This window comes from Carya illinoinensis, chromosome 5, assembly GCF_018687715.1.
Source record: "Carya illinoinensis cultivar Pawnee chromosome 5, C.illinoinensisPawnee_v1, whole genome shotgun sequence".
Classification (NCBI taxonomy): domain Eukaryota; kingdom Viridiplantae; phylum Streptophyta; class Magnoliopsida; order Fagales; family Juglandaceae; genus Carya; species Carya illinoinensis.
The window spans coordinates 22177235-22321413 of record NC_056756.1 but is presented as its reverse complement, the minus strand read 5'-3'; the positions used below and the strand labels follow the sequence as shown (position 1 = coordinate 22321413).

At 40.3% G+C, this 144179-nt stretch overlaps 3 protein-coding genes, 3 long non-coding RNA genes and 1 pseudogene across 6 annotated transcripts; 4 read left to right on the top strand and 3 right to left on the bottom strand.

Annotated features, from left to right (window-relative positions):
• The first annotated feature begins 29067 nt into the window (after positions 1 to 29067).
• LOC122310199 (pentatricopeptide repeat-containing protein At4g33170-like) lies at positions 29068 to 42311 on the top strand. The gene is given in 4 exon segments (XM_043124077.1): positions 29068 to 29137; positions 36933 to 37122; positions 37124 to 38422; positions 41980 to 42311. Coding segments are annotated over 4 exon segments (1848 nt in total). The 3' UTR covers positions 42269 to 42311.
• Positions 42312 to 63483: 21172 nt separating this feature from the next.
• On the bottom strand, positions 63484 to 99371 carry LOC122312006 (annotated as a pseudogene).
• Positions 99372 to 101853: 2482 nt separating this feature from the next.
• On the top strand, positions 101854 to 102848 carry LOC122308910. The gene is made up of 2 exons (XR_006242282.1): positions 101854 to 102505; positions 102631 to 102848. It is a non-coding gene; the product is annotated as an uncharacterized LOC122308910 (long non-coding RNA).
• A 1547-nt stretch (positions 102849 to 104395) lies between these two features.
• Positions 104396 to 105307, bottom strand: LOC122311375. Its single transcript, XR_006242772.1, has 2 exons — positions 105022 to 105307; positions 104396 to 104918 (listed from the first exon to the last, which is right to left on the bottom strand). It is a non-coding gene; the product is annotated as an uncharacterized LOC122311375 (long non-coding RNA).
• Positions 105308 to 117882: 12575 nt separating this feature from the next.
• LOC122310198 lies at positions 117883 to 121788 on the top strand. The gene is made up of 3 exons (XM_043124076.1): positions 117883 to 118791; positions 118861 to 120867; positions 120979 to 121788. The coding sequence occupies exons 1-3, from the start codon at positions 117883 to 117885 to the stop codon at positions 121786 to 121788; spliced, it is 3726 nt and encodes a 1241-aa protein (XP_042980010.1).
• Positions 121789 to 126246: 4458 nt separating this feature from the next.
• On the bottom strand, positions 126247 to 127174 carry LOC122311187 (copper transporter 5-like). Its single transcript, XM_043125626.1, has one exon. It carries the CDS (start codon positions 127117 to 127119, stop codon positions 126682 to 126684), a length of 438 nt encoding a protein of 145 aa, XP_042981560.1. The 5' UTR covers positions 127120 to 127174; the 3' UTR covers positions 126247 to 126681.
• A 3989-nt stretch (positions 127175 to 131163) lies between these two features.
• Positions 131164 to 132288, top strand: LOC122309079. The gene is made up of 2 exons (XR_006242329.1): positions 131164 to 131657; positions 131753 to 132288. It is a non-coding gene; the product is annotated as an uncharacterized LOC122309079 (long non-coding RNA).
• The last annotated feature ends 11891 nt before the right edge of the window (positions 132289 to 144179 follow it).

Sequence of the window (144179 nt, the reverse complement as noted above, 5' to 3'; positions counted from 1 at the left end):
AACACACGGCGTTGCAAACGGCGGAGAAAAAGCAACGTAACAGTGAAAATTCACTGTGGCCGTGGGTTGTGAAATACTCACTTTTGAACGGGGACAAACCAAGGCTCGGGATTGATAGAGAATGGTCTTGAGATATTTATGAAGCTAAAGGAAACGAGTTTTGGCCGTGGGTGGTGGTGGAAACGGCGGTCGAAGGCCAAAAAGGGGCTGAACGGAGTTGAGCTCGTGGGAGCTGCTCCGGCAACGGATCGGGGCCGAAATTAGGTGGGTTAGGTCGGCAAGAGGTAAGGGAAGAAGCTGTGAAGAAATGGTGGCCGGAGGTGGTGCGACGGCGCCGGAATCGGTGAAAAACCGTGTGGCTTGGTGGAGCTCGTGGTGGCTAACGGTGGCTCGGATGGAGGTGAAACTTGGTGGGGATGTTCACCGGTGAGAGGGGAAGAAAACTGGGTGGGTGGTGTAGGCCACGCCGCTAGCGAGCGGCGGTTCTGGGCTGCGAAAGCAACCGGCGACAGAGGCAAAAATAGAGCAGGTGCAGCGACTTCCGGCGGCTCTCGAAAGCTAACGGCTGGTCCGATGGCTCTGAAAATTGATGGGGATGATCTCTGGTGGAAGGGGAAGAGAATGGTGGTGACAGTGCACTAAACGGTGGCCGGACGGCGGAGAACTGGGCGGCCAACGGGAAGGCGACGGGAAGGAGAAAAGAGAAGGAGTAGCGCACGGGGAGAGAGAGAGGAACCGGGGAAAAAGAAGAAGAAAAAGAAAGAAAAGAAGGAAAGAAGAAAAATAAAAGGAAAAAGGAAAAATAAAAGGAAAAAGGAAAAAAGAAAAAAAAGAGAAGAAAAGAAATGAGGTCCAATCCTCACTCCGGAAACCAAAACAGATCCACCGAAAACGATATTAAAAACCGTAAAACGACTAAATAAATTAAACACAACATCAAATAAATAAAAACCATATTCAAACACAATAATTTAAAATAAATAAACCAATATATTAATTAAATTAAAAACAACCATTCAGTGAAAATACACGCAAAAGCGAGTCATCACACGCACACACACATACACATACATACATACATACATACATCCATACAACATATATACATACATCTGTACATACATACATCCATACATATATGCATACATACATCCATACATATATGCATACACACACATACACTGATGAACACATATGTACATACATACACGCACAAACATACACAGACTCTTGCATGCACTTACACACACAAACACAAACATACATACATAAATACATGTGCATATACACACATACACATATACATATGGATGCGTGATAGAGTTTGAAAAGGAGGAAATTGGAGTAAAGGTAATGATCTTAAAAATATTTGAGTTATTGTTATATTTTTTTGTTTCACTTTTTATGGAAAAGATGACTTGATTTTTTTTTTTTTTTTTTGAGTTTCAGACAAATAGTCGAGGCTTTTTTGGTTTCTTTGTCTTCTTCAATTGGTTCTTTTGCCGTCTCATGTTATCATCTCTTGTGCACTATTACTATTGCAGGTATATCCTCCGTCCCAGACAAATTTACCTTAGTAGTTTAATCTAGTTCATTTCAAATTTTTTTACCATAGTTAACTATTTTAATCCTTTAAATTTTTTAGAATAATTCAAATGATTAAAACTTTATTGAGATTTATATTATCAATTAATCTGAAACATTAAATTTAATTGTTTCACTTACAAAAGAAGCACTTTTTTATATTGTATATTATATTAGAATTAGTAGATATTATCTTATTACCAAGTATTTAATATTAATAGATGTTATTTTTTCAAGGCGTCGAGGCAATTTAATCGCAAAAGCTTTGGATAGCAGAACGAAATGCGGTATCTATATATATTTTAATCAACTCAACTATGCATTGGAAGGTGAGTAGTTATCTACGATTTTTTTACTTTTTTCTGTTTTGCTACACATATTTTGGTACTCTCATCTAATTCAATTCTTAGGTTTCATACTAACGATATTTTAAAATGAATGAAACGAATGTTATTTACAACAGAAAGACGATTGCTGCGGAATGAATGACTCATCCAAGGTTAGCAAATTAATCACTCTCTTAAACTTTTGTATTCCATAAACGATACACACACAAATACATAAATGCATACATACATATATACAAACAAACATGCGCGCACACACACATACACATACATACATACATACATACATACATCCATACAACATATATACATACATCTGTACATACATACATCCATACATATATGCATACACACACATCCACTGATGAACACATACATACATACATACACGCACAAACGTACACAGACTCTTGCATGCACTCACACACACAAACACAAACATACATACATAAATACATGTGCATATACACACATACACATATACATATGGATGCGTGATAGAGTTTGAAGAAGAGGAAATTGGAGTAAAGGTAATGATGTTAAAAATATTTGAGTTATTGTTATATTTTTTTTGGTTCACTTTTTATGGAAAAGATGACTTGATTTTTTTTTTTTTTTTTTGAGTTTCAGACAGTCGAGGCTTTTTTGGTTTCTTTGTCTTCTTCAATTGGTTCTTTTGCCGTCTCATGTTATCATCTCTTGTGCACTATTACTATTGCAGGTATATCCTCCGTCCCAGACAAATTTACCTTAGTAGTTTAATCTAGTTCATTTCAAATTTTTTTACCATAGTTAACTATTTTAATCCTTTAAATTTTTTACAATAATTCAAATGATTGAAACTTTAATGAGATTTATATTATCAATTAATCTGAAACATTAAATTTAATTGTTTCACTTACAAAAGAAGCACTTTTTTATATTGTATATTTTATTAGAATTAATAGATATTATCTTATTACCAAGTATTTTATATTAATAGATGTTATTTTTTCAAGGCGTGGAGGCAATTTAATCGCAAAAGCTTTGGATAGCAGAACGAAAGGCGGTATCTATACATATTTTAATCAACTCAACTATGCATTGCAAGGTTAGTAGTTATCTACGATTTTTTTACTTTTTTCTATTTTGCAACACATATTTTGGTACTCTCATCTAATTCAATTCTTAGGTTTCATACTAATGATATTTTAAAATGAATGAAACGAATGTCATTTGCAACAGAAAGACGATTGCTGCGGAATGAATGACTCATCCAAGGTTAGTAAATTAATCACTCTCTTAAACTTTTGTATTCCATAAACGATACACACACAAATACATAAACACATACATACATATAGACATACAAACACGCGCGCACACACACATACACATACATACATACATACATACATACAACATACATCCATACATCTGTGCATACATACATCCATACATATATGCATACACACACATACACAGATGAACACATACATACATACATACACGCACAAACATACACAGACTCTTGCATACACATACACACACAAACACAAACATACATACTTAAATACATGTGCATATACACACATGCACATATACATATGGATGCGAGATAGAGTTTGAAGAAGAGGAAATTGGAGTAAAGACAATGATCTTAAAAATATTTGAGTTATTGTTATATTTTTTTGGTTCACTTTTTTTGGAAAAGATGACTCGATTTTTTTTTTTTTTTTTTGAGTTTCAGACAAATAGTCGAGGCTTTTTTGGTTTCTTTGTCTTATTCAATTGGTTCTTTTGTCGTCTCATGTTATCATCTCTTGTGCACTATTACTATTTCAGGTATATCCTCTGTCCCAGACAAATTTACCTTAGTAGTTTAAATCTAGTTCATTTCAAATTTTTTACCATAGTTAACTATTTTAATCCTTTTAATTTTTTACAATAATTCAAATGATTGAAACTTTAATGAGATTTATATTATCAATTAATCTGAAACATTAAATTTAATTGTTTCACTTACAAAAGAAGCACTTTTTTATATTGTATAGTATATTAGAATTAGTAGATATAATCTTATTACCAAGTATTTAATATTAATAGATGTTATTTTTTCATGGCGTCGAGGCAATTTAATCGCAAAAGCTTTGGATAGCAGAACGAAAGGCGGTATCTATATATATTTTAATCAACTCAACTATGCATTGCAAGGTGAGTAGTTATCTACGATTTTTTTACTTTTTTCTATTTTGCTACACATATTTTGGTACTCTCATCTAATTCAATTCTTAGGTTTCATACTAACGATATTTTAAAATGAATGAAACGAATGTCGTTTACCACAGAAAGGCGATTGCTGCGGAATGAATGACTCATCCAAGGTTAGTAAATTAATCACTCTCTTAAACTTTTGTATTCCATAAATGATGCACACACAAATACATAAACACATACATACATATAGACATACAAACACGCGCGCACACACACATACACATACATACATACATACATACATACATACAACATGCATCCATACATCTGTGCATACATACATCCATACATATATGCATACACACATATACACTGATGAACACATACATACATACATACACGCACAAACATGCACAGACTCTTGCATACACATACACACACAAACACAAACATACATACTTAAATACATGTGAATATACACATATGGATGCGTGATAGAGTTTGAAGAAGAGGAAATTGGAGTAAAGATAATGATCCTAAAAATATTTGAGTTATTGTTATACTTTTTTGGTTCACTTTTTATCAAAAACATGACTTGATTCTTTTTTTTTTTTTTTTGAGTTTCTGACAAATAGTCGAGGCTTTTTTGGTTTCTCTGTCTTCTTCAATTGGTTCTTTTGCCATCTCATGCTATCATCTCTTGTGCACTATTACTATTTCTGGTATATCCTCCGTCCCAGACAAATTTACCTTAGTAGTAGTTTAATCTAGTTCATTTCAAATTTTTTTTACCATAGTTAACTATTTTAATCCTTTAAATTTTTTACAATAATTCAAATGATTGAAACTTTAATGAGATTTATATTATCAATTAATCTGAAACATTAAATTTAATTGTTTCACTTACAAAAGAAGCACTTTTTTATATTGTATATTGTATTAGAATTAATAGATATTATCTTGTTACCAAGTATTTTATATTAATAGATGTTATTTTTTCAAGGCGTGGAGGCAATTTAATCGCAAAAGCTTTGGATAGCAGAACGAAAGGCGGTATCTATATATATTTTAATCAACTCAACTATGCATTGCAAGGTTAGTAGTTATCTACGATTTTTTTACTTTTTTCTATTTTGCTACACATATTTTGGTACTCTCATCTAATTCAATTCTTAGGTTTCATACTAACGATATTTTAAAATGAATGAAACGAATGTCATTCACAACAGAAAGACGATTGCTGCGGAATGAATGACTCATCCAACTTTAGTAAATTAATCACTCTCTTAAACTTTTGTATTCCATAAATGATACACACACAAATACATAAACACATACATACATATAGACATACAAACAAGCGCGCACACACACATACACATACATACATACATACATACATACATACAACATACATCCATACATCTGTGCATACATACATCCATACATATATGCATACACACACATACACAGATGAACACATACATACATACATACACGCACAAACATACACAGACTCTTGCATACACATACACACACAAACACAAACATACATACTTAAATACATGTGCATATACACACATGCACATATACATATGGATGCGAGATAGAGTTTGAAGAAGAGGAAATTGGAGTAAAGACAATGATCTTAAAAATATTTGAGTTATTGTTATATTTTTTTGGTTCACTTTTTTTGGAAAAGATGACTCGATTTTTTTTTTTTTTTTTTGAGTTTCAGACAAATAGTCGAGGCTTTTTTGGTTTCTTTGTCTAATTCAATTGGTTCTTTTGTCGTCTCATGTTATCATCTCTTGTGCACTATTACTATTTCAGGTATATCCTCTGTCCCAGACAAATTTACCTTAGTAGTTTAAATCTAGTTCATTTCAAATTTTTTACCATAGTTAACTATTTTAATCCTTTTAATTTTTTACAATAATTCAAATGATTGAAACTTTAATGAGATTTATATTATCAATTAATCTGAAACATTAAATTTAATTGTTTCACTTACAAAAGAAGCACTTTTTTATATTGTATAGTATATTAGAATTAGTAGATATAATCTTATTACCAAGTATTTAATATTAATAGATGTTATTTTTTCATGGCGTCGAGGCAATTTAATCGCAAAAGCTTTGGATAGCAGAACGAAAGGCGGTATCTATATATATTTTAATCAACTCAACTATGCATTGCAAGGTGAGTAGTTATCTACGATTTTTTTACTTTTTTCTATTTTGCTACACATATTTTGGTACTCTCATCTAATTCAATTCTTAGGTTTCATACTAACGATATTTTAAAATGAATGAAACGAATGTCGTTTACCACAGAAAGGCGATTGCTGCGGAATGAATGACTCATCCAAGGTTAGTAAATTAATCACTCTCTTAAACTTTTGTATTCCATAAATGATGCACACACAAATACATAAACACATACATACATATAGACATACAAACACGCGCGCACACACACATACACATACATACATACATACATACATACATACAACATGCATCCATACATCTGTGCATACATACATCCATACATATATGCATACACACATATACACTGATGAACACATACATACATACATACACGCACAAACATGCACAGACTCTTGCATACACATACACACACAAACACAAACATACATACTTAAATACATGTGAATATACACATATGGATGCGTGATAGAGTTTGAAGAAGAGGAAATTGGAGTAAAGGTAATGATCCTAAAAATATTTGAGTTATTGTTATACTTTTTTGGTTCACTTTTTATCAAAAACATGACTTGATTCTTTTTTTTTTTTTTTTGAGTTTCTGACAAATAGTCGAGGCTTTTTTGGTTTCTCTGTCTTCTTCAATTGGTTCTTTTGCCATCTCATGCTATCATCTCTTGTGCACTATTACTATTTCTGGTATATCCTCCGTCCCAGACAAATTTACCTTAGTAGTAGTTTAATCTAGTTCATTTCAAATTTTTTTTACCATAGTTAACTATTTTAATCCTTTAAATTTTTTACAATAATTCAAATGATTGAAACTTTAATGAGATTTATATTATCAATTAATCTGAAACATTAAATTTAATTGTTTCACTTACAAAAGAAGCACTTTTTTATATTGTATATTATATTAGAATTAATAGATATTATCTTGTTACCAAGTATTTTATATTAATAGATGTTATTTTTTCAAGGCGTGGAGGCAATTTAATCGCAAAAGCTTTGGATAGCAGAACGAAAGGCGGTATCTATATATATTTTAATCAACTCAACTATGCATTGCAAGGTTAGTAGTTATCTACGATTTTTTTACTTTTTTCTATTTTGCTACACATATTTTGGTACTCTCATCTAATTCAATTCTTAGGTTTCATACTAACGATATTTTAAAATGAATGAAACGAATGTCATTCACAACAGAAAGACGATTGCTGCGGAATGAATGACTCATCCAACTTTAGTAAATTAATCACTCTCTTAAACTTTTGTATTCCATAAATGATACACACACAAATACATAAACACATACATACATATAGACATACAAACACGCGCGCACACACACATACACATACATACATACATACATACATACATACAACATACATCCATAAATCTGTGCATACAAACATCCATACATATATGCATACACACACATAGACAGATGAACACATACATACATACATACACGCACAAACATACACAGACTCTTGCATACACATACACACACAAACACAAACATACATACATAAATACATGTGCATATACACACACTGTGATGACCCACTTTTACGTGTATTTTCACTGAAGGGTTGTTTTTAATTTAATTAATATATTGGTTTATTTATTTTAAATTATTGTATTTTAAAATGGTTTTTAATTTATTTGATGTTGTGTTTTATTTCTTTTAGTCGTTTTTCAGTTTTTAATCTCGTTTCGGCGGATTTGTTTTGTTTTTCCGGAGTGAGGATTGGATCTCATTTCTTTCCTACATCTCTTTTTCCCTTTTTTCTTTTTTCCCTTTTTCTATTTTCTTTTTTTTTTTTCTTTCTTTTCTTTTACTTCTTCCTCTTTCCCGTGCGTTCCGTCCGTCTCTCTCTCTCTCTCTCTCTCCTCTCCCACGCCGTAAACAGCTCACCCCTCAACCCACCGCCGTTTGGCCGCCGTGCGGCACACCACCCCCACCGGTCGAACCCCCTCCCTCCGGTGAACCACCCCACAAAATCCCACCACCATCGAAGCCGCCGTTTAGCCGAAAATCCACCTTCAAGCCGAGCGGATTTTGCCCCGATCCGCCGTTGTCGCTCCACCTCCGGCCACCACCTCTTCACCACTTCATCACCGGTCCCTTGCCGTCCTAACCCACCCTTTTCCGGCCTCCAGTAGTCACCGGAACAGCTCCCACGAGCTAGCTTTCCATTTTGGGAAATCCGGCCATCAACCACCATTTTCGCCGCCACCCACGGCCAAACTTCACTTCCACTAGCTTCATAATCATCCTTAGACCATTCCCTATCAATCCCGAGCCTTGGTTTGTCACCGTTCAAAAGTGGGTATTTCACAACCCACGGCCACAGTGAAATTTCACTGTTACGTTGCTTTTCTTCCACCGTTTGCAACACCGCGAGCTTTCTAAAAATACCGTATAGCGTTGTAAGTATTTTCCAAACCCTACTTTCAGATTTAAATATATATTACTCATTCAATATTTATTTGTTGTTAGTTGGTTGATTCCGGACTGAGTCCAAGGAGTTCGGGGGTCGGATGGATTGAGGACGGAGTTGCTTGGGTTGGTTATTTGTGATTGCTGGATTTATTTGAGTCATGTTGTGACGCCCCCAAATCCCCACACCCGAACACGGGGAAATCGAGACGTCCGGATGGTGACAACCCGGACCACCATCCTAACGACGTGTGCCAAGTGTGTGCAAGAGCGACAAAGTGCACAAGACAAACGCAGCGAGAAGCAAGTCAATAATTAAGTACCAGAATTTTTTCTTAATGTAATACAAACTGTTTAAAACATACTTAAATAAAATATTACAAGAAACACAAATACAAGTTTGAAAACAGATAAAAAGTACAGCATCAACAACCCGGCGGAGCCGCATCCTCGGGCTCAGCCTCCTCCTCCTCTTCCTCGATCTCTGCACCAAAAGCTACGGAACCAAGAAAGGTTCCGCAGGTAAGTATGACCCAAACACTACCAGATGAAAATACATACAACCCAAACAACAAGAAAACAAGATCAAACAAACACACGCCCCGCTACACATATATTTTAACACGCACGCCAAAACCCAAAAGGCCCACCAACCTCCATAAAGCCACACCTCGCCATTATCCCAGATAATGGCCCAAACCACCATTTTTCCCAGAAAAAGGATCATAACTGAAAAACCATACCACAACCCGCTCCGTATGCACCATGATCTCCCCTAGGGATCATCCGCACACCCTGGCTCAGTGCCACACCGTAGAGAACGGCTACGCGTGCGACACCTAAACGAGCGATGCCCAGACTCGTGCCATGCACGTACCGGGCCGGGCCATCCTCTAGCCCTCGCCAGCGAAGGGCCACGGGATCGGTGAATAGAGCGATGCCTGGACTCGTGCTCAGCACGTACCGGGCCAGACCCATCCTCTAATTTCCGCTCCCGGAGTCAGTGAGTAGAGCGATGCCTGGACTCGTGCTCAGCACGTACCGGGCCAGACCCATCCTCTAATACTACTCCGTCATCGCGCAGGGCCTCAGAATCGGTGAATAGAGCGATGCCTGGACTCGTGCTCAGCACGTACCGGGCCAGACCCATCCTCTAGTACCAAACTCGTCAGCGCCCAGACGACTACTCAGGGGATGTCACTCAGTATTGACCGCTCCCGAGTGACCAGAGGAGCTCCACCGTGATAATAACCCATCACGGCTTGGGCTCGTGAGACACACGCACCCAAACGCCAAAACGCCGATAAACATGATGCACATGCACGCGATATGCAACGCACACAAATAAAATGCAACGCACACCACACGGCCCAATCGAAACAACCAATAACAACCAACCAAACAAACACTCCGTCCTCAATCCATCCGACCCCCGAAACTCCTCGGACTCAGTCCGGAAACAACAACCAACAACAAACAATTAAATAAATAAATAAAACAATTGAATGAGCAATATATATTAAAATCTGAAAATAGGGTTTGGAAAATACTTACAGCGCTATACGGTATTTTTAGAAAGCTCGCGGCGTTGCTAACGGCGGAAAAACAGCAACGTCACAGTGAAAATTCACTGTGGCCGTGGGTCCGAAAAACCCACTTTTGAACGGGGACAAACTAGGACACGAGATTGATAGGGAATGGTCTAGAGGTGGTTGTGAAGCTAATGGAAGCGACGGACGGCCGTGGGTGGCGGCGGAATGGCCGAAAATGGCCGAAAATGGCAAATCGGAAAACAAGCTCGTGGGAGCTGCTCCGGTGGTCGATGGAGGCCGGAAATGGGTGGGTTAGGACGGCAAGAGGTCGGTGATGAAGTGGTGAAGAAATGGTGGCCGGAGGTGGAGCGACGGCGGCGGATCGGAGTGAAATCCGTGCGCCCTTTGGAAGCTTTTTCCGGCCAAATGGCCGGCCGGTTGGGGGTGGTTTTCGGTGGGGAGGTGCACCGGAGGGAGGGGAAGAAAATGGGACCGGTGGGAGGTCGGGAGGTGGCCGGACGGCGCTGGGCCGGAGGAGAGAGAGAGACGACGCGGGAGAGGGAGGGAAGAGAGAGAGAGCACGGGGGGGGAGCCGATCGGGGAGAGAGAAAGGGAGGGAAAAAAAAAAGAAAAGAAAAAAAAGAAAGAAGAAGAAAGAAAAAAAGGAAAAAGAAAAAGAAAAAAGAGAGGAAAAAGGGAAAAGATGTAGGGAAAAGATGAGGTCCAAACCTCATTCCGGAAAGCAAAACTAACCCGCCAAAAAGATTAAAAAAACACAAAACAACTAAATAAAACACAACACCAAATAAAATAAATTAATTTAAAAACTAACATTAAAAACGCAAATAAATTAAAATAAATAGCTAATATATTAATTAAAATAAAAACAATTATTTCAGCGAAAATACACTCAAAAACGGGTCATCACATCCTCCCCTCCTTAAAAACAATTTCGTCCTCGAAATTGCAAGATCACCACCAACTTAAACCAAGCCACACAAACGCACATGAACCAACTGAGACCAAGATTAAAATACATACCTTCATCATTCAAACAAATATGGATACTGCTCTCTCATGTCTGCCACTCGCTCCCAAGAGAAGTCTTGTGCTAACGGATCTCCCCAAGCCACTTTAACCAACGGTATCGTCTTGGACCTCAATTGTTGCTCCTTCCAATCCAAAATCTGCGACGGAACAACTTCATAAGTGAGATCCGGTTGCAACTGAATACTTGCTGGGTCGACGAAGCGTGGCTCTTGCTGTCCAAAGCTTTTCTTCAGGGATGATACGTGGAAGACATCATGAACATCCCCAAAATAATCTGGCAAAGCAACTCTGTAGGCGACGGACCCTACTCTCTCCAGAATCTGAAAAGGGCCGACATACCTTGGATCTAGCTTCCTCTTTTTACCAAAACGCTTGACACCTCTCATGGGAGAGACTTTAAGATAAACCCAATCACCAACTTCAAATGACAATTCTCTCCTCCTGGTATCAGCGTAGCTTTTCTGGCGACTCTGAGCTGCCGCCATTTTATCTCTGATGATCCGGACTTGGCTTTGCATCTCTTGAATTATTTCGGGTCCAATCACCCTACTCTCCCCAACTTCATCCCAACACAAGGGCGACCTGCACTTTCTCCCATAAAGAGCTTCGTAGGGAGCCATCTGAATGGTCGCATGGAAGCTGTTATTGTAGGCAAACTCAATGAGCGGCAAATGATTTTCCCAACTCCCTTGGAATTCCATGACACACGCTCGCAGCATGTCTTCCAAAGTCTGAATGGTGCGTTCTGACTGGCCGTCTGTCTGCGGGTGATAGGCAGTACTGAACTTCAATTTAGTACCCAAAGCTGCCTGTAAACTCTTCCAGAACTGCGATGTGAACCTCGGGTCCCGATCCGACACTATACTCTTTGGTATGCCGTGTAGCCGCACTATCTCCTTGACATACAAACGGGTTAACTTACCCAAAGAGTCGGTGTTATTAACAGGCAGAAAATGAGCACTCTTCGTTAATCGGTCCACAATCACCCAAACAGAATTCTTCCCACTAGGCGTTCTCGGCAAACCCACAACAAAGTCCATCGTGATGTCATCCCATTTCCACTCAGGAATAGGGAGGGGTTGGAGCACACCTGCAGGTCTCTGATGTTCGGCCTTTACCTGTCGGCATGTGTGGCATTTTTCAACATGTAAGGCGATGTCCTTCTTCATTCCATCCCACCAGTAATTCTTCTTCAAGTCCCGATACATTTTTGTACTGCCTGGATGAACAGAATAAGGGGCCGCATGAGCCTCCGCCATGATCCGCTCTTTGAAATCTGAGTCCTTTGGAATCACTCTGCGATCTCGGAACCGTAAAATCCCATCACTATCCAAGCTATAGTGCAACGGCCCTCGAGACTTTCGAACTCTTTTCCTGATGTTCAGCAGCTTCGAATCCTTTCTTTGGAGAGCTTTCAATTCTTCAAAATCGGTTACCCGAATATCAAGAACTGATGATAAAATCTCCACTTGCTGCGAACTCTCTAGTAGGAGCCTTCTCATCCCACAAAGTAACGAATCCACTTCCGACGGCTCGGCTTCGTCTTCCAAATGTGACTTCCGGCTCAAAGCATCAGCAACTATATTAGCCTTTCCTGGATGGTACTTGATCTCACACTGATAGTCACTGATTAGCTCCAGCCACCGCCTTTGCCTCATATTCAAATTTTTCTGGGAAAACAAATGCTTCAAACTCTTATGATCAGTAAATACCTCACAAGCTTCCCCATACAAGAAATGCCGCCAGATCTTGAGTGCAAAAACAATCGCAGCCAATTCTAGATCGTGCGTCGGGTAATTCTTTTCATGGTCCTTAAGCTGACGAGATGCATAGGCTACAACCCGTCCTTCCTGCATAAGGACACAACCCAACCCAAACTTGGACGCATCGCTGAAGACTACGAAAGGCTTATGCGGTTCAGGGAGTGCTAACACTGGTGCCGTCGTCAACCTGTTCTTTAATTCCTGGAAGCTTCTCTCACATTTATCTGACCATACAAATTCTGTATTCTTCCGAGTCAAGGCTGTGAGAGGTCCGGATAGGCGAGCAAAACCTTCTACAAATCTTCGATAATAACCGGCGAGCCCCAAGAAACTCCTGATCTCCCGTACTGTAGTCGGGCGTGGCCATGACAAAATGGCTTCTATTTTACTAGGATCAACTGCCACCCCGCCCCTGGAAATTACATGCCCGAGAAATTTAACTTCTTCCAACCAGAACTCACACTTGCTAAGCTTGGCATAAAGCCGGTGTTCTCTCAATCTTTCAAGTACCAGACTAAGATGATACACATGCTCTTCAACATCTCGAGAATAAATCAGTATATCATCAATAAATACCACCACAAAAGAATCCAGATAAGGTTGGAACACCCGATTCATTAAATCCATGAAAGCAGCAGGAGCATTAGCTAGCCCAAACGGCATCACCTTAAATTCATAGTGTCCATACCTCGACCTGAAAGCAGTTTTAGGCACATCCTGCTCTCTGATTCTCAGCTGGTAGTATCCCGACCTCAGATCAATTTTAGAGAACACGGCTGCTCCCTGAAGCTGGTCAAATAAATCATCTATCCGCGGGAGAGGATATTTATTTTTGATGGTCACCTTGTTCAACTCCCGATAGTCAATGCACATACGAAGAGTTCCATCTTTCTTTTTAACAAATAAAACTGGGGCACCCCACGGCGACGTACTAGGCTGAATAAATCCCTTCTCTACTAATTCTTGCAACTGAGTCTTCAACTCTTTCAATTCAGTCGGTGCCATGCGGTAAGGAGCCTTATGCACAGGAGCCGCTCCAGGTTCCAAATCTATAACAAACTCCATCTCTCGCACGGGGGGTAGTCCGGGCAAATCATCCACAAACACATCGGGGAACTCTTCCACAACTGGAATGTCTGCCAAGGACTTCTTCTCAGACGGCGTGGATACCATCTGGACCAAGAATGCATCCGCTCCCCATGCAATTTCTCTTCTTGCCTGTATCGCCGATATAATCATCGGTTTTTCTTTCAATTTACTCCCCGCGAATTCCAGACAATCACCATCCGGAAGCTGAAAGCTAACTGTCCGACTTCTGCAATTAATAGTCGCAGAATATCGGTATAGCCAATCCATCCCGAGGATGATATCAAAACCCAACAGCTTGAACACTACCAGATCAGCATCCAAAAACCTTCCCTCAAAATTTAACGGGCATCCCGAAGCAACTTTGGAACACCACACCCTCTCACCATCGGGTAGGGCCACTACCATAGCCTTCGGCAACGGTTCCGTGACCAAGTTACACACCCGAGCAAACGTGGAAGACACAAACGATTGTGAAGCACCGGAATCAAACAAGGTACAAGCATAAAACTCATACAAACGAACTCTTCCTGAACCAAACACACAACCCATGAAATCCAAAAAACAAAGAAAGAGCCAAATGCACCAAAAATTAAATCCAACTTAAAATTAATTTAATCCATACCTGTGATTACTCCAGCATCATGGGTCGCTGGTGCCTCATCATCTACCTCTCCGGGTGTGACAGCATAAACCCGGGCTTGCACTGGTTGTCTCGGGTTGGTTCTTCCACCGCGCCTACCTCCACGGTTCCCTTGAAACATTCTTGGACATTCTCGGGAAAAGTGGCCCGGCTGGCCACAAGTAAAACATCGAGCTCCACCAGAAGAGCACTCGCCCGCATGAGCTCTATTGCAAATTCCACATACAGGTACACGTCCTCCCATGCGAACACTTGAGGATGCTTGCGATCGAGTCCCGGACCGCTGAACAAACTTCTGGGGCGAACCCGAGCTACTTCCTTCACCAGAAAAACTCCGCCTCTTTTGTCCTGGAGGGGAGCCCATACCCAGATTATTTTCCCGCTCTATAAGGGTGGCCACATCCACTAACTCCTGAAAAGTGGATATCCGGTGGCTGACCACCAAACGGCGTATATCAGGGCGTAGTCCCTCCTGGAAACGCTCTGCTCGCAACTCCTCAGTGGCAACAAGATGAGGAGCGAATTGCTCAAGTTCTATGAACCTCCGGGCGTATTGTTCCACTGTTGCGCCCCCTTGGATCAAATTAGAGAATTCTCTTGCCTTTTGTTTTCTTACCGAGGCGGGAAAGAAGCGGTCATTGAACTCCTTCTTGAAACGCTGCCAGGTCACTGCAGCGAAAGATCCCAACTCAGCTTCCAGCATCACCCTCCTGGTATCCCACCAATTAGAGGCGATACCCTGCAAAAGATAGCTGGCGTAGAGTACTTGCTGAGCTTCAGTACATCCACACACCTCAAAGGTTTTCTCCAGGTCTCTGATCCATCTTCCAGCCTGAAGAGGATCCTCATTTCCAGTGAAGTGTGGAGTCCGATGCGCTAGGAAGCGCTCATAGGTGCATCCGGCTTGCACCATGCTACTTGACCCGCCCGGATACATCCAAGGCCCTCCCTGATATGGCCAAGGACCTCCTGGTTGTGGCCAATACACTCCCTGTGGCGGACAAGGCCCTCCGGGTGGTGGACAAGGCCCTCCTTGTGGTGGCCAAGGACCTCCTTGTGGTGGCCAAGGCCCTGTCTGTTGTGGCCTAATATTCTGTTGCATAAACTCCGTCATTTGCCTTATTGCCTCGGCTATGGAGTCATCTCTGGAGGTATTGTCCTGCGGTTCCTGAGTATTTTTCCTTGGTCTTCCTGGTCTTCCCATTTCCTGTCACAACACCACACTTGACCCTCCTTTAAGAAAACAGATAAAACCATCACAAAACCAACATAAACAAAAACAACACAACACATCAAGAAACAAAAGAAACCGGCATGTTAAAACATAACTAAATAAATAAAAACAAGCAAACAAGCTCAAACAAATAAACAAAGGAAACAACTATACTTAACATAATTTTTAAAACACAACTTTAAAACATTCTGGTACTACCTACGGGACATGTGGTTTTACCCAGAGCCAAACCGCTCTGATACCACCTGTGACGCCCCCAAATCCCCACGCCCGAACACGGGGAAATCGAGACGTCCGGATGGTGACAACCCGGACCACCATCCTAACGACGTGTGCCAAGTGTGTGCAAGAGCGACAAAGTGCACAAGACAAACGCAGCGAGAAGCAAGTCAATAATTAAGTACCAGAATTTTTTCTTAATGTAATACAAACTGTTTAAAACATACTTAAATAAAATATTACAAGAAACACAAATACAAGTTTGAAAACAGATAAAAAGCACAGCATCAACAACCCGGCGGAGCCGCATCCTCGGGCTCAGCCTCCTCCTCCTCTTCCTCGATCTCTGCACCAAAAGCTACGGAACCAAGAAAGGTTCCGCAGGTAAGTATGACCCAAACACTACCAGATGAAAATACATACAACCCAAACAACAAGAAAACAAGATCAAACAAACACACGCCCCGCTACACATATATTTTAACACGCACGCCAAAACCCAAAAGGCCCACCAACCTCCATAAAGCCACACCTCGCCATTATCCCAGATAATGGCCCAAACCACCATTTTTCCCAGAAAAAGGATCATAACTGAAAAACCATACCACAACCCGCTCCGTATGCACCATGATCTCCCCTAGGGATCATCCGCACACCCTGGCTCAGTGCCACACCGTAGAGAACGGCTACGCGTGCGACACCTAAACGAGCGATGCCCAGACTCGTGCCATGCACGTACCGGGCCGGGCCATCCTCTAGCCCTCGCCAGTGAAGGGCCACGGGATCGGTGAATAGAGCGATGCCTGGACTCGTGCTCAGCACGTACCGGGCCAGACCCATCCTCTAATTTCCGCTCCCGGAGTCAGTGAGTAGAGCGATGCCTGGACTCGTGCTCAGCACGTACCGGGCCAGACCCATCCTCTAATACTACTCCGTCATCGCGCAGGGCCTCAGAATCGGTGAATAGAGCGATGCCTGGACTCGTGCTCAGCACGTACCGGGCCAGACCCATCCTCTAGTACCAAACTCGTCAGCGCCCAGACGACTACTCAGGGGATGTCACTCAGTATTGACCGCTCCCGAGTGACCAGAGGAGCTCCACCGTGATAATAACCCATCACGGCTTGGGCTCGTGAGACACACGCACCCAAACGCCAAAACGCCGATAAACATGATGCACATGCACGCGATATGCAACGCACACAAATAAAATGCAACGCACACCACACGGCCCAATCGAAACAACCAATAACAACCAACCAAACAAACACTCTGTCCTCAATCCATCCGACCCCCGAAACTCCTCGGACTCAGTCCGGAAACAACAACCAACAACAAACAATTAAATAAATAAATAAAACAATTGAATGAGCAATATATATTAAAATCTGAAAATAGGGTTTGGAAAATACTTACAGCGCTATACGGTATTTTTAGAAAGCTCGCGGCGTTGCTAACGGCGGAAAAACAGCAACGTCACAGTGAAAATTCACTGTGGCCGTGGGTCCGAAAAACCCACTTTTGAACGGGGACAAACTAGGACACGAGATTGATAGGGAATGGTCTAGAGGTGGTTGTGAAGCTAATGGAAGCGACGGACGGCCGTGGGTGGCGGCGGAATGGCCGGAAATGGCCGAAAATGGCAAATCGGAAAACAAGCTCGTGGGAGCTGCTCCGGTGGTCGATGGAGGCCGGAAATGGGTGGGTTAGGACGGCAAGAGGTCGGTGATGAAGTGGTGAAGAAATGGTGGCCGGAGGTGGAGCGACGGCGGCGGATCGGAGTGAAATCCGTGCGCCCTTTGGAAGCTTTTTCCGGCCAAATGGCCGGCCGGTTGGGGGTGGTTTTCGGTGGGGAGGTGCACCGGAGGGAGGGGAAGAAAATGGGACCGGTGGGAGGTCGGGAGGTGGCCGGACGGCGCTGGGCCGGAGGAGAGAGAGAGACGACGCGGGAGAGGGAGGGAAGAGAGAGAGAGCACGGGGGGGGGGAGCCGATCGGGGAGAGAGAAAGGGAGGGAAAAAAAAAGAAAAGAAAAAAAAGAAAGAAGAAGAAAGAAAAAAAGGAAAAAGAAAAAGAAAAAAGAGAGGAAAAAGGGAAAAGATGTAGGGAAAAGATGAGGTCCAAACCTCATTCCGGAAAGCAAAACTAACCCGCCAAAAAGATTAAAAAAAACACAAAACAACTAAATAAAACACAACACCAAATAAAATAAATTAATTTAAAAACCAACATTAAAAACGCAAATAAATTAAAATAAATAGCTAATATATTAATTAAAATAAAAACAATTATTTCAGCGAAAATACACTCAAAAACGGGTCATCACACATGTGGCATGAGTTGCATATTGTGTGTATACGTGCATTTTATTTATTTGAGAAAATCATGTTTTATTGGCGTATGTGGTTTTTGGGTGCGTGTGTCTCACGAGCCCAAGCCGGGATGGGTTATTATCTCGGTGGAGCTTCTCTGGTCACTCGGGAGTGGATAATACTGAGTGACATCCCCTGGGTTGTCGCAGAGCGACGACCGGATCGCACGATACGGTAACGCTGTCGTGTCGACTCCGTGGTCCTTCGAGTGGCGGGGACTAGAGGATGGCCCGGCCCGGTACGCGCAGGGCGCGAGTCTGGGCATCACTCGTGTAGGTGTCACATGCGTAGACGTTACCTGCGGTGTGGCACAGAGCCAGGTGTGCGGATGATCCCTAGGGGAGATCATGGTGCATGCATAATCGGAATGTTTGGTTTGAGTTGGATATGGGCCACTGGTTTCTTTTGGCGTGATAATTGGAAAGGTTATGCTTTTGGGCCAAATGGGTTTTGGCGTGCGTGGAAAAATTTATGGTTTTATGGGACATGTGTATTGCTTTATGTCATGCATGCTGTGTGAGTTTTATATGTTTTTATTTGGTGGTGTTTGGGTTTTACTTACCTGCGGTACCATTTTTGGTACCGTAGATTTTGGTGCAGGTTTCGAGGAGGAGGAGGAGGCTGAGCCCGAGGATGAGGCTCCGCCAGGATTCTGAGTTGGAGTTATGCTTTATAGTTGGCTTTGAAACTACGTTTGTATCTTGTAATGTTTTAATATGTATGTTTTAAAGCAGCTTGTATTACATTAAGAAAAATTCTGGTACTTAGTTATATGACCTTCGTTATCCGCTGCGTTTCCCTTTGCACATTTGTTGCTCATACACACACTTGGCACTCGTCGATAGGGTGGTGAGCCGGGTTGTCATCATCCGGATGTCTCGATTTCCCCGTATCCGTGAGTGGGGATTTGGGGGCGTCACAGGTGGTATCAGACCGGTTTGGCTCTGGGTAAAACCACATGTCCCGTAGGTAGTACCAGAATGTTTTTAAAGTTATGTTTTAAAATTTATTTTAAGTAAAGTTGCTATTTGACATGTTTTATTTGTTTTATTTGTTTGAACTTGTTTGCTTATTTTTATTTATTTGGTTATGTTATTGCATGCTGGTTTCTTTCGTTTCTTGCCATGTGGTTTTGTGTTTTTGGTTTTATGTTGTTGGTTTTATTTGTTTTTCTTAAAGGGGGTCAAAGGTTGTGTTGTGGCAGGAAGGCGGTATAATCGAGGATACTATTATTAGGCATGAACATTTAGTGTAGTAGGCTTGAATTTTTAGCGATGTGGTTTGCTTGTATGATGTTGAGGTATGAAGGGACTGTCATGGTTTAGGCAATCTTTGTAAGGTGGGAACTCACATAGCAATGAGGAGAGGAATTAACTTTAAGTCGCTTAAGATGATTGAGGTCAAGGTTTTGTAGAATATATGTAACGAGACTATAGTTTAGGAGAGTGTAGGTTCAACGAACTTTAAGGATATGTCTAAGGGAATTTTATTTAAGGTTTGGGGTCTTTCGCCGCTGTGACCTGGCAGCGCTTCAAGAAAGAGTTTAATGATCGCTTCTTTCCCGCTTCCGTGAGGTGGCAAAAAGGCAAGAGAGTTCTCAAGCCTGGTCCAAGGGAGCATGACAGTGGAACAGTACGCCCGAAGATTTATAGAACTTGGGCGATTTGCTCCCCACCTCATCGCCACAGAGGAAATACGAGCCGAGCGTTTCCAAGAGGGTCTACGTCCTGATATACGCCGTATGGTGGTCAGCCATTGGATATCCACTTTTCAGGAGTTAGTGGATGTGGCCACCCTTATAGAGCGAGAGAATAATCTGAGTATGGGCTCCCCCTCCAGGATATAAGAGGTGGAGTTTTTCTGGTGAAGGAAGTAGTTCGGGGTTCGCCTCAGAAATTTGTTCAGCGGACCGGAACTCGACCGCAAGCGTCCTCAAGTGTTCGTATGGAAGGACGGGTGCCAATTTGCAGAATTTGTAATAGAGCTCATGAGGGCGAGTGTCGGCTAAGTGGTGGACCCTAGTGTTACCGATGCGACCAAGTGGGACATATTGCTCATGAGTGCCCTGTTAGAGTTCAAGGAAGCCGTGGAACTTGTCACAGTGATAGAACTAACCAGAGGCTTTTAGGTCGGGCTCGAATGTACGTAGTGACTCTTGGTACCATGGGAGGCGAGGCTGCGGAGACTCAGAATGCTGGAGTCATGGCAGGTAGGGGTCTAATCTAATCTTTAGTGATGAACGCCTTGTGTGGTTTGTTTTTATTATCGAGGTTTAGAGAGAGTGGCATGATCTGGGTGATCTTTTAGGGAAGTAGAATAATTGAGTTCTTTGGTTCCGTGGAGTTTATGAAGTGGTCTATAACGTAGTAGGTTGTAAGTTCAACAAATTTCGATGTTAGATTTTATGAAGTTTCAGCAAAGTTTTAAAGTTTGGGGCCTTATAGAATTTAGGAAAATAAGTTTATGGTAATTAAGGTGTTAGGTTCGACAAGCTTTGGGGGGAAATAATTCAATTTTGAGTTTTAGATTTCATGATTTGGATGAGTAATTTGGTGGCAATTGGGGCTTTAGATTTTACAAGCTTTTAAGGTGAATGTTTTGGATTAAAGCCACCAATATTGAGAATTTCAGAAAATGATTTATTATCTACTACTGTTTTGGAATTTGAAAGATTTGGGAGTCGATTGTTCTATTATGGGATGTAAGTTCTTTGATCTTAGAAGTTTCGAAAGATGATTCTTATTTGATTTAAGGTTTTAGAATTGCAGAGTCGAAGGACTGATTTATAATAAGAATTGAGTTCTTAGTTTTACAGACTTAGTGCTGTAGCTTGATCTACTCTAGTGAGTGATTAATTTGTAATCATTAAAAATGGGGTTGATTCGAGTTGAGTTATTGATATGAAAATTTTTCTAGAGTAGATTCCTTTGAGGATTGGAAGTAATGATCTAGTTCGTGTATTTCTTTGAGAATTGAAGATATCGAGCTAGTTTAGAAAATAATTATTGTTGACTCGAGGTTGTAGTGGCAGATTTTAGGAAATGATTCTATCGATTCGAAAGATATAGGTCCATCAGAGTGTTGGAAATAGTAGATTTTGTGTTGGTATTAAATACGATTGAATTTGAGGCTATACGATCCGTAGACTTTGGGAATGGATTCTTAGCAGGTTTAAGGTCATTCTCGGTACCAAACTTTAAGCAATGGCTAGTTGCTAATTTAAGGATATAAGTTGAGTAGATTCAGGAATGATTCTTGCTGAGTTGAGGATATAAGTCCAGATGATGGAAATGTGATAATGGATAACTTGTACGTTTGAATGATTTGTGGTGTTGGCTAAGAGTACATGAGATCGATGAGTAGTAATGGTAAGTGCGTATGGATTTCAGGGAGTGCTGGTCCTAGTCTCATCTAATTTTTGGCTTGGTAGGAGTTGAAGAGGAATCTGTGTAGTAATATTAAATTCAAGAGATTTTGGCTTTGAGTTATTTGGTAAGTTGAACGGAATGTGCAGTCGAAGCGGGTTACTCATTGGGATGATGATTTGAAACGACTGTTGTGTTTATCTTGGGAATTAATTGTAACTTGAAGTCATAGGAATTTAAATTGGTGAGGCTATACTTTTTTTTGGAGATCAAGTATCTAGTTGGGAGAATTGGGGATATGGTTATTTAACTTGAAAAGAGATCGTTAGGTCACCATGTGTGGTGTATGAAGTAATAAATCTTGAAAGTTGAAACTTATGCATCAACGGTGGGTAGCATAATCACAAGTATGAAGTAATAAAGCATTAGGATCCATGAGTGTTGTTTAATAGTTTTGATGGATTGAAGATTTAAACAGTATGACCTGTCTTGAGATTTATTTGTGAAGTGCTATTGAAGGAATTAGTTGTGCTAAAACTAGAGTTTTTGAGAGTACAGGTAGGTGGGTGAGTCACCAAGAGCGTTTCGATTATGTCTAGTGACTCACTCAAAAATGAGTAGCACTAATGCTATCCCAAGTGCAGGAGGATATCGTGTAATAATTAGGAATAAATTCCTAGATCGTCTCCTCAGGGAAAAGTTGCTTAAAATTAAACTTGTTGAAAAATGTGAAAAACTTCACAAAGAGAAAATAATATGATGGTATATGCAATGGATGAAAAAGGGTACTAGTCATGGACTAGATTCATGTCTTTTGAATTTTTTTGTTTGTTGGATTGGAATGTAAAAGACTAATAAATTAAACTCAGAAATTAATAAAACTAAATTAAGCATTAAACTAAATTAGAAAGTAATTGACAAAACATGAACGGAAAATTTAAAATGCCCAAAACCAAGATTCTAGAATTCATCTTTGTGATTAAATCATGAATTCTCAAAATAACACATAACAGTTGCAATCACTAAGAAATGAAAACTTAAAGAAGTAAGAAAAATAAATAACACGAAATAAGTAAACAGAAACTCAAAAGTATTCTATAAACTTTAAACTGAAGTTAAATAAAATAGGGAACGAAAAATCTAAATGAAAACGTCCTTTCACGATTCGATTGAAATTTGAAACGAAAAGGAACAATTTCTTACGTATCACTCTTGAAAATTAATCTCTAAACCTTTAATAAAAACTCTATAACAATTCCTCTACTCTTCACGTATGATATTCAGAAAAATCAAAAACAAAAACAAAAGCTTAAAATCAAATCTTTCTTGCAATAAATTAAAATAACACAATTAATTTAGAACTTCTAAAACAATTCTTTATGAAACAAAATAGCACATTTGATTAAAAACTTCTAAAACAATTTCTTTTATTGTATGAAACAAACTAGTAATGAAACAAACTAGTAACTTAATGGAAATTAAAGTATTACACTTAATGAAATACAATTCTAGAACAAATATTAATACACTAAAAAATGCTAAAACAACAAAGCTTTGAAACTAAAAAGAGAAACAAAATTTCTTAAAACAAAAAGGAGCTAATTCTTTCAAATACATAACAGAAATTTGTGTGTGTTGACAAGTGTTTTTCTAAGATTGAGTTGTCCTCAATTGTACTCCCATTCTACTCTAAAATGTTTTTTTTTTAAGCTTCGGTGTGCACCTCCTTTTATAGCCAAAAATCTTGGCTACTTCATCTCTCATTCAATTGGTTTTGCATTCACACCCAACAACCAAATCTTCAATCTTGCTTTCACACTCATTTTCGGCCTTGCATTCCTCTTTCTTTATTTTGTGTCTTGCATTGCATTCCTCTTTCTTTTGCCGTGTCTTCCATTGTTTTCCTCTTCAATTATTTTATTCAATTGGTTTAGTAATTCAAACCAAACAACAAAGTCCAACATGCCTAACTTCTTATTCAACTCTTGCCTAACTCTTGCCTAACTCTTGCCTAACTCCTTCCTAACTCCTTGTTCGGTTTCTTCATTGCCGACTTCCTCAATTTGTTTCTTCAATTTGTTATTCAATTTCAGCACATGTTCCTTCATTCACCTACTGCTTTGACCGGTCCAAATTCCCTCACAATTCATTCCAGCACATGTTCCTTCACTCACCCACACGGCTCCTTCCTTTGATTGCAAACTCAAGCACGGCTTCTTCCTTTGATTGCAAACTCAAGCAGCCGACTTCTTCCCTTTACAATCAACCAAAACAAATCCTATCCAATTAAATTATTCCAGCTTTCAACCCCAGAAAAATCAGCACATGTTTCTCTATTTTTTTCTTCTCATTTCGGTGAACAAAGCTGAATTTTTCTTCCTTCATTTCGGTTGGTTATAGCAGCTCTTTTTATTGCACCAATTCATCACATGTTCCTCATTTCGGTGGAGACCAATTGGTGGACAGCAGCTTCCTTCTTCTTCATATAGTTTCGGTGGACACAAAAACTTCTTGTTGGATTTGATTAAACTTGGTCTCTTGAAGCTCTAAGCCTATATTCATCACCATATATGCTTGGATCCATGATATCTTCATTAAATCACCTTTTTTTGTTGTAGAACAAAGGTCTGGAATAGGCATTGCATGAACAAATGGAAATGAAAAGTAGAGAATCAATAAAAGAGAAAGACTTAATCAAACATGCAAGATAAACAAAATATACATATATTTGAAGTATGTGAACTCATAACTCATGCACAAAGAGCAAAAATATGTGTCCAATGAACTGTGATCACGAAAATGAAGACATGTGAAGCCATTCCAATATCGACCTAGTTCAGTTTATTTTGTTTCTCAATTCTAGAGGAAAAGATCAGAATGCACAGTAATCAATAGTTGGTAGAATTCAAGCAGAAATTCATGCTTTTAATCAATTAAAATCACAACTTTGATTTATTCATTTTAACCATTTTTCTATTTAAAACCAATAATAATGTCATGATGAATTTAAAATACATTGGTTTTAAATAGTAAAAATGTGCAATATTTCAGCTCAATCATCTAGGTGATGTCAATGGTAGTTTCTAATGAGTTAGTTATTGCAAGATTAGATGTTATTCATAATATAGGTAATGAGTTTGAAGTATGGGATATCGGATAGAAGTTATAGGCGCTCTCGTTGGTTGGCCGGGAAGGACTTGGGCCTTTTGGAGATGTTTCTTATCTTTACAAGAGACATGTGTATTTTGGGATGATATTATGTGTTTTCAAATTGGGGCCTGGAGGTTGTTTAGTACTGGTTTCTGTCATCAATCAATGGATATATTTTTGTGGAATGTTGATTTTCGTTTGGGGCAGCGATGGCCAACCGAGAAAGGAGTGGAGATTTGTGGTTTTTGGAAGTATATGATTTTCTATGGAAATGTGGTAAAGGTTTTCTTGTGGTTAGGTGTGGATTGAGCTTGTATTTCATGATATTAATTTTTGAGGATATAGCCTTTATATATTTTGGTGAGTTATCAGAGTGCGCGCGAAAGCATGATTTTTTTTTTAAGATTCTTAAAAGTTCAAACTTTGTGTTGATTTTGAAGAATTAGTAGTGATTCAAAGTTTTAATGGGAGATTAATCTTTTAGTCGTGCAATTTGGTTTTTGGATGGTTAACTTTGGAGGTGGCTATTAGGTTATTAAAGTTCGTATGGGATGAAAGCTTGGAAGGTCAAGCAAAGACGTCGTTGATATTAGTAATTTATGGTGAGAAGATAATAACCGTTGGATTTGTTGGGAGTTGTCGATGATATGTATCTCTCAGTTATGTTCAGAGTTGTATCCTGTATCTTTTTGGCGCTGGTAGTTGATCTTGCAAATTTTGAGGACGAAATTTGTTTTTAAGGGGGGGAGGATGTGATGACCCGCTTTTACGTGTATTTTCACTGAAGGGTTGTTTTTAATTTAATTAATATATTGGTTTATTTATTTTAAATTATTGTATTTTAAAATGGTTTTTAATTTATTTGATGTTGTGTTTTATTTCTTTTAGTCGTTTTTCGGTTTTTAATCTCGTTTCGGCGGATTTGTTTTGTTTTCCCGGAGTGAGGATTGGACCTCATTTCTTTCCTACATCTCTTTTTCCCTTTTTTCTTTTTTCCCTTTTTCTCTTTTCTTTTTTTTTCTTTCTTTTCTTTTTCTTCTTCCTCTTTCCCGTGCGTTCCGTCCGTCTCTCTCTCTCTCCTCTCCCACGCCGTAAACAGCTCACCCCTCGACCCACCGCCGTTCGGCCGCCGTGCGGCACACCACCCCCACCGGTCGAACCCCCTCCCTCCGGTGAACCACCCCACAAAATCCCACCACCATCGGAGCCGCCGTTTAGCCGAAAATCCACCTTCAAGCCGAGCGGATTTTGCCCCGGTCCGCCGCCGTCGCTCCACCTCCGGCCACCACCTCTTCACCACTTCATCACCGGTCCTTTGCCGTCCTAACCCACCCTTTTCCGGCCTCCAGTAGTCACCAGAACAGCTCCCACGAGCTAACTTTCCATTTTGGAAAATCCGGCCATCAACCACCGTTTTCGCCGCCACCCACGGCCAAACTTCACTTCCACTAGCTTCATAATCATCCTTAGATCATTCCCTATCAATCTCGAGCCTTGGTTTGTCACCGTTCAAAAGTGGGTATTTCACAACCCACGACCACAATGAAATTTCACTGTTACGTTGCTTTTCTTCCACCGTTTGCAACACCGTGAGCTTTCTAAAAATACCGTATAGCGCTGTAAGTATTTTCCAAACCCTACTTTCAGATTTAAATATATATTGCTCATTCAATCTTTATTTGTTGTTGGTTGGTTGATTCCGGACTGAGTCCCAGGAGTTCGGGTGTCGGATGGATTGAGGACAGAGTTGCTTGGGTTGGTTATTTGTGATTGCTGGATTTATTTGAGCCATGTGGTGTGAGTTGCATATTGTGTGTATACATGCATTTTATTTATTTGAGAAAATCATGTTTTATTGGCGTATCTGGTTTTTGGGTGCGTGTGTCTCACGAGCCCAAGCCAGGATGGGTTATTATCTCGGTAGAGCTCCTCTGGTCACTCGGGAGTGGATAATACTGAGTGACATCCCTCTGCGACGACCGGATCGCACGATACGGTAACGCTGTCGTGTCGACTCCGTGGTCCTTCGAGTGGCGGGGACTAGAGTGTGATGACCCGCTTTTACGTGTATTTTCACTGAAGGGTTGTTTTTAATTTAATTAATATATTAGGTTATTTATTTTAAATTAATGTATTTTAAATTGGTTTTAATTTATTTGATGTTGTGTTTAATTTATTTTAGTCGTTTTACGGTTTTTAATATCGTTTTCGGTGGATCGGTTTTTGGTCTCCGGAGTGAGGATTGGACCTCATTTCTTTTCTTTCCTCTTTTTCTTTTTCCCTTTTTCCTTTTTCTTTTTCCTTCTTTTTCTTTCTTTTCTTCTCTTTCTTCTCCTTTCTCTCCCGCGTACGCCAAACAGCCTGTTTTTCTCCTTCCCGTCGCCGCCCCTTTGACCGCCCAGTTCTCCACCGTCCGGCCACCGTTTGGTGCACCGTCACCACCATTCTCTTCCCCTTCCACCATAGATCATCCCCACCAATTTTCAGAGCCATCGGACCAGCCGTTAGCTTTCGAGAGCCGCCGGAAGTCGCTGCACCTGCTCTGTTTTTGCCCCTGTCGCCGGTTGCTTTCGCAGCCCAGAACTGCCGCTCGCCGGCGGCGTGACCTAGACCACCCACCCAGTTTTCTTCCCCTCCCTCCGGTGCACCACCCCACCAAGGATGAGGCTCCGCCGGGTTTCTGATGTGGGAGTTGTGCTTTGTAGTGGTTTTGAAATCTACGTTGTATCTTGTAATATTTATTTATGTATTTCTTTTTTAACAACTTGTATTATGTTAAGAAAAATTCTGGTACCTAGTTTAATGACTTCCGTTATCCGCTGCGTGTTTCTCTCTGCACATTTGTTGCTTTTACACACACTTGGCACTCGTCGATAGGGTGGTGACCCGTGTTGTCATCATCCGGACGTCTCGATTTCCCCGTGTCCGTGCGTGGGGATTTGGGGGCGTCACAGATGGTATCAGAGCGGTTTGGCTCTGGGTAAAACCACATGTCCCGTAAGTAGTACCAGAATGTTTTTAAAGTTATGTTTTAAAATTTATTTTAAGTAAGGTTGCTATTTAACGTGTTTTATTTGTTTTATTTGTTTGAGCTTGTTTGCTTGTTTTTATTTAGTTGTGTTATTGTATGCTGGTTTCTTTTGTTTCTTGCTATGTGGTTTTGTGTTTTTGGTTTTTGGTTTTATGTTGTTGGTTTTTATTTGTTTTTCTTAAAGGGGGTCAAAGGTTGTGTTGTGACAGGAAGGCAGTATAATCGAGGATACTATTATTAGGCATGAACATTTAGTGTAGTAGGCTTGAAATTTTTTAGCAATGTGGTTTGCTTGTATGATATTGAGGTCAAGGTTTTCTAGAATTTATGTAACGAGGCTATAGTATAGGAGAGTGTAGGTTCAACGAACTTTAAGGATATGTTTAAGGGAATTTTATTTAAGGTTTGCGACCAGATATATGCAAAATGGTGGTTAGCCACCGGATATCCACTTTCCAGGATTTAGTGGATGTGGTCAGTCTTGTAGAGCGAGAGAATAATCTGAGTATGGGCTCCCCTCCAGGACATAAGAGGCGGAGTTTTTTCTGGAGAAGGAAGTAGTTCGGGTTCGCCTCAGAAGTTTGTTCAGCGGACCGGGACTCAATCACAAGCAGCCTCGGGAGTACGTATGGGAGGACAGGTGCCAATTTGCAGAATATGTAATAGAGCTCACGGAGGCGAGTGTCGTCTGGGTAGTAACCAATGTTTTGAATGCGGCCAGACGGGGCATCTTGCTCGTGAGTGTCCTAGTCGAGTTTAAGAAAGCCGTGGAGCTCGTCGCAGTGATAGAACTAACCAGAGGCTTTTAGGTCGGGCTCGAATGCACGCAGTGACTCTTGGTACCGTGGGAGGCGAGGCAACGGAGACTCAGAATGCTGGAATCATGGCAGGTAGAGGTCTAATCTAATCTTTAGTGATGAACGCCTTGTGTGGTTTGTTTTTATTATCGAGGCTTAGAGAGAGTGGCATGATCTGGGTGATCTTTTAGGGAAGTAGAATAATTGAGTTATTTGGTTCCGTGGAGTTTATGAAATGGTCTTTAATGTAGTAGGTTGTAAGTTCAACAAATTTTGATGTTAGATTTTATGAAGTTTCGACAAGTTTTAAAGTTTGGGGCCTTATAGATTTTAGGAAAATAAGTTTATGGTAATTAAGGTGCTAGGTTCGACAAGCTTTGGGGGGGAAATAATTAAATTTCGAGTTGTAGATTTCGTGATTCGGATGAGTAAATTGGTGGCAATTGGGGCTTTAGATTTTACAAGCTGTTAAGGTGTATGTTTTGGATTAAAGCCACCAATCTTGAGAATTTCAGAAAATGATTTATTATCTATTGATGTTTTAGAATTTGAAAGATTTGGGAGTCGATTGTTCTATTATGGGATGTAAGTTCTTTGATCTTAGAAGTTCCGAAAGATGATTCTTATTTGATTTAAGGTTTTAGAATTGCAGAGTTGAATGACTGATTTATTATAAGAATTGAGTTCTTAGTTTTACAGACTTAGCGCTGTAGCTTGATCTACTCTAGCGGGTGATTAGTTTGTAACCATTAAAATGGAGTTGATTAGAGTTGAGTTATTGATATGAAAATTTTTCTAGAGTAGATTCCTTTGAGGATTGGAAGTAATGATCTAGTTCGTGTATTTCTTTGAGGATTGAAGATATCGAGCTAGTTTAGAAAATGATTATTGTTAACTCGAGGTTGTAGTAATAGATTTTAGGAAATGATTTTTATCGGTTCGGAAGAAATAGATCCCTCGAGGTTTTGGAAACAATAGTTTAATTGTTGGTATTGAATTCGACTGAAGTTGAGACTGAAGATGAGACCTCATGTTCTGGAGACTTTTAGGAACGGATCATTAGTAGGTTTAAGGTCATTTTCAGTATAAAGCTTTAAGCGATAGCTATTTGCTGATGTTAAGGGTATAAGCTAAGCAATTATAGGAATGATTCATGTTGATTTGCGGATATAAGTCGGGATGATGGAAATAGTAGTAATGGACTATTTGTGTGTTGGAATGACTATTGGTTTCGGCTAAGGACGTATGAGATCGCCACGTGATAGTGGTGAATCGATTGGAGTGTTCAGTCGAAACGTGTTACTCAATGGAATGTTGGTTGGCAATACTTGGTATAGCTCGAGGTTATAGTGACAGGTTTTAGGATTGATTCATACCGAGTTGAGGATAATAGATGATGCAGGTTTTGGAAAATGAATTTTTGTTTATTTTGAGGATAAGGTATGGATTTCGGAGAGTACAAATCCTAGTCTCTTTTTGGCTTTGAATTGTTTGGTAAGTTCATCAGGATGTGCAGTCGAAGCGGGTTACCCTTTGGGATGATGGTTTGAAACGACTGTTGTGTTTATCTTGAGAATTAATTACGACTTGAAGTCATAAGAATTTAAATTGGTGAGGCTATACTTTTCTTTGGAGATCAAGTATCCAGTTGGGAGAATTGGGGATATGGTTATTTAACTTGAAAGAGATCGTTAGATCACCATATGTGTTGAATGGAGTAATGAATCTTGGAAGTTGAAACTTGTGCATCAACGGTGGGTAGCATAATCATAAGTATGAAGTAATAAAGCAGTAGGATCTTTGAATGTTGTTTAATAGTTTTGATGGACTGAAGATTTAAACAGTATGGCCGATCTTGAGATTTAATTGTGAAGTGCTATTGAAGGAATTAGTTGTGTTAAAACTAAAGTTTTTGAGAGTACAAGTAGGTGGGTGAGTCACCAAGAGCGTTTCGATTATGTCTAGGTGATGTCAATGATAGTTTATGGTGAGTTAGTTATTGCAAGATTAGATGTAAATCAAAATGTTGGAAATGAGCTTGAAGTGTGGGATATCGGATAGAGGTTATAGGCGCTCTTGTTGGTTGGCTGGGAATGACTTGGACCTTTTGGAGATGTTTCTTATCTTTGCAAGAGACGTGTATTTCGGGATGATATTATGTGTTTTCAAATTGGGGCCTGGAGGTTGATTAGTACTGGTTTCTATCATCAATCAATGTATGTATTTTTGCGAAATGTTGGTTTTCGTTTAGAGCAGCGATGGCCAACTGAGGAATGAATGGAGATTTGTGGTTTTTGGAGGTATATGATTTTCTATGGAAAGGTGGTAAAGCTTTCTTGTAATTAGGTGTGGATTGAGCTTATACTTCATGATATTAATTTTGAGGACATAGCCTTTATGTATTTTGGTGAGTTATCAGTGCGCACGCGAAAGCATGATTTTTGGAGATTCTTAGAAGTTCAAATTTTGTGTTGATTTTGAGGAATTAGTAGTGATTCGAAGTTTTAATGAGAGATTAATCTTTTGGTCGTGCAAATCTTATTTATTGATGGTTAATTTTGGGAAGTGGCTATTAGGTTACCAAGGTTGGAATAAGATGAAAGTTTGGAAGGCAAAACAGAGACGTCGTTGATATTAGCAATTTATGGTGTGAAGATAATAACCTTTGGATTTGTTGGGAGTTGTCGATGATATGTATCTCTCAAATATGTTCGGAGTTGTATCTTGTATCTTTTTGGCGCTGATGGTTGATCTTGCAAATTTCGAGGACGAAATTTGTTTTTAAGGGGGGGAGGATGTGATGACCCGCTTTTACGTGTATTTTCACTGAAGGGTTGTTTTTAATTTAATTAATATATTAGGTTATTTATTTTAAATTAATGTATTTTAAATTGGTTTTAATTTATTTGATGTTGTGTTTAATTTATTTTAGTCGTTTTACGGTTTTTAATATCGTTTTCGGCGGATCGGTTTTTGGTCTCCGGAGTGAGGATTGGACCTCATTTCTTTTCTTTCCTCTTTTTCTTTTTCCCTTTTTCCTTTTCTTTTTCCTTCTTTTTCTTTCTTTTTCTTTCTTTTCTTCTTCTTTCTTCTCCTTTCTCTCCCGCGTACGCCAAACAGCCTGTTTTTCTCCTTCCCGTCGCTGCCCCTTTGACCGCCCATTTCTCCGCCGTCCGGCCACCGTTTGGTGCACCGTCACCACCATTCTCTTCCCCTTCCACCATAGATCATCCCCACCAATTTTTAGAGCAATCGGACCAGCCGTTAGCTTTCGAGAGCCGCCGGAAGTCGCTGCACCTGCTCTATTTTTGCCCCTGTCGCCGGTTGCTTTCGCAGCCCAGAACTGCCGCTCGCCGGCGGTGTGACCTACACCACCCACCCAGTTTTCTTCCCCTCCCTCCGGCGCACCACCCCACCAAATCCCAGCCCCATTCGGCCAACCGTTTGGCCGGAAAACACCATCAAAGCCCCACAGATTTTGCCTCGATCCGCCGCCGTCGCTCCACCTCCGGCCACCACCTCTTCACCACTTCATCACCGACTCCTTGTCGTCCTAACCCACCCATTTCTGGCCTCTAATAGTCACCGGAACAGTCCCCGTGAGCTAGCTTTCCTTTTTGGGAAATCCGGCCATCAACCTCCATTTTCGACGCCACCCACGGCCAACCACCACTTCCAATAGCTTCATAATCATCCCTAGACCATTCCCTATCAATCCCAAGCCCTGGTTTGTCCCCGTTCAAAAGTGGGTTTTTCACAACCCACGACCACAGTGAATTTTCACTGTAACGTTGCTTTTTCTCCGCCGTTTGCAACGCCGGGTGTTTTCTAAAATTACCGTATAGCGCTGTAAGTATTTTTCCAAACCCTACTTTCAGATTTAAATATATATTGCTCATTCAGTATTTATTTGTTGTTGGTTGGTTGATTCCGGATTGAGTCCGAGGAGTTCGGGGGTCGGATGGATTGAGGACGGAGTTGCTTGGATTGGTTGTTTGTGATTGCTTAATTTATTTGAGCCATGTGGCGTGAGTTGCATATTTTTGTGTATACATGCATTTCTATTTTATTTGTGTTATGTTTTATTGGCGTATGTGGTTGTCGGGTGCGTGTGTCTCACGAGCCCAAGCCGGGATGGGTTATTATCTCGGTGGAGCTCCTCTGGTCACTCGGGAGTGGATAATACTGAGTGACATCCCCTGGGTTGTCGCGGAGCGATGACCGGATCGCACGATACGGTAACGCTGTCGTGTCGACTCCGTAGTCCTTCGAGTGGCGGGGACTAGAGGATGGCCCAGATGGTTCGCGCATGATGTGAGTCTGGGCATCACTCGTGTAGGTGCCACATGCGTAGACGTTACCTGCGGTGTGGTACAGAGCCATGTGTGCGGATGATCCCTAGGGGAGATCATGGCGTATGCATAATCGGTTTGTTTGTATGGTTATCGGATGCATGTCTCACGAGCCCAAACCAGGATGGGTTATTATCTCGGTGGAGCTCCTCTGGTCACTCGGGAGTGGATAATACTGAGTGACATCCCCTGGGTTGTCGCGGAGCGATGACCGGATCGCACGATACGGTAACGCTGTCGTGTCGACTCCGTGGTCCTTCGAGTGGCGGGGACTAGAGGATGGCCCAGATGATTCGCGCATGACGTGAGTCTGGGCATCACTCGTGTAGGTGCCACATGCGTAGACGTTACCTGCGGTGTGGTACAGAGCCATGTGTGTGGATGGTCCCTAGGGGAGATCATGGTGCATGCTTAATTGGAATGTTTGGTGTGAGTTGGACATGGGCCCATGTTTTCTTTTGCGTGCGTGGAGTTATGGTTTTATGGATCATGTGTATTGCTTCTTGTCGTGCATGCTGTGTGAGTTGTATATGCTTTTATCTGGTGGTGTTTGGATTTTACTTACCTGCGGTACCATTTTTGGTACTGTAGATTTTGGTGCAGGTTTCGAGTATGAGGAGGAGGCTGAGCCTGAGGATGAGGCTCCGCCGGGTTTCTGATGTGGGAGTTGTGCTTTGTAGTGGCTTTGAAATCTACGTTGTATCTTGTAATATTTATTTATGTATTTCTTTTTTAACAGCTTGTATTATGTTAAGAAAAATTCTGGTACCTAGTTTAATGACTTCCGTTATCCGCTGCGTGTTTCTCTCTGCACATTTGTTGCTTTTACACACACTTGGCACTCGTCGATAGGGTGGTGACCCATGTTGTCATCATCCGGACGTCTCGATTTCCCCGTGTCCGTGCGTGGGGATTTGGGGGCGTCACAGGGGATGGCCCGGCCCGGTACGCGCAGGGCGCGAGTCTGGGCATCACTCGTGTAGGTGTCACATGCGTAGACGTTACCTGCGGTGTGGCACAGAGCCAGGTGTGCGGATGATCCCTAGGGGAGATCATGGTGCATGCATAATCGGTTTGTTTATATGGTTTTCGGGTGCGTATCTCACAAGCTCAAGTCGGGATGGGTTATTATCTCGGTGGAGCTCCTCTGGTCACTCGGGACTGGATAATACTGAGTGACATCCCCTGGGTTGTCGCAGAGCGACGACCGGATCGCACGATACGGTAACGCTGTCGTGTCAACTCCGTGGTCCTTCGAGTGGCGGGGACTAGAGGATGGCCCGGCCCGGTACGCGCAGGGCGCGAGTCTGGGCATCACTCGTGTAGGTGTCACATGCGTAGACGTTACCTGCGGTGTGGCACAGAGCCAGGTGTGCGGATGATCCCTAGGGGAGATCATGGTGCATGCATAATCGGAATGTTTGGTTTGAGTTGGATATGGGCCACTGGTTTCTTTTGGCGTGATAATTGGAAAGGTTATGTTTTTGGGCCAAATGGGTTTTGGCGTGCGTGGAAAAATTTATGGTTTTATGGGACATGTGTATTGCTTTATGTCATGCATGCTGTGTGAGTTTTATATGTTTTTATCTGGTGGTGTTTGGGTTTTACTTACCTGCGGTACCATTTTTGGTACCGTAGATTTTGGTGCAGGTTTCGAGGAGGAAGAGGAGGCTGAGCCCGAGGATGAGGCTCCGCCGGGATTCTGAGTTGGAGTTATGCTTTATAGTTGGCTTTGAAACTACGTTTGTATCTTGTAATGTTTTAATATGTATGTTTTAAAGCAGCTTGTATTACATTAAGAAAAATTCTGGTACTTAGTTATATGACCTTCGTTATCCGCTGCGTTTCCCTTTGCACATTTGTTGCTCATACACACACTTGGCACTCGTCGATAGGGTGGTGACCCGGGTTGTCATCATCCGGACGTCTCGATTTCCCCGTGTCCGTGCGTGGGGATTTGAGGGCGTCACACACACATATACATATGGATGCGTGATAGAGTTTGAAGAAGAGGAAATTGGAGTAAAGGTAATGATCTTAAAAATATTTGAGTTATTGTTATATTTTTTTGGTTCACTTTTTATCAAAAACATGACTTGATTTTTTTTTTTTTTTTTTGAGTTTCAGACAAATAGTCGAGGCTTTTTTGGTTTCCTTGTCTTCTTCAATTGGTTCTTTTGCCATCTCATGTTATCATCTCTTGTGCACTTTTACTATTTCAGGTATATCCTCCGTCCCAGACAAATTTACCTTAGTAGTTTAATCTAGTTCATTTCAAATTTTTTTACCATAGTTAACTATTTTAATCCTTTAAATTTTTTACAATAATTCAAATGATTGAAACTTTAATGAGATTTATATTATCAATTAATCTGAAACATTAAATTTAATTGTTTCACTTACAAAAGAAGCACTTTTTTATATTGTATATTATATTAGAATTAGTAGATATTATCTTATTACCAAGTATTTTATTTTAATAGATGTTATTTTTTCAAGGCGTCGAGGCAATTTAATCGCAAAAGCTTTGGATAGCAGAACGAAAGGCGGTATCTATATATATTTTAATCAACTCAACTATGCATTGCAAGGTGAGTAGTTATCTACGATTTTTTTACTTTTTTCTATTTTGCTACACATATTTTGGTACTCTCATCTAATTCAATTCTTAGGTTTCATACTAACGATATTTTAAAATGAATGAAACGAATGTCGTTTACAACAGAAAGACGATTGCTGCAGAATGAATGACTCATCCAAGGTTAGTAAATTAATCACTCTCTTAAACTTTTGTATTCCATAAACGATACACACACAAATACATAAACACATACATACATATAGACATACAAACACGCGCGCACACACACATACGCATACATACATACATACATACATACATACATACAACATACATCCATACATCTGTGCATACATACATCCATACATATATGCATACACACACATACACTGATGAACACATACATACATACATACACGTACAAACATACACATACTCTTGCATACACATACACACACAAACACAAACATACATACATAAATACATGTGCATATACACATATGGATGCGTGATAGAGTTTGAAGAAGAGGAAATTAGAGTAAAGGTAATGATCTTAAAAATATTTGAGTTATTGTTATATTTTTTTGGTTCACTTTTTATCAAAAACATGACTTGATTTTTTTTTTTTTTTTTTTTTTTGAGTTTTAGACAAATAGTCGAGGCTTTTTTGGTTTCTTTGTCTTCTTCAATTGGTTCTTTTGCCATCTCATGTTATCATCTCTTGTGCACTATTATTATTTCAGGTATATCCTCCGTCCCAGACAAATTTACCTTAGTAGTTTAAATTCAGTTCATTTCAAATTTTTTTACCATAGTTAACTATTTTAATCCTTTAAATTTTTTACAATAATTCAAATGATTGAAACTTTAATGAGATTTATATTATCAATTAATCTGAAACATTAAATTTAATTATTTCACTTACAAAAGAAGCACTTTTTTATATTTCACTTAGAAGAGGAGTCAGTGAAACTATATATAGATTTATTACGTGATGGCCTAAGACCAGATCAATTTACAATAGCAAGTGTTTTAAGAGCTTGCTCATCTCTTAAAGAAGGCTTGTATCTCTGTAAACAGGTTCACGTTCATGCAGCAAAAACTGGAATCATCACTGACAGTTTTGTTTATACTGCCCTTATTGATGTATTGTAGAAGTGGAAATATGGAGGAGGCAGAGTTTCTTTTTGAAAACAAAGGTGAAATTGATTTTGCATCTTGGAATGCAATGATGTTTGGGTACGTAATGAATAATGAGAGTCAGAAAGCATTGGAACTCTTCAGTCTGATTCATGAAACTGGAGAGAAGGCAGATCCAATTACTTTGGCAACGGCGGCTAAAGCCTGTTGTTGCTTGGTTGGGTTAGAGCAGGGGAAACAAATTCATGCTTATGCAATAAAAACCAGGTTTGACATAGATTTATGCGTTAGCAGTGGTATCCTAGATATGTATATTAAATGTGGAGACATGGAAAGTGCACACGTGGTTTTCACCCAAATCCCTGTGCCTGATGACGTTGCATGGACAACTATGATCTCAGGATGTGTGGAAAATGGAGATGAGGACCGTGCTCTTTCCATGTATCCTCAGATGAGACTTTCAGGGGTGCAGCCTGATGAATACACGTTTGCCACCCTTGTCAAAGCCACCTCTTGTCTCACAGCATTGGAACAAGGGAGACAAGTTCACGCAAATGTTATAAAGTCGGACTATACTGTAGATCCTTTTGTCGGGACCTCACTTATTGACATGTATGCCAAGTGTGGGAACATTGGGGATGCATATCTTTTATTCCAGAGGATGAACATTAGGAACATTGCTCTGTGGAATGCTATGTTGGTTGGTTTAGCTCAACATGGAAATGCCAAAGAAGCCCTCAACCTTTTTGAAACTATGGAATCTAATGGTATTGAGCCAGATAAAGTAACCTTTATTGGAGTACTTTCTGCTTGTAGCCATTCTGGTTTAATTTCTGAAGCCTACAAGTATTTTGATTCAATGAGAAAAAATTACTGCATTAAGCCCGAGATCGAGCACTACTCTTGTCTAGTTGATGCGCTAGGCCGGGCAGGGCATGTTCAAGAGGCAGAAAAGTTGATTGTATCAATGCCCTTTGAAGCTTCTGCCTCAATGTATAGAGCTCTGCTTGGTGCTTGTAGGATTCAAGGGAACACAGATACTGGAAAACGTGTGGCAGAACAGCTATTGGCATTGGAGCCATCTGATTCGGCAGCTTATGTTCTCTTATCCAATATCTATGCTGCTGCAAACCAATGGGATGGTGTAACTGATGCTCGGAAAACAATGGAGAGGAAAAAAGTAAAGAAGGATCCGGGTTTCAGCTGGATAGATGTGAAGAATAGGGTGCACTTGTTTGTGGTGGATGATAGGGACCATCCACAAACTGATTTGATATATGATAAGGTGGAGGATGTGATAAAAAGGTGTTGAAGGTCCCCCCATGTGTTGCCCATAGGTTGCCCATGTGAGCCATCCACTCCACTCCATGTGGTGCCCATAGATTGCCCATGTGTGCATGTGCCCATGTGGTGATATTCCTCACATGTGCTTCCATGTGAAGTGAGCATTGCATTTCATGAATCCAACGTATATGTGGAGGAAGAGGAGCTTATCCTCTCCTATAAATAGGAGAGGATGTTTGAAGCTTAAATTATCCTCACTGCAGTGAGTGATCAGGCAGAGGGTAGAGGGCGAAATTGAGTTCTGGGGAAAACCAGAACGGAGGCCATTTGAGAGAGATAGAGAGATGTTGTGAGTGTTTGTAAAATTGTACAAACATATTGAAAAATCGAATTTCCGCTTCAGTGGACGTAGGCAAGTTGCCGAACCACTTAAATATTGTCTCTATCAATTGTGTGTGTGATTTCTGGGCGGCTTTAGGCGCAACAAATGGTATCAGAGCTTCGGTTCGTGCAACCCAGAAAATTACAGTTGATCAAAATCAACTTTTGATCACACCACAATGTTCCTCTCATCAAGACGGATCCGTAGCCGCAAACGGCGTCGAAAACGGATGTCGGAGGAGCCCGTACGCGCCCCTGGAAGTTGGAGAGTGTACAGACGCGCCTAAATCGCGTCAGAGGAAGAAGAAGAGTGGGAAACACGCGCCCACGCGCCCCACTCGCGTCTGGAGGAAGAAGACGCGTGGAACACACTCTCCCACTCGCCCCCACGCTCAGGCACGCGCCCCCACGCGCTACTGTAGCATAAGGCTGATCTGAACCGTCCAAAAGCTGCAGATCGATTTTGGGCTAGATCTAAGCCATCCGGAGTCCGATTTAAACGATCAAATAGTGGTTTCTAACTATTTGGATCATTCCGGACTTATCCGTACGGTGGGAATGTTGAGATTCGCCATCGGTACATTCGATCTGAACCGTCCACGTGTTGCAGATCAATTGTGGGCTTGATCATAGCCAGTTGGAGTTCCATCGCGATGATCAAATAGTGGTGGCAAACTATTTGGATCATTCCGGACTCATTGGTACGGTGGGAATGTTGAGATTCGCCATCGGTACATTTGATCTGAACCGTCCACGTGTTGCAGATCAGTTGTGGGCTTGATCGTAGCCAGTTGGAGTCATGATGGACTCATTGGTTTTGGGCTTAATTTAAGCCAGTTGGGATCGTGAAATTTGATGGAGCAAATTTCAGATCATTGGACGATGCTGATTAACTTGTTATATCAGCAGGTTTTGGCAGTCATACAACTCATGGAGCATATTGTTATTAAGAGGAGAACCGCATCGGATCTCATTGTGGCTTTCTTTGAAAAGCCAGTTGCAAATAACAAATTGCAGATGAAGGTTTGGTGTGGTAGTGTGGATACGTACAGTCTTAGGAGGTTCTGTCTAGGAGATTGGAAATTTTAAGTGTGTCCATTGTGACCCTCCAATCTTTCCTGGGAACTGACTTAGTGAGGTACTATTCATTTCTACGGTAAATTCATTAAAGCAATGTCAGGAAGTAAGACTTCAAATCTTGTCAGATTTGAGGAGGAGAAACGGTTCAACTTCAGAAAAGGCAGAAGGTACTATTGTTGCCCAATGGCATTTGGCGTTGTGGTCAAAAGGTTGGGAGGTCATGAGAATGGCTATGAGTAATTCTACAAAGAAGTCGAAGTTGAAGTTTCTCAATGTAAGAGATCTTATCCTGGATGAGGAGGTGCGCAGAAGAGATTCTGGCAACATCTCGAGTTGTTGGTCCTGAATGTTGATAGTAAGGACAGAGGCAAGTCAAGATCTGGGCAACAGATGACTCGCTAGAAATTGTGGCAAGACAGGCCACAAGAGACTGCTAAAATCAGGAGAAAACTGAGAATGATGCTGTGAATATGGTGACTGAAGAAATACATGGCGTTGCATTTCTTGCAGTGCACAATGCTGTTAAAGACAGCTTGAAGACAGCAGTCATTCAGTAGTGTTTTCTCAAAAAGGCGTGGAAGGTCACGAATGATTCGTTGGTCTTGGCTCGTGGTAATTGTCGTGTGAATTAGATGAGAAAGTAAAAGGAACCCAGTTTTACTTTTCTAAAGAAATCTCCCTAGACCACGACATGAAGTACAGGTGTGAAAGATGGGAACAAAACGTCAGATGTTCCAGGGATATCTACACCTACAGTTGGTGATCACGTAACTACCAAGACGATCAGACCTCCATGGTGGTTACTACCTTAAACTATATCCTGCTGAATGAAGGTAGTGAACTATGGTATGAAGAAAAATCTTGCAAGAAGGGAGATTATGCAAGTCGGAGACTGCACACAAGATGGATACATGCGACTGAAGACAGTAGCAGGATGAAGGGTCAGTCACCCAGATCAGAGATGAGACCTCAGCAACAGGTTCTCTGATATGTGTCAAGGTCTGTGCGAGACCATTGATTCCCAGTGCAGTGGGAGATGTGTTGCCCTATGAAGATGTGTTGATTAAGGGCACTGTACGTGATAAACTAAAGTTATGCATCACTTTAGTTAGTCTTCTAAGTTGAAGACATGAGCTGTAAAATTGTATAAGGGATCATGCTGGAGATAGAGCTCGGCATGTTGAGAACCAGTCTCCAAGTTGGAGATTGGTGTAATTGTAGGATTATGGAGCCTGGTTTGAAAGCTGTAAAGGCACCAGGCAGATTGTCCGCTCGGATGAGCCTAGAGCGAAGCTCAGTTTGCTCAAGGTGTACATGAGTGCGGACTCATGAACTCGAGCAAAAGAAGAATCCTAGAGAGTTGAGATTGTGCAATTGAGCACTGGTAAATCTCCTCTGAAGAAAATCCCTTGCAAGCTCCGTGGATGTAGACGATGCTAATGCATTTGAAGATGCATTTGGAGAGGCATCTGGACATCCATTTGAAGACGTACCTGCAGATGCATTTGGTAGCAATCTCCCATGTGTTGCTATCTCCCATTTGGTAGCAATCTCTCATGGCAAACAAACATTTCGATAGAGGGGTGCAATCATTGGAATGATACAATATGTAGTATCCTAGTATGGCACACTTGGGTGGAGGGGGTGATTGTTGAAGGTCCCCCCATGTGTTGCCCATAGGTTGCCCATGTGAGCCATCCACTCCACTCCATGTGGTGCCCATAGATTGCCCATGTGTGCATGTGCCCATGTGGTGATATTCCTCACATGTGCTTCCATGTGAAGTGAGCATTGCATTTCATGAATCCAACGTATATGTGGAGGAAGAGGAGCTTATCCTCTCCTATAAATAGGAGAGGATGTTTGAAGCTTAAATTATCCTCACTGCGGTGAGTGATCAGGCAGAGGGTAGAGGGCGAAATTGAGTTCTGGGGAAAACCAGAACGGAGGCCATTTGAGAGAGATAGAGAGATGTTGTGAGTGTTTGTAAAATTGTACAAACATATTGAAAAATCGAATTTCCGCTTCAGTGGACGTAGGCAAGTTGCCGAACCACTTAAATATTGTCTCTATCAATTGTGTGTGTGATTTCTGGGCGGCTTTAGGCGCAACAAAAGGATCAGAGAAGAAGGATATGTCCCTGATACCGACTTTATGCTGCTTGATATGGAAGAAGAGGAAAAAGAACGTGCCCTTTATTACCATAGTGAGAAGCTAGCTATAGCTTATGGACTCATAAGCACTCCTCCATCCTCTACTATTAGAGTAATTAAAAACCTTAGAGTTTGTGGAGATTGCCATAGTGCAATCAAGTATATCTCAAAGGTTTATCAGCGAGAAATTGTGTTGAGAGATGCAAATCGGTGTTTCGGAGATGGAATCTGCACTTGTGGTGATTACTGGTGATGTTGAATAGATCTTATTGTTTTTCTCTCAACTAATTCCAACCTAAAGATCCTAGGAGATTTTTTTCTAAATGCAGAGAGGAAATTGTAGTCAGACATTTGTGAGAATTACAATACATTTTTATTTTATTAATTAATAAATTTGTTTTGTAGTTGAAAAGAAGCATTTGATGAACTTTTAAACTTGCGTGTTTTCTGCATTTATATCAAACAGAGAAATCATCTTCCGGACTCGGCTCATTTATGGCATGTATACATATTTTATCGTGTACATGTTACTTGAAATATATTTGGTAAATTAATGTTTAAGTAATCATTGTTTAGAAATCAAAGGTATTCCCTGTACAAGGAAAATGTTTGGACCTTGAAAGTTTCTGAAAATATTTTAGAAAAGCCGATTTATCTAACCTACTCAGCACACTTGATGTGTACAACCCGGTTTAATCCAAGTCACGATTTCGGTTTTTTGCTCACGGTTCAACGAGTCCCTCTCTCGTGTTTCATGTCTTTGTTTCCTCCCTTCAAAACAGATCTGTTATGGCTTAGGGGAGCTCTCATCATCAACATCTTCCGTCAGATACAGCGGCAGAACGAGTCCCCTTCGCGTCTTGTAACAATCAAGGTTGGAACTCTAGAGGCAGCGACGAAAGGGCTTGAGGAAGAAGATGAAATTTGAGGAAAGGGGCATGTGGGTGAGGTGAAGAGATGTCGTGCGTGTGAACTGAAGTGTAAACCGAAGTGGAGTCTGGTGCTCGATGGGGCTGGGTACTTCACATGGGTTGAATAATGTAAGGGCTAGGCCCAGAGTTGGTAGTTCTTAGCAGTGAGTTCATGGGTCCTGTGGGCCCTTTTTATCCATTTAGTATTTACTGCTTAATTCCTGTCATCAGTAATAGTCCATTAGTGTAATTGAGTCCAGTAATAGGCCCAGGGCCTCTTTCAATTCCTGAGTATTTGTATCGTAAGAGAAACATCTGGAAAGCATCTAAAAAGTAATGAAAACCTAATTTTCCTTTTTCTCTTTTCTCTCTCTATCTCTATTTTTTCTACCTAGAGATGCTCCCCTCGAAGAAAGCTTATTTTCTGTGACTTCGATATAGGTGTGTTACAAGTGGCATCTAGAGACTTGTCCTGTGAAAAAGATAATAGAAGGAATTAGATTGAATCAACTACAAGATGGGCTCAATGTCCTAAAAAAAGCTACAAATTTGCAATATCAAGAAATGAAAAAGTCTACTGATGCTAGGTTCTCTAGCATGGCGACACTAAAGAGGCAAAATAAGACCATAGTACAACAACTGGTCATTCTCACTACGGAAATGCAGAAAAGAAACCCTAGTAGCAGCCCTAACACTGAATCATCAAATGGAGCTCCACCAAGAGATGAATCAGGCAACCTACAGCAACAACAACAGGCCTATGCACACCAGACTTTTCAGCAACAACAACAGACCCATCCACATCAACAGCAATAGAACCTACACAACATACACATGGGTGAGATTCAGCCCAGAATAGTGAGGCTTGACTTCTCACTTTTCAGTGGAGATGACCCTGCAAGTTGGATTTATAAGGCTAACCTTTTCTTTATTTTTTACAACATCATTCCACAACACAGAGTACAGTTGGCCTCCTTTCACTTGGAGGGTAAGGCATTAATTTGGCTCTAGGATATGGAAGACAGTGGCCTCCTTTCACATGTGCTGTCTGATGCCTACATTTATAACACTAGGAAGTGTAATCATTATAACAATTAGAGATGAACGTTTATTAATTAGTAATAATGTTCATTTACGATATAAGGTGAAGGAATTGGATCGTGATGAAGCTCTTTTGCTGTTTTGTTTGTATGCCTTCAAAAAAGAAAATCCTAATCATGATTTTGTCGAAATCATGGAAAATGTACTCCGTTACGTTGGGGGCCTTCCGTTGGCTTTAATGGTGATAGGCTCAAATCTATGTGGTAGGAACATTCATTATTAAAGAAGTGCTTTAAAAAAGTGCAAAATAATTCCTCCCAAAGATATTCTTGAAATGCTTAGAATAAGTTATGATGGCTTGGATGAATGCGAGAAGAATATTTTCTTAGATATTGTATGTTTCTTTACAGGCGAGAAAGAAGAATATGTTACTAAAGTACTTGATGGTTGTGGTTTCGTTGCTTCTTGTGGCATCAAAGTACTAGTGGAGAAGTGTCTCATAACCACTGATGAGAAGCACAGATTAGTCATGATGCATGACTTACTCAAAGATATGTGTAGAGTAATTGTTTGTCAAGAATCCAAAGAACCTGAGAAATGCAGTAGTTTGTGGTTTCATGAAGACGTTCGTCATGTATTAGAAGAAACTAAGGTAAGAATTGTATAAAAAAAAAAAACACATTTCATCTTTTGATTGTAAAAATGGATTGAGTTTACATATACGTGCACCCATTTTTTTGTATGTGTACATCTACCACATTTTCATCTCATAATATGTATTTTGTTTATGAGTAGAATGCCTTAAATGAGGAGAAACAAAATTATGATTCTAGCAAGTGGCAAAATATGAAGAATTTTATGCTCTCATTTTGTTTGCATTGTCTTACTAGGGAACAAATAAGATTCAAGGCATATTGATAGAGTTTCAAAAAGAAGATTCAATAGATTTGAATCATGAGACTTTCTCAGCGATGACAAATAACAGGATATTTATAAATTGTAATGCACGCTTTTCAAAAAGGCCTAATTATCTCTCAAATGAGTTAATAGTAATTGATTGGCACAATTATCCTAGTCATTCTTTCCCGCAAAACTTTCATGGAAAGAAACTCGTCGTTTTAAAAATATATAAAAGCTTCATCAAAGAATTGGGAGACGGATTGAAGGTATTGTTATTTCTTTCTTTGAACTATATATATACTGTAAATTTTCTACAAGCTAACATATTTTTCCTTGTTTTGTTTTAATTTTTATAGAATTTCTAGAATTTGAAAACTATGAAATTGATTAAATGTAAATTCCTAACAAAGATTCCCGATGTGTCGGGGCTCCACACTTTAGAGGAATTGAACATTCATAATTGCAATAACTTAGTTGAGGTACATCAATCTATTGGCTTCCTTGATAAACTCATTGATTTGTCAATTGGGTATTGTGAGAGGCTTACTAGTTTTCCAAGATCCCTCAGTTGAGATCTATACAAAGACTTATTCTATCTTATTGCGGAAGGCTGTAGAAATTTCCTAAAATTGAGAGTGAAATGAAGTGTTTAACATATGTTAATTTAGAACACAAGACTACTATAAAATAATTGCCTTTATCTATTGGGAATCTTACTAGCCTTGACACATTATATATAATCAGTTGCTACAAATTAAGGCATATTAACAGCATTTGTCAATTGCAACATCTAAGTCATCTCACTCTTGAGTACTGTTGATCAGATAATCAAAGCCGATATGCCTTACCCTCATCTACTATAGAATTGTTCTCGTCATATTTTCCTCCAATGAATTAAATAGTGTTTCCAAAACTAGATTGGGTTCAGTTAACTGCCTTCTATTCCACCTTGTATTTTTTTAAATTTATTGAGAAGCAATATTGTCGTTATCCTTCCTGAGTGGATCAGAAGATTTGTTCGATTACAATTCCTTGGGTTGTGTCATTGCGAGCAACTTAAAGAAATCTTAAGACTTCCTCCAAATATAGAAAGGGTAGACCTCAGAGGATGCAAGTCATTGGAGAGTTTTCTTGGAGTATCAAAAAAGTTTGAATTCAATAGAAGCAAGTTTCATAAACTATATTGGGTTTAGCGGATGCCATAAAATGCTTGTAAATCCTCTACAGTTCGAGATATCTCTCTCTCTCTCTCTCTCTCTCTCTCTCTCTCTCTCTCTCTCTCTCTCTCTCTCTCTCTTACATACTGTGTACTACCTTTGTCTACTAAAAATTATGATGCTAGCTTGTTCAAAGGAAAATCCACTTTGTTACCTTGTATTTCCAGGAAATAAGATTCCAGATTGGGACTACCATAAGAAACTGAAGACTCCATATAGTTATGTAGGTGGTGAGAATGGGATAAATGTTGATTTGCTTTATTCATATGAGATTAAAAGATTCATTGCATGTGCAGTTGTTCAAGGGGAATCCGATTCCTCCATTGACAAAATATATATATATATATATATATATATATCAGGTTCTACTATAATGGTGTATATCAGTATACCAAGTTTGTAGAAGCTATTGATCCAAGTGGCTGCTCAGATAATGTATTGTTGTATTACCACAAACTAAAAGGAGAGCCTTTCAAATCAGTGGAATGAATTTTGCAACTTAAGTTTAATAATAACTCTAGATGTAGTGTCCTAATTAGAAGTTTTGGAATCTGTATGGTACGCAAGTAGAAAGAGATCAATACATTGCAAGACCTTGTAAGTTGGAGTCCTTATGTTAACATCCAGCCTTTAAAAAAAAAAAAAAAATCGATCATTTCTGATTTAGAAAATGAAAACGAGAATCCAAATGAAGATTTGGGTGTGAAGGCTCGATCTTGGATACTTTATGCTATTTTGGTACCTTTATAGCAACCAAGCTGCAGATGGGGAGATGCATGGGCCTCGGATCAAGATGAATCATCGCATGCAATGACTAAACCAAACATCATTAACGTACAATCAATCTTCATGAGTTACTCCTCCATTACCTCATTTTCTACCGTTTGATTATCCATTATTCTTGTCCTATTCTATAATGACTTAAATTAAGATCAACTTAATCTTGAATCATCTTGTTTTATTTATTTATAATAAAATCTATTTAACACATCATTTTTTTAACACACCAAGCACACTTGTCACTAACACTGTTGATGTGGTAGTTTTCCACGTCAACTATATATGCTAAAAAATTATTGGTCTTTTTTTTTATTATTATAGATTGTAATATGTCCAACTATAAGTGATGTGCTGCACAAACTGCGCACTAGACTTCCTTGTAACAAAACTCTTTAATTATTATAAGTTTTCCTTTTGTACATATAACTTTTTTGTTTTTTAAATGTGCTATTCCTATTCCAATTAGATTTAAGACAAATACTCCAATTACAAATAAATTATACAAAAATAATCTTACAAACTTATGTAGGATGATGTGGTTTGTCAGATTGTAAAGTTACTTTTTATTGTAAAGAAGATCAATAAACTACATGAAATTACATCAGTTTGTGAAATTACTTTTACAAAATAATTTAAATAATAAATTTTATATAAAAATCTAAGAAAAGCTTTGGTTTCATCTCTATTATTCATAAAAAGTTTCCTAACTTTTCTTATCTATATTGTGTAGCTGGCCTCCCTTTGCTTCAAGCTCATGCACTCTCTCGAGAAGTTACAACTTGATAATTCTCTGGAATTTGCAGTCTCTCCTTATAATTGAGGCTTTGTGCCCCCTTTTGGATGAAGTTATTTAGATTTTGGTGCCTCTTTTGTTTTTATTTTTATTTTTTATTTAGATTTTCACTTGATTTATGCATTTGAAAAATATTGTGTAATATAATAATACATATTATTTTTATTTTTCTGTTTCATTAATTAATATTTAAATTAGGAGACTGCTAGAGTCACCGCTGGGAGCTCTCGCTAGGCTTAAATGTTTTTTTTTTGTTTTTTTTTCACATCATTTTTTAATGCTTTTAAATATTTTAAAAAAATTCACAATAATATTAAACAATTTTTTCTTAATCACTAAGAAAAAGAAAAAGAAAAATAAAATAAAAATAAAAATAAAAATAGAAAAAGCTGGCATTAGCTCCCGGTATCTAGTATTATTCTTTAGATTATTATCACATTTCTTAACTATATTTACTGACCGTTGATTCAAGTGGTGTACAGTAAGTGTAAAATTAATCGTGGGCCTATCAAAGGTTGGTGGCGACTGGCGTGCGCCGAGTTTTGTTTTCAATCGTCCAAAGAATCTAAAGTCAAAACCCTTCTACACCGAAACCTTAAAAACCCCAATTAAGCTATATATTATGTAACATTCGGAAAATCTTCATTTTGATTCCCTCTCCCGCTTTCTCTTGCTTCTTCTTTTTTTTTTTTTTTTGGCAATCTTTATTCTTTTTAGTTTCTTTCCAATTCTTTTTTTTTTTTTCCTTCGCTTGCAGGTTTTCTCAAAGATCCGATTTCATGTCCAGACCCAAAAAGTGTTTTTTGTTTTTTGTTATTTTGATTTGTTTCATTTTTATCTACTTTATTTTTATTTTTATTACTTCCATAATCGATAATTTATCAATGGATTAGATTAAGAAGGTTTGTATTTCATTAGAAAGTTTCGTTATCAATATAGTTATTTTTAATTTTCAGTTTGAATAGATTCTTTGATTAGAATCAACCCTCCAATTAAAATTTTATCCAATCTCCAGATCACTCATGTAATCCTCTTTTCCCTCTCTATAAAATCCACGAGACCCTCAGCAAAAATGAGGAAACATTGTACACACCAACCCAACGTAACAGCCTCTGCAAACCAAGAAAAAACACTCTCAGCCAACCGAGGCACTTAACTCACTAGAAACAGCCACAGAGATCTCCAGCCAGCCCAACTCCGGCAAACCCACTCCTTTCGTAAGCACACGACAGAATCTTCCTCCCTTCTCTCCCTCTCTGTGATTCTCGGCTAGGTAGTTTCTCTCTAACTCTCTCTTTTGTTTTTTCTCGTGTCTCACCACCATTCCAAGGAGTTTAGTGGTGTTGTCGACCACCCCCAGTCACCCCTGAGCTGTCGTTGCCTCAGCTTCCTCTCGATGAGCATCGCACGACCACTCACTTTTGTTTAGTCCCAATTTCCTTTGTTGCGTGATGCGAGTTTTCCCCCGTAAGCCTTTATGCTCCCCTTTATATTCAGCTTTCCAGAATGACCATGCCATTAGGATGTTTTTCCAAAATGCCCTTCCTAGTAGGATGAGTTTTTTTGGCTGGGGCTGGGTTTTGTTTGTGTCTGGGCTAATGCTTTAGATCGGGTGGGCTTGTTTAATGCGGAAACTATCGTGATAGTTATTTGAGTTGATTTCTTGCGGGCTTGATGATTTTAGTGGGCTGGTTGTGTTTGCATAAAACTGTTTTAGTGATTTTAAGTGGGCTGTTTTTTTTAATTGGGGCTGGGCTGGAATTTAAGTTAACCCAAAGTTTTACAAGAATAAATATGAGCCCATAGACTTGTTTTTATCAGAAAATATTTAAGGGATTTTAAGCATATTTTAAAGTATACTTTTTAGTTTATTATTTTAATTAATATTCTAATTTTCTATTCTATTTAACTATGTTTTTAAGAAAATTATTAAGTTACAAATATAAGTTAAGGAATATGCTGAGTTTAAATAATATTATTATGTATTAAACTTAATGTAATTAAATTATCTCTATATATGATTTTAAGTATTTAGAATGCTATGATACGTTTTTCTAGAAAAGTTAGTAACTATTACTGCCTCGTATAGGTTACGAGCTACGACGTGAGATTGTGGAAGTAGTGCTAAGAGGTAATTGCTATGATCATATAATTGCATGTGTATTGTAATAGTGCTAAGAGGTAATTAGTATGATCATATAATTGCATGTGTATTGTAATTTTCTAATGGTATATGAAAATATAATGTTTGTCTATGATACGCTACGAGTTAAGTCACGGTTAGATTCCTTTTATGATCTTTGATGAATTATGACATTATGCTTCTATGAATGAATTTGTTGTTTGATGGAGTGAATGATTCTAAAATCACAAGGAAGCCATGAAATGTTCATGTAATGATTTAAGTAAAGTATGCCATGTAATAAAATAGCCAGATTATGTATGTCATGTTCATGTAGTACCTAGATCATGTATGCCATGTTCATGTAGTAATTAAATCATATATGCTATGTAATGTCATGAAGTATTTAGATCAAGTATGTTATGTAAAATTCATATAGAACTCAGATTACGTATGCCATGGAGTGTTTATGTTTAGATCATATTATACCACATATAAGAATATGACATGTTATGTTATGCCATGTACAAGGATATGACATGTCATGCTATACCATTTACAAGTATATGCCATGCTAGAAAAGTTCATGATATTAAATAAGTTCTCATGTATTAAGAAAGATAAGATGTTTAAGGGTGACACAAACCTAAGCATGGTTCACTATATGTTAAGTGAAACACGGACCTAAGTGTGTTTCACTTTAAGTTATGTTAAGGATGACACAGACCTAATCGTATTCATCACAAGCTATGTTGAGAATGACACGGACCTAAGCTTATTCGTCACAAGCTATGTTAAGGATGACACAGACCTAAGCGTTCATCACAAGCTATGTTAAGGATGACACGGACCTAAGCGTGTTCATTACAAGTCATGTTAAGGATGACACGGGCCTAACTGTGTTCATTACAAGTTTTGTTAAGGGTGATACGGACCTAAGCATGTTCACCACAAGTTATGTTATGCGGTGCCACAGACTCAAGCATGGTTCACCTTATATTAAGTGAAACATGGACTCAAGCGTGTTTCACTCCATGTTATGATAAGTTATGGGGTGCCATAGACTCAAGCGTGGTTCACCATGTGATAAGTAAAATACAAGATAAATAAATAATTTATGCATTCATGTTATATGTTTGCCATGATTATGTATGTTTCTATTGATGATGAATAGATATGCTAGACCAAAATATCATCAAAGTATACCATAACAAATTTGCCTATAAACGCACGCAATGCATGATTCATTAACCTCATGAATATACTTGGTGCATTAGTTAGACCAAAAGGCATTACTAACCACTCATATTTAGTTTTGAAGGTAGTTTTCCATTCATTGCCCTCTTTCATCATAATTTAATGATATCCACTTTTCAAATCAGTTTTAAGAAAATACATGACCTATACAATTTATCCAACATGTCATCTAGCCTAGGAATGAGATGTCTATACTTTATCGTAATGTTGTTGATAGCCCTACAATCAACACACATTCTCTAAATTCCATCCTTCTTAGGCACAAGTAGCACCGGTACCACACAGGGACTCATGCTCTCTCTCACATGTCCTTTGTACATCAACTCCTCAACTTATCTATGAATTTCCTTTGTCTTCTCTAGATTACTCATATAGATTGGTCGGTTAAGAATTGTCGCACATGGTACTAAATCAATTTGATACTCTATTCCTCTAGTAGGTGGCAATCCACTATACTAGGCAAAGATTTGTCTAGTTCGTTAGTATTAAAACATGCATTTTTGTACAAGAGTACAAATATAGGCTGGTTTGTATAAAACCCACTCTTGACATTACTCGCCTTAGCATAAAAACTCATTTGTAAACTCTCAGTCTCATAATTTTTTTTCAACTCATTCTCTCTTTTCAATTTCATTTGATCTTCATACACTTGTCTTGGAGTCAACGGTACAAAAGTAATGTTTTTATTGTCTTTTATAATAGAATGTCTATTCTTGAACCCGTCATGAGTGGCCTTCCTATCAAAGTGTCATGGCCTGCCCAATAATATATGACCTAGATGCATTGGAACAATATCACAAAGTACTTCATCTTTGTACTTCCTAATTGAAAAAAAAACTAACACTTGCTTATTTACCTTAACCTCCACACAATCATTCAACCACTGTAACTTTTACGGTCTAGGATTTTTTCAAAGTAGATAAATTCAATTTTCCAACTAAAGTAGTACTAGCCACATTAGTACAACTTTCTCAATCAATGATCATACTACATACCTTATTGTCAATGTGGCATCTAGTATGAAAAATGTTCTCCTTTTGTTGTTCCATGTCATTCTCTTTGACTTGGGCACTTAAAGCACACCTCGCCACAAGTGACTAATGCCCTTCTTGTCTTTTAGCATTAGGGACTCTTTGGGCACAACCTTCTTGCCAAGTAGCAATAACAGCATCTTGCCTATTCATCCAATCCCGAATCTCATTAAACACTATATTCATGCATTCAAATTATTGTTGCATAGCCTACAATGTGAAGAACGACTCCTCCCTTCCTTCTTGGTTTGATGCGTTGCCCCTGGAAGACATTTTTGAAACTATAGAGAAAAGTTATAAGTAATTCCTTACAACACTCCCTCACGTGTTTACACTCAAATATTATCACTCCACTCGTGTTTTACTCTTTTGACCTTTTTCAATACTTTTCTCACCTACTCTTGCCTTTTACATCACTTGTTTTCCCTTCAAGTTCTTTAGGAACTAAATCAAGATGCAACCTTGTATTATGTTATGATGCTGCAAAGAAGAGACCTAGAAGATGAAGATGGAAGAATTAGGTTTCGGGAGAAATGAGACAGCAGTGTCAGTTCGTGAAGTGAAGAGGGTTCGGCTTAAGTTGTGTCTTCAGCAGATGCACCAAAACGACGCAGCTCCAGCAGGCTTTAAGAGCCAATATGACATCACTTAGTTATTAAGGGAAACGACGTAGCTTATAGTATGGGGAGGGTTTAATTGTAATAAACCGTTAGACAAAACGGTGGGCTTTGGGCACTATGTCTAGAACCTAGTAACCAGGGACTTGCTTGTAATTTCCTGGGAGGGGTTTGTTAAGTATCACGCCGGAATGAGGAGGATTCATTCTTGGAGCTTTTACCTGTTTTCTGTGTAGTTTTCATGGAGGAATTGGGGACCTCGAATACCCCAAAGCGTATGAACATTTGAGGTATTTTCATCAATTTCCTACTGTCATTCGATTGAATCCTGCAAGCTATATCTCATACATTTCTGGAAATTAAAGGGAACATAACAATTGGTATCAAGCCACCGATCCTATCCAAACAGACCCACTCATTTCCTTACTCATTTCCTTACTCATTTACTTACCGGCCATTACAAGCACACAATTACATTCAGCCTAATTTCATAATACAGATTCATCCATTCAGCCTTCACTACATAATTTCCAGGCCAAACTTTAACCCAAAACAGACCTATACACAGCCAAACAGCACCATTACCAAACCAGTAATCAACCAAACAGCACAATCTTCAATGGCGGACAACACCAGATCCAAGCAACAGTAGCTCGAGCATTTACAGCATCACGTGGACCTTCATCAACATGAAATCCTGGAAGTAAAAGCAGATGTTAGTGTTTTGAAAGTTGATGTTGCCACGGTGAAAGTGGATATACAAGAGATTAAAGACATGTTACGCACTTTTTTTGCCCAACCACAGAATCAGAACCCCCCTTTACCCCCAGTTAACCATGAAATTCCTCAAGACCATGACAATCAAGATCCTAGACGGTTCAATCCCAGGGGGGTCAAACTGGATTTTCCCCACTTTTAAGGGGTTAATCCTGCTGCATGGCTTTTTAAGGCCAACCATTACTTTGACTTCCACCAAACACAGCTACCCCATCGATTGTTGATGGCCTCTTATCACATGGAAGGAGACGCGCTTGTGTGGTTCGACAATTCAGCTACTGCAGGCTTATTCCGAGATTGGGATGCTTTTTCTAGATCCTTACTCCTCCGTTTTGGCCCTACAGCTTATGACGACCCTATGGAAGCTTTGACTAGGCTCAAGCAAACCACCTCAGTGGCTGGTTACATGGCGCAGTTTGAAACATTAACCAACCGTTTAAGAGGATTGTCGGATACTCATAAGCTGAGTTGTTTTCTCAGCGGTTTGAAGGATGAGATCCGTATTCCGGTTCGGATGCTAAACCCGGTGAATTTAAATGCTGCATATGCGTTGGCAAAGATGCAAGAGGAATACCTCCCAAGTATAAGGCGGGTTGCGAAATCTATGGGGGACAGGCCCATTACCACGGGAGGAGGGACTTTTTCTGCAGGGTCCTTTTCTAGTGATGCTACCAACAAGTGGAAGCGACCTATGGGGGGTGCTAAACACATTTCCTCCGAGCAAATCAATGAAAAGCGTCGCAAAGGATTATGTTTTAATTGTGATGAGAAGTGGAACCCGTTACACAAATGTAAAACTCCTCGCATTTATCTCTTGGATGTGAGTGAGGAGTTTAGTGAGGAAGAAGAAACACTGCAGGTGGTAGAAATTGAATAAAAACCAACACTGGAAATTTCAGCTCCTCCTACCAGCAACAAGGAAGAGCTGGAAATTTCCTTGGCAGCTATAGCTGCTACCCCTACTGTAAGAACTATGCGGTTAATGGGAAGTATCCACGGGGCACAAATGGTGATTTTGGTGGACTCGGGCAGCTCGCATAACTTTATCGATTCAGCCTTGGCCTCTAAGTTGCAGCTGCTAGTGGATTATTCAGTTAATTTGAAGGTGTGGGTAGCTAATGGACAAGGCGTAAGCAATGACGGGTTGTGTAGAACTGTACAGCTGAAGATACAAGAGGTGGATTATTTGGGTCACATTATTTCGAGGCAAGGAGTGAAAGCAGACCCAGCAACAATTCAGTCAATGTTGGATTGGCCAATTCCGAAGACAACTAAGGCTTTGAGGGGGTTCTTGGGGTTGACAGGTTACTACAGAAAATTTATAAAACATTATGGGCTGATAGCAGCCCCACTTACTCAGCTGTTGACAAAAAATGGGTTTGTATGGACCCAAGAAGCAGAGCTGGCCTTCAAGAAGTTAAAGGAAGCAGTGAAGAACCCACCTGTCCTTGCACTACCTGATTTCTCAAAGCCCTTCATAGTAGAGAGTGATGCTAGTGGGAAGGGAATAGGTGCTGTCCTTATGCAAGCAGGGCAACCTATTGCTTTTTTTAGTAAAATGTTAAAGGGGAGGGCCCTACTGCTATCTATATATGAGAAAGAATTTTTGGCTATTGTGACAACAGTGCAAAAATGGCGACCCTACCTTTTGGGGCAGTCATTCATCATTAAAACAGACCAACAAGCACTTAAGCTTCTGCTTGAGCGGAAAATTGGGACGGAAGCTCAGCACAAATGGGTGAGCAAGCTTATGGGATATGATTTCAAGATTGAATACAAAAGAGGAAGAGAAAATGTCGTGGCTGATGCACTGTCAAGAAAAGGGGAGGGTAACAATGAGGAGGTTGGGATGCTCGCCCAGATTTCATTTCCCACTTCAGATTGGGTAGAAGAACTAAAGCTCAGCTATAAGAACAGTACAGAAACTTCCGAGTTAATGGAGAAATTATTAAGTCAGCAAGAGGTTCCTAAAGGGACAACATTACAACAGGGAATAATTTTGAGGAAGGGGCGCATTTTCATAGTTCCAGATTCACCCTTCAAACTGAAAATACTCCAGTTTATTCATACCGACCCTATGGCAGGACACTCAGGGTACCTGAAGACCTATCAAAGGGCCAAAAGAGACTTCTATTGGCCAGGGATGAAGAAAGACATTAAAAAGTGGGTGCGGGAGTGTGAAATATGTCAGACTTCGAAGCATGAAACGCTCGCTCCAGCGGGTCTCCTACAGCCTCTTCCCATACCCCAACAAACTTGGGTCGACATTTCAATGGACTTCGTAGAAGGACTGCCTAAGTCTAAAGGATATTCTGTAATTTTTGTTGTAGTGGACCGTTTCACTAAATATGGGCATTTCATGGCCCTCTCACACCCTTACACAGCTCAGGAAGTGGCCAGGGTATTTTTCGGATCAGTGTTCAAATTGCATGGTTTTCCAAAAACCATAGTGTCCGACAGGGACCCAGTGTTTCTGAGTTCCTTCTGGAAGGAATTATTTGCCCTCCAGGGCACGTCCCTCAACTATAGCTCGGCTTATCACCCACAAAGTGACGGTCAAACGGAAGCAGTGAACAAGGTGGTGGAAGGTTATCTGAGATGCTATGCGGGGTCTAAACTTGCCTGTTGGAGTCAGTGGCTACCACTAGCCGAGTGGTGGTACAACAGTACCTACCACAGTTCAACTAAATTGACCCCTTTTGAGGCCCTATACGGAAATCCCCCTCCTAAACTACTCAACTATATTCCAGGTACATCAAGCAACCCAACAGTCGACCAACTCTTACATAACAGAGCACAAATTCTACACCTTCTAAAAAGTAACCTCACGGCATCACAAGAGAGAATGAAGTATTATGCTGACAAGAAAAGAACAGAAAGGCAGTTTAATGAAGGAGAGTGGGTATACCTTCGCCTACAGCCGTACCGCCAGAAGACGGTGGCGCTTCGCCGGAACATGAAATTGGCCCCACGTTTCTATGGGCCGTTCAAGGTTCTCCAAAGACTCGGATCCATAGCCTACCGACTGGAGTTACCGTCCTCCTCTCAAATACACCCTGTTTTCCACGTCTCTTGCTTGAAAAAGAAACTTGGGGATCGGATTCAGCCGCTTGCAACACTCCCACCCACCAACAGCGACGGCGAAGTGATACCCGAACCGGAAATGGTGCGTGACCAACGTATGAGGCAACAAGGGGGAAGGGCGTTGACTGAAGTGCTAATTAAATGGGTAGGGTTGTCAGAAGAGGAAAACTCATGGGAAAATCTATGGAAGCTTAGGGCTTTGTATCCACACCTTGTGGACAAGGTTTTGTAAGGGGGAGAGAGTGTTATGATGCTACAAAGAAGAGACCTAGAAGATGAAGATGGAAGAGTTAGGTTTCGGGAGAAATGAGACAGCAGTGTCAGTTCGTGAAGTGAAGAGGGTTCGGCTTAAGTTGTGTCTTCAGCAGATGCACCAAAATGACGCAGCTCCAGCAGGCTTTAAGAGCCAATACGACATCACTTAGTTATTAAGGGAAACGACGTAGCTTATAGTATGGGGAGGGTTTAATTGTAATAAACCGTTAGACAAAACGGTGGGCTTTGGGCACTATGTCTAGAACCTAGTAACCAGGGACTTGCTTGTAATTTCCTGGGAGGGGTTTGTTAAGTATCCCGCCGGAATGAGGAGGATTCATTCTTGGAGCTTTTACCTGTTTTCTGTGTAGTTTTCATGGAGGAATTGGGGACCTCGAATACCCCAAAGCGTATGAACATTTGAGGTATTTTCATCAATTTCCTACTGTCATTCGATTGAATCCTGCAAGCTATATCTCATACATTTCTGGAAATTAAAGGGAACATAACATATTATTTCAACCAGCAACAGATTCAAGAAATAAGAAAAAAATAAAATGACACGGATCTCAATGAATTTGTACGAGGAGAAGAGCAATTAGGAAACAAGATACTAAATATGATATATTAGAGCCATTTGAAGATAAAGATTAATAAACACCAAATCACTTCAATTTTCATATTGCAAAGTATATCAAACAGCCATTTCCAAGATTTCTTTCTTTATTTCTCTTCATTTTTTTTTTCTTTTTATAACTATGCAGCAACCTTTGAGTATGCTGACCTTTTTTTCCCTTTTTTTTCAACTATGCATCAAGTGTAATTGCAATTTCTGAATAAAAGATTGATATGATTTCAACAATAAGAAATATAAATAGAAGGAATCAAAGCAACGATTACATATCTAAAAATTATAGATCTGAAAATCAAAGCAAAGATTTGTGTAGAAGGACAATCAATTAAAAATCTAGAAATTACAGATCTGGAAATAGACAATGGACAATCAATTAAAGAATTCGCATATCTAAATTCTTGGCTCGAGTACATGAGTAATCAATTGTGGAAATCACAAATCTGAATCTAAACACACAAAATTAATAAGAATGAAAAAGGAATCGTAGATCAAAATAGAAAACGCTAGAACACACCTAAGACAAAACTAAAATGCAAGAATTAAAAAGGATAAATTAGACCTAATTTGGAACCGAGCTTTGAATACCAAATAATGTGAACCCATGAGATTGAAATCCCTTGAACTCACATTCAAATTGAAAACTTATCCAAGAAAGCCAAGAATCAAGTTAAGAGGATCTAGACCTGTTGAAATCTTGTTTTAAGAGCCTAGATTTGGTGAGAAGAAGATCTAGTCGTGTTTCGATGGCCGTCAGTAACATATCCATCTCTCGGTTTGCTAAGGAACGGGTTACGATCAGCATGTGAGAATCACATTGGTATGCAATGAGAAACTAGACCCAGATTCCACAGACGGCGTCACTGTTTAGGATGTGTCCCACCACTTCAAAAGTAATTGTTCACCTATACGATGTAAGAAAATGTCGGCGTGATACACCTGAAAACACTCCTATGCTTAAGTTAGTAAGAATATCACTCAAGTAATCAAGAATTCAAATCTAGATTATCTTTGGAATTACCTTATATATATGGAGGTTTCTCGTTGAATTAGATCAACACTATAATGAGATCACACTAATGTAATGTCAATCTTGCACAATGCTTATCAGCCTAGGATATCTCTGAGTAACCAAAATAACCTCATATATTTTGAAATTTGTATCCTTCAATGCAAGGCGGTGTGTAGATCCCTACTGGGCCTGGTTTCTCTAGTTTGGGTCGTGTGACAGAGAGCATTTGTGATGACCCGCTTTTAAGTGTATTTTCGCTGAAATAATTGTTTTTATTTTAATTAATATATCAGATATTTTATTTTATTTTAACTGCGGTTTTAAAGTCGGTTTTTAATTTATTTTAATTTATTTGAGGTTGTGTTTTATTTCTTTTAGTTATTTTTGTGGTTTTAATCTTTTTGGCGGTTTGTTTCTTTTCCCGGAATGAGGACTGGACCTCATTTCTTTTCACATCTTTTTTTCTTTTTCTCTTTTTCCTTTTTTCTTTTTCCCTTCTTTTCTTTTTTCTTCTTTTTCTTTTTTCTCTTTCTTTTCTCTCTCCTCTCTCCCCCGACTCGGACCCCCCCGTGCACTCTCTCTCTTCTCTCTCTCTCCCTCACGCCGGCTTCAACCTTCCCCAGCCCCTACCGCCGCCGTCCGGCCACCGTTCGGCCTCCCACCGGTCCCATTCTCTTCCTCTCCTTCCGGTCTACCTTCCCTCCAAAACCCACCCCCAACCGGCCGGCCATTTGGCCGGAAAAAGCCCAACAAGCACCCACGGTTTTCACTCCGATCCGCCGCCGTCGCTCCACCTCCGGCCACCATTTCTTCACCACTTCATCACCGGTCCCTTGCCGTCCTAACCCACCCATTTCCGGCCTCCATCGACCACCGGAGCAGCTCCCACGAGCTTGTTTTCCGATTTGCCATTTTCGGCCATTTCCGGCCATTCCGCCGCCACCCACGGCCGTCCGTCACTTCCTATAGCTTCACAACCACCTCTAGACCATTCCCTATCAATCCCGTGTCCTAGTTTGTCCCCGTTCAAAAGTGGGTTTTTCGGACCCACGGCCACAGTGAATTTTCACTGTGACGTTGCTGTTTTTCCGCCGCTTGCAACGCCGCTTGTTTTCTAAAATTGCCGTATAGCGCTGTAAGTATTTTCCAAACCCTATTTTCAGATTTTAATATATATTGCTCATTCAATTATTTACTGTTGTTGGTTGTTGATTCCGGACTGAGTCCGAGGAGTTTCGGGGGTCGGATGGATGGAGGACGGAGTTACTTGTTTTATTGATTTATGATTGTTGGTTTATTTTAATATGCATTGTTGTGGCATTACATGGTGCATGCACGTGTGTTGTGGAGTTATGTGAAAAGCCTGTGTATTGGTGTGACTGGTTTTACGGGTGCGTGTGTATCACGAGCCCAAGCCGGGATGGGTTATTATCTCGGTGGAGCTCCTCTGGTCACTCGGGAGCGGAATAAACTGAGTGATGTCCCCTGAGTTATCGAGAGAGATGACGGGAGCGGGACTAGGGGATGCTTGGCTACGAACGTGCCGGGCATGGAACCGGGCATCGCCCTACTCACCGACTCCGTGGCCCTTCGCTGGCGAGGGCTAGAGGATGCTTGGCTACGCACGCGCGGGGCGCGGAACTGGGCATCGCTTGTTAGGTGTCACATGCGTGGTGGTACTCTGCGGTGTGACACTGGAGCCAGGGTGTGCGGATGACTCCTAGGGGAGGTCATGGTGCATACGGTTAAAATTGAATAATGGTTTATGAGGCCAAATGTGACTTTTGGCGTGGGCCAGATGGACTTCTGGTGAGATATTGGGCCGGATGGACTTCCGGCGAGATATTGGGCCAAATGTGACTTTTGGCATGTTTTTCGGAAAGGATATGTTTTTGGGTCATATGGGTTTTTGGCGTGTGTGGAAAACTGGTGATTTTGGGCTTTGTGCATTGGGCATGTTTCATGCATCTTGTTTGAGTTATATGTGTTTTTATCTGGTAGTGTTTGGGGTTTTACTTACCTGCGGAACCATTTGTGGTTCCGTAGCTTTTGATGCAGGAGTTGAGGAGGAGGAGGAAGAGGCTGAGCCCGAGGATGCGGCTCCGCCGGGTTGCTGATGTTATCTTTTTATTTGTTTAAAACTGCATTTGTGTTTTGTAATATTTTATCTATGTATGTTTTAAACAGCTTGTATTACGTTAAGAAAAATTCTGGTACTTAGTTATGACTTTCTTATCCGCTGCGTGTCTCTCTGTACACAATTGCTGCCTTGCACACACTCGGCACCCGTCGATGGGATGGTGACCCGGGGTGTCACCATCCGGACGTCTCAATTTCCCCGTGTTCGGGCGTGGGGATTTTGGGGGCGTCACAGCATTCTCCATTGGGCTAGAAGCACAAAATGGACTCTCAAATTATAATAATATTTTATGTAACTTTCATTTCAACTCACTATCCAAACGGTACTTGAATGTTTAGGAGAGACATTGCAAATGGAACAATAGTTATGGAACAAAAGTTTGAGGTGGTTTTTTGTATTTTCGTCTAAAATTAGGAAGAAAAATTCTACTTATCATTCCTTACACTACACACCAATATGTGATTTGTCATTTTTATCATTTTATTTAAATATAATAAAAATGATAAATCACATATTGGTATGTAGTGTGAAGATCATAAGTAGTATTTCTTAGATCTCAAATTTGGTAGCTATGTTGCTATAAGCAAAAAAAAAAAAAAGGTATAGAGAGCTAGCAATGGACATGCTAGGCGTTGCTAATGTTAAAGATTAGTAACAAATTTTGATTTTAGAAAAATAAATATGGACATGTTCTAGTTTTGAAACTTAGCATAAATCAAAGTTTTTAAAAGCCAACATCAAAATTCAGCGAAGTCTCAAATTATAGTGTTGTTTAGAATGGTTGGTTGTGGACAAGGAAACAAAGACAACATTCAGTTAACAATCCTCCACATATTTAAAGAATAACCTTTTTGAGCTCATAGAACTACTACTTGTCATATTCTTGGTTTCTTGTCGCTCGGTGGTCAAAGTGTATTAGCGTTTGTCTTTTAAGTTGGATAACATTTTCCGTATTCATCTTTAACACAAGGAAAATGATAACCTTACAATTATTTTACAACTCTACATGAAATGAAGGGTAGTTTTGTAATATTAAAATTTATGTTTAGGAAACTTGCTGCTCAAACTTACCACTCATGCATCTTTTTTTTTTTTTTTTTTTTACTTAATAGTTAAGGAAGTGATTATTAGTGAAATTGTATATTTTTTTTAATTTTTTCTTAATGATTAAAGATGTCAAAAAATTATTTACAAAAAAATGATAAAAAAACAATCTCCATATTTGTGCTAGCAGTACGCCTAGCGGTAAGTATTGGGCAGCCCGCTAGCACCTTCCTTATTTTTAATCGAATGACATGATTTTTTTGGTTGTTTGAAAATGAGTTGTAAAATGATTATAAAAGAGTTGTAGATGTATCATTACTTTTAACTCATCCAAACATCCTTGTAATACAAAAATAATTTTTCATCTCTCAAAAATAAATCTCATCTAATCATTTTGTATGGACTTTTATCATTTTTCAGCAAAGATCTAAAAGATTTTTAACCAAAATTTACCGCCCGAAATAATTTCAATGGACTTAATTACTTTTTCAAACTCCAATAAAACAAACATATTTACAAGTTTTTTTTTTTTTTTTTCCTTCTCATTTGAACAAACATATTTTCCATTATGACCCATAACTTCAAATATATATATATATATATATATATCACCACAAGTTTGAACTTTTTTGAAAATCTTCAATCCGTCTAACCCCAATGAAAGAAGTCTTTTGGTTTAGCATATGAAGAAGCTCTATTCTTTTTGGTCCAATGGAGTCATATTTTCAGGAGGATATTTTGCTATTCCAGTGCATTGAAGTAGTAAAATTAGTTATTTCTTTCCAAACTATGTCTGAAGGAGATTTTAGATTCCTCCCACAATAGGTTTCATCATTAAATACTCCTTGTCATGGACTCAGGATGTCTGTTACTTGGGCTCATAATGAATGATATCAGAGAGTTGGCTGTGTCGGACTAAGATATGTAGTTGGGTATAAAATGTAACAAGCATAGCCTGCAGAGAAGCCCACTATCAGAGAAGACGAGACAGAGAGATAGAAAGAGCCTGCCATGAAATAATTTGAGAGTGCATAAAGTCTATGAAAGGACAAAGATAGCTGGAAAGGAACTTTAAGGAAGGAAAAAATGGATAAAAACTAACATCAAACTTTATGACGTATGTGAGATTTATGTGCCGCCACGCCTTAGAGAGTTTGATGCCACCACGCGCAGCACCATTGGGACAAGTAGCATTGGATCTTTTAGCTCCAAACTTCTCTTTTACTCTCAGTGTGGCGTGCCACCATAGCCAATGGCGGTCTCTGACTGGCGATTCAACACAGTTTCCAATTGCTCCTATCATATGTATTTATTTTTCCTAACCAATTAACAAGTTAAAATAGTTACAAAAGTCTCTTTTAACCAATCCAGTCCAACAAAATATATTAAACTATATTTTTATCAAACTATATTAAAACCGCTTCAAAGCAACTTTCTATGGGTGAGAGCTCTATGAATGCTTACTTGTTCAAAAAAAAAAAAGGGGGGGAGGTAAGCTACGAAAACTTACAAAGAGCTCGTGAACGTAGGCCATTGCCTCAAACTATAAAAATCTCGATACCTCGTCTTATTTATAATTTTTTCACTTAATTTAATGTTTAAACCATGGATGAGCATCCAAGCATCGCACAACCATTCAAGCACTACCATAAGCTATTCGATCAATACTGCTGACATCCACTCTTGACAAAAAAATACATCAAATAATCTTGTTACGAGATCCATTACCCGGACGCCTTAACAACAACGAAGATATATTCAACTCCTCCTAAGAAACCCCTACCATCGTTTATATCACCACAAAGCTTTCTTATACTAATGAACACTAGTTGATAGTGATAACTTACAGAGCAGAGTTTGTCCAACCGTTAAAGCTGAGATAGATTGCAAAACCTCAACCATAAAAAATACCTTCAATGTACAATGCGATCTGAAATTCAAACCAGCTCTATCAAGACATTTTGATGGGTATACTTAACCATTCTGATAGTCCATATACAAGTAAAAAAAATCTTTAAGTGTTACCCTACAAATAGTAGAAAAACTTCACCACTCTTTAGATTTTGAAGCAGCAAGCAAGGTTGAATGCATCTGTCTTCAAGCTATGTACCTCTACCAGTTCAGAGAGGCAACTTCACTTGCCACTGACTTGGGACTGGTATATGGAAGGGATCCATCACTGCTAAGATGACATCAAGCCCTGATCAAAAGTTGGTAGACATTACTGTTGTTCTCACCATTGACACGCTTCAACATTTCAAAACTTTTGCAGCTCCCTAAGAAATCAATTCGTTTAAAGACCACATAACCACATTGTGCCGTTTCTTTACTACAGTAAGTTGTTCTGAGCCGGTCAGCATGCCTTGAATCGGTGTGAATTGCAGCCTCAATTTCATCAACTGACATGTTCTCCTGCCAGAGAACAAATTATACACATTAAGGACCCTGATAAATAGAATCACCTCAACTATCTGCTCAATGCAATAGCCAATAGGTTGCATAAACTACATAAACCTGAAAATATATAAAATCAACAGACCCTTTTGAGTTTGAAAAAACATTCAACACAATGTTACAAAAGATGATAAAATCTACAATCATACTTCCGATTACACCCTTTGGCATGGCAACTTCTAAAAGGACCAAAAAAAAAAAAAAAGGAACAAACAAATGAAAGGGCTCCGCTTCTGAAAAATGGTTGTGCGTGTGTGGGCACATAATAATCCAGGTTAGGAAACATATCTAAGTCTTACCTGATAAAATGCATAGATGTGATCTAAAACCTGCAAACATGTAAAGCCGTTATCACTGAAAAACGTTCTTGACGAAGGCCCCATCTCAGCAAATCGATCAATGGGAAACAGTATGGTAAGAAAGTGATTTTTAAATATCAATTCTGATTTCTCGCTGCAAATAGGCCACATAAAAAGCAAACACAGTGAGACAAAACATTCCATTCAGATAAAAAAAAAAAAACTGATAAGCAGAAGCAATTCGCAAATCTCAGGTGATGGTGCCATCTGACCACCTCGTGGAAAACAATTGTTGAATTATTACACAATTTACAGCAAGATACAGAGGGACAAGAGACAGACATAGATGCATTATATAGACAGATCTTGAGGTTCTAAATCTCTCAAGATCCAATATTTTCAGTGACATGGAGCAGACTTGACAAATCGATCCATCAATCTAATGCCGACTGGCAACAATGAGATCTTTTATAATAGAAGGAATAAAGAGATATTATCAACCTTTCTATAAGTGGTCTAGTTAAGTGTGCAAATGAAGCTTCTGAATCCTTCTGATCTGCTTCTGCATATAGGAATATAGATGACTGATGTTCACTCGCATTGTCTACACTGAAGGAGTCTGTGTAAATTGCAGCAGTGGAAGTTGGCTCAGATATAGACCAGCAGATTGAGTCCAAGAGGCTAGCCGGTGTAATTGGTCGTATTGGAATTTGACAAGTCTGTAATAGGAACAGAATTCACAATTAAATGTCTTTACATAACACTCATCAAAACCATATTCTATGGCAATTGAATGATACACCCCCAGAGAGAGAGAGAGAGAGCATTCAAGATTGCAGGATACAGCATTTGTGTACTTAAGACTAAGTTTGTTTCCATGTTAATGAAGAAAACAAGAAAATATTTTTGGTTTAAAATAATTGTTTTCTGTTGTTTGGTGGGGGACTGAGAATTTCCAGCAAACATTTTCTGGTGTTTGGTTGATATGCAAATTATTTACAGACCACCACCACTCAAAACCGCTATGCTGCAATTTTCTGATTCTTCAACCACAGGAAAAACTGTATAAAACAGCCGCAAACCTGACTGTCACCACTGATTCTTGAAAATCCAATCCCGATGGTGGTAGAAATGTTGTGGACTAGAGATCTAGGTTAACTCAAAACATGAGGGATGAATTAGGACTGGGTAACATGAGACCAAATGGACCCTTGGAGTTAGAGAAGCAGGATAGTTGGAGTCAAAGTCAGCTCTCGTGGCAAAGGGTTGGTTGTGACAAGTCAAATAAATGACAACCAGTTGTGTCGGCAAGGTGATGGTAGACATCAGAGGTTAGTGTTGGCAGAGTAGTGTTGCTGGTGGAAAAGGTGAGGGATTGGGCTGCTTTGGTTGAGGGATATTGGCTCCATAGCTACCATATACAAAAGGGCAGAAAACGGTTTCCTCGAAAACCTTTTCAGCTGAATACATAGCCCACAGTGAAGGTCAAGCACTGCTGTGGAGACCTTCCATCATACAGATGATATGAATCGGGATCTTTCACCAAAAAAGAAGACTCGATTTCATGCAGATCAAATTTGCTAGCTGATTCTAACGTCAATTAGTTAAACATGTTCATCTATCATAAAGTTAACCATCGTTACTGTTGGAATAATAGCATGACAAAATAATCATGCACCAACGTGAAGCACAATAGGAAGGTTGAATATGATTAACCTCTTACCTGCATACGGCGACCACGACGATTTCTAACAGAAATTTTAGCAGAACTCACAACCTGTTGCCTTTCAGTGAGGCTTGCTTTATTTCTAAACTTCCGATCCTCAGGAGCATTTTTCCCATGTATTTCCTACAAAGTTTTTATGATAACAAGAGAAACTTTAAGAAGAAAAATGCACATAGGACATTGAAAATTTAATGAACATTAATATTTAAAAAAAAAAAAAATCGCTGGGCACTTTGAAAAAAACCTTTTCCCCATTATCAGGATAAAATTTGACCCAAAATAAGAATTTCAGAAGATCGAAATCTGTGCTAAAGTTAATTGAAATTGTCCAGCTAACATAAATGTATAAGTATCAGGTTGACCATCACAGATTTCGTTGAATTACTACAAATTCCTTATTCTCATTTATCCCAGGATACTAAAATGATAAGATTCCCCTTCTTACATCCATGTTGTCTATTACATATTTTGTCAACTCGTTATCCATACCATTTTACAGCTCAAAATATTATTTGACGATCCACACCCCAGCCACATCAGTAATATATGGTACGAATTGAACCTAAAATCTCATCCAACTTCATGCCACCCATTTACCACCAAATTGAGGTAGGGTGTAGAAAAGAAAATGAAATGAAACAAAAGATTAATATTTTCAATATTCACAGTATGTTTGATGTAGAATAGAAATGGAGTTTCATAATTTTAAAATTAAGAAACAATATTTACCTTCCTTGCAATGCCTTTTTGAGAATCTTCAATCAGCATACTGATCTGCCTGGCCAAGTCAGCAGACATATGAACAAGCCGTCACACATATTTATCCTTTGCTGTTTTCAGAACCCATAGTGGCTGAGAGACATTATTATATTAGATAAACCTCGTTGTGATTAAAGTAATTATGTAGAGCACTCTGTTATCAGGTATATCAATGTTACCCACAGTAACTGAGACACAGATAAACTTCATTGTGAGTAAAGTAATTGTTGAGTACTGTGGAGTCTGGTCCACACCGCTCGAGCGGAGTCATTGGCCGCTCGAGCGAAATCAGGCAGAGTCGAACGCTCGATGTCAGCTCGACAGTGAGCTCGAGCAGGAGGAGTTCGCTCGAGCGGAGGCATTGGCCGCTCGAGCGAAATCAGGCAGAGTCGAACGCTCGACGTCAGCTCGACAGTGAGCTCGAGCGAGATGCGGAAGGGAAGTTCGCTCGACGCGCACTCGACACGCCGCTCGAGCGAACATGCGTTTTAGGGATTCCGCCGTTTGAACTATATATATGATTTTTGCCTCTTTTGTCTGTAATAGAGCAGCCACAAAAACACTGTGGATGAACAGTGTTGTGACCCATCTTGTAGTGTGATTCCTCAATAATAAAATCCTCTGCAGCTCCCGTGGACGTAGGCAATTTGCCGAACCACGTACATCTTGTGTCGTGTGTGATTGCGTGTGTGATCGTTTTTTTTCTCATTCGGTGTTATTTTCAATTCATTGTCATCGTTTTTCACAACAATTGGTATCAAGAGCCAAGGTTCGGGTCTGAGGAGAAACGATGGCTGGAGATGAATTGAAGGTATCAGGGATCGAGAAGTTTGATGGCACGGATTTTGGATACTGGAGGATGCAGATAGAGGACTACCTCTATGGGAAGAAACTTCATCTTCCACTATTGGGGCAGCAACCGGAAAAGATGGATGATGCTAGTTGGAATCTGTTGGATCGACAGGTTCTGGGGGTTATTCGATTAACCCTGTCGAGATCCGTTGCACACAACGTCATCAAGGAGAAGACGACGGCGGATCTCATGGCGGCTTTGTCAGGTATGTATGAAAAGCCGTCAGCGAATAACAAGGTACATCTGATGAAAAGGTTATTCAATTTGAAAATGGCAGATAGTACGTCTGTTGCACAACATCTGAATGATTTTAATACTATCACAAATCAATTGTCGTCTGTTGAAATTGAATTTGATGATGAGATACGTGCACTGATATTATTGGCTTCATTGCCAAATAGTTGGGAAGCCATGAGAATGGCTGTTAGTAATTCTGCTGGTAAAAATAAACTGAAATATGATGATATTCGTGATTTGATTTTGGCTGAGGAGGTGCGCAGGAAAGATTCAGGCGAGACCTCGGGTTTGAGTTCAGCCCTAAATGTTGACTCTCGAGGGAGATCACATGACAGGAATTCAAACAGAGGAAGATCAAAATCAAAGTACAGGGGCAAGAGCAAGTCGAGGCCTGGTCAGCAGGCAACTTGCTGGAATTGTGGCAAAGCTGGCCACATAAAGAAAAACTGCAAAAACCCCAAGAAGACGGAGAATGATAGTGCTAATGTGGTAACTGAAGAAGTACAGGATGCACTATTGCTTGCAGTTCATAGTCCAGTTGATGACTGGATACTGGATTCAGGGGCTTCCTTCCATACATCTTCCCACCGGGAACTAATGAGGAATTATGTTGCAGGTGACTTTGGGAAGGTATATTTGGCTGATGGTGAGGCTCTGAACGTAGTGGGGATGGGAGACATTGACATTGCACTCCCTGGCAAGAACAAATGGACCTTGCAAAAGGTCAGGCACATTCCTGAGTTGAAGAAGAACCTCATTTCTGTTGGGCAGCTTGATGAGTGTGGTCATTCAGTGGTGTTCTCAGATAGCACCTGGAAGGTCACAAAAGGGGCATTGGTATTAGCTCGGGGTAAGAAAACTGGTACACTTTATATGACTACTGGTTTAATTGACACTATTGCTACTACCGTTGCAGAGAGCACAGCAGATTTGTGGCATTGTAGGCTTGGCCATATGAGTCAGAAGGGTATGACGGAACTTCTGTCTAGAGGCAAGCTACCAGAACTGAAGACAGTTGATCTCGGTATGTGTGAGAGTTGTGTTATGGGGAAACAAAAGAAGGTCAGCTTCTTGAAAAGTGGCAGGACGCCAAAGACAGGAAGACTTGATCTTGTGCACACAGATGTGTGGGGTCCTTCTCCAGTTGCATCTCTTGGAGGTTCTCGCTACTATGTTACGTTCATTGATGACCATAGTAGGAAGGTATGGATTTATTTTTTGAAACATAAATCTGAAGTATTTAATGTTTTCAAAATTTGGAAAGCCATGGTTGAGACAGAGACAGGCTTGAAACTGAAGTGTTTGAGGTCTGACAATGGTGGTGAGTATGTTGATGGCGGGTTCAAGGAGTATTGTGCAGCTCTGGGTATCAGAATGGAGAAGACCATTCCTGGGACACCACAGCAAAATGGAGTTGTTGAGCGTATGAACAGGACTATTAATGAGCGTGCTAGAAGCATGAGGTTGCACGCTGGACTACCACCCACTTTCTGGGCAGATGCAGTCAGCAATGCCGTTTATTTGATAAACAGAGGGCCATCAGTTCCACTGGATTGTGGATTGCCTGAGGAGGTTTGGAGCGGGAAAGAGGTTAAGTTTTCTCACCTTAAAACCTTTGGTTGTCTTTCTTATGTGCTTGTTGATTCTGATGCTCGTAGTAAGCTTGAGGCTAAGTCAAAGAAATGCTATTTCATTGGCTATGGAGACGAGGCATTTGGCTATCGTTTCTGGGATGATCAGGGTCGGAAAATATTAAGAAGCAGGAATGTGATTTTCAATGAGAAAATGATGTACAAGGATAAGTCGAGTACAGTTCCTGCAGCAGCTCCTCAAGAGTCCGAGTTTGTAGGATTGGATGACCTACCAGAGGTCACAGTGCAGTGTAGAGATGTGAGTGACGAGGAGAGTGGGTCCAGTACACCCATTCCTATTATTCCGCAGGCAGTTTCAGAACCGTCTACTCCTACAGTTGCAGTTCGCAGGTCAGTTAGGACTATACGTCCTCCACAGCGTTTCTCACCTACTTTGAATTACATTCTGTTGACAGATGGTGGAGAACCGCAGAGTTATGAAGAAACCTTGCAAGATGAGAATTCTAGCAAGTGGGAGCTGGCCATGAAAGACGAGATGGATTCCTTGCTAGGGAATCAGACCTGGGAGTTGACAGAACTTCCATCAGGGAAGAAGGCATTACACAACAAGTGGGTGTACCGAGTGAAAACTGAGCATGACGGCAGTAAGAGGTACAAGGCTAGACTTGTTGTAAAAGGCTTTCAGCAAAAGCAGGGTATTGACTACTCTGAGATCTTTTCTCCTGTGGTAAAGATCACAACTATCAGGATGGTACTGGCTATGGTTGCCACTGAAGATCTATTTCTTGAGCAGTTAGATGTGAAGACAGCTTTTCTTCATGGAGACCTTGAAGAAGACATCTACATGCACCAGCCTGAGGGGTTTGTGGTACAGGGAAAGGAAGGTTCAGTTTGCAGACTGAAGAAGAGCTTGTATGGCCTGAAGCAAGCTCCTAGACAGTGGTACAAGAAATTTGACAACTTTATGCACAGTGCAGGGTATATTAGATGTCAGGCAGATCACTGTTGCTATGTCAGGCATTTTGACAATTCTTACATTATTTTGCTGTTGTATGTGGATGACATGCTTATTGCAGGGGTTAGTATTGATGAGATCAATAATCTGAAAAAGCAGATGTCAGAGCACTTTGCAATGAAGGATTTGGGAGTTGCAAAGCAAATCCTTGGCATGAGAATTGTCAGAGACAGAGTCAGAGGTACGTTGAGACTCTCACAGGCTGAGTATGTGAAAAAGGTACTCAGCAGGTTCAACATGGACAAGGCCAAACCAGTTGGCACACCCTTGGGAAGTCACTTCAGACTCAGCAAGAATCAGTCACCAGAGTCAGAGGAGGAACGAGATTACATGAGTAAGGTTCCTTATGCCACAGCCATTGGTTCACTTATGTATGCTATGGTTTGCACAAGACCGGATATTGCCCATGCAGTGGGAGTTGTGAGTAGATACATGAGTAACCCAGGAAAGCAGCATTGGGAAGCAGTGAAGTGGATTTTGAGGTACCTAAAGGGTTCCTCAGAAACCTGTTTATGTTTCTTTGGAGAGAGCTTGGAGGTGCAGGGCTATGTTGATGCTGATTTAGCTGGAGATATTGACAGCAGAAAGAGTACCACGGGCTTTGTTTATACACTTGGTGGTACTGCAGTGTCATGGGGTTCTAATTTACAGAAAACAGTTTCTTTGTCTACAACAGAAGCTGAGTATATTGCAGTGTCAGAGGCTGCAAAGGAGATGGTATGGCTACAAGGCTTCTTGGAAGAATTGGGTAAGAAGAATCAGAAAGGCACTCTCTACAGTGACAGTCAGAGTGCCATATTCCTTGCCAAGAATCCAGCATTCCATTCCAGGACCAAGCACATTCAGATCAGGTATCACTTCATACGGTCATTGTTAGATGACGGACAGTTGTTACTTGAGAAGATATGTGGAAGCAAGAACCCTGCTGATATGTTGACAAAGGGTGTTACGCTTGAGAAACTGAAGTTGTGCGCAACTTCAGTTGGTCTTCTAGAATGAAGACAGGAGCAGTGAGTTGCAGAGGTGGAGGATATCATGTTTGAGGAAGACGGCGATACAGCGAGTGTACCAGTCTCCAAGTGGGAGAATTGTTGAGTACTGTGGAGTCTGGTCCACACCGCTCGAGCGGAGTCATTGGCCGCTCGAGCGAAATCAGGCAGAGTCGAACGCTCGATGTCAGCTCGACAGTGAGCTCGAGCAGGAGGAGTTCGCTCGAGCGGAGGCATTGGCCGCTCGAGCGAAATCAGGCAGAGTCGAACGCTCGACGTCAGCTCGACAGTGAGCTCGAGCGGGATGCGGAAGGGAAGTTCGCTCGACGCGCGCTCGACACGCCGCTCGAGCGAACATGCGTTTTAGGGATTCCGCCGTTTGAACTATATATATGATTTTTGCCTCTTTTGTCTGTAATAGAGCAGCCACAAAAACACTGTGGATGAACAGTGTTGTGACCCATCTTGTAGTGTGATTCCTCAATAATAAAATCCTCTGCAGCTCCCGTGGACGTAGGCAATTTGCCGAACCACGTACATCTTGTGTCGTGTGTGATTGCGTGTGTGATCGTTTTTTTTCTCATTCGGTGTTATTTTCAATTCATTGTCATCGTTTTTCACAACAATTGGTATCAAGAGCCAAGGTTCGGGTCTGAGGAGAAACGATGGCTGGAGATGAATTGAAGGTATCGGGGATCGAGAAGTTTGATGGCACGGATTTTGGATACTGGAGGATGCAGATAGAGGACTACCTCTATGGGAAGAAACTTCATCTTCCACTATTGGGGCAGCAACCGGAAAAGATGGATGATGCTAGTTGGAATCTGTTGGATCGACAGGTTCTGGGGGTTATTCGATTAACCCTGTCGAGATCCGTTGCACACAACGTCATCAAGGAGAAGACGACGGCGGATCTCATGGCGGCTTTGTCAGGTATGTATGAAAAGCCGTCAGCGAATAACAAGGTACATCTGATGAAAAGGTTATTCAATTTGAAAATGGCAGATAGTACGTCTGTTGCACAACATCTGAATGATTTTAATACTATCACAAATCAATTGTCGTCTGTTGAAATTGAATTTGATGATGAGATACGTGCACTGATATTATTGGCTTCATTGCCAAATAGTTGGGAAGCCATGAGAATGGCTGTTAGTAATTCTGCTGGTAAAAATAAACTGAAATATGATGATATTCGTGATTTGATTTTGGCTGAGGAGGTGCGCAGGAAAGATTCAGGCGAGACCTCGGGTTTGAGTTCAGCCCTAAATGTTGACTCTCGAGGGAGATCACATGACAGGAATTCAAACAGAGGAAGATCAAAATCAAAGTACAGGGGCAAGAGCAAGTCGAGGCCTGGTCAGCAGGCAACTTGCTGGAATTGTGGCAAAGCTGGCCACATAAAGAAAAACTGCAAAAACCCCAAGAAGACGGAGAATGATAGTGCTAATGTGGTAACTGAAGAAGTACAGGATGCACTATTGCTTGCAGTTCATAGTCCAGTTGATGACTGGATACTGGATTCAGGGGCTTCCTTCCATACATCTTCCCACCGGGAACTAATGAGGAATTATGTTGCAGGTGACTTTGGGAAGGTATATTTGGCTGATGGTGAGGCTCTGAACGTAGTGGGGATGGGAGACATTGACATTGCACTCCCTGGCAAGAACAAATGGACCTTGCAAAAGGTCAGGCACATTCCTGAGTTGAAGAAGAACCTCATTTCTGTTGGGCAGCTTGATGAGTGTGGTCATTCAGTGGTGTTCTCAGATAGCACCTGGAAGGTCACAAAAGGGGCATTGGTATTAGCTCGGGGTAAGAAAACTGGTACACTTTATATGACTACTGGTTTAATTGACACTATTGCTACTACCGTTGCAGAGAGCACAGCAGATTTGTGGCATTGTAGGCTTGGCCATATGAGTCAGAAGGGTATGACGGAACTTCTGTCTAGAGGCAAGCTACCAGAACTGAAGACAGTTGATCTCGGTATGTGTGAGAGTTGTGTTATGGGGAAACAAAAGAAGGTCAGCTTCTTGAAAAGTGGCAGGACGCCAAAGACAGGAAGACTTGATCTTGTGCACACAGATGTGTGGGGTCCTTCTCCAGTTGCATCTCTTGGAGGTTCTCGCTACTATGTTACGTTCATTGATGACCATAGTAGGAAGGTATGGATTTATTTTTTGAAACATAAATCTGAAGTATTTAATGTTTTCAAAATTTGGAAAGCCATGGTTGAGACAGAGACAGGCTTGAAACTGAAGTGTTTGAGGTCTGACAATGGTGGTGAGTATGTTGATGGCGGGTTCAAGGAGTATTGTGCAGCTCTGGGTATCAGAATGGAGAAGACCATTCCTGGGACACCACAGCAAAATGGAGTTGTTGAGCGTATGAACAGGACTATTAATGAGCGTGCTAGAAGCATGAGGTTGCACGCTGGACTACCACCCACTTTCTGGGCAGATGCAGTCAGCAATGCCGTTTATTTGATAAACAGAGGGCCATCAGTTCCACTGGATTGTGGATTGCCTGAGGAGGTTTGGAGCGGGAAAGAGGTTAAGTTTTCTCACCTTAAAACCTTTGGTTGTCTTTCTTATGTGCTTGTTGATTCTGATGCTCGTAGTAAGCTTGAGGCTAAGTCAAAGAAATGCTATTTCATTGGCTATGGAGACGAGGCATTTGGCTATCGTTTCTGGGATGATCAGGGTCGGAAAATATTAAGAAGCAGGAATGTGATTTTCAATGAGAAAATGATGTACAAGGATAAGTCGAGTACAGTTCCTGCAGCAGCTCCTCAAGAGTCCGAGTTTGTAGGATTGGATGACCTACCAGAGGTCACAGTGCAGTGTAGAGATGTGAGTGACGAGGAGAGTGGGTCCAGTACACCCATTCCTATTATTCCGCAGGCAGTTTCAGAACCGTCTACTCCTACAGTTGCAGTTCGCAGGTCAGTTAGGACTATACGTCCTCCACAGCGTTTCTCACCTACTTTGAATTACATTCTGTTGACAGATGGTGGAGAACCGCAGAGTTATGAAGAAACCTTGCAAGATGAGAATTCTAGCAAGTGGGAGCTGGCCATGAAAGACGAGATGGATTCCTTGCTAGGGAATCAGACCTGGGAGTTGACAGAACTTCCATCAGGGAAGAAGGCATTACACAACAAGTGGGTGTACCGAGTGAAAACTGAGCATGACGGCAGTAAGAGGTACAAGGCTAGACTTGTTGTAAAAGGCTTTCAGCAAAAGCAGGGTATTGACTACTCTGAGATCTTTTCTCCTGTGGTAAAGATCACAACTATCAGGATGGTACTGGCTATGGTTGCCACTGAAGATCTATTTCTTGAGCAGTTAGATGTGAAGACAGCTTTTCTTCATGGAGACCTTGAAGAAGACATCTACATGCACCAGCCTGAGGGGTTTGTGGTACAGGGAAAGGAAGGTTCAGTTTGCAGACTGAAGAAGAGCTTGTATGGCCTGAAGCAAGCTCCTAGACAGTGGTACAAGAAATTTGACAACTTTATGCACAGTGCAGGGTATATTAGATGTCAGGCAGATCACTGTTGCTATGTCAGGCATTTTGACAATTCTTACATTATTTTGCTGTTGTATGTGGATGACATGCTTATTGCAGGGGTTAGTATTGATGAGATCAATAATCTGAAAAAGCAGATGTCAGAGCACTTTGCAATGAAGGATTTGGGAGTTGCAAAGCAAATCCTTGGCATGAGAATTGTCAGAGACAGAGTCAGAGGTACGTTGAGACTCTCACAGGCTGAGTATGTGAAAAAGGTACTCAGCAGGTTCAACATGGACAAGGCCAAACCAGTTGGCACACCCTTGGGAAGTCACTTCAGACTCAGCAAGAATCAGTCACCAGAGTCAGAGGAGGAACGAGATTACATGAGTAAGGTTCCTTATGCCACAGCCATTGGTTCACTTATGTATGCTATGGTTTGCACAAGACCGGATATTGCCCATGCAGTGGGAGTTGTGAGTAGATACATGAGTAACCCAGGAAAGCAGCATTGGGAAGCAGTGAAGTGGATTTTGAGGTACCTAAAGGGTTCCTCAGAAACCTGTTTATGTTTCTTTGGAGAGAGCTTGGAGGTGCAGGGCTATGTTGATGCTGATTTAGCTGGAGATATTGACAGCAGAAAGAGTACCACGGGCTTTGTTTATACACTTGGTGGTACTGCAGTGTCATGGGGTTCTAATTTACAGAAAACAGTTTCTTTGTCTACAACAGAAGCTGAGTATATTGCAGTGTCAGAGGCTGCAAAGGAGATGGTATGGCTACAAGGCTTCTTGGAAGAATTGGGTAAGAAGAATCAGAAAGGCACTCTCTACAGTGACAGTCAGAGTGCCATATTCCTTGCCAAGAATCCAGCATTCCATTCCAGGACCAAGCACATTCAGATCAGGTATCACTTCATACGGTCATTGTTAGATGACGGACAGTTGTTACTTGAGAAGATATGTGGAAGCAAGAACCCTGCTGATATGTTGACAAAGGGTGTTACGCTTGAGAAACTGAAGTTGTGCGCAACTTCAGTTGGTCTTCTAGAATGAAGACAGGAGCAGTGAGTTGCAGAGGTGGAGGATATCATGTTTGAGGAAGACGGCGATACAGCGAGTGTACCAGTCTCCAAGTGGGAGAATTGTTGAGTACTGTGGAGTCTGGTCCACACCGCTCGAGCGGAGTCATTGGCCGCTCGAGCGAAATCAGGCAGAGTCGAACGCTCGATGTCAGCTCGACAGTGAGCTCGAGCAGGAGGAGTTCGCTCGAGCGGAGGCATTGGCCCCTCGAGCGAAATCAGGCAGAGTCAAACGCTCGACGTCAGCTCGACAGTGAGCTCGAGCGGGATGCGGAAGGGAAGTTCGCTCGATGCGCGCTCGACACGCCACTCGAGCGAACATGCGTTTTAGGGATTCCGCCGTTTGAACTATATATATGATTTTTGCCTCTTTTGTCTGTAATAGAGCAGCTACGAAAACACTTTGGATGAACAGTGTTGTGACCCATCTTGTAGTGTGATTCCTCAATAATAAAATCCTCTGCAGCTCCCGTGGACGTAGGCAATTTGCCGAACCACGTACATCTTGTGTCGTGTGTGATTGCGTGTGTGATCGTTTTTTTTCTCATTCGGTGTTATTTTCAATTCATTGTCATCGTTTTTCACAACAATTGGTATCAAGAGCCAAGGTTCGGGTTTGAGGAGAAACGATGGCTGGAGATGAATTGAAGGTATCGGGGATCGAGAAGTTTGATGGCACGGATTTTGGATACTGGAGGATGCAGATAGAGGACTACCTCTATGGGAAGAAACTTCATCTTCCACTATTGGGGCAGCAACCGGAAAAGATGGATGATGCTAGTTGGAATCTGTTGGATCGACAGGTTCTGGGGGTTATTCGATTAACCCTGTCGAGATCCGTTGCACACAACGTCATCAAGGAGAAGACGACGGCGGATCTCATGGCGGCTTTGTCAGGTATGTATGAAAAGCCGTCAGCGAATAACAAGGTACATCTGATGAAAAGGTTATTCAATTTGAAAATGGCAGATAGTACGTCTGTTGCACAACATCTGAATGATTTTAATACTATCACAAATCAATTGTCGTCTGTTGAAATTGAATTTGATGATGAGATACGTGCACTGATATTATTGGCTTCATTGTCAAATAGTTGGGAAGCCATGAGAATGGCTGTTAGTAATTCTGCTGGTAAAAATAAACTGAAATATGATGATATTCGTGATTTGATTTTGGCTGAGGAGGTGCGCAGGAAAGATTCAGGCGAGACCTCGGGTTTGAGTTCAGCCCTAAATGTTGACTCTCGAGGGAGATCACATGACAGGAATTCAAACAGAGGAAGATCAAAATCAAAGTACAGGGGCAAGAGCAAGTCGAGGCCTGGTCAGCAGGCAACTTGCTGGAATTGTGGCAAAGCTGGCCACATAAAGAAAAACTGCAAAAACCCCAAGAAGACGGAGAATGATAGTGCTAATGTGGTAACTGAAGAAGTACAGGATGCACTATTGCTTGCAGTTCATAGTCCAGTTGATGACTGGATACTGGATTCAGGGGCTTCCTTCCATACATCTTCCCACCGGGAACTAATGAGGAATTATGTTGCAGGTGACTTTGGGAAGGTATATTTGGCTGATGGTGAGGCTCTGAACGTAGTGGGGATGGGAGACATTGACATTGCACTCCCTGGCAAGAACAAATGGACCTTGCAAAAGGTCAGGCACATTCCTGAGTTGAAGAAGAACCTCATTTCTATTGGGCAGCTTGATGAGTGTGGTCATTCAGTGGTGTTCTCAGATAGCACCTGGAAGGTCACAAAAGGGGCATTGGTATTAGCTCGGGGTAAGAAAACTGGTACACTTTATATGACTACTGGTTTAATTGACACTATTGCTACTACCGTTGCAGAGAGCACAGCAGATTTGTGGCATTGTAGGCTTGGCCATATGAGTCAGAAGGGTATGACGGAACTTCTGTCTAGAGGCAAGCTACCAGAACTGAAGACAGTTGATCTCGGTATGTGTGAGAGTTGTGTTATGGGGAAACAAAAGAAGGTCAGCTTCTTGAAAAGTGGCAGGACGCCAAAGACAGGAAGACTTGATCTTGTGCACACAGATGTGTGGGGTCCTTCTCCAGTTGCATCTCTTGGAGGTTCTCGCTACTATGTTACGGTCATTGATGACCATAGTAGGAAGGTATGGATTTATTTTTTGAAACATAAATCTGAAGTATTTAATGTTTTCAAAATTTGGAAAGCCATGGTTGAGACAGAGACAGGCTTGAAACTGAAGTGTTTGAGGTCTGACAATGGTGGTGAGTATGTTGATGGCGGGTTCAAGGAGTATTGTGCAGCTCTGGGTATCAGAATGGAGAAGACCATTCCTGGGACACCACAGCAAAATGGAGTTGTTGAGCGTATGAACAGGACTATTAATGAGCGTGCTAGAAGCATGAGGTTGCACGCTGGACTACCACCCACTTTCTGGGCAGATGCAGTCAGCACTGCCGTTTATTTGATAAACAGAGGGCCATCAGTTCCACTGGATTGTGGATTGCCTGAGGAGGTTTGGAGCGGGAAAGAGGTTAAGTTTTCTCACCTTAAAACCTTTGGTTGTCTTTCTTATGTGCTTGTTGATTCTGATGCTCGTAGTAAGCTTGAGGCTAAGTCAAAGAAATGCTATTTCATTGGCTATGGAGACGAGGCATTTGGCTATCGTTTCTGGGATGATCAGGGTCGGAAAATCATAAGAAGCAGGAATGTGATTTTCAATGAGAAAATGATGTACAAGGATAAGTCGAGTACAGTTCCTGCAGCAGCTCCTCAAGAGTCCGAGTTTGTAGGATTGGATGACCTACCAGAGGTCACAGTGCAGTGTAGAGATGTGAGTGACGAGGAGAGTGGGTCCAGTACACCCATTCCTATTATTCCGCAGGCAGTTTCAGAACCGTCTACTCCTACAGTTGCAGTTCGCAGGTCAGTTAGGACTATACGTCCTCCACAGCGTTTCTCACCTACTTTGAATTACATTCTGTTGACAGATGGTGGAGAACCGCAGAGTTATGAAGAAACCTTGCAAGATGAGAATTCTAGCAAGTGGGAGCTGGCCATGAAAGACGAGATGGATTCCTTGCTAGGGAATCAGACCTGGGAGTTGACAGAACTTCCATCAGGGAAGAAGGCATTACACAACAAGTGGGTGTACCGAGTGAAAACTGAGCATGACGGTAGTAAGAGGTACAAGGCTAGACTTGTTGTAAAAGGCTTTCAGCAAAAGCAGGGTATTGACTACTCTGAGATCTTTTCTCCTGTGGTAAAGATCACAACTATCAGGATGGTACTGGCTATGGTTGCCACTGAAGATCTATTTCTTGAGCAGTTAGATGTGAAGACAGCTTTTCTTCATGGAGACCTTGAAGAAGACATCTACATGCACCAGCCTGAGGGGTTTGTGGTACAGGGAAAGGAAGGTTCAGTTTGCAGACTGAAGAAGAGCTTGTATGGCCTGAAGCAAGCTCCTAGACAGTGGTACAAGAAATTTGACAACTTTATGCACAGTGCAGGGTATATTAGATGTCAGGCAGATCACTGTTGCTATGTCAGGCATTTTGACAATTCTTACATTATTTTGCTGTTGTATGTGGATGACATGCTTATTGCAGGGGTTAGTATTGATGAGATCAATAATCTGAAAAAGCAGATGTCAGAGCACTTTGCAATGAAGGATTTGGGAGTTGCAAAGCAAATCCTTGGCATGAGAATTGTCAGAGACAGAGTCAGAGGTACGTTGAGACTCTCACAGGCTGAGTATGTGAAAAAGGTACTCAGCAGGTTCAACATGGACAAGGCCAAACCAGTTGGCACACCCTTGGGAAGTCACTTCAGACTCAGCAAGAATCAGTCACCAGAGTCAGAGGAGGAACGAGATTACATGAGTAAGGTTCCTTATGCCACAGCCATTGGTTCACTTATGTATGCTATGGTTTGCACAAGACCGGATATTGCCCATGCAGTGGGAGTTGTGAGTAGATACATGAGTAACCCAGGAAAGCAGCATTGGGAAGCAGTGAAGTGGATTTTGAGGTACCTAAAGGGTTCCTCAGAAACCTGTTTATGTTTCTTTGGAGAGAGCTTGGAGGTGCAGGGCTATGTTGATGCTGATTTAGCTGGAGATATTGACAGCAGAAAGAGTACCACGGGCTTTGTTTATACACTTGGTGGTACTGCAGTGTCATGGGGTTCTAATTTACAGAAAACAGTTTCTTTGTCTACAACAGAAGCTGAGTATATTGCAGTGTCAGAGGCTGCAAAGGAGATGGTATGGCTACAAGGCTTCTTGGAAGAATTGGGTAAGAAGAATCAGAAAGGCACTCTCTACAGTGACAGTCAGAGTGCCATATTCCTTGCCAAGAATCCAGCATTCCATTCCAGGACCAAGCACATTCAGATCAGGTATCACTTCATACGGTCATTGTTAGATGACGGACAGTTGTTACTTGAGAAGATATGTGGAAGCAAGAACCCTGCTGATATGTTGACAAAGGGTGTTACGCTTGAGAAACTGAAGTTGTGCGCAACTTCAGTTGGTCTTCTAGAATGAAGACAGGAGCAGTGAGTTGCAGAGGTGGAGGATATCATGTTTGAGGAAGACGGCGATACAGCGAGTGTACCAGTCTCCAAGTGGGAGAATTGTTGAGTACTGTGGAGTCTGGTCCACACCGCTCGAGCGGAGTCATTGGCCGCTCGAGCGAAATCAGGCAGAGTCGAACGCTCGATGTCAGCTCGACAGTGAGCTCGAGCAGGAGGAGTTCGCTCGAGCGGAGGCATTGGCCCCTCGAGCGAAATCAGGCAGAGTCAAACGCTCGACGTCAGCTCGACAGTGAGCTCGAGCGGGATGCGGAAGGGAAGTTCGCTCGATGCGCGCTCGACACGCCACTCGAGCGAACATGCGTTTTAGGGATTCCGCCGTTTGAACTATATATATGATTTTTGCCTCTTTTGTCTGTAATAGAGCAGCTACGAAAACACTTTGGATGAACAGTGTTGTGACCCATCTTGTAGTGTGATTCCTCAATAATAAAATCCTCTGCAGCTCCCGTGGACGTAGGCAATTTGCCGAACCACGTACATCTTGTGTCGTGTGTGATTGCGTGTGTGATCGTTTTTTTTCTCATTCGGTGTTATTTTCAATTCATTGTCATCGTTTTTCACAACAATTGGTATCAAGAGCCAAGGTTCGGGTTTGAGGAGAAACGATGGCTGGAGATGAATTGAAGGTATCGGGGATCGAGAAGTTTGATGGCACGGATTTTGGATACTGGAGGATGCAGATAGAGGACTACCTCTATGGGAAGAAACTTCATCTTCCACTATTGGGGCAGCAACCGGAAAAGATGGATGATGCTAGTTGGAATCTGTTGGATCGACAGGTTCTGGGGGTTATTCGATTAACCCTGTCGAGATCCGTTGCACACAACGTCATCAAGGAGAAGACGACGGCGGATCTCATGGCGGCTTTGTCAGGTATGTATGAAAAGCCGTCAGCGAATAACAAGGTACATCTGATGAAAAGGTTATTCAATTTGAAAATGGCAGATAGTACGTCTGTTGCACAACATCTGAATGATTTTAATACTATCACAAATCAATTGTCGTCTGTTGAAATTGAATTTGATGATGAGATACGTGCACTGATATTATTGGCTTCATTGTCAAATAGTTGGGAAGCCATGAGAATGGCTGTTAGTAATTCTGCTGGTAAAAATAAACTGAAATATGATGATATTCGTGATTTGATTTTGGCTGAGGAGGTGCGCAGGAAAGATTCAGGCGAGACCTCGGGTTTGAGTTCAGCCCTAAATGTTGACTCTCGAGGGAGATCACATGACAGGAATTCAAACAGAGGAAGATCAAAATCAAAGTACAGGGGCAAGAGCAAGTCGAGGCCTGGTCAGCAGGCAACTTGCTGGAATTGTGGCAAAGCTGGCCACATAAAGAAAAACTGCAAAAACCCCAAGAAGACGGAGAATGATAGTGCTAATGTGGTAACTGAAGAAGTACAGGATGCACTATTGCTTGCAGTTCATAGTCCAGTTGATGACTGGATACTGGATTCAGGGGCTTCCTTCCATACATCTTCCCACCGGGAACTAATGAGGAATTATGTTGCAGGTGACTTTGGGAAGGTATATTTGGCTGATGGTGAGGCTCTGAACGTAGTGGGGATGGGAGACATTGACATTGCACTCCCTGGCAAGAACAAATGGACCTTGCAAAAGGTCAGGCACATTCCTGAGTTGAAGAAGAACCTCATTTCTATTGGGCAGCTTGATGAGTGTGGTCATTCAGTGGTGTTCTCAGATAGCACCTGGAAGGTCACAAAAGGGGCATTGGTATTAGCTCGGGGTAAGAAAACTGGTACACTTTATATGACTACTGGTTTAATTGACACTATTGCTACTACCGTTGCAGAGAGCACAGCAGATTTGTGGCATTGTAGGCTTGGCCATATGAGTCAGAAGGGTATGACGGAACTTCTGTCTAGAGGCAAGCTACCAGAACTGAAGACAGTTGATCTCGGTATGTGTGAGAGTTGTGTTATGGGGAAACAAAAGAAGGTCAGCTTCTTGAAAAGTGGCAGGACGCCAAAGACAGGAAGACTTGATCTTGTGCACACAGATGTGTGGGGTCCTTCTCCAGTTGCATCTCTTGGAGGTTCTCGCTACTATGTTACGGTCATTGATGACCATAGTAGGAAGGTATGGATTTATTTTTTGAAACATAAATCTGAAGTATTTAATGTTTTCAAAATTTGGAAAGCCATGGTTGAGACAGAGACAGGCTTGAAACTGAAGTGTTTGAGGTCTGACAATGGTGGTGAGTATGTTGATGGCGGGTTCAAGGAGTATTGTGCAGCTCTGGGTATCAGAATGGAGAAGACCATTCCTGGGACACCACAGCAAAATGGAGTTGTTGAGCGTATGAACAGGACTATTAATGAGCGTGCTAGAAGCATGAGGTTGCACGCTGGACTACCACCCACTTTCTGGGCAGATGCAGTCAGCACTGCCGTTTATTTGATAAACAGAGGGCCATCAGTTCCACTGGATTGTGGATTGCCTGAGGAGGTTTGGAGCGGGAAAGAGGTTAAGTTTTCTCACCTTAAAACCTTTGGTTGTCTTTCTTATGTGCTTGTTGATTCTGATGCTCGTAGTAAGCTTGAGGCTAAGTCAAAGAAATGCTATTTCATTGGCTATGGAGACGAGGCATTTGGCTATCGTTTCTGGGATGATCAGGGTCGGAAAATCATAAGAAGCAGGAATGTGATTTTCAATGAGAAAATGATGTACAAGGATAAGTCGAGTACAGTTCCTGCAGCAGCTCCTCAAGAGTCCGAGTTTGTAGGATTGGATGACCTACCAGAGGTCACAGTGCAGTGTAGAGATGTGAGTGACGAGGAGAGTGGGTCCAGTACACCCATTCCTATTATTCCGCAGGCAGTTTCAGAACCGTCTACTCCTACAGTTGCAGTTCGCAGGTCAGTTAGGACTATACGTCCTCCACAGCGTTTCTCACCTACTTTGAATTACATTCTGTTGACAGATGGTGGAGAACCGCAGAGTTATGAAGAAACCTTGCAAGATGAGAATTCTAGCAAGTGGGAGCTGGCCATGAAAGACGAGATGGATTCCTTGCTAGGGAATCAGACCTGGGAGTTGACAGAACTTCCATCAGGGAAGAAGGCATTACACAACAAGTGGGTGTACCGAGTGAAAACTGAGCATGACGGCAGTAAGAGGTACAAGGCTAGACTTGTTGTAAAAGGCTTTCAGCAAAAGCAGGGTATTGACTACTCTGAGATCTTTTCTCCTGTGGTAAAGATCACAACTATCAGGATGGTACTGGCTATGGTTGCCACTGAAGATCTATTTCTTGAGCAGTTAGATGTGAAGACAGCTTTTCTTCATGGAGACCTTGAAGAAGACATCTACATGCACCAGCCTGAGGGGTTTGTGGTACAGGGAAAGGAAGGTTCAGTTTGCAGACTGAAGAAGAGCTTGTATGGCCTGAAGCAAGCTCCTAGACAGTGGTACAAGAAATTTGACAACTTTATGCACAGTGCAGGGTATATTAGATGTCAGGCAGATCACTGTTGCTATGTCAGGCATTTTGACAATTCTTACATTATTTTGCTGTTGTATGTGGATGACATGCTTATTGCAGGGGTTAGTATTGATGAGATCAATAATCTGAAAAAGCAGATGTCAGAGCACTTTGCAATGAAGGATTTGGGAGTTGCAAAGCAAATCCTTGGCATGAGAATTGTCAGAGACAGAGTCAGAGGTACGTTGAGACTCTCACAGGCTGAGTATGTGAAAAAGGTACTCAGCAGGTTCAACATGGACAAGGCCAAACCAGTTGGCACACCCTTGGGAAGTCACTTCAGACTCAGCAAGAATCAGTCACCAGAGTCAGAGGAGGAACGAGATTACATGAGTAAGGTTCCTTATGCCACAGCCATTGGTTCACTTATGTATGCTATGGTTTGCACAAGACCGGATATTGCCCATGCAGTGGGAGTTGTGAGTAGATACATGAGTAACCCAGGAAAGCAGCATTGGGAAGCAGTGAAGTGGATTTTGAGGTACCTAAAGGGTTCCTCAGAAACCTGTTTATGTTTCTTTGGAGAGAGCTTGGAGGTGCAGGGCTATGTTGATGCTGATTTAGCTGGAGATATTGACAGCAGAAAGAGTACCACGGGCTTTGTTTATACACTTGGTGGTACTGCAGTGTCATGGGGTTCTAATTTACAGAAAACAGTTTCTTTGTCTACAACAGAAGCTGAGTATATTGCAGTGTCAGAGGCTGCAAAGGAGATGGTATGGCTACAAGGCTTCTTGGAAGAATTGGGTAAGAAGAATCAGAAAGGCACTCTCTACAGTGACAGTCAGAGTGCCATATTCCTTGCCAAGAATCCAGCATTCCATTCCAGGACCAAGCACATTCAGATCAGGTATCACTTCATACGGTCATTGTTAGATGACGGACAGTTGTTACTTGAGAAGATATGTGGAAGCAAGAACCCTGCTGATATGTTGACAAAGGGTGTTACGCTTGAGAAACTGAAGTTGTGCGCAACTTCAGTTGGTCTTCTAGAATGAAGACAGGAGCAGTGAGTTGCAGAGGTGGAGGATATCATGTTTGAGGAAGACGGCGATACAGCGAGTGTACCAGTCTCCAAGTGGGAGAATTGTTGAGTACTGTGGAGTCTGGTCCACACCGCTCGAGCGGAGTCATTGGCCGCTCGAGCGAAATCAGGCAGAGTCGAACGCTCGATGTCAGCTCGACAGTGAGCTCGAGCAGGAGGAGTTCGCTCGAGCGGAGGCATTGGCCCCTCGAGCGAAATCAGGTAGAGTCAAACGCTCGACGTCAGCTCGACAGTGAGCTCGAGCGGGATGCGGAAGGGAAGTTCGCTCGATGCGCGCTCGACACGCCACTCGAGCGAACATGCGTTTTAGGGATTCCGCCGTTTGAACTATATATATGATTTTTGCCTCTTTTGTCTGTAATAGAGCAGCTACGAAAACACTTTGGATGAACTGTGTTGTGACCCATCTTGTAGTGTGATTCCTCAATAATAAAATCCTCTGCAGCTCCCGTGGACGTAGGCAATTTGCCGAACCACGTACATCTTGTGTCGTGTGTGATTGCGTGTGTGATCGTTTTTTTTCTCATTCGGTGTTATTTTCAATTCATTGTCATCGTTTTTCACAACAGTAATTACATAGAGAACTCTCCAATTCCTATCAGGTATATTGATTCCAATTCCTATCAGGTATATTGATGTTTTCCATACTACAGAAATTTCACCAATATGATGTGCAAATAGGAAGACCACCGAAAACAGATTAAGTGAAGCATACCAACCATCTACGCAACATATAACTTCATAATAGAAATATATATCCTCAAAGCTAAATAAAACATAAGTTTCGTTCACAAACATATAAATGACTGAGGAGGCACTCACCGTGACAAGGTTGTTAGAGTAGCCAAGATATCTTTGGACAGAAGTGCCTTCACAAACCACATGACTGGCATTGCAACCAGCAAACCATTTTTCTACAACTTTGGCACCTTCTCTGGTGGCAGCCTCAACAACCTACCAAAGATATCAATCATCTCAGGAGTTGCTCGAGGTACCTATAGAGATGCTTACTCGACAGAAGCAGGGTGTCCCCCCAACCCCCCCCCCCCCCCACCCAAAACAACACTTAATAACAGATTGACAGCTGGCTTCAAATTCTCTAAACTCCAAACAAAACACACTATTTCCCACTAAACATTCAAGTTTACCTTATTACGCAGTTCAGCTGAAATGTCTGGATCAACATACATGAAATGACCAGAAAGAGAAGAGTCCACACTTGTGCTAAACTCTCTTCCCGATAACCATAGATGTGATTCTTCTATCTTGTTAGATTGCGTGGCAACGTGAGCACCAACAGGAAGACAGGAATTTTCAGAGCTAGCAAACCCAGCAAGCCGACTTAATTCATCCAAGAGCATACCATTTTCTTCAACACTCTTAACACTGTAGAGTGATTCACTCAGTCTCACTGCATCATACAAAACAAGCTAATTTTCTTTTTTGATAGGTGACAAAGCAACAAATTAAATATAAAGTACCGAATAAGATCATATGTCAATTGGCTTATATTTCTTAGACCAATACTTGCGCATGGAATGATTTAGGTTAAAAAATCCTTATGATACAAGATCTAGACCTCAAAATACAGAAAGAGAGAACATCATTTAACCTACATACAACCCAAACTTAACCAGATATTGTTTGTTGATAAGAGGTTCTTAATCCCCAATCATCACAAAAGTGCTAAAACTTCAGAAGAAACCACTCACTAGTATGTGAATGGTTTAAGAAACTTTACCATCTATTTTTTGAACAGCCATTTTTCCCATCCAGATTACATTCGGCGTGAAAGTAGAACACCAAATGTCACACACTGATGTCATACCCAAGCGCCTGGGGTTTTGAGTATATGAAACTAGGGGGTTCATCTTCATATGGTTGAATAATTTCAAAATAAGTTCTAAAATAACGTTTTTCAAGTTTTCATTTAAGTTGGCCTTATGATTGATGTGCAATTGTACCAGAGATAGGGGGGTGGGAGCAAGCCATCTTGTTTGGTCCATATCCTAGATGGGCTGCAGGCACGTAACTGAGATCCTTGAGATTGTCAGCCCTTAAATAAGTGGTGTAAATGTGGGTTGGCCACTTGAGAGATTAAAAGGAAAATGTTGTTATATGCATGAATGTCCTCTAAAAATGTGTGAATGTCAATTAAAAATTAAAATCAATTTTACCCTACTTGATATGTAATGTATCTATTTACTGTATTTGAATCTCTTAGCATTTGGTTTGTCACAACAAAATGACATTGAAAGTGTTTACTAAGTTTTCAGGTAATGTCATTCTCTACAATTATCACTAAGTTCTAATATAAATTTCTATTCATGCTTTGAGGTATTTTTGGATCTTTATAACCTGGTGCAATAAAATTTTATGAAAGTGAAATTCCCAACCCTATAAAAGGGCATGTTATATACGTTATTTAAGTTTATTGATAAAGTTTACTTAGTCGTTTATTTACCGATTTTTTGAATTATGATATCTAACATTGTATCCTTGACAGAAAGGGATTATAATACTAAATGCCAATAAGACTTCAAAAATGATCCAACTGATAGGTAGCAGATATTTTTTTTTATAATTAATAAGATAAATTTATTCCAAGTAAATAGGCATAGCCCAAATACACAGGATATATACAAATGAGAACACCTACTTACTAGCTAAAACAGAAAATAACTAAGACAGAACAGTACAATCATTCCCATTCCTTACAAGATTCTTCACCCAATATAGTACTAAGAAAAAACTCCCCGAGTTCCCCTATAGAATGTGCCCAGTTATCAAAGCATCTCCCATTCCTCTCTAGCCATAAACACCAAAGTAAGCACAGGGGAATCATCTTCAGCACTGCAGTCCTATTACTTCTCCCCCCGATACCTTGCTAGCAAGCAAAGAAATCCACCACATGCCTAGGCATCACCCATGAAATGCCAATCCTTGCAAAAGTCTCATTCCACAATGAAGTCGCCACATCACAATGAAGAAAAAGATGGTCAATAAATTCACCATCCTTTTTACATATAAAACACCATTCAGCCATCTAAAAACCTCTCTTCCTCAAATTGTCTGTAGTTAATATTTTCCCTAGGGACACCAGACAGCAGAAAAAGGCAACCTTACTAGGCACCTTGGCTCCAAATACTTTTCCAGGGGTAGTCTCTGACCGCATGACTGGTTAACACCTTATAATAAGAGCTCACTGAAAATCTTAGATCAACTGTATGCACCCACAGCAGATTGTCCTCCCTGTTCAGATCAAGTTTCATCTCATATAATCTTCCTAAGAAGTCAGAAACTTCCCCTACTTCCCAATCCTGCACATCTCTAATAAATTCCACAGTCCAGCAAATCAAATTATTAGAAAAGTGATAAGAATCAGCCACTGCAGCCCCTTTATCTTTAACAATCCTGAAAAGGTTAGGAAAGACAACCTTAAGAGGAGAGTCCCCACACCAGATGTTGTGCCAAAAATCTTTGCCCCATTTCCCACCTTGAATATGGAATTCTTGACAAAGTCCCCCCATCCCAGCCGAATAGACTTCCATAGACCCACTCCTAATGTCCCACGAACTTCACTCGTACACCAACTCCCTCACATCCTCCCATATTTAACATCCACAAAATTTCTCCAAAATGCATTGCTCTCGTTAAGGTATTTCCAAAGCCATTTCCCAAGTAGAGCTTTATTGAAAAGTCTTAAATTTCTCACTCCCAACCCTCCATAAGAAACCAAGGGACTAACCTTTTTCCAACTCACCAAATGAAACTTTCTCTCCTCCCCATACCATCCCACAGAAAGTTCCTATAAATCCTCTCAACAGCCCCCCACTGGTCAAGGAAAGAGAGAGAGGAAATATGTAGGGAGATTAGTCAAAGTGCTCTCGATCAAGGTAACTCTTCCACCTTTAGACAAACATAATTTTTTCCAGCCTGCTATTCTCCTCCTAATCTTCTCAATCACCCCATCCCAAATAGAAACTGATTTATGAGAGGCACCCAAAGGTAGTCCAAGGTATCTCATAGGTAACGCAGCTTTCTTACATCCCAAAATATTGGCCAGATCCAAAATATTCCTCATTGTACCCACTGGAACAATTTCAGACTTGGAAAGATTAGCTGGTTTGGGTGGTGAGAATACTTCACTACTATTCATTATTTTATCATTACTTTTCACCTATGTTTTACTATTTTGTACTACTATGCACTACTATTCAATACTTTTCACTACTATTCATAGAGTATCTGAGATAATCTCACTACCCAAACACAAACTAAATCTCAAACCAGAAACAGCTTCGAAGCATAACAGTAATGCTCTCAAAACACGAAGGTGATCTTGATAGTTATCACATAAAATCAAAGTGTTGTCTGCGAAAAGCAAAAGTGATACTGAAATACTATCCCGTGTCTAATTACCCACCACAAATCCTGACAGAAAACTTCCTTCGACAGCCGCCTCAAGCATACCACTCAATGGATCTATCACTATTACAAATAGGAAAGGAAATAAGGGGTCTCCTTGCCTCAAATCCCGAGAGCTATTAAAAAAACCAACCGGATTGCCATTTACTAATATCGAAGATCTGGCCGTCAAAATACGTGTGTTTGGGTGTTGAGAATACCTCAACACTTCTCAATATACTCCACTACCATTCATTACTTTATTATTACTTTTCACCTACTTTTTACTGCTATTCATTACTTTTTACTACTATTCACTATTCTATTATTACTTTGTATCTATTTTTTCACTACTATTCACAACATACCTCAACACTTCTCAATACCCAAACCCAACTTTAATCCATGAACACCACTTCTCACCAAAACCAAATCTCCCAAGTATAGAAGAAAATCCCAATTGACATGGTCAAAAGCCTTTTCCATATCCAATTTAACTAAAACTCCAGATTTACCCATTCTTATTATACTTTCCAAGCATTTATTTGCAATTAGAACCGAATCAAGAATTTGTCTTCCCCTCACAAATGCATTCTGAAACTTTGAAATAATCTTGCCCATAACCACACTAATATGATTTACCAACACTTCCGCAATAATTTTATACACCCCATTTACCAAACTTATAGGGCAAAAATCTTTGATCTCCATTGCATCTGCCTTTTAAGGAATGAGACGATTTGCTAACACTTTCACAATAATTTTATACGCCCCGTTTATGAAACTAATAGGGCGAAAATCTTTGATCTCCATTGCACCTGCCTTTTAGGAATGAGAGAAATGAATGTAGTAGTATTAAGACTCTTCTCAAATTTTAGGAATGAATGGAATTCACCAAGAACTTTCATAATGTCATCCTTCACTATGTCTCAACATGCTTGGAAAAATGCAATGGAAAAACCATCCGGGGCCGGTGCCTTGTCCTTCGCCATACCTTTAACCACATCAAGAACTTCTTCTTCCTCAAAAGTTCACTCCAACCAATCTGCACTCATTTGCTCAATGGGCTCAAACACCAGCCCATCTAACTTTGGTCTCCATGAATATACTTCCGTAAAAGGCTTCTCATAATAGCTCACAATGTGGTCTTCAATTCCATCTTCCACGTCGCCAATTCCATCTTCCATACTCCCTCAATGTCGGGTAGTAGATATAGACGACCAAATCAATGTCATAAGTGATACTGCAATTCCTTGTTCATAAACAATACCACAATAGAACTGATTTAGTTGCCTTAAGGTTCCAAGAGCCAATGAATCACCTACATAATGTGACGTTTATATGTGAGCACTTCATTATGCATTATACATTATGTAAGTACTTTATCACTACATTTATGGTTGGATGCTTACACCTAAATACTTTATTGGGCATTAAAGTGCATTTACCTTTATTAGTCCCTACATCCCAATTAAACTTTTTGCTTTATTTCTTGGAGCATGCCAAGATACACATCCCATGTGAAACCCCATATCGAGTGAGTATAGGTAGTATATGGGGTCTCACATTTCTTGGAATAGAGAAGTTCTTAATCTTTATAATGATTCCAATATGCTCCAATTATACCACTAATAAGTCCTTTTAGAGTATAGACTCAGATGTGGCTTGGGCCTCATTTGTGGTGGTACAAATGGTATTTAGAGCCTATCCCAACCAAAAATGTGGGACTTGAGCCGTGCCACCTATGATGGAATGGTCCAATGAGGACGTTTGTAATTTGAAAGGGGAGATTGTGATACCCGACATTGAGGGAGTATAGGTGGTGGATCCCACATTGCTTGGGATGGAAATTTTTTTTCCCTTTTATTGGCACCGGGTGTCCATAACAAAGTCCCAATTCATTCCAGGGTTGCGTAGACCCTGGTTTTCAGCAAGTGCACCTCAGATAATTCATCGGAAAATTCTCCAATCAGATGTGGCTTGGACCTCCCTTAGGGCATTACAAATTTACCAACACCCTCAATACAAGATCTCATAAACCACCTATACTCACCACTTAGTACGGCATACCACAATCCCTCCCCCCTTATACTGCCAACATCCTCGTCGGGCCATTCCATAATGGGTGACATGGCTAAAGTCCCACAATTTTGATTAAGATAGGCTCTAATACCATTTGTAACACCCCATGGGAAAGCCCAAGCCACATTTTGGCCCATTCTCCAAAATGACTCCCATTGGAATCTGTAACACACCCTTCCCATAGAGTGTTACGTGCTTACATAATTTGTGCCAAATAAAGAGATCCAACTTGATAAAAAATATCTCATTTATTGAAATTAAAAAAAAAAAAAAACTGGAAAATATACATAAAAGATGTCCTGAAAAATATTTAAATAAATAGTCTCATTGCAATGAAATTTAAAATTGTTCTTTTTGTGTAAAAAACACTTATTAACTGAGTCTGTCCCAATTCATTCCAGGGTTGCGTAGGCCCTGGTTTTCAGCAACTGCACCTCAGGTAATTCAACGGAAAATTCTCCAATCAGATGTGGCTTGGACCTCCCTTAGGGCATTACAAATTTACCAACACCCTCAATACAAGATCTCATAAACCGCCTATACTCACCACTTAGTACGGCATACCACAATCCCTCCCCCCTTAATACTCCCAACGTCCTCGTCGGGCCATTCCATAATGGGTGACATGGCTAAAGTCCCACAATTCTGATTAAGATAGGCTCTAATACCATTTGTAACACCCCAAGGGAAAGCCCTAGCCACATTTTGGCCCATTCTCCAAAATGACTCCCATTGAAATTTGTAACACACCCTCCCATAGAGTGTTACGTACTTTCATAATTGTGCCAAATAAAGAGATCCAACTTGATAAAAAATATCTCATTTATTGAAAAAAAAACTGGAAAATATACATAAAATATGTCCTGAAAAATTTTTAAATAAATAGTCTCATTGCAATGAAATTTAAAATTGTTATTTTTGTGTAAAAAACACTTATTAACTGAGTCTGTCCCAATTCATTCCAGGGTTGCGTAGGCCCTGGTTTTCAGCAACTGCACCTCAGGTAATTCAACGGAAAATTCTCCAATCAGATGTGGCTTGGACCTCCCTTAGGGCATTACAAATTTACCAACACCCTCAATACAAGATCTCATAAACCACCTATACTCACCACTTAGTACGGCATACCACAATCCCTCCCCCCTTATACTCCCAACGTCCTCGTCGGGCCATTCCATAATGGGTGACATGGCTAAAGTCCCACAATTCTGATTAAGATAGGCTCTAATACCATTTGTAACACCCCAAGGGAAAGCCCAAGCCACATTTTGGCCCATTCTCCAAAATGACTCCCATTGGAATCTGTAACAAACCCTTCCCATATAGTGTTATGTACTTTCATAATTGTGCCAAATAAAGAGATCCAACTTGATAAAAAAATATCTCATTTATTGAAAAAAAAAACCAGAAAATATACATAAAAGATGTCCTGAAAAATATTTAAATAAATAGGCTCATTGCAATGAAATTTAAAATTGTTCTTTTTGTGTAAAAAACACTTATTAACTGAGTCTGTCCCAATTCATTCCAGGGTTGCGTAGGCCCTGGTTTTCAGCAACTGCACCTCAGGTAATTCAACGGAAAATTCTCCAATCAGATGTGGCTTGGACCTCCCTTAGGGCATTACAAATTTACCAACACCCTCAATACAAGATCTCTTAAACCACCTATACTCACCACTTAGTGCGGCATACCACAATCCCTCCCCCCTTATACTCCCAACGTCCTCGTCGGGCCATTCCATAATGGGTGACATGGCTAAAGTCCCACAATTCTGATTAAGATAGGCTCTAATACCATTTGTAACACATCAAGGGAAAGCCCTAGCCACATTTTGGCCCATTCTCCAAAATGACTCCCATTGGAATCTGTAACACACCCTCCCTTAGAGTGTTACGTACTTTCATAATTGTGCCAAATAAAGAGATCCAACTTGATAAAAAAATATCTCATTTATTGAAAAAAAAAACTGAAAAATATACATAAAAGACGTACTGAAAAATATTTAAATAAATAGTCTCATTGCAATGAAATTTAAAATTGTTCATTTTGTGTAAAAAACACTTATTAACTGAGTCCGTCCCAATTCATTCCAGGGTTGCGTAGACCCTGGTTTTCAGCAACTGCACCTCAGGTAATTCAACGGAAAATTCTCCAATCAGATGTGGCTTGGACCTCCCTTAGGGCATTACAAATTTACCAACACCCTCAATACAAGATCTCATAAACCACCTATACTCACCACTTAGTACGGCATACCACAATCCCTCCCCCCTTATACTCCCAACATCCTCGTCGGGCCATTCCATAATGGGTGACATGGCTAAAGTCCCACAATTTTGATTAAGATAGGCTCTAATACCATTTGTAACATCCCATGGGAAAGCCCAAGCCACATTTTGGCCCATCCTCCAAAATGACTCCCATTGGAATCTGTAACACACCCTTCCCATAGAGTGTTACGTGCTTACATAATTTGTGCCAAATAAAGAGATCCAACTTGATAAAAAATATCTCATTTATTGAAAAAAAAAAACTGGAAAATATACATAAAAGATGTCCTGAAAAATATTTAAATAAATAGTCTCATTGCAATGAAATTTAAAATTGTTCTTTTTTGTGTAAAAAACACTTATTAACTGAGTCTCTCCCAATTCATTCCAGGGTTGCGTAGGCCCTGGTTTTCAGCAACTGAACCTTAGGTAATTCAACGGAAAATTCTCCAATCAGATGTGGCTTGGACCTCCCTTAGGGCATTACAAATTTACCAACACCCTCAATACAAGATCTCATAAACCACCTATACTCACCACTTAGTACGGCATACCACAATCCCTCCCCCCTTAATACTCCCAATGTCCTCGTCGGGCCATTCCATAATGGGTGACATGGCTAAAGTCCCACAATTCTGATTAAGATAGGCTCTAATACCATTTGTAACACCACAAGGGAAAGCCCTAGCCACATTTTGGCCCATTCTCCAAAATGACTCCCATTGGAATCTGTAACACACCCTCCCATAGAGTGTTACGTACTTTCATAATTGTGCCAAATAAAGAGATCCAACTTGATAAAAAAATATCTCATTTATTGAAAAAAACTGGAAAATATACATAAAAGACATACTGAAAAATATTTAAATAAATAGTCTCATTGCAATGAAATTTAAAATTGTTCTTTTTGTGTAAAAAACACTTATTAACTGAGTCTGTCCCAATTCATTCCAGGGTTGCGTAGACCCTGGTTTTCAGCAACTGCACCTCAGGTAATTCAACGGAAAATTCTCCAATCAGATGTGGCTTGGACCTCCCTTAGGGCATTACAAATTTACCAACACCCTCAATACAAGATCTCATAAACCACCTATACTCACCACTTAGTACGGCATACCACAATCCCTCCCCCCTTATACTGCCAACATCCTCGTCGGGCCATTCCATAATGGGTGACATGGCTAAAGTCCCACAATTTTGATTAAGATAGGCTCTAATACCATTTGTAACACCCCATGGGAAAGCCCAAGCCACATTTTGGCCCATTCTCCAAAATGACTCCCATTGGAATCTGTAACACACCCTTCCCATAGAATGTTACGTGCTTACATAATTTGTGCCAAATAAAGAGATCCAACTTGATAAAAAATATCTCATTTATTGAAATTAAAAAAAAAAAAAAGGGAAAAATATACATAAAAGATGTCCTGAAAAATATTTAAATAAATAGTCTCATTGCAATGAAATTTAAAATTGTTCTTTTTGCGTAAAAAACACTTATTAACTGAGTCTGTCCCAATTCATTCCAGGGTTGCGTAGGCCCTGGTTTTCAGCAACTGCACCTCAGGTAATTCAACGGAAAATTCTCCAATCAGATGTGGCTTGGACCTCCCTTAGGGCATTACAAATTTACCAACACCCTCAATACAAGATCTCATAAACCGCCTATACTCACCACTTAGTACGGCATACCACAATCCCTCCCCCCTTAATACTCCCAACGTCCTCGTCGGGCCATTCCATAATGGGTGACATGGCTAAAGTCCCACAATTCTGATTAAGATAGGCTCTAATACCATTTGTAACACCCCAAGGGAAAGCCCTAGCCACATTTTGGCCCATTCTCCAAAATGACTCCCATTGGAATTTGTAACACACCCTCCCATAGAGTGTTACGTACTTTCATAATTGTGCCAAATAAAGAGATCCAACTTGATAAAAAATATCTCATTTATTGAAAAAAAAAACTGGAAAATATACATAAAATATGTCCTGAAAAATTTTTAAATAAATAGTCTCATTGCAATGAAATTTAAAATTGTTATTTTTGTGTAAAAAACACTTATTAACTGAGTCTGTCCCAATTCATTCCAGGGTTGCGTAGGCCCTGGTTTTCAGCAACTGCACCTCAGGTAATTCAACGGAAAATTCTCCAATCAGATGTGGCTTGGACCTCCCTTAGGGCATTACAAATTTACCAACACCCTCAATACAAGATCTCATAAACCGCCTATACTCACCACTTAGTACGGCATACCACAATCCCTCCCCCCTTAATACTCCCAACGTCCTCGTCGGGCCATTCCATAATGGGTGACATGGCTAAAGTCCCACAATTCTGATTAAGATAGGCTCTAATACCATTTGTAACACCCCAAGGGAAAGCCCTAGCCACATTTTGGCCCATTCTCCAAAATGGCTCCCATTGGAATTTGTAACACACCCTCCCATAGAGTGTTACGTACTTTCATAATTGTGCCAAATAAAGAGATCCAACTTGATAAAAAATATCTCATTTATTGAAAAAAAAAACTGGAAAATATACATAAAATATGTCCTGAAAAATTTTTAAATAAATAGTCTCATTGCAATGAAATTTAAAATTGTTATTTTTGTGTAAAAAACACTTATTAACTGAGTCTGTCCCAATTCATTCCAGGGTTGCGTAGGCCCTGGTTTTCAGCAACTGCACCTCAGGTAATTCAACGGAAAATTCTCCAATCAGATGTGGCTTGGACCTCCCTTAGGGCATTACAAATTTACCAACACCCTCAATACAAGATCTCATAAACCACCTATACTCACCACTTAGTACGGCATACCACAATCCCTCCCCCCTTATACTCCCAACGTCCTCGTCGGGCCATTCCATAATGGGTGACATGGCTAAAGTCCCACAATTCTGATTAAGATAGGCTCTAATACCATTTGTAACACCCCAAGGGAAAGCCCAAGCCACATTTTGGCCCATTCTCCAAAATGACTCCCATTGGAATCTGTTACAAACCCTTCCCATATAGTGTTATGTACTTTCATAATTGTGCCAAATAAAGAGATCCAACTTGATAAAAAAATATCTCATTTATTGAAAAAAAAAAAAACCAGAAAATATACATAAAAGATGTCCTGAAAAATATTTAAATAAATAGGCTCATTGCAATGAAATTTAAAATTGTTCTTTTTGTGTAAAAAACACTTATTAACTGAGTCTGAAAATCTCTTGAAACATGATCTATGCCGGTTGCATGCTCTTCAACACTATCTTCTTTACCTGGACATTTCAACTGCCTATGGCCATAAGAAGAACAGCTTAACTTATCATAACATATGATGGTGGACCACACTTAGATTCATGGCTAGCACATCCACCAACAACTGCATTGGTACCATGCAATCTCTTATGGCGATTCTTAAAGCTTCTTTCATAACTTGTCTTTTATCTTTCTTATCATGATGCATGCAGAACACTCAATATGGGGTATCACATCCCAAATAAAAATAAATTTCAGATGTACCACTATACTTTTATGTTACCATTAATAACTATGACATTTCAAACAAAAAACAAAGAAAGTGTGACAGAGAACATTTTTAAGAGAAATGTTTGGTTCACAAATAGATCTAAGAAAAATAAATTCACAAATGCGAGTTGTTGTGGTACACTATTTGCAAAGCCTTTTTTACCATAAAGTAGATCTAACTTATCACATCTAGCCACGAGTGTGAGCTTTACTTTTGTGATATCTCTTTGTAAACCTAGCACTTCTCCCATCTTTTATTCTCCAAGTGGGGACCTAGGGTATATACATATATAGAGACCATAAAATCCTTAAGAGATTTGTGTATGGAGTGGGACTTATTTTATTGGCTATAATTTAGGATGAATTAAGTTCTCAAGTGTTAAGAACATCTATGTGCTAGGAATAAATAAAATCATAAATAGGGCAAAACATTGACATTGTTGAGCGCACGGACAGACATTTAGGATCCTAATATATCATGTAAGCTTGTGCTCCATACCTTTCAACCTTCATTTGACAAAAACATTTAATGCAACTAGGAGATTTATTGGTTCAAAAGATTGTAACCTGATTCATTGTATGCCAAGAATTTTAACTCTACATACAACTTAAATCTAAATAACAAACTGACAGCAAATTTGAAACAAAAGCAGATAGAAAGTAGTTAGTTTATAATAAAAAAAATTAAAAAAAAAATCTTATAAAATAGAAAGTAGCTCATTATACCATTCCTCCGGACACTATCCACAAACCACCCAAGCGTGACGATAAAGAGACTATTTTTTGATCCATGCTTCAAAGCGTGCTCAAACTTACGTCCACCAAAGTTGTAATATGAGTTAAGGAGTTCAGAAAAGCATTAAATAATTGAAGAACATCACAGGTATTAGAGATACCGATGCTTTTTTCTTGATTTTTATTAGAGATACTGATGCTAGGATCAGGAAATGAAACAAAGCCCTCCCATTAGTCTACTTGATATACATCTCATGAGAAAGGGGGAAGCTATGATTTTTTTTTCCTTGTAGTGGCCAGACTAGTCCCATAAGAAATATAATACACCTCCAGTCATTGTAAGGACTTAGATTTCTACAAAAAACCTAAAAGCAAAATAAAACAATTAAACATAGACTATCTAAGCAACACAGTCTAAAATAACATATAAAATCAAATGAAGGTAATTTTTATACTTCATAAGAAGAATTATCCAACATTTTTTTGGGGGTCAAATTTTTTAGTTTTAAAAAAGAGTCATATTTTGTGGGGTGGAGGAAATTTTTCTCCAAGGTTTTTTTTTATTTTTTTTTTTTCAAATTTTGGGAGGAACAAGGGGGATTCTTGCAGATATTTTCAGGGCCAAGGAGTGGGGATTTTCTCAGGATTTTAGGGAGGCCATGGCCACCCATCTTCACACTCCCTTGCCTCTGCCTTTACCATGAATACGCATAAGATCATATTAAAAAATTCTACAAAATCAGCGATAATCAAACCAATTTCCTTTTCCTCCTAAAAAGCTTACCAATCGATTCAACTAAAGAAGATTGGAAATGAAACCAAGTAAGTACCCACGGCACTTGTCCACATATAGTGTACACTAAACAGAATGAGAGAAAACAGCATCAGTGACTGAGTCTTAAGCCAATCTTACTGAGTTTGACCACTATACAATAAGACAATTGAAACAATTTCAAAAACAATTTAAAGGATATTTGGACCACCAAATGAGTACACTGAGGATGCAAATTAGGGCTGTATTGGCCACCTAATCTCTGTGTCGCCTCCATTACTTGTTTTCTAGTTTCTGCCAAAACAAAAAAACATAAATTGACTTTAGCTACCTATATATAAATGAAAAGTAATTATAAAATGATGAAGCAATGTTCCACGGAAGAAAAGTGAGTCATGCGCAGGGAAGTATATCAGAAAACCCATCTATACTAACAACATGACGACAATGGGCCGATTTTCCCTCCCTATACTAGTAACTTCTGACAATTGAATTTTTACATGTAGTGAAATGTTCATTCAAAATACCAATCCTTCATATTGAGAAAAAAAAAATCGAAAAGAAAAGTGACGGGGACATAAAAAAGGTTTCATAAAAATTGGGATTTACTGGTTCAGAAAAGATATTTCAAAACTTCCATGTAAAAGGATTTTGTTAATGACAACATGCATGTTTTTTCCTCAGCCATGACTTCATGTATTTGAAAATGAGCAATTTGATCCACGGATATATGAACTAAACAGTAGTTGGTAGAAAGTGAAAGAAAACCATTCATAACTTCGTGTATTCTGAATATGGCGAAGCTATTCACTGCAATTACGATACAAAATGCAACCAAAAAGCTATAAACAAAAATAAAACGACAAAAATGAGTATTTTGGGAAATAGAAAAGCTCAGGCGTTGCCATTCTTTGATCAATATAATTATTTATTTATCAAAAAAAAGAAAAGCAGAAGCCGCATCCCCCAAAAAACATGGGGACACGAATCGAATTAGAATTCCAAAAACTCGCATGACAACAGGAAGAAAAAAACAAATAAGCATGTGAGCAGAATTTAAATTGGAAAAAAAAAACAAGAAAAAGAAATTGACAATAGTAAATCGGATAACTTTATACCTTTGGATAGACCGGTAACACAGATAACAAGGCCGGCAAAGGGACCGCTTGATCGGACCGGCACGGGCTCAGACGGAGCAGAGGACGAAGCAGGAGACATGGGTTCCAACGGTTGAAGAGCTCTGAAAGAAGACAATGGAGATGAGAGTCCAAGGAATAGCCTAGAACACCCTTTGCTGTCTACCACCTCAACTCTACCACCCCTACCACTACCACCACCACCATTCATAACTACCACCTTAACTGCTATTTATTTGCCAAAAAATAGTTAACCATAACTTAACCCAGTCTGAATTTTGAAATCAAAGCAAATGGGCTTAGGGCAAAAACAAAAATCAAAGCAAATGGGAAAGAGACGACAAAAAAAAAAAAAAAGGATAGAAATGGTTCGAGAAATAAAAGAACTAAAGAATCTGCTAGAATTGTAAAGAAGTTCAAGACTCAGATGATGGAAACTTGATTGAATTTTGAGGATGTGTATCATGTAATGATCATTCCTTGACTTCAATATACATCTAAGAGTTTCGAGAAACCAAAAAAAGACGACTTCTCTTGAAGGACGTGAAGAGCATGTAGGACAGGTCGCTTCGAGGATGCTTTTTGTTTCGCTTTAGTGACTGCGTGTTGAGTCCAAAAGTGAAAGAAGGGTAAAAAGAAAAATGATAAATGCAAGCGCCTAACACAATTGGTGCGCAACCGGCTTATCCACGTCACTCCCATTTCATTTTAAAAATATATAAAAAATGATTGAAAGAAAAGATTAAAAAAAGAAAAAAAGAAAAAAAAGAAAAAAAGTGCATTGAACTTGTCGACCAGTAACTTCGGTAAAGCATTGGTCTCAGTAGCAGTCCCAACAAACAAATACTGGGTTTCTCGCTTTGTCTTCGTTGTCTTGGCCATTCTCTCCTTCACGATCGTCTCCTATTTTCAGGTAAATTTATTTATTTGTGTTTATGTTTTTTTTTTTTTACCCTTCCTCGTTCTCTATTTTCTTGGAAACCGAAATTGGTCTGTGTAAATCTGCAGAAGTGCCACGCAGAAATTCAAGTGAATGAGCTGAGCTTCAAACCCTCATCACCGTTTTCGATTGTGCTCGAAGCCCTTCAGAAGCAAATTGGGTTTGCCTTTTTCTTTCCCTGATTCTGTCTTTTTCTGACTTCTAATTTATTATCTTCGCTTGGTTGCTCGGATTACGTATGACAAGAAACGGCTCCTGAGACCAACTTTGTAAAGGAACGGCTCCTCTCTGACACCGTTGGTTAGCCCTTAGAGCCCCTGACGACAGCCATCTCCCCTTAGAAAGCCCTAGCGAAACCAGAGCAAAAGGAAATCTTTCGCTCCATAGTTGTTGGTCTCCTAATTCAAAACCAAATCAGACAAAGACGAAGAAGAAAACCCAGCTAAAAACTGAAACTTAGCTCTGTTTTTGCTTTCATCTGTAGCTCCATAGTTATCTTTGACAAAACGGTGCGTTTTTATTTTATTTAATCACGTCAGCCGCGCTTACACGGCGCTTACATGGGACGACTGTCCCCAGCAGAATTGGGGTAAAAATAAAGAAAAAGTCTGGATGCAGTCGTTTTGAGCAGTCGGCTTGCAAACGGCTTCGCTGACGTGGATAAAACGAAAACGCTTCGTTTTGATAATTTTGATTTTCACAGTCGTGGAGTCCCTCAGAAGCCCAGACGTCATTTCCCTCCTCTCTCCATTCAGTCCTCCCACCTCGACTCAGTCCCTCAGACCTCGTCTCCCTCTCCCTCTCTTCTTCTCTCATTCCATGCCTCGATGCAGTACCCTAACCCAAAACCCAGTCCCTCCGAAGAAATGGTCTCATTCAGTCCCTCAGAGGCCATTCCCTAACCCTAAACAACTCTAGATCTAACCCAAAACCTAACCATTTGCAAAACCCTAACCCAAATCAGATCTGTTGCCCTGGCTCCACTCCATTCGTCTTGGTTCGTGCTGCGTTGCTCTCTACAGCTCCGACAGTCGAAACCGTGAAGATCCGCTGCATCGGTGTGCGCCACAAGGCTCTGCCAGACAAAGCCTCTGTTTTCCCCCCTGCGATTCTCTTTCTCTCCTCTGCACCTTTGCTCACCGTGGAACGTCCAGACCGACGCCTCTCGCTCTCGGTTTCCGACACCGGCATGCATATATTTATCCGCTCACGTTCCCTTCGTAATATTTTTCTAGGGCTTGCTTACGCTTTCTATTTTTAATGACTGTTATCTTTTTTTAATTGATTTTCCTGTTGGTTTCCGGGGTTCTTGCGGCGCTAGAACCTGATTTTCAGGTTCCTTCAGAGTGTAAGCCCTAATTTTTGTTCTTTTTTCGAGTGATTTTTGTCTTATGGGTTTTTTCATAGTGGATGGTTCGAGTGTTGGCTAATTTTAGCTCTTTGTTTTGGGGGGGGGGATTGGAATTGGTTCAGAAAGCGCGCATTCAAATTTGGCTTTTTGAGCAGCGAGACCTGAGGATTGAGGGCCGGATCATTGTATTAACAGGTTGGGCATTTCGGCATAGCTAAGGAGTATTGTAGTCATGGATTTCAGAATGTTGGTTTAGTTGCTGAGGGCTGGAACTTGTGAATTGTAACTGCAAGAACAATTTCATTACTTGATGTATTTACAGCAAGACTTTTTTGGCAAAGCTAAGGCTTGATGTAGTCTGGTTTGATGTATGAACATTATCTGATTTTGTTTAAATATATGCCAATTATTGTAGTTAGGAATTGGCCCCTGTTGCTTATGCAAGCTGTAATAAAATTCGTATCTCCTCTTTTCATCAAGTATTTAGCCTCTGGTAGCAATTACATATAAATTTGTGTAATAAGTACATAAAGAAGCCCCCCCACCCCGTCCATGCGAGGGGCGGGGGGCAGGGGCAAAAAAAGCCCCCCCGCATGGGCGGGGGCGGGTTGGGGTTGACCCCGCCCCCGGGGGGGGGGGGGGGGGGTAGCACCCCTTGGCAGACCCGTCCATGCGAGGGGCGGGGGGTGGGGGCGGGTAGCACCCCTTGGCAGACCCGTACAGCTTGCACATTCCATGCAATTACGCACATGAGCACAGGTTTCACTTTCCATGCAGCAGCACCTGTGTACATCAAAACCATAAGTCCACTGAATTCTGCTTTCCTGGTGAATACGAATTGGCACCTTCTCCATAACAAATTACAAATATCAATCATCAATAACTAACCATGCATCCCATACCATCAATTACTCCATTATCCTTTCCATAACTGGATTATTCATCATAAATATTAGCATTTCTTCAAAAAATCATAAAGGGAATAAAATATAACCTCAAAACAATTTTCTTAAATCTCCAAATGCCATAACCTGTTTATCCTCAATAACAAGTAAATTGATTTTCTGTCCAAGGAATTTTGCTATAACCGAGTCCTTCACTCCACTTTCATAATTACACATTATACACAAAATACCACCAATTTTACAAAATTAAAGAAATATACCTCCTCCTTCACCCATAAATACATAATTACATGATTGACACACATATAAAATCTCTTCAATGAACCAATAATTACAATGCGTTTTTCATCAAAATCGTCAAAATATTACTTCACAAAAAGCCTTTAAAAATGGTGCAATAATCAATAACCATGATTTTGCCACTGTTGTGACCCATCTCCACCCAAAGAGCTCCGGTTGTGCGCCATCCAGTCAAAATTTATCTGATAATTGAAAAATGAAAAATATAAATCATAACCTTTTGATGTATAACCAACGTTATTTGTAAAGTTTAAAAATCTTACACTGTCTTGACTACCAATCTGGGATGCGATTGGAGGGTTCCACTACTATTAGAAGCTTCAATGCTTTAATGGGAGAAGTAAGAGTTGACAATAAAACAAGTAGATTTTGAGGTTGAAAATATGAGGCATTAGATCCTTCTGTTCTTAGAGCACATAATATTAGTCAATAACAATGTATCCATCATCTTAATTGATCTTTTATTTTTTTGCAAGCATAAATCAATGACCAAAATGATAAAAAGAAGCTTACCCTTACCCCAATATAACCTCAGTATTTGTAGTCAATTAATTTGTGACCTACAAGCTTGTGAAGACAAGCAGGGTATATAGAGAAGGGTCCCTAACACCTTCCTCTAATCAAGAAACAAAATTCCTTTTAATTTTGAAGGAAATGTGCAAAAAACGATGGCAACAAAACCTGTGAGGGTACCGAAAAGAGAAAACAAAGACAATAGAACAGGGAAAGAAAGCATTGTATTTTACATATTGCCCAATTCAGAGACCAAAACCTTATCTATTTTAAGCAATTTAAACTGTTTCGAGCAAGACAGAGCTAACAAATCCATAATGTAGTATAACAATAATCCCAAAAAAAAAACCAGTCACCTAAAGGGTTCATCAATACCTGAAACAAAAAATGTAGGCGTGTGATGGAGAAAAATGAAAGAGCAAGAATGACAGAAAAGATCAAGTTGCAAAGGAAAATAATGTGCTTTACCTCGACCTCTTTTTTCTCAGAGCGGTTTTGAACTTCCAAGGGGCAATTTCAAGCCGAATATGAAAAGCCATAAACGTAGCAATCACGCAAGGACACTCCAATACAGGAAGAAACGGTTGAAGAAATGTAGACTGAGAAAAGAAAAAACTGGATCTTACACCTAATGAAGCTGCTGACGAAGAAGACCCACACGAAAAACCCACGAAAATGACGACCCATGGTGCCTGCACGACGAACCAGAACAATGTGGGTATCAATGAACCAGATCAAACGAGCAGGAAGAAGAAGAAACACAAAGATCCAGACAATGTGGCCCACGGATCTGACCCAATCTCAACTGAAACCAACAACAATGATCGGCCTTTGACCCACTCCAACGCAGACCGGACCAACCCGAAATCAACCCACCCAACGGCAACAGCTCTCTGCACCCACGACGAGGTAGTCTTCCTCCTTTCAGTTCTGGGGGGCTCGCGAATGGAAGAAGCGGGAAATCACTCTTTTCGGAAATGCTTTCAATCTGCACCGGTTTTGGTTTTCGTTTATATTTCGTATTTCATTTTTCATTTTTTTTAATAGAGGCTGACGTGGCGTTACGCCACGTCAGCCGACTGCATCCCGATTACATCCGGCGACTGTGTATAGAACTACTGATCCGGTAAACAATGGGTTTTGGCTTCTCGAGACTTTTTTATTTATTTAAAAAAAAATCAAATAAGATGAATGATTTATTGGTATTAAGAAAAATTTTATGTACAGCCACTTTTATATATTTTTTATGTATTTCACTAATATAATTGATTATGTTATTTTTTTAATATAAAATAATTGTTTAGCCAATCACATTAAAAAAATATATATAAAGAATACATAAAAATAACTATAAATTAGATATCTCTATCCAAAATAGTATGAATCACGTCCACTTGCCAACCCGTAGGGTCTAGGTGTGCTATTTGTAGGCCAGTCAGGTGCCGGCCCAACACCCCTACATACTCTCTATTAACTCCATTATTGATCGATCACCTTATTTTTTCTCTATTTTCTTTGATTTTAATTGTATAAATAAAAATCAATTACTAAATAACTAGCCTTGCACGTGCTGGATTCCCCCTATATTGAATTTGAGGAAACAAATAAAAAAAAAATGATGTATTTAGATTACGGTAAAGGTAATTTGCTTGTCCACCACGAAGACCCATATTGAATTTCTAGAGGGATATTTTCGTCACTTTTGTGAAGCGCTTTGATAGTACAAATTGGCAGGATCATGATGGAGCTAGGCTCTCGAGCATGTAAAGCGTACACCATTATACAAAAGTATCTAACCCTTGGATCAAATTTATTTGAGTGGGACCTTAGCTTCCGAGCATGTAAAGTGTACTTGATATCTCTCAGCAAAGAAAGAACCAAGCCTCCACCAAAACTCTCATTTCCATAGACTCTGAGCAAATAACAGAATATTCCTCCAGCTCAGCATAAGTTTGTTATGGGGTCATGTCTTTTGTCATTTTGTACAGGTAGTTTTTTATTCCAGAATGATGTAGAATAGATATAGGTTGGTTATTCTTTCTATCTTTTGATTGTGTGAAATGGTATTGCTAGAGAGTATATATGTATAGAGGCAGTGTACAGATTCCACCACTGAATGAGAATTACAGAAGTTTTTCTTTCAATTCCTCTATTCTTTCCTTACGGTTCTTTATCTTCAACATGGTAGCAGAGACCAGGTTTAACATGGTATCAGAGACCCCAGGTTACGAAACCTGAGGTCTTTCTTCTTTTTTTTTTTTTTTTTTCCCAGTCATTTCTTCATAGAGCTTCACTGCATTTTAATTCTCATTTCATTTCTTCAAAATGACGAAATCTACTTCCATCTCACCTTCTGAAGATCCAAAGAGCCATTTCTACCTACATCACAGTGACAATGCCAACACTGTGGTGATTGTTCCACCTCTTTCTGGCCCAAATTATCTCACATGGAATCGGTCATTCACCTTGGCCATCTCTATCAAAAATAAGCTTGGCTTTCTTGATGGAAGCATACCCACACCAAAGCTGACCGACCCTTTATATATCCCTTGGTTGCGTTGTAACAACCTTATTTTGTCTTGGCTACTCAACTCGATTTCGAAAGAGATAGCATCCAATGTGCTCTACATCAACTCAGCAAAGGAGGTGTGGGAGAAGCTGAAAACCCATTTTGCTCAACTTGATAATGTGTGCATATATCGGCTTCAGCAACAACTGTGACGCCCCCAAATCCCCACGCACGGACACGGGGAAATCGAGACGTCCGGATGATGACAACCCGGGTCACCACCCTATCGACGAGTGCCAAGTGTGTGTATGAGCAACAAATGTGCAAAGGGAAACGCAGCGGATAACGAAGGTCATATAACTAAGTACCATAATTTTTCTTAATGCAATACAAGCTGCTTTAAAACATACATATTAAAACATTACAAGATACAAACGTAGTTTCAAAGCCAACTATAAAGCAGAACTCCAACTCAGAATCCCGGCGGAGCCTCATCCTCGGGCTCAGCCTCCTCCTCCTCCTCGAAACCTACACCAAAATCTACGGTACCAAAAATGGTACCGCAGGTAAGTAAAACCCAAACACCACCAGATAAAAACATATAAAACTCACACAGCATGCATGACATAAAGCAATACACATGTCCCATAAAACCATAAATTTTTCCACGCACGCCAAAACCCATTTGGCCCAAAAACATAACCTTTCCAATTATCATGCCAAAAGAAACCAGTGGCCCATATCCAACTCAAACCAAACATTCCGATTATGCATGCACCATGATCTCCCCTAGGGATCATCCGCACACCTGGCTTTGTGCCACACCGCAGGTAACGTCTACGCATGTGACACCTACACGAGTGATGCCCAGACTCGCACCCTGCGCGTACCGGGCCGGGCCATCCTCTAGTCCCTGCCACTCGAAGGACCACGGAGTCGACACGACAGCGTTACCGTATCGTGCGATCCGGTCGTCGCTCTGCGACAACCCAGGGGATGTATCCACTCCCGAGTGACCAGAGGAGCTCCACCGAGATAATAACCCATCCCAGCTTGGGCTCGTGAGACACACGCACCCAAAAACCACATACGCCAATAAAACATGATTTTCTCAAATAAATAAAATGCACGTATACACACAATATGCAACTCACGCCACATGGCTCAAATAAATCCAGCAATCACAAATAACCAACCCAAGCAACTCCGTCCTCAATCCATCCGACCCCCGAACTCCTCGGACTCAGTCCGGAATCAACCAACCAACAACAAATAAATATTGAATGAGCAATATATATTTAAATCTGAAAGTAGAGTTTGAAAAATACTTACAGCGCTATACGGTATTTTTAGAAAGCTCGCGGTGTTGCAAACGGTGGAAGAAAAGCAACGTAACAGTGAAATTTCACTGTGGCCGTGGGTTGTGAAATACCCACTTTTGAACGGTGACAAACCAAGGCTCGGGATTGATAGGGAATGGTCTAAGGATGATTATGAAGCTAGTGGAAGTGAAGTTTGGCCGTGGGTGGCGGCGAAAACGGTGGTTGATGGCCGGATTTCCCAAAATGGAAAGCTAGCTCGTGGGAGCTGTTCCGGTGACTACTGGAGGCCGGAAAAGGGTGGGTTAGGACGGCAAGGGACCGGTGATGAAGTGGTGAAGAGGTGGTGGCCGGAGGTGGAGCGACGGCGGCGGATCGGGGCAAAATCCGCTCGACTTGAAGGTGGATTTCCGGCTAAACGGCGGCTCCGATGGTGGTGGGATTTTGTGGGGTGGTTCACCGGAGGGAGGGGGTTCGACTGGTGGGGGTGGTGTGCCGCACGGCGGCCGAACGACGGTGGGTCGAGGGGTGAGCTGTTTATGGCGTGGGAGAGGAGAGAGAGAGAGACGGACGGAACGCACGGGAAAGAGGAAGAAGAAAAAGAAAAGAAAGGAAAAAAAAAAAAAAAAAGAGAAAAAGGGAAAAAAGAAAAAAGGGAAAAAGAGATGTAGGAAAGAAATGAGGTCCAATCCTTACTCCGGGAAAACAAAACAAATCCGCCGAAACGAGATTAAAAACTGAAAAACGACTAAAAGAAATAAAACACAACATCAAATAAATTAAAAACCATTTTAAAATACAATAATTTAAAATAAATAAACCAATATATTAATTAAATTAAAAACAAACCTTCAGTGAAAATACACGTAAAAGCGGGTCATCACATCCTCCCCCCCTTAAAAACAAATTTCGTCCTCGAAATTTGCAAGATCAACTACCAGCGCCAAAAAGATACAGGATACAACTCTGAACATAATTGAGAGATACATATCATCGACAACTCCCAACAAATCCAACGGTTATTATCTTCTCACTATAAATTACTAATATCAACGACGTCTTTGCTTGACCTTCCAAGCTTTCATCCCATACCAACTTTGATAACCTAATAGCCACCTCCAAAGTTAACCATCCAAAAACCAAATTGCACGACTAAAAGATTAATCTCCCATTAAAACTTTGAATCACTACTAATTCTTCAAAATCAACACAAAGTTTGAACTTTTAAAAATCTTCAAAAAAATCATGCTTTCGCGCGCACTCTGATAACTCACCAAAATATATAAAGGCTATATCCTCAAAAATTAATATCATGAAATACAAGCTCAATCCACACCTAACCACAAGAAAACCTTTACCACATTTCCATAGAAAATCATATACTTCCAAAAACCACAAATCTCCACTCCTTCCTCGGTTGGCCATCGCTGCCCCAAACGAAAATCAACATTCCACAAAAATATATCCATTGATTGATGACAAAAACCAGTACTAAACAACCTCCAGGCCCCAATTTGAAAACACATAATATCATCCCAAAATACACATGTCTCTTGTAAAGATAAGAAACATCTCCAAAAGGCCCAAGTCCTTCCCGGCCAACCAACGAGAGCGCCTATAACTTCTATCCGATATCCCATTCTTCAAACTCATTACCTATATTATGAATAACATTTAATCTTGCAATAACTAACTCATTATAAACTACCATTGACATCACCTAGACATAATCGAAACGCTCTTGGTGACTCACCCACCTACTTGTACTCTCAAAAACTCTAGTTTTAGCACAACTAATTCCTTCAATAGCACTTCACAAATAAATCTCAAGACAGGTCATACTGTTTAAATCTTCAATCCATCAAAACTATTAAACAACACTCATGGATCCTAATGCTTTATTACTTCATACTTGTGATTATGCTACCCACCGTTGATGCATAAGTTTCAACTTTCAAGATTTATTACTTCATACACCACACATGGTGACCTAACGATCTCTTTTCAAGTTAAATAACCATATCCCCAATTCTCCCAACTAGATACTTGATCTCCAAAGAAAAGTATAGCCTCACCAATTTAAATTCCTATGACTTCAAGTTACAATTAATTCCCAAGATAAACACAACAGTCGTTTCAAATCATCATCCCAATGAGTAACCCGCTTCGACTGCACATTCCGTTCAACTTACCAAACAACTCAAAGCCAAAATCTCTTGAATTTAATATTACCACACAGATTCCTCTTCAACTCCTACCAAGCGAAAAATTAGATGAGACTAGGACCAGCACTCCCTGAAATCCATACGCACTTACCATTACTACTCATCGATCTCATGTACCCTTAGCCAACACCACAAATCATTCAAACGTACAAGTTATCCATTATCACATTTCCATCATCTGGACTTATATCCTCAACTCAGCAAGAATCATTCCTGAATCTACTCAACTTATATCCTTAAATTAGCAACTAGCCATTGCTTAAAGTTTGGTACCGAGAATGACCTTAAACCTGCTAAGAATCCATTCCCAAAGTCTACGGATCGTATAGCCTCAAATTCAATCGTATTTAATACCAACACAAAATCTACTATTTCCAACACTCTGATGGACCTATATCTTTCGAATCGATAGAATCATTTCCTAAAATCTGCCACTACAACCTCGAGTCAACAATAATTATTTTCTAAACTAGCTCGATATCTTCAATCCTCAAAGAAATACACGAACTAGATCATTACTTCCAATCCTCAAAGGAATCTGCTCTAGAAAAATTTTCATATCAATAACTCAACTCGAATCAACCCCATTTTTAATGATTACAAACTAATCACTCACTAGAGTAGATCAAGCTACAGCACTAAGTCTGTAAAACTAAGAACTCAATTCTTATTATAAATCAGTCATTCGACTCTGCAATTCTAAAACCTTAAATCAAATAAGAATCATCTTTCGAAACTTCTAAGATCAAAGAACTTACATCCCATAATAGAACAATCGACTCCCAAATCTTTCAAATTCCAAAACATTAGTAGATAATAAATCATTTTCTGAAATTCTCAATATTGGTGGCTTTAATCCAAAACATTCACCTTAAAAGCTTGTAAAATCTAAAGCCCCAATTGCCACCAAATTACTCATCCAAATCACGAAATCTAAAACTCAAAATTGAATTATTTCCCCCCAAAGCTTGTCGAACCTAACACCTTAATTACCATAAACTTATTTTCCTAAATTCTATAAGGCCCCAAACTTTTAAAACTTTGCTGAAATTTCATAAAATCTAACATCGAAATTTGTTGAACTTACAACCTACTACGTTATAGACCACTTCATAAACTCCACGGAACCAAAGAACTCAATTATTCTACTTCCCTAAAAGATCACCCAGATCATGCCACTCTCTCTAAACCTCGATAATAAAAACAAACCACACAAGGCGTTCATCACTAAAGATTAGATTAGACCCCTACCTGCCATGACTCCAGCATTCTGAGTCTCCGCAGCCTCGCCTCCCATGGTACCAAGAGTCACTACGTACATTCGAGCCCGACCTAAAAGCCTCTAGTTAGTTCTATCACTGCGACAAGTTCCACGGCTTCCTTGAACTCTAACGGGGCACTCATGAGCAATATGTCCCACTTGGTCGCATCGGTAACACTAGGGTCCACCACTTAGCCGACACTCGCCCTCATGAGCTCTATTACAAATTCCGCAAATTGGCACTCGTCCTTCCATACGAACACTTGAGGACGCTTGCGGTCGAGTTCCGGTCCGCTGAACAAATTTCTGAGGCGAACCCGAACTACTTCCTTCACCAGAAAAACTCCGCCTCTTATATCCTGGAGGGGGAGCCCATACTCAGATTATTCTCTCGCTCTATAAGGGTGGCCACATCCATTAACTCCTGAAAAGTGGATATCCAATGGCTGACCACCATACGGCGTATATCAGGACGTAGACCCTCTTGGAAACGCTCGGCTCGCATTTCCTCTGTGGCGATGAGGTGGGGAGCAAATCGCCCAAGTTCTATAAATCTTCGGGCGTACTGTTCCACTGTCATGCTCCCTTGGACCAGGCTTGAGAACTCTCTTGCCTTTTTGCCGCCTCACGGAAGCGGGAAAGAATCGATCATTAAACTCTTTCTTGAAGCACTGCCAGGTCACAGCGGCGAAAGACCCCAAACCTTAAATAAAATTCCCTTAGACATATCCTTAAAGTTCGTTGAACCCACACTCTCCTAAACTATAGTCTCGTTACATATATTCTACAAAACCTTGACCTCAATCATCTTAAGCGACTTAAAGCTAATTCCTCTCCTCATTGCTACGTGAGTTCCCACCTTACAAAGATTGTCTAAACCATGACAGTCCCTTCATACCTCAACATCATACAAGCAAACCACATCGCTAAAAATTCAAGCCTACTACACTAAATGTTCATGCCTAATAATAGTATCCTCGATTATACCGCCTTCCTGCCACAACACAACCTTTGACCCCCTTTAAGAAAAACAAATAAAACCAACAACATAAAACCAAAAACACAAAACCACATGGCAAGAAACGAAAGAAACCAGCATGCAATAACATAACCAAATAAATAAAAACAAGCAAACAAGTTCAAACAAATAAAACAAATAAAACATGTCAAATAGCAACTTTACTTAAAATAAATTTTAAAACATAACTTTAAAAACATTCTGGTACTACCTACGGGACATGTGGTTTTACCCAGAGCCAAACCGGTCTGATACCACCTGTGACGTCCCCAAATCCCCACGCACGGACACGGGGAAATCGAGACGTCCGGATGATGACAACCCGGGTCACCACCCTATCGACGAGTGCCAAGTGTGTGTATGAGCAACAAATGTGCAAAGGGAAACGCAGCGGATAACGAAGGTCATATAACTAAGTACCAGAATTTTTCTTAATGTAATACAAGCTGCTTTAAAACATACATATTAAAACATTACAAGATACAAACGTAGTTTCAAAGCCAACTATAAAGCATAACTCCAACTCAGAATCTTGACGGAGCCTCATCCCCGGGCCATCCTCTAGTCCCCGCCACTCGAAGGACCACGGAGTCGACACGACAGCGTTACCGTATCGTGCGATCCGATCGTCGCTCTGCGACAACCCAGGGGATGTCACTCAGTATTATCCACTCCCGAGTGACCAGAGGAGCTCCACCGAGATAATAACCCATCCCGGCTTGGGCTCGTGAGATACGCATCCGAAAACCATATAAACAAACCGATTATGCATGCACCATGATCTCCCCTAGGGATCATCCGCACACCTGGCTCTGTGCCACACCGCAGGTAACGTCTACGCATGTGACACCTACACGAGTGATGCCCAGACTCGCGCCCTGCGAGTACCGGGCCGGGCCATCCTCTAGTCCCCGCCACTCGAAGGACCACGGAGTCGACACGACAGCGTTACCGTATCGTGCGATCCGGTTGTCGCAGAGGGGATGTCACTCAGTATTATCCACTCCCGAGTGACCAGAGGAGCTCCACCGAGATAATAACCCATCCCGGCTTGGGCTCGTGAGACACACGCACCCAAAAACCACATACGCCAATAAAACATGATTTTCTCAAATAAATAAAATGCACGTATACACACAATATGCAACTCACGCCACATGGCTCAAATAAATCCAGCAATCACAAATAACCAACCCAAGCAACTCCGTCCTCAATCCATCCGACCTCCGAACTCCTCGGACTCAGTCCGGAATCAACCAACCAACAACAAATAAATATTGAATGAGCAATATATATTTAAATCTGAAAGTAGGCTTTGGAAAATACTTACAGCGCTATACGGTATTTTTAGAAAGCTCGCGGTGTTGCAAACGGTGGAAGAAAAGCAACGTAACAGTGAAATTTCACTGTGGCCGTGGGTTGTGAAATACCCACTTTTGAACGGTGACAAACCAAGGCTCGGGATTGATAGGGAATGGTCTAAGGATGATTATGAAGCTAGTGGAAGTGAAGTTTGGCCGTGGGTGGCGGCGAAAACGGTGGTTGATGGCTGGATTTCCCAAAATGGAAAGCTAGCTCGTGGGAGCTGTTCCGATGACTACTGGAGGCCGGAAAAGGGTGGGTTAGGACGGCAAGGGACCGGTGATGAAGTGGTAAAGAGGTGGTGGCCGGAGGTGGAGCGACGACAGCGGATCGGGGCAAAATCCGCTCGGCTTGAAGGTGGATTTCCGGCTAAACGGCGGCTCCGATGGTGGTGGGATTTTGTGGGGTGGTTCACCGGAGAGAGGGGGTTCGACCGGTGGGGGTGGTGTGCCGCACGGTGGCCGAACGGCGGTGGGTCGAGGGGTGAGCTGTTTACGGCGTGGGAGAGGAGAGAGAGACAGACGGACGGAACGCACGGGAAAGAGGAAGAAGAAAAAGAAAAGAAAGAAAAAAAAAAGAAAAGAGAAAAAGGGAAAAAAGAAAAAAGGGAAAAAGAGATGTAGGAAAGAAATGAGGTCCAATCCTCACTCCGGGAAAACAAAACAAATCCGCCGAAACGAGATTAAAAACTGAAAAACGACTAAAAGAAATAAAACACAATATCAAATAAATTAAAAACCATTTTAAAATACAATAATTTAAAATAAATAAACCAATATATTAATTAAATTAAAAACAACCCTTCAGTGAAAATACACGTAAAAGCGGGTCATCACAACAACTCAACTCTGTTTTGCAAGGAAATCAAACTATAAGTGAATATTTCACTCAACTTAATGGGATTTGGGAAGAAATGCATAACTACAGACCTGTCCCGTGTTGTTCATGCGGATTGTGTACTTGCAAAGCCCTTAAATCAATTGGTGATGTACAAGAGATAGATTGTGTGTTTAAGTTTCTTTTGGGATTAAATGATTCATATGAGCACATTAGAGGTCAAATCATCTTGATGAGTCCGATGTCTTCTTTAGATAAAACTTTTTCTCTAGTTTTACAAGAAGAAAGACAAAGACAGACCAGAAATATGACAGTTCCTTCTCCTGAGGCTTCGGCACTAGCAGTCTATAGTAATCAAACAAAAAGAAAGGAGAAGTCTGATATGAATTGTTTTCATTGTGGGAAGCCTGGACATACCAAGGAAAACCTGGACATACCAAGGAAAAATATTATAGGCTTATAGGATTTCCACCCAATTTTAAGTTCACAAGCCAAATCATGGTAGTGGGAATTTTTCTTCCACACATTCAGCAAATCAGGTTTTCTCTCAAGCTCAGGAAAAGGGACTACAGGAGAATCCTCAGTTGAACCTAACCCAAAATCAAATTCAGAAACTCATAGCTCTAATCAATGGACAGATGTCTCAGCTCAAATCTAATGACTCAGTTTCGATTCAGACCACTACTCAACCTCAAAAATTGTCCACTGAGAACATTCCTTCCCCTATTGCACACTCCAACATGGCTGGTATAATTTCTTTTCCCTCTCACATTTCTATTGATCATGATACATTTGTTCTTGGCATTCATCAACACAACTGCTTATCTGTTATGCATAAACATTTTCCTAAAACTGCCAAAGCACCTTGGATCATTGATACTGGTGCCACAGACCATATGGTCTGTTTCACCTCCTTCTTTAGCTCTATCACCTGTTCCACCAAGGCATTAGTCAAGGTTACCAAATGGATCTCATGCTAAGGCAACTCATATTGGCACCGTACATCTCTCAAACAACATTGTGCTCACTGGTATCCTTTGCGTACCTTCCTTTTCTTTTAATCTCCTTTCAGCTAGCAAGCTCACTCATGAATCCTTTCTATGTCTTGTTTTCTTGGGTCAATTTTGTTTTATACAGGTCCTATCTTCATAGACGACGATTGGGCTTGCTAAAATCCAGCATGGTCTTTATTTTCTTCTTCCCAGCACTCTTCAAACCAAGGCTGTCAATCAAGCAACTTCCAACAACTTGAATGTTTTTCCTCTTTCCTCCAATCCTTGCTTCTGCAGTGTTGTGACACAACAAGATTTCAACCTTTGGCATCTTAGGCTAGGACATTTGTCTGATTAGAGACTTAGATCAATTCAGTCTATTCCTTTTGATGCTAAATGTAATGCTTCTTCAGATTGTAATGTTTGTCATTTGGCAAAATAGAAACGAAATTCCTTTCAATTAAGTACTTCTTGCACTTTCTCCAATTTTGATTTAATCCATTGCGACATTTGGGGACCTTACTCTCAATCATCTCTACAAGGCCATCATTATTTTCTCACCATTGTCGATGATCATAGTCGAATAACTTGGGTGTTTTTAATGAAATTCAAATCTAAAACCAAACAGCTTCTGCAGAATTTCATTCTCATGGCACAAACTCAATTCAATTCCAAAATAAAGAAAATCATGACAGATAATAGAATGGAATTTCACATGCCTAGCTTTTATGATTCTCATGGCATTCAACATCAAAAATCATGTGTTTACACTCCACAACAAAATGGAGTTGTGGAGAGAAAACATCAGCATCTTCTTAACGTTGCCCGAGCACTTCTTTTCCAAGCCTCTCTTCCAATCAAGTTTTGGGGAGATGCCATTTTGACAGCAACTTACCTCATAAATAGAACCCCCACTCCTCTCTTGGGCAACAAATCTCCCTATGAGATTTTTTCTCCTCACCACCTTCTTATAACCATTTGAGAGTCTTTGGATGCCTTTGTTTTGTATCCAACCTAAAGCACAACAGAACCAAATTTGACCCAAGAGCTATGAGATGCATTTTTATAGGTTATCCTGCTGGTGTTAAAGGCTATAAAGTGTATAGTTTAGATACCCATACAACCTTTATTTCACGTGATGTTAACTTCATTGAGTCTACCTTTCCCTTTCATTTCCCACATTCTATTCAACCTTCCTCTCACTTAGACCTGGTTGTCCCACCAGAATTGTCAGATTTTCATTCTGCCCTCATCACAGCTGATTCATCTACTGATTCTTCAGAACAACATGTTCAATCTCCAGCTCCCTCTAATCTTCCTTCTAGTCCTCCTTTAATTGATTCAAACCTCACAGCTCCAGAATCTGATTCTTCCTCATTTACTCCAACTTTAGAACACGATTCACCCATTGTTCCAAGAAGATCTAATCGACCAAGGAACACTCCATCCTATTTACAAGATTATCATTGTAATCTTGCTTCTCAGGTCCCTACTTATACATCATCCAACTCTTCCACTCCATATCCTCTCACTAATCACATCACATATAATCAGCTATCATCATCTCATCGAGCATATGCATTATCCCTCTTACTCATGCATGAACCAAAGTCATATGAGGTCTAATCACAGTGACAGAGATGGATCAGACACCAAAATCTCCCAGAGCCCATGCTTGAGGAAGGGCAACTCGTATGATGGTGCAGATAGGCATGGGCAGTCTGATCAGGTAACTCCAAACTCCCTTATCCCCCATGCTTTTCCTGCCATGCATACTGTAGACCCAACGGAGTCTCGGGCAACCACCCCAGTTGTATCCCCTTTTATAGTATTGAACTCGGTAGGGTCTGACAGCCAAGTTAGACAGGAAACTGCACTCAGCTTACCCTCTCAGAACTCCCCTCTCAAGGCCCCGAGAACTGGCCCATCAAAATCAGGGCCCACCTGGAAGAGAAGGGCCAGAGGCTTAGGTCCTTCAGCCCAACAAAAAGAGTGTGACACATCTATGAGGGACATTAGTAAGGCAAAACAGAAAAGAAAATGTGTTAATATCCAGCCGAGTCCCATCTTGACCAGGAAAAGAGTTAAACAAGCTTGTATGGCAGAGGCTGCAAAGCAGACCTGCCACTCCCCATGAAACACCTAGCATGGAACTGCCGAGGGCTTGGGAACCCTCGGACAGTTCGAGAGCTTCACCTCATGGTGAAGGAGAAGAGCCCGGATGTCATTTTCCTAAGTGAGACCAAGTGTAAAAGAGCAAGGATGGAAGGGATTAGGAACAAACTGAATTATGATCAAAGCTTCATTGTGGACTGCGTTGGTAGAAGTGGTGGCATTGCTTTCTATTGGAAGAAAGAGGTGGAGGCAGTATTGAATTCATACTCAAACCATCATGTCTCTTTAACTTTGTACCCTGAGGAATTGGATAGAAGCATCCTATTAACTGGCTTTTATGGACAACCAGTAGCTGCTAGAAGGAAAGAGAGCTGGAATTTAATTAGACTCATACATTCCAATATCCAGTGCCCGTGGTTATGTTTGGGAGATTTCAATGAAATTCTCCTTCAAGAGGAACAATTTGGCTCCCATGCTAGATCATTTCATCAAATGGAGGCATTCAGAACAGTGGTTGAGGACTGCGGTCTGCAAGACTTAGGATCCAGTGGGGACAATTTTACTTGGAGTAATAGAAGAGAGGGGTCAGATTTCACTAAAGCCAGACTGGATAGAGCCTTTGTCGATAAGGATTGGAGGGACCTCAAGTTCATCAATTCAGTGTTAGTCTTACCAGCTCAATGCTCAGACCATAATCTCATTCTTGTTACTTGCTCAAGCTCTTATGCAGCTAAAACTCTTAGACCTCATATCTTCAGGTATGAAGCAGCATGGGGTAAGAGGGAGGAATGCAGTCTCATAGTTAAACAAGCCTGGCTCCTAAGTTGTCACCTCAATCCTAAGACAAGAGCTTCTCGAGAAGGACTTAATAACTGTAGAGAGAAACTGAAAACTTGGGGCAGGAAAGTATCTCAAGAACATAAGAAGGTACTCTCAGATTAAAGAGAGTGCCTTAGAAGGTTGCAAGAAGATAACACAGGTCATAACTATGAACAGATTCAGCAAGCTCAAGCAGAGATTGACAAACTGTTAGAGATTGAAGAGATAAAATGGAGACAAAGGGCAAAACAAAGATGGCTTCGAGAAGGAGATAGGAATACTAAATACTTTCATCAATGTGCTTCCCACAGGAGATTGATCAACACAATTAAGAAAGTAGCCAATGAGAAAGGAGTCACAGCCAATAATCAGGAGGAAGTAAGTCTGGCTTTTCAAGATTTCTATAGGAACCTTTTTTCTACTTCTGCTCCTAGAGGAAGTGCAACTTTGCTTCAATCTTTCCAGGCCCGAATCTCAAGTGAAATGAATAGAACTTTAACTAGACCATATTCCAAAGAGGAAATCCAAAGAGCCATTCTTGATATGAACCCTTTGGGCTCACCAGGGCCAGATGGTTTTCCAGCCCTATTCTATCACCAGCACTGGCCAGCAGTTGGTAAAGAAGTCACTGAGGCAGTTTTGGAACTACTGAACACAAGGAAGGGTTTCAAAGACATAAACCGTACCTTTATATCCCTTATACCAAAGAAGAAAGTCCCTAAATCTGTTACAGACTTTAGGCCTATAAGTCTCTACAATGTCTTCTATAAGATCATTGCCAAAGTGATAGCTAACAGATTAAAAGTCATCCTGCCAAGTGTCATATCTCCAAACCAAAGTGCATTTGTGGCAGGAAGATTAATCTCGAATAATGTGGTTGTGGCTTATGAACTCTTGCACTCTATGAAGAACAGACTCAAAGGTAGACATAATGGATACATGGCACTCAAGCTTGACATGAGCAAGGCATACGATAGAGTAAAATGGAGCTTCTTACAAATAGCATTGTTGAAGATGGGTTTTGATAGCAGCTGGGTGGACTTGGTGATGGAATGTGTAACAACAGTTAGCTACTCAATCCTTGTGAATGGCATCCCACAGCTAACCTTCCAACCAGCAAGAGGAATTCGGCAGGGGGACCCCCTCTCTCCCTATCTCTTCATTATTTGCTCAGAAATGCTAACCCACTGTCTGAACCAGGTAGAATCACAAGGGGCAATAACAGGAATTCCAATGGCAAGGGGAGCCATGAGAGTTACTCATTTGTTTTTTGCAGATGACAGCCTTGTGTTTTGTAAATCCAACCCAGAGGAATGGAATAGAATGCATCGTACTCTATCATCATTTGAGTTGGCATCTGGACAGCGCCTCAACCTTGAAAAAACCTCCATCTTTTTCAGCAGCAACACTAAGCCAGACACTCAACTCTCTATTTTAGAGCTAGCAGGCATCAAAGCAACAGAAGCATTCGACAAATACTTGGGTCTACCATCTTATGTTGGTAGGAACAAACAAAAAGCCTTCAGCTCATTACTTGATAAAGTTAAAGGAAAGATGTCAAACTGGAAAGTTAATATGCTGTCTCAAGGAGGTAAAGAAATTCTGTTGAAATCAGTTTTACAGGCCATCCCAACGTATAGCATGGGTATTTTTCTCCTGCCAAAAGTTATTTTAAGAAGGCTTAACCAACTTCTACAGTCTTTCTGGTGGGGCCGAAAGGATAACAGATCCAAGATTCACTGGATCAGTTGGAAGACCATAGGAAAACAGAAGAGCAAAGGAGGACTGGGGTTTAGGGACTTTGAACAGTTCAATTTAGCCTTACTAGCAAAGCAAGGATGGAGGCTCATACAAGACCAAAACTCCCTTGCTGCACAGGTCCTTAAAGCAAAATATTATCCTACCTCGAGTTTTCTCTCAGTCAGAAAGAGAGTCTCGGACTCCTATGTATGGAAAAGCTTCCTTGAAGCCAGACATGTTCTTGAAGAGGGCTTGCTATGGAGAGTAGACAATGGTAAAAATATTAAGATTTGGGTTGATAAGTGGGTGCCAAGGCTGTCCTCCTATATGATACAATCCCTTGTGAGTGTATTAGACAAGGAGACTTCAGTTGACCAACTAATCAACCCTGGGACCATGCAGTGGAACCTCGACTTAGTCCATTCAATTTTTTCAGAAGAGGAGGCAAATCTAATCTGTAACATGCCTATTAGCCCCTGCAGAAGCTGAGATGTCCTATCCTGGAGGTGTTCAAATAATGGTAAGTTTTATGTAAAAAGTGCCTACCACCTGCAGGGCACTATGAGTGAGGATGGTGTGGGACAACCTTCAAAAAACAACACGGGTTCTAAGGTATGGGAAAGGCTGTGGAGTATCAAGGTTCCTAATGGAACCAAATCCTTTCTGTGGAGAGCAGCAAAGGAGTCACTTCCTACTAATCTCAACCTGCTAAAGAAGAAGGTAGTGACATCTCCCTTATGCCCCATCTGCCTCACTAAAGAGGAGACAGTCTCCCATGCTCTTTGGTCATGCAAGTCAGCCCAAGACGTATGGTATTTAGGCTCGAGACAATTACAGAAGATGAGTAGTTTTGCTGAGTCTTTCAGAGAGCTTCTTGAATCTATGCTTGATAAGTTTCCCTCTGAAGTATTGTGTGAGATGGCAATAACAGCCAAACTGTTGTGGCATCGAAGAAATTGCCTAGTGTTTGAGGATTCATTCTCTTCACCTGCTAAGCTCTCCAAAAGGATCCAAGCAGAAGTGGCACTAATTAGATCAGAAGCTGAGCAAAGAGCTATTAAGCAGCCAAAACAAGATCTGAGCCCTCAAACGTGGACACCTCCCCCTCTAGGAGTGCTCAAAGCAAACTGGGATGCTGCTGTAGATAAGACTAACTCAAGGGTGGGACTTGGGGTTGTCATCAGAGACTCCAAGGGCCTTCTGGTAGCTACTTTGTGGGCATGCAAGGCCATGCTCCCGGATCCCATACTTGGGGAGGCAGCTGCTGCTCTTCGAGCTACATCACTCTATGCTGATCTGGGTTTCACTCACATTGTGTTGGAAGGTGATTCATTGGGAATAGTCAAGGCAGTGCAGCAGACATAAGAGTGTTGGTCTTCAGTTGGCCTTATGGTCAGAGACATAAAACTTCTTCTTTCCAAGTTCAGTAGCTGATCCATTAGACATGTACCAATGAGAGGCAATGGCGTTGCTCATGGTTTGGCCAAGCACGCTTTGTCACATCCAGATGAATGTATTTTGCTAGGGGATTGTCCCCCTTGTATTCAAAACTTGTTTCAATGAATGAAAGCTAGATCTTCCTTTCAAAAAAAAAAAAAAACAGCCAATATTACATGTTGATCAACAAGTCAAATTCCTAGAATTTTTCTTTATTTCATTACAATTTTTTTCCCCAATGGCATACCATGCCACTCATTTTAGTCAAATCAAATTCTCCACACTGCCACTTACACATTTAACACACCAGTAATTAAAAAATGTCCTCTATTTACCTATTAAACATAAAAACTAATTTTAAAGATATTTATATTTGTTTTTTTTTTAATATTTATAATAAATAATATATTACATACCATGAATTAGATAACATAACAAATGTAACGACATTATATTAGCAATTCTATATAACTTCAAAAATATATTAGCAATTCTAGTTGTAAGCGTGCAAATCTTAAGTAATTTAAAAAAATATATGTAAATTTATGACTCACATAAAAAATTATTTTTATAATAGTAAAATATACTTTTATTTTTTTTTAAAAAATGAGCATACGAGAAATATTATATGGATATTATTTAGCATTATCTATATAAGTTTTTTGTCAAAATTTTATTAAAAATAAATTTAAAGAGACCAACAAGAATATCCTTACATTTATTATGTTATCTAAGTCATGGTATTATTTATTATAAATATTAAAAAAATAAAGAAATATAAATATCTTTAATATAAGTTTTTATGTTTAGTAGGTAAATAGACAATTTTCTTAATTACTGGTGTGTTTAATGTGTAAGTGGCAGCGTGGAGGATTTGATTTGACTAAAATGAGTGGCATGGTGTGCCATTGGAAAAAAAAAAATTGTAAAGTAATAGAGAAAAATTCTAAGAATTCGACTTATTGATCAACATGTAATAGGGGCCGTTGATTTTTGTAACAAGAGATGTGCTGTTATTTTTGTACAGGACGCAAGCCGAATCCATATTTGAGCGGTACCGTCGGGCGGCACGGCAGCATTTCCCTTATGACATATGATCCTTGGACTAGGATGAAACCCAACAATTGAGGTTGTGGCAATTGGGTAAATATCAGAAAACCGTGACGCGTTGAGAAGGTCAAGAACTGCAGTACAAGGAAAAAGATGTACTACAGTCACACTTTTCAAGACACAATTCAAACCGAAGCCATGTCTGCGCAGAAGATTGGTTAAACAAAGAATTAAAAGTTCGATTAGAGAAATTGAAAATGGTAGACAAATAATTTCTATAATTATTTTATACATTACCTAATAAAAATGGTAGAAAAAATTATTGAATAATTACTTTATAACCTGTCATCTTCCTTATATTATTTTTATTTTTATTCAATTACTTACCGAAATAAATAAGTTTATAAGGAATATATTTGTGTATTTTATATAATTATTTTCAGTTGATATAATCATGTTTTATATGCATATGTGCATGTATCTCGATTTGGTCAACATGCACCTATGGGACAAGTAGTTTGACAAAGAAAAAAGTGTAAATATATAAAATTGCATAACAGTTTGGAATGGGAGAAAGAGTCATTTTCAACCTACTATGATGATTCTCATTCTCAACCTACTATGATGATTCAGACCTCGATTGGTGTTGCTTGGAGCCCACGACAATGTTCAGATGCAGTTGTACAGTGTTGATGCATACATCCATAGCGGTTAATGGAAAACAAGTGGAGAAAAAATAAAGAGAAAGGTACACACGGATTTACATAATTCGGTGCATTGCCTATGTTCACAAGCATTTAAGAAGGAAAAATATATTATAATATGCTTATTTACAATTTCTCATAGCCTCTCATTGCTTACTGTACAATAGAAATATTGAATATATTTGCTAGAGAAAACCCCTTCTCTAGAGCTCCCCTTCAAGAAGTTGAAGAAACTGAAGAAGAAGTCGAAGTCCCCAAGTTGTGAGGAACGTCCGCTTTGCGTGTTTGACATCTTCATTCTCTTTCTGCATTTCTCCTTCCCTTCATGTCCTTTCCTTCTAACACCTTAACTCCCTTGTGCCCTCTTTGTCCCTCTCCCACTTTCTTTTTTTGTCTCCCAGTGGTGGCTTTTAGGGCTAGCCTGGACCCCTAGTCTTGAGCCTACATATTGTGTCCTTTACAAAAAAAGATACAATGACGAATACACAAGAGGATCAGCTCAACGTGTTCTTAGTTTCTCACATTAGAGCATCCCCAACCGGGTCTGCATATTGTCATTTTCCCTATAATTTAGGGATGAAATTAGGGTTTTGCAAAAAAAACCCCCCATCCCGATCCCCATTTTGCGGCTTGAGTATCCGGCCTGTACAGTAAATCCCCATCTTTGTTGATTCACTGTACATCCGCATCGTGTATTTGGCTCCTGTTTTGATGCCCTCCATCCCGCGTGTTCTTCTCTCTCGCTAGGTAACCCGTTTGCTTCCTCCCTCCCACATTTTCAGATCGATTGCCAATACGATTTCGGTAAGTGATGATGGATAATTTTTTATCTTCTCTAGTTGTTTGACTTCCCCGATTTGAGTTTCTATTTTCCTCTTCTCCCCTCTCTCTCCTTCTCTGTTTCTCTCTTCCCAGTTTTCTTCCTCCCGACGCCATGATCTCTCTGTGAGACCTCCAAATTCGGGAAGGTATGTGGGACAATTTTTGTTTGCCATGAGTTGATGATGAAATAATCTGGGTAATTGAAGCACGGCTTGTTTTTATTGATGACATTTACTGTAATGCTGGGGTTTTTATTTCTTGCATCTCTTCTCATTTGTAATAAAAAAAAAAAAAGAATAATAAGACAAAAGAGTTAGTAGTTAAGATTGTAAATGGAAGAGAGAGAAAAAAGTAATAAAAAAAATAGAGAAATATTATTTAATAGAATAGAGATACGGATGGGGAATGAGATGTGGGAGGCTTTTAGAAGATGAATAAAATTTAGGAAAAAATTTGAGGAAAAGTGATTTTAAGTTAAATTATAGGGATGGAGATGGGGAATAGGATGTGAATGCTCTTAGACGAATTGAGGATGGTATGCCTATCCTGCAGGTTTTCTAACTACTTTCTTTTCAGTTGCGTGGGCTTTATGGTAGAGGAGGAATAAAGATGATTGCTGAGAAGGTGTATCTATAACCTACACAGGTGATTGATGCTTTTTCTCTGCAACAAATTCATAAGGATTTGGTGATGGTGAAGGCTGCTCAACCACGGAATTTGTCTTGCTGGAAGCCTCCACCCAGAGGTTATCTCAAACTTATGTGGATGGAGCAATGTTTTTTGGTCTCCATAAGGCTGTGTGGAAGCAATTTTAAGAGATGAGCATGGAAATGTGATAATGACTGCCAGTAAAAGTGAAAATGAAATGACTAATTCCAAATCTATTGAACTCCTTGCAATTTTCAGAAGCTTACAACTTTATGGGGGAATAAGGCAGTACACCGGCTAGCACGCCATGCTTGGAAGGTTGACACTATTGCAATGTGGCGGGGAGATGTTCCTTTGTATGTTGATCAAGCTATCTGGCTTGACAAACTTCATATGTAATGTTTTTCAGATATCACAAAAATATAAAACTAATTAGAACTAATTACATAGATGATCTGCACTTCTCCCTTGAAGAAAATGATTTCGATTAAAAACCTCAATAAAAGATTTCGATCTAACTAGCCGCATGTTTAAGTCGGCTCTTAAAGAGATTTTTCCAAGCTTCTTTAAATATGGAATTTTCTTGCATCGGTGGTAACGGGTTTTTTAGGAAATGGTGGACTTTCTAGAGAGAGAGTAGCGTTGCCGGCCGGCCTTAACAGAAAGGTCTTAGCCTAGAAATATGGGTAGAAGAAACTCAAACCAACCAGCTCTGGAAAGCAGAAGCTAGTGCAGCCCCGTTGGCATGCAAAATGGCGGGTGAAAGTGGGCATCAATCAAGCTCTGATTGAAGGGGATAACAGGCAGATGACACCAGCAGTAAAAGGAGAAGGGAACTGGGTAAACTAGAGACTTAAAAAGGATGGGTAGAGCATATCAAGGAAATTTCTAACAAGCACCCAGAATGGAAACTCATTCGGATCCCAAGAAGGGCAAATCATGATGCTCATAAAGTGGCAAGTTGGGCATTTGTAGCAATCTGAAAACAGTGTCAACAATCTGAAAAGATAATGAAGATTTGTAATGTGAGTATGCAGGTTTTGAATCCAAGCAAATCATTTATAGAAAGCAAAACTATGGCCAAGCTAAACTGACAAAATAACTGACAAGGAACCAAAAATAGAAGGAATATGGGAAAGAACAGATGAAAGCACTCGCAACATAATGGAAGTAGCTTGATTCAGACAAAAGGAAATTTCTTAAGATCTATAAGATGTTGACATACCAGGCAAAAACAGAACGATATGGAAATAACTCCACCTCTCTTGATCAAGGACCAAAATAACTCTCCCAACTTTAAGTTCTATAATGATCAATAAATACAACTAGAAGAGTACAAATCACCAAAACAATATAAGTGTTTTATGGTAACTTAGATCAAGAAAATATAAAATGTACAGTTCTGTAGGCTAGTAAGTGTAAACCCAAAGACAACCTAAACAAAACTTTTTTTTTCTTTTTTTTTTTTCCTTTTCTTTTTTTAAGCAGAATTACATTCATACATACACAGATATGCAGATGGCACACTTCTTGCATCATTAATCTGATCCAGAAAAAGTCAAAAAACGTTTGAGACTTGCCATCAATTAAATGAAATCTAAGCACAAGCACAAGAATTATCTTCGACAAGAGTGGCAACATTCCTATCCTCACTTCTGAATAGTAAGTATCCGATCGCGAGGCCCAGCACGATGGCCAGGAAAACACCCCCGTTGTAAGACATCACCGCCAACATCAGCAGGTACCCGATCGCCCAGTTGAGTGCAAAGAGCGCCGCCCCACCGATCCTCGCCGCCGACCATCTCGGCCCTCTACGGAAGGGCATCCCTTGCAGCAAAGACTCCTCGATCTGTGCCGGAGGCTTCCCGGAGGAGACGAATTTGAGGTGCACGCGCCGGTCCTCCAAGTACTGGTAGAAGGCGGAGACGATGAGGCAAGCGAAGAGGGTGAGAGCGTAACTCGTCCACGACTTGGTTTTCCACGAGTCCACCAGGAGGGTCACCTCTTTACCCCAGTAGAAGGTCATGTGCATCATCTTTTCCGATCTTTCCTTTCTCGCCTCTAGCGAGTGAAAGAGAAGAATTAAGGAGAGAGTGAATTTAGAACGAAAGGTGGATCAGGTCTTATAAAAACCGGGTTGCGTATGGTTCGCGAATAAATCTAGCCAACCCTCGGTTCGTAAGCGCACGCCACACTCCTGACGTGGCGACCCGGTCCGGGATACCCAATTCGGTTTAGTGAATTAAATGAAACCTCACAAGCCCTTCATTCTCCCGCTTCGCCTCAGAACCCTGTTCCCCTCACTCTTCTCTCTCACCAGAACCCTAGAAAACCCATTACGGCTTCTCCCTGTCTCGAGGCTCTTCTCCCTGTCGAACCAGAACAGTCAGCCCGTCTCTCCTTCAGCTTCGAGCCGTGCGAAAGGTACTTTTTTTTCCCAGTTCTTTGTATCTCTCCGATTTTGCATTTTTGTTTTTGCTCTCTCACCCATGCGCTCTCTCTCTCAGCCCTTCTCCGTTTCATCCCCGAGCCGCTGGACCACTTCGGAGTGAAGGTATATTTTTTCTTTCTAGTTCTGTTCTATGAGAGATTCTGTGTATTTCCTCTTCTGCATTTTTTTTTTTTGCTCTCTTACCCATGCGCTCTCTCTCTCAGCCCTTCTCCGTTTCATCCCCGAGCCACTGGACCACTTCGGAGTGAAGGTATAAATTTTTTTTTTTCCAGTTCTGGTCTATGAGAGATTCTGTGTATCTCCGATTCTGAATTTTTTTTTTTGCTCTCTTACCCATGCGTTCTCTCTCTCAACCCTTCTCTGTTTCATCCCGGAGCCGCTGGACACATCTCCCTCACCCCCTTGAGCTGAAGAAATCGTCGTCAAAGGTATGTTTTTTTTATCCAATTGGTTTTAAAGTTTTACGTTTGAATGTTGAGTGTCTGTCTCTCAGAGTTGCTGTATGTTTTTGTGGAGCCACACTTTGATGGGACTTACTTCTCAGTCGCACATGTTAAGGGCCTTTCCTTTAGAAATTAGGTTAAAGACCCAAATTTTGGGAACTGCAAGTCTGTATCATTGTCCCTTTCCTTTCTTCAAATTTTGGGAAGTTCTGAATTACAGTTTTGGCAAGTCTGTATCGTTTCTATGGTACAATGCAGAAGAGAAAAATGAGCATTTTTTTTACTTAGACGATGCTGATTTATTACATTTTGTATCGTTTCTACGATCCTCTAAATAAATCAGCATTTTTTTTACTTTTACTCCAAATAACAAACTTCGTCGAACTAGCTTTTTACATCCATTGTAAATTACATTTTGTTTTTGTAAAAGCTCTCTGTTATGAACTGTGTTAAGTGTTGAATGTAAAATAATTGCCAATTAGAAAGTTAGCAAATTTGCCAAAACTGTGTTGATATCAGATATGTTTGTTTAGTTGTAGCTAATGGTTATGTGTGTTTTATTTGGTATTTTAGTAAATTATATGCCTCTGCTTGGATGTATAAAACAATGGCTATACTGATCTCATTGTATGCTAGTTACTGCAATGGCTTACCATATATGAATTTTTTAACTCGTTAAGCCTTATTAACGATCGAAAGATTGAGTGGACTAGATTATCACCATCATTCTGCCATAACATTATCATTTGTATTGATTGAGCTGAAATATTGCATATTTTAGCTATTTAAAACCAATGTATTTTAAATTCATCATGACATTATTATTGGTTTTAGATGGAAAAATAGTTAATAAGCATAAATACGAGTTGTGATTTTTAATAGATTGATATCATGTTTATGCTTAATTTTACATTTATGATGTAATTGGGCAATATTTTCTCACATATATAATATATTTGTGATAATCTATTTTTTTTATTTTAATTTATGTTTAAATGTTATTTTTATCTACTTATTTTTAGCTAGAATAAAATTAGATTTTCAGTCAAAGCATTTTTACGGAATCAAGGTGGCTCATGGAATAAATAAAGACAATGGACGCATGAAAGCACAGCACATGCTGGAAGAAAGAAAAGAAATAAAAGCAAATGTCAACATTTACAAGTATTAATCTGATGATGCTGGACGACAAAGTAAAAACGGAAAGGAGAAATGAACGTGGGAGAGTAATGAGTGAACGTGGGGCCCTCATTAAAGAAATGATGTAGCCGATTGAAGGGTGAAAGGTGATGGGGACGCAGCAGTGAACGTGCAGCGACAGCAGATTCATTTTTTGATGATTATTTTTCTTCTTTCATTAGCTGGGTAGAGGTGCAGACAGGAGGCGGCTGCTGGGGTGCTTTTTCGTTTAGTGCTGCACTAGAGTAGTGGAGATTTCTTTCTCGTCCAGACGGTCGGCAGCTAGTGATATTGCTTTTCGTTTTCAGTCCTTCGGATAGCAGGAGAGGCGAGGAGATTTTCATTTTTTTCTTTCTTTTTCGTTTAGTAGATAGCCGGCTAGCTGGAGTGAGACCAGCTTGGGCTTGAGTGGAGAGAGTGGTCCCGGAGATGCTTTCCTTATTTTTTCGTTTAGTCAAGAGAGGGGCTGTTGGCTTTGCTTTGATACGGAAGGAGGGAAGAGTTTTTTGAGGGAGAGTAATACCGGTTGGGGAGTTGTTAGCTGTCATTAAAGAAAAGGGAAAAGTAGAAGAGCTGAAAGTGAAAGATAGCTGAACGTGGGGTACAGCCGAGAGATTGAAGGAATGGAGAGAGCTTCCCGGGAGCATTTTGGTGATACTTTTTCGTTTAGTGGAGAGGGCGGCTGCTGGGGGAATTTTTTGATGCTTGCTTTTTCGTTTAGTGCTGCACTAGAGTAGTGGAGATTTCTTTTTCGTCGAGACGGTCGGCAGCTAGGGAGATTGCTTTTTGTTTTCAGTCCTTCGGGATAGCAGTAAGGGTTGAGTTTTAAATTCTGGTTTTCGTGTAGCTGGAAGGGGGGAGATTTTCATTTTTCTTTCTTTTTCGTTTAGTAGATAGCCGGCATGGTTTTGGGCACTGGATTTTTCTCCTTTTCATTTTGGTTCGAGCAGCAGTAGAGTGGTGTTGTTTTTAATTCATTCTTGCTTTTCGTTCAGCTGGGCGCAAGCTGTTTTTCTTTTCTTCTCCTTTCGTTTAGACCTTGCAGTGGAGTAGCTTGAATTTATTTTCTTCTCTTTCCGAACAGAACAATGGACAGCTTGTTTATTATTATTATTTTTTTTTTTCTTTCGTTTGTTATTTTAGAAGCAGGTCGGCTGGTTAGATCGACAGCCTTCTTCCTTTCTTCTTCATTTATTTTTCTGCTATTTCCTTAGTCTTTTTATTTTTCATTTCCAGAGCAGAACCGATTCGGCATCTTTTATTTTAGATTTCTCTTGTTCTAATATTTCATCATAACTCAACTTAGATTTATTTTTATTATTAGAAATATCATGTGTAGCTAATTTCTTAAACTTGAGTTGTGGAATGAGACTTAATTTATTTTAGGTTCTAGTATGGTGCAATATTTTGTTGATAATGTTGATTTCACTAAACTATTAGTTGGATTTAAATAGAAAATAGATTGAAGCTCTTGCTCTTGTTTTGTTGTTGACGTAAGGCACATCAAAAGCTTGAAAATTATCAAGGCTTCTCTCGTTTGTTTGTTAATGTGTGTTCGGCTAGTAAAATAGAAAATTCCTTAGGAAAATATTGCAAAACTTGAGCTTAATCTTTTTATCTTCCGATTATCAATACTTTGATTGGGTTGTTAATCGAGAAAATGATCTAGAATCCAAAATAAAGAGAGTCCCAAACCCAACCCAAGTGTTCGTTAATATGTGTTCTTTTAGAAACTCTAATTTCAATTTCGATTATCTTTTTGTATTGCATTTTAATTAATTTGTTAGTCATTTACATTTCAATCCGACAATCAAACATCTAAAAATATGAATCTAGTCCATGACTAGTAACCTCTTCCATCCATTGTACATATCATCCTCTTGTTTTCTCTTTGTGAAGTTTTTCATATTTTTCAACAAGTTTAATTTTAAGTAACATTTCCCTGTGGATTCGATCCTGTAAGATACTACAACGCCTGTATACTTGCAGGTAAAACTGTACTAGATTTTTGATTCATTAATTTGAGTCAAAGTTTAGTCGCAACATGTATATTGTCAATGAAAAATATTTAATTTAAAGGTGGCCTGGATGTCTCTTTTCCTTTTGTTGGCTTATTAAATCAATTTTCAAAATGCTAAGTTTAATTGATAGACACAATTAATATTTTAACACTGTCAGCTTTAAATTGAGCATTGACTGCATACAATGCTGATTTTGAGATCATGAAGGAAGATGTTAGAGATTGTCCAAAACAACGTCTATATTTTACCTGATTTCTTCATGATATTTTTGCTATTATATATAACCTGATTTTTTTGGCTGAAAGTAGTCATTGCATTCGATATTGCTATGGCATCGAGTCAATCATCATCCTCTGTAATTAATTGTGATGAAATTGAATCACCGAGTTGTTGGTGTGGTTTGAAATCGCCATTAAAGATCTCCCACACCTACAAAAATCCTGGAAGGAAATTTTATGCTTGTCCGAAATATTACACGGTAATTAACCTCTCCCCTTTTTGGATTGGATTGCTTTTGAATGCATGTACAAAAATATTTAGTAATTGAGCTTGAAATTCTTGAATTGTCCACAGCTAGAACCAAGATGTCAATTCTTCATCTGGGAAGATATATTTCAATCAGTGGTACGTGAGAATATAAACAAGACAAGAGAGAATGAACTTCGGAAGAGGGAGGATGCTTTATTGTTGCGTGAATATGAAGCTCAAATTGAAAAGGACAAACTAGTAGAGAGAGAGCAAATGCTTAACAAGCAAGAGGGCGAACTTGGGAGAAGGATAGTAGAGAATAGGATTGGTCGTATTTTCTTGTGTCTATTTTGGATTGTATCTCTTGTAATAGTTTGGTTCTAAATGTAGATGTGTCACGAAATGTTTTAGATGTAAATAACTTTATCTTATCCTCTCGGTGTATAATTATGACAGCTGATTGTGGATATTATTTTTGCATCTTTGTAAGTAAGGTGGGGCAAGATTTTTGGACAGATAAAATCAACTGTCCAAGATTTTGGTTGTGAATATCATTTGGTTTTGTAAGGACTAAAATGTAGTGTTGTTAGTAGAAAAGCCTATTTATGAACTTGTCAGATACAAGCATATTATAATTTGAACTCATATGTGCCTAGTTTAAAGCTGTCTGTTTATTGCCAAGAGCATGTAGCTCAGATGGCATGAGACCCAGCCTCCATAAGAGAGGTCTTGGGTTCAATTCCCCTCTCCAGATCTCCCAATATCAAAAAATAAAAAAAGCTGTCTATTTATTCAGTGGGGGCAAAGATACTACACTGTTATCATAAACCAGTTTTGTTTTACGCTATCCAAAAGTGTAAAAATTTTAATTTGTTGGTTTGCCCACCCAAGGAATGCTTTTGCCAACTCCTCGGCATTGAAACTCATTTGCTCCACGTAATAAAGAAGTCAATTTAATTTCATAACCTACTACTATGTAGCATATATAACCAAAATTTACATTCATCCAAATTTGTATTTTTGCAAGCCTTCTCGACCATTATGCATTGCATTAGCCATTCAACCCTCTTTTAATACAACCGAATCCAACAAACTTGTTATTATACTCAAAGCATCTTATCAACTCCAGGTGGTATTAATATTTGTCAAGTGAAGTTCATATGCAACATTCTCATGGATTTATTTGTAAGGAATGACCCAATTACAAATAATCTACCTGCTGCAATATTTAATTTTCATATACAAATTTAGAACGAAAGGTGGATCAGGTCTTATAAAAACCGGGTTGCGTATGGTTCGCCCGGATGCAGTAAATTCGTTTTGGGGTGATTTGTACGACAGCGACATGGGTTCCATAAATGCCCTCGAAAAGCATCATATTTACGCTATATTTAAGTTAGTTTTGATTGGGTCTGTCTTTGTTTGGTTTCACTGGAACAGTTGGTTGGGGAACTGAAAAGGACAATGATACACCACCAATTACATTACAACTCATTTATCACTTACGTGCATTTTAAATTTTTTTATTTTTATTTCATTTTCTTTTAAGTATTTTTTTAATATCCTTAATCATTAAGAAAAAATTTAAAAAAAAATATAATTTTATTAATACTCACTTCCTTAATCATTAAGTAAAATAAAAAATTAAAAACAAAATCAAATACAAAAAAATTTATAAATAAATTGTAGTTGAGTAGTAATAATATCATTTTCCACCTGAAAATATGGGACACATTTGGTTCGGGCCGGCTTGATTGGTAGGTAGTACAAGTCGTACAACTGTACAACGTTTGCTAACGTGGTTTCAGAAAGGCAAAACCAACTCAAACCGACCAAGTTTCCTGAATTTTTTCAAACAGTGAGAAGATAATTTCAAAAACATCAGTGGTATTTATTTATTTATTAATTGTACATTTTTTTCAGCTTTTTTTTAAACCACTTGGTCTTTTCTTTTTGTTTTTTGGTCGGCTGCTTCTTTTGTTTATTTATTTATTAATGATACGATTTTTTTTCTGCTTTCTTTTTTTTAAACCATTTGGTCAATTTTTTTGTTTTGGGCTGCTTCTTTTGTTTATTTATTTATCAATAGTGTAATTTTTTTTTCTACTTTTTTTTTTTTTAAACCATTTGGTCATTTTTGTTTTATTTGGCTGCTTCTTTTGTTTATTTATTTACCAATGGTGTAATTTTTTTTTTGCTGCTTCTTTTATTTATTTTTTACCTTATGTGTAAATATTTTTATTTTTAATCAAATATTTTGCTGCACATTTGGTACAGCTTTTACTTTTTTTGCAGTGTGTATTCATGTCAATATACTGCTTATTTAAAATATATTATTGGAGGGAACAGTATTGAAATAAGGTTAGATCCAGAGAGATGAAAACTTGAGAAAAAATTTGAGATCTTTTGAAATGAAAACTGGTAGATCAAAATGTGTATTTGTTTTTGTAAAACCTCTTACAATATGAAAAATTTTAAAAATTTTTCAAAATTTTGAATTTTAGTCGCGAAAGCAAACGAGAATTTTTTTTTATTATGTTTACGAACGGATTTATTTTTTATTTTTTAAGTTAGATTTACTGTAAATAAAAGAGTAATATTAGATATAATTATGAATTGTACAACAATATGTAAGCCAAATTTTTTTTTTTCCATAAATATGTTGAAAACAATTTTTAAATTTTAAATTTATGATTCCTTAAAATTCTGTCTCAAATAATTTTTTGATAGATTTAATATATGGATCTCAAAATCTTTTAATGTTCCTCATAAATTAAATAGACCTCACCATTAAATATTATCATATTCACTTTATCTCTTATAATTTATATCAAGAAAAAAATCTATTAATCATCTAAGTTCTTCTAATTAGTTTATTTTTCATAAACTAATTAAGTTTTTCTACTCATCATTTATATATCATATAGTTGGTAAGAAGAAAAATTAAAAAAAAAAAATTATATGTGTTGTATGTTGTGAGATTGATGAGTAGAAGTTTTTAGTAAAAAATATATATATCTATAATTTTTTCACCACTCTTTTATAACTAATTAAAGTGATAATTTCACCCATAAAAATTGTTAATTTTTTTAAAAAGTTTCTATTTTATATAGTTTTTTTTAAGAAAAATGATACTTGCAGTCGTAAGTGTACAAGTGCCGCATAATTATTTTAAAAAAAGTAAATAAATACGGAACCTACATGAAAATAAAATTAATTTTTTAATATTTGATCTTACTCTTTTTTAAAATAATTACACAACTTTAAAAAAAATACTATAGTCATAAAGGAATTACATAAAAATAAATCCATAAATTGATGTAACATAATATGATACATCAAATTATAAAATTATTTTTATTATGAAGTAGATTTAATTGATTTCATGAAGTCATATTAATTTATGAGTTTATTTTATGTAACTTATTTATGTCTATAATAATTTTTTTATTTTTAATATATTTTATAACTGTACATAGTATTATATATATTTTTTTTATAAAGTTGAAGTTAAAAAAAGACTGCAAAAAAGTTTTTTAACTTATTTTTTATCCAAATAAATAATAGGGCATATGATCCTTGTACTAGGCTGTAATCATGAAACCCTACAATTGAGGTAATGGCAATTGGATAAATATCGGAAAACTGTGATGCATTTGGGGGAAGTAAGATTTGGTACTTCAAAGGTTTTTAAGGACGAAAAATGCAGTACAGGGAAAAAGCTGTACTACAGTCCCATTTTTTATACAAAGGAGATCGAATAAACATAACATTTAAAGTTTGACTAAGGAAAGGAAAATGGTAGACAAATAATTCTTATAATTATTTTATACATTACCTGATAAAAATGGTAGACATAAATATTTTATAATTTTCGAATTTGTCATTTTCCTTTTATATATATATATATATTCTCGTATAAACATGTTCTATATGAATATGTCATCTATCTCACTTCGATCAATATGTACATATTGCAAAATAGGTAGATTTAAAAAGAAAATGATACAATAATGAAAATAAATCAAGCGGATCAAACGAAGAATAATGATTTCTGACATCTTGAATTTCCCGCGGACAACTGAGAAGGCTGGACAATCATGAGATGGTTTATAAGTCATTTTCAGATATAATTGAAGATAGATAAAATATTTCGTGTATATATATTTCTAGTTGAGTTATAGATCACGCTTCTAGCATGATTTATGTCATGCGCGCATAGTTCTTTAATAAATTATTTCAATGGCTAATAAATCTAGAAGGACCTCTTTATCATAGAAAACTCAGTTATACCATCATGCTTTTTTAAGTGTTGTGGCCTCGGAATATGAATATGATGAAGATGTCCATGCCTATAGTACGTTGAAGTGCTGCTAATTTTCATTACTCTTAGTTCATAACTCTTAACACTTGCTTCAAACTATTTGTGACGCCCCCAAATCCCCACGCACGGACACGGGGAAATCGAGACGTCCGGATGGTGACAACCCGGGTCACCATCCCATCGACGGGTGCCAAGTGTGTGCAAAGGCAACCAATGTGCACAAGAAATACGCAACGGATAACGAAAGTCATATAACTAAGTACCAGAATTTTTCTTAACATAATACAAGCTGTTTAAAACATACATAAATAAAATATTACAAACACAAATACAGTTTTAAAACCAAAATAAAACATAGCATCAGCAACCCGGCGGAGCCGCATCCTTGGGCTCAGCCTCCTCCTCCTCGTCCTCGAACTCTGCACCAAAAGCTACGGAACCAAAAATGGTTCCGCAGGTAAGTATAACCCAAACACTACCAGATAAAAACACATATAACCCAAACAACATGAATGCAAGAACAACCAAAACACATGCCCCGCAAAACACATCTTTACCACGCACGCCAAAACCCAAATGGCCCATAAAACATTACCAAAAACCAAACCTCGCCATTATCCCAGATAATGGCCCAAATCCGCAAACCATAACAACAACCCGCTCCGTATGCACCATGATCTCCCCTAGGGATCATCCGCACACCCTGGCTCAGTGCCACACCGCAGAGAACGGCTACGCGTGTGACACCTAAACGAGCGATGCCCAGACTCCCGCCCAGCGCGTACCGGGCCAGGCCATCCTCTAGCCCTCGCCAGCGAAGGGCCACGGAGTCGGTGAATAGAGCGATGCCTAGACTCGCGCTCAGCGCGTACCGGGCTAGACCCATCCTCTAGTTCCGCTCCCGTCATCGCCCAGCGACAACTCAGGGGACGTCACTCAGTATTAACCACTCCCGAGTGACCAGAGGAGTTCCGATTACGCATACACCATGATCTCCCCTAGGGATCATCCGTATACATGGCTCTGTACCACACCGCAGGTAACGACTGCGCATGTGGCACCTACACGAGAGATGCCCAGACTCGCGCCCAGCGCGTACCGGGCCGGGCCATCCTCTAGTCCCCGCCACTAGAAGGACCACGGAGTCGACACGACATCGTTACCATATCGTGCGATCCGGTCGTCGCCATGCGACAACCCAGGGGATGTCACTCAGTATTATCTGCTCCCGAGTGACCAGAGGAGCTCCACCGTGATAATAACTCATCCCGGCTTGGGCTCGTGAGACACACGCACCCAACAGCCAAAAACGCCGATATACATGATTTACTCAAATAAAATAAAATGCACATGTATGCGATATGCAACGCACGCAAATAAAATGCACAACCAAATCAACCAAACACAATCAACCAAACAAAGCACTCCGTCCTCAATCCATCCGACCCCCGAAACTCCTCGGACTCAGTCCGGAATCAACCAACCAACAGCAAAAATAAACTGAATGAGCAATATATATTTAAATCTGAAAGTAGGGTTTGGAAAATACTTACAGCGCTACATGGCAATTTTAGAAAACAAGCGGCGTTGCAAACGGCGGAAAAAACAGCAACGTCACAGTGAAAATTCACTGTGGCCGTGGGTTGTGAAAAACCCACTTTTGAACGGGGACAAACTAGGACACGAAATTGATAGGGAATGGTCTAGGGATGGTTGTGAAGCTATTGGAAGTGATGAACGGTCGTGGGTGGCGGCGGAATCGCCGGAAATGGCTGGAAAACAAAATTCGGAAACTAAGCTCGTAGGAGCTGTTCCGGTGGTCGTTGGAGGTCGGAAATGGGTGGGTTAGGACGGTAAGGGACCGGTGATGAAGTGGTGAAGAAATGGTGGCCGGAGGTGGAGCGACGGCGGCGGATTGGAGCAAAATCCGTGCGCCCTTTTTGGAGCTTTTCCGGCCAAACGGTCAGCCGGTTGGGGGTGGCCTTCGGAGGGGTGGTGCGCCGGAGGGAGGGTGAGAGAATGGGACCGGTGGCGAGCCGAATGGTGGCCGGACGGCAATGGGTTGGGCTGAGGAGTGTTCCGGCGTGAGGGAGAGAGAAGAGAGAGAGAGAGCTCGAGGGGGGGGTCACAACGCGGGGAAGCAGAAAAGAAAAAAGAAAAAGAAGAAAAAAAAGAAAAAAAAAAGAAAAAAAGAAAGGAAAAAGAAAAGAAGGGAAAAAGAAAAAGAAAAAAGAGAAAAGGAAAAAGATGTGAAAAGAAATGAGGTCCAATCCTCACTCCGGGAAAACAAAACTAAACGCCGAAAAAGATTAAAATCACAAAACAACTAAAAGAAATAAAACACAACATCAAATAATTTTAAAAACTAACTTTAAAACGCAAATAAATTAAAATAAATAACTAATATATTAATTAAAATAAAAACAACTATTTCAGCGAAAATACACTCAAAAACGGGTCATCACATCCTCCCCTCCTTAAAACAATTTCGTCCTCGAAATTGCAAGATCAACCACCAACTTAAAGCAAGCCACATAAAACACATACATCAACTGTGACCAAGATTAAGATACATACCTTCTCTATTCGAATAAGTATGGATACTGCTCCCTCATGTCCGCTACTCGCTCCCAAGAGAAGTCTTGTGCCAACGGATCTCCCCAAGCCACCTTAACCAAAGGTATCGTCTTGGACCTCAACTGTTGCTCCTTCCAATCCATGATCTGCGACGGAACAACCTCATAAGTGAGATCCGGTTGCAACTGAATACTCGCTGGGTCGACGAAACGTGGCTCTTGCTGTCCAAAGCTCTTCTTCAGGGATGATACGTGGAAGACATCATGAACATCCCCAAAATAATCTGGCAAGGCAACTCTATAGGCGACGGATCCTACCTTCTCCAGAATCTGAAAAGGGCCGACATACCTCGGATCTAGCTTCCTCTTCTTACCAAAACGCTTAACACCTCTCATGGGAGAGACTTTAAGGTAAACCCAATCACCAACTTCAAAAGACAACTCTCTCCTCCTGGTATCAGCGTAGCTTTTCTGGCGACTCTGAGCTGCCGCCATTTTATCTTTGATGATCCAGACTTGGCTTTGCATCTCTTGAATTATTTCGGGTCCAATAATTCTACCCTCCCCAACTTCATCCCAACACAAGGGCGACCTGCACTTTCTCCCATAAAGGGCTTCATAGGGAGCCATCTGAATAGTCGCATGGAAGCTGTTATTGTAGGCAAACTCGATGAGCGGCAAATGGTTTTCCCAACTCCCTTGGAATTCCACGACACATGCTCGCAACATGTCTTCCAGGGTCTGTATGGTGCGCTCTGACTGGCCGTCTGTCTGCGGGTGATAAGCAGTACTGAACTTCAACTTAGTACCCAAAGCTGCCTGCAAACTCTTCCAGAACTGCGATGTGAACCTCGGGTCTCGATCCGACACTATACTCTTTGGTATGCCGTGTAGCCGCACTATCTCCTTGACATACAAACGGGTCAACTTACCCAAAGAGTCGGTGTTATTAACAGGCAAAAAATGAGCACTCTTCGTTAACCGGTCCACAATCACCCAAACAGAATTCTTCCCACTAGGCGTTCTCGGTAAACCCACAATAAAATCCATCGTGATGTCATCCCATTTCCACTCAGGAATAGGGAGGGGCTGGAGCATACCTGCAGGTCTCTGATGTTCGGCCTTTACCTGTCGGCATGTGTGGCATTTCTCAACATGTAAGGCGATGTCCTTCTTCATTCCATCCCACCAGTAATTTTTCTTCAAGTCCCGATACATCTTTGTACTGCCGGGATGAACCGAATAAGGGGCCGCATGAGCTTCCGCCATGATCCGCTCTTTGAATTCTGAGTCTTTAGGGACCACTCTGCGATCTCGGAACCGAAGTATCCCATCATTATCCATGCTATAATGCAACGACCCTCGAGATTTTCTGACTCTTTTCCTGATGATTAGCAGCTTCGGATCCTTCCTTTGGAGAGTCTTCAATTCTTCAAAATCAGTTACCCGAATGTCCAGAACTGAAGATAAGATCTCCACTTGCTGCGAACTCTCTATAAGGAGCCTTCTCATCCCACAAAGCAACGAATCCAAATCTGACGGCTCGGCTTCATCTTCCAAGTGTGACTTCCGGCTCAAAGCATCAGAAACTATATTAGCCTTCCCCGGATGGTACTTGATCTCACACTGATAGTCACTGATTAGCTCCAGCCATCGCCTCTGCCTCATGTTCAAATTTTTCTGGGAAAACAAATGCTTCAAGCTTTTGTGATCAGTAAATACCTCACAAGCTTCCCCATACAAGAAATGCCGCCAGATCTTGAGTGCAAAAACAATCGCAGCCAATTCTAGATCGTGCGTCGGATAATTCTTTTCATGGTCCTTAAGCTAACGAGATGCATAGGCAACAACCCGTCCTTCCTGCATAAGGACACAACCCAAACCAAACTTAGGCGCATCACTAAAGACTACGAAAGGCTTATGCGGTTCTGGGAGTGCTAACACTGGTGCCGTCGTCAACCTGTTCTTTAATTCCTGGAAGCTTCTCTCACATTTATCTGACCATATAAATTCTGTATTCTTCCGAGTCAAGGCTGTGAGAGGTCCGGATAGGCGAGCAAAACCCTCTACAAATCTTCGGTAGTAACCGGCGAGTCCCAAGAAACTCCGGATCTCGCGCACTGTAGTCGGGCGCGGCCATGACAAAATGGCTTCTACCTTACTGGGATCAACAGCCACTCCGTCTCTGGAGATTACGTGCCCAAGAAATTTAACTTCTTCCAACCAGAATTCACACTTGCTGAGCTTGACGTACAACTGGTGTTCTCTCAGTTTCCCAAGTACCAGACGAAGATGATACACATGCTCTTCAACATCTCGGGAATAAATCAGAATATCATCAATAAATACTACCACGAAGGAATCCAGATAAGGCCGAAACACTCTATTCATTAAATCCATGAAAGCTGCAGGGGCATTGGCTAATCCAAACGGCATCACTTTAAATTCATAATGCCCATACCTCGACCTGAAAGCAGTTTTAGGCACATCCTGGTCCCTGATTCTCAGCTGGTAGTATCCCGACCTCAGATCAATTTTTGAGAACACGGCTGCTCCTTGAAGCTGGTCAAATAAATCATCTATCTGCGGGAGAGGATATTTATTTTTGATTGTCACCTTGTTCAATTCCCGATAATCAATACACATGCGGAGGGTTCCATCTTTCTTTTTAACAAATAAAACTAGACCACCCCACGGCGACGTACTAGGCTGAATAAATCCCTTCTCTACCAATTCTTGCAACTGAGTCTTCAACTCTTTTAATTCAGCCGGTGCCATGCGATAAGGAGCTTTATGCACAGGAACCGCTCCAGGTTCCAAGTCTATAGCAAACTCCATCTCCCGAACAGGGGGTAGTCCGGGCAAGTCATCCACAAACACATCGAAAAATTCTTCTACAACTAGAATGGCTGCCACAGACTTCTTCTCGGACGGCGTGGACACCATCTGAACCAAGAATGCATCCGCTCCCCATGCAATCTCTCTTCTTGCCTGAATCGCCGATATGATCATCGGCTTCTCTTTTAATTTACTCCCCGCAAATTCCAGACAATCACCATCTGGAAGCTGAAAGCTAATTATCCGACTTCTGCAATTAATACTCGCAGAATATCGGTATAGCCAATCCATCCCGAGGATGATATCAAAACCCAACAGCTTGAACACCACCAAATCAGCATCCAAGAACCTTCCCTCAAAATTTAACGGGCATCCCAAGGCAACCTTGGAACACCACACCATCTCACCATCGGGTAGAGCCACTACCATAGCCTTCGGCAACGGTTCCGTGACCAAGTTACACACCCTTGCAAACGTGGAAGATACAAACGACTGCGACGCACCGGAATCAAACAAAGTACAAGCATAAAACTCATACAAACGGACCCTTCCTGTAATTACTCCAGCATCATGGGTCGCTGGTGCCTCATCATCCACCTCTCCGGGTGTGACAGCATAAACCCGGGCTTGCACTGCTTGTCTCGGGTTGGTTCTTCCACCGCGCCTACCCCACGGCTTCCTTGAACCATTCTTGGACATTCTCTGGAAAAGTGACCCTGCTGGCCACAATTATAACATCGAGCCCCACCAGAAGAGCACTCACCCACATGGGCTCTATTACAAACTCCGCAAACAGGTACATGTCCTCCCATGCGAACACTTGAGGACGCTTGCGGTTGAGTCCCGGTCCGCTGAACAAACTTCTGAGGTGAACCCGAGCTGCTTCCTTCACCAGAAAAACTCCGCCTCTTTTGCCCTGGAGGGGAGCCCATTATTTTCCCGCTCTATAAGGGTGGCTACATCCACTAACTCCTGAAAAGTGGATATCCGATGGCTGACCACCATACGGCGGATATCAGGGCGTAGTCCCTCCTGGAAACGCTCAGCTCGCAACTCCTCTGTGGCAAAAAGGTAGGGAGCAAAACGCTCAAGTTCTATGAACCTCCGGGCGTATTGTTCCACTGTCGCGCCCCCTTGGACCAGATTGGAGAACTCTCTTACCTTTTGCTTTCTTACCGATGCGGGAAAGAAGCGGTCATTGAACTCCTTCTTGAAACGCTGCCAGGTCACCGCAGCGAAAGATCCCAATTCAGATTCTAGCATCACCCTCTTGGTATCCCACCAATCAGAAGCGATACCTTGCAAGAGATAGCTGGCGTAGAGTACTTGCTGTGCTTCAGTGCATCCACACACCTCAAAGGTTTTCTCCAGATCTTTGATCCATTTTCCAGCCTGAAGTGGATCCTCATTTCCAGTGAAGTGTGGAGTCCTATGCGCCAGGAAGCGCTCATAGGTGCATCCGGCTTGCACCATGCTACTGGACCCTCCTGGATACATCCAAGGCCCTCCCTGATATGGCCAAGGACCTGCTGGTTGTGGCCAAAACCCTCCTTGTTGTGGACAAGGCCCTCCTTGTGGTGGCCAAGGTCCTTGTGGTGGCCAAGGCCCTGTCTGTGGTGGCCTGACATTCTGCTGCATAAACTCCGTCATCTGCCGTATTGCTTCGGCTATGGAGTCATCCCTGGAGGTATTGTCCTGTGGTTCCTGAGTATTTTTCCTTGGTCTCCCCATTTCCTGTCACAACACCACTCTTGACCCTCCTTTAAGAAAACAAATAAAACAATCATAAAACCAACAAAACAAAAACAACACTACACAGCAAGAACAAAAGAACCCAACAGGCAAAACATAACTAAATAAATAAAAACAAGCAAACAAGCTCAAACAAATAAGACAAATAAAACAACTATACTTAACATAAATTTTAAAACACAACTTAAAAAAAAAACATTCTGGTACTACCTATGGGACATGTGGTTTTACCCAGAGCCAAACCGCTCTGATACCACCTGTGACGCCCCCAAATCCCCACGCACGGACACGGGGAAATCGAGACATCCGGATGGTGACAACCCGGGTCACCATCCCATCGATGGGTGACAAGTGTGTGCAAAGGCAACCAATGTGCACAAGAAATACGCAGCGCGTACCGGGCTAGACCCATCCTCTAGTTCCGCTCCCGTCATCGCCCAGCGACAACTCAGGGGACGTCACTCAGTATTAACCACTCCCGAGTGACCAGAGGAGTTCCGATTACGCATACACCATGATCTCCCCTAGGGATCATCCGTATACATGGCTCTGTACCACACCGCAGGTAACGACTGCGCATGTGGCACCTACACGAGAGATGCCCAGACTCGCGCCCAGCGCGTACCGGGCCGGGCCATCCTCTAGTCCCCGCCACTAGAAGGACCACGGAGTCGACACGACATCGTTACCACATCGTGCGATCCGGTCGTCGCCCTGCGACAACCCAGGGGATGTCACTCAGTATTATCCGCTCCCGAGTGACCAGAGGAGCTCCACCATGATAATAACCCATCCCGGCTTGGGCTCGTGAGACACACGCACCCAATAGCCAAAAACGCCGATATACATGATTTACTCAAATAAAATAAAATGCACATGTATGCGATATGCAACGCACGCAAATAAAATGCACAACCAAATCAACCAAACACAATCAACCAAACAAAGCACTCCGTCCTCAATCCATCCGACCCCTGAAACTCCTCGGACTCAGTCCGGAATCAACCAACCAACAGCAAAAATAAACTGAATGAGCAATATA

Bases quoted from the DNA above. Each gene is read 5' to 3' on its own strand.
- LOC122310198 (XM_043124076.1), top strand. From the start codon at position 117,883: ATGAAACACCTAGCATGGAACTGCCGAGGGCTTGGGAACCCTCGGACA. The intron at 118,792-118,860 runs GTACTCTCAGAT...AACTATGAACAG, and splicing joins TATCTCAAGAACATAAGAAG to ATTCAGCAAGCTCAAGCAGA. The intron at 120,868-120,978 runs GCAAATCTAATC...TACCACCTGCAG, and splicing joins CAATTTTTTCAGAAGAGGAG to GGCACTATGAGTGAGGATGG.
- LOC122311187 (XM_043125626.1), bottom strand. From the start codon at position 127,119: ATGATGCACATGACCTTCTACTGGGGTAAAGAGGTGACCCTCCTGGTG.